Source organism: Mobula birostris, chromosome 21, assembly GCF_030028105.1.
Source record: "Mobula birostris isolate sMobBir1 chromosome 21, sMobBir1.hap1, whole genome shotgun sequence".
NCBI classification, from domain to species: domain Eukaryota; kingdom Metazoa; phylum Chordata; class Chondrichthyes; order Myliobatiformes; family Myliobatidae; genus Mobula; species Mobula birostris.
The window spans coordinates 20,820,610-20,964,788 of record NC_092390.1 but is presented as its reverse complement, the minus strand read 5'-3'; the positions used below and the strand labels follow the sequence as shown (position 1 = coordinate 20,964,788).

The 144,179-nt window shown below is 42.6% G+C and overlaps 2 protein-coding genes across 3 annotated transcripts; both read left to right on the top strand.

The window, feature by feature from the left end:
* Nucleotides 1–56,646: 56,646 nt before the first annotated feature.
* On the top strand, nt 56,647–64,648 carry abt1 (activator of basal transcription 1). The gene is made up of 3 exons (XM_072239706.1): nt 56,647–56,876; nt 60,522–60,697; nt 63,897–64,648. The coding sequence occupies exons 1-3, from the start codon at nt 56,681–56,683 to the stop codon at nt 64,272–64,274; spliced, it is 750 nt and encodes a 249-aa protein (XP_072095807.1). The 5' UTR covers nt 56,647–56,680; the 3' UTR covers nt 64,275–64,648.
* Nucleotides 64,649–75,635: 10,987 nt separating this feature from the next.
* Nucleotides 75,636–138,247, top strand: vps26a (VPS26, retromer complex component A). Of its 2 annotated transcripts, none has more exons than XM_072239137.1 (9): nt 75,636–75,738; nt 87,056–87,205; nt 94,904–94,979; nt 104,521–104,677; nt 108,308–108,472; nt 111,149–111,255; nt 111,369–111,437; nt 120,308–120,450; nt 137,383–138,247. In XM_072239137.1, exons 1-9 carry the CDS (start codon nt 75,736–75,738, stop codon nt 137,491–137,493), a joined length of 981 nt encoding a protein of 326 aa, XP_072095238.1. In that variant the 5' UTR covers nt 75,636–75,735; the 3' UTR covers nt 137,494–138,247. The 2 variants fall into 2 exon arrangements, with proteins under 2 accessions (XP_072095238.1, XP_072095237.1); XM_072239136.1 differs by having other exon boundaries at nt 75,715–75,756.
* Nucleotides 138,248–144,179: the final 5,932 nt, after the last annotated feature.

Here is a 144,179-nt window from a genome sequence, read left to right as displayed (position 1 = left end):
AAAGGGAAAAACTAAGTAGACAAGTATCCTGGCTCCTGTGTTTTTCTTTATGTTAATTTCTTGAGTTACAAAAAGTAACAGTGGTGACAAGAAAGTTTTAAAATGAATCCCAGTTGGCTACCTATCTTTTGAAGCGCAGCACATTTTATTTCAGAAGGGGAAAGAGATGTTTGAGTTAAAAAAAATACAGAAAGCAAACGAAATTAACAAGAAATGAATATGGCCACGGGTTCATAAACAGTGAGTACCAGGTGATAATAATCATAAACAAATGAACAGAAATAGCTGGTTACACTGGAAAGAATGATGTGTTTGATTGCACAACAGGTAACTGCATGATGTATACTGAATGAATTGAGCAGTATTTTGAAGCAAATGAAACAGCCAATAAAAAAAACATGTGGCAGTGTTGCTGAGTGAAATGGGAGGAAAAGCATATAGTTTGCTTAGAAGTTTAACTACCCCAACCAAAGCAGCTGAAATGAGCTTTGCTGATATCATGAACATAATGTGGGAACATTTAGAACTGAAACCATTGTTGATTGCAAAATGTTTCAGGTTACGTAAATGGAATCTAAAGGAAGGGGAGTCCGTTTCAACTTATATGGCTGAATTGAAGAAATTGTCTGAGCTTTGTGAGTTCAGTGATGGGCTTAATGATGAACTGAGAGGTCATTTAGTTTGTGGAATCTTATAAAAAAAGTATTCAAAATACCTCCTAATTGAAGCACAACTCACAATTTAGAGAACAGTTGAAATCGTTGTATCAATGGAAACAGCAGCCAGAGACACAATTGAGGTGCAGTCAGCAATGAAAGTGAGCGTGAACAAAATAGCAACATTTGAACATAAATCTGCCTGGCTGAACAAACTGTGTTACTGTTGTGTCAAGACCTCACATACACCAGACCAATGCAGGTTCAAAGGTGAAACTTGCAGAAAATGCAACAAAATAGGACACATACAAAGAGTGTGTCAGGCAGAAAAAAACAAATGGACTGTACAAGGAAGAGAAAAAGTTAGAAGTCAAGTTGCAGTTTCAAATAGATCACTAATCTGCATTCTGTTGAATAAAAATCTGATAATGATCAGAATGACACAAGACTGGGTAGCCTTGGCATTTGAAATGTGAAAACTAACAAGAGACAAGCAATATGGCTTACACCAGAAGTGAATGGCAAATTAACGAAAATGGAATTGAACACTGGCTTAATGTTCCAGTCATTCCACAAAATGAGTTTGAAAGGCAATTCAAAGATAACGAACTGAATTCTGCAGATATCCAACTAGGAAATTGTATTGGAGAAACAATAACTCCCATGGAGTTAAATTGTTAAATTGAAATACAACACCAATAAGCCATAGTGGGCTTGTATGTGGTAAAAACGAGATAGTCAGTATCGTGGGGCCATGACTGACTGAGGCAGCCATAACTTGCTTGGAGATCCATCCACCACTAGCATGCCACATCCCCTGCAACAGAGACCACTGAAACCAAATTAAGAAAGGCACTGGATGTTGGCCCAGTAGTATTCAAGGATGGCATTGGGAAACTGAAGCAAATCAAGGGTAAAATAATGTTGAATAAAAATGCCGCACCAAAGTTTTACAGAGCCTATCAGGTTTCTTATACCATCCATGATAAAGTAGCCAGCGGGCATGGCGGCTGAAAGAATTCTTTCCAAGGTTGAATGGAGCCCATGAACAACACCAGTGGTCCCAGTACCAAGAAGGATGTGTCTGTCAGGATCTGTGGTGACCATTACCCCAGCACTAATTGTAGATCAATACCTTCTGCCCAGGATAGAGACATAACCTATCACACACAAAGCAACATTGACGATCCCTAATCATCCCTGTCTAAACAAACACATATATCTGAACCCATAGAATATCTTTAAATAATATCCACTGCTGATGTTGGGCTCACTAACCTATAATTTCCTGGGTTACTCTTTAAAGCCTTTCTTAAACAATAGGACAACATCAGTTATTCTCCAATCCTCTGACACATTCCTGGGATGGCGGGACTGTCATATGTTGAAAGATTGGAGCGGCTGGGGTTGTATGCACTGGAATTTAGAAGGATAAGAGGGAATCTGATTGAAACATATAAGATTATTAAGTGATTGGACACGCTAGAGGCAGGAAACATGTTCCCGATGTTGGGGGAGTCCAGAACCAGAGGCCACAGTTTAAGAATAAGGGGTAGACCATTTAGGATGGAGTTGAGGAAAAACTTTTTCACACAGAGGGTTGTTGTTCTGTGGAATGCTGTGCCTCAGAAGGCAGTGGAGGCTAGTTCTCTGGATTCTTCCAAGAAAGAGTTAGATAGAGCTCTTAAAGATAGCGGAGTGAAGGGATATGGGGAGAAGGCAGGAAAAAGGGTACTGATTGTGGATGATCAGCCATGATCACAGTGAATGGCAGTGCTGGCTCAAAGGGCTGAATGGCCTGCTCCTGCACCTATTGTCTATTCTCTAGGGCAAAAGACATTTTAAATATCCCTGCTAAGATTCCTGCAATTTTTGCACAAGCCTCCCACACCGTCTGAGGGAGCACCTTGTTAGGTTTAGTTTGATGCCTTCCTTTATTTCCTTAGTTCTCCAAGGATGGCTCTCTCCACCTTTACTGTCTTTGCCTTTAACTAGAATATGCTTTTTGCTGAGCTCCATGAAAAATCTCTTTGAAAGTCTTACACTGTTCTTCAACTGTCTCACCATATAGTTTGTCTTCTCAGTCTACACTAGTCAATTCCTCCCTCATCCCTTGTTTAGATTGTGCTATTGCATTCTCCTATTTGTGAGGAATTCACTCTCTCCAAGAGGATTCTTGACTCTAAGATTGTTAATTTTACCTTTCTCATTGCACAGCACCAGACCTAAGATAGCATGTTCCCTTGAAGGTGTTCAAGAAAGCTATCATGGGTTATTTTGTGAAGTCCTCCTCAAAACTGCCTCCATGTATGGCTCACTGGCCTGTAGTTGCTTGGTGATACAGCCAGAGTCAGGAAGAAAGTACCAAGGAGGAAAACAAAAAGGAGATTTTTATGGGAGAGTTGCAGAAAGGGAGAGAACGCGAAAGAGAGGGAAATCCAAGAAAATACTGGCAGGAACTGATACAGAGCGAAACTGAGTAAGTAGATGAAGGAATGGTAAATAGAATTTAATTCAGATACAGTAAGTGAGAGTTGTTGCATTTTGTAAAGTCAATTCCAGGTAGGACTTTCACAGTGTATTCCAGGCCCCGAGGGAGTGTTGTAAAACTGAGGAACCGGATACAAGTACGTGGTTCCTTGAAAATGGAGTCCCAGGTACTGTAGACAGGGTTGTGAGCAAGGCCTTTAGCACGCTGGCCACCATCAGTCTGGGCATTGGCTATGGAAGTTGGTATCTATGTGGAACAAACTGCCAGAGGAAGTGATTGAAACAGGTACATAAATACCTTTGAAAGACTGGTGGACAGGTACATGGATTGGAAAAGTTTAGAAGGTTATGGGCCAAATGGGATTAGCTTGGATGGGAATCTTGGTCAGCATGGACCAGTGCGACCAAAGGGCCTGTTTTCATGTTGCATCACTCTTGGGGAGGCGGGGGGAAGGTATAGTGAGGGAGAAGGGGGAAGGGGAGAGAATGATAGGTATTTGGGACCATGAGGGAGGAGGACAGTGGGACTGGTCTACCTGCAGGATGCTACTTGGGCTAATGTCGAACAGGTGGAACAGACTGTGTCAGAAGTGGTTGGCAATCACCTTTGTTAGAAGTACACAAGTACAGAAACTGTTGGAGATAAGCGAGTTAACCATGGCTTGTACTTTGAAAAGAATGCACAGATGTATCCGAGGCTGTGGATTTGAAACTACATCTGAAGGTAGACTGAATGTATTTATCAAGCTCACACAATACCCACTTTGCAGCCAATGATATAATAACGTGATGAAAAGTCATCCAATTGAAAGGTCAGCTCTGTTTCTGTTTCCATGGACGCTGCCTGACCTGCTCAGTATTTTTTGGTTCTATTCTAGTTTGCTTCTGCGGTCGTTTGCTTTTGCCTTACAGCCTTAGTTTATGTTCTAATCTGATCATTTAGTATAACATAGAGAATGAAATTAACTAAATTTACTTCAATCAACGAACAACTGATATGAGTATTAATTGCTGCAATTTTTACATTCTTTAAGTGAATTCATTACAGTGTCTATAAAGATAGATAGATAATTTATTGATCCCAAAGGAGATTACTGTGTCACAATAACATTACAAGTACAGTATACAGATATACAAATATTAGAAGAGAAGTAAGAAAGAATAAAAAATAAGTTATTTCAAACATTTTAACATGAGGGGGGTCATCATTTCCCTGGCTATAGTTTGCCTCATTACAGAGCCTAATGGCCGAGGGTAAGAATAACCTCATTTGGAGCTCTTGGAGCAGTGCAGTTGTCTTATCTATTATAAAAAATGTCCCTCTGTTCAGCCAAGGAGGCATGCAGAGGGTTTTTTTAGCATGTCGCACCAGGCAGTCGGCCATTCTTGTCTGGTGCATAGTGTCAGGATTGGTCTCCTTTCGGATTAACCAGGTCACGATATGAACGTTCCTGACTCGACCCTTTTTTTTTACGAGGCCAAGTGGCTAGCTCGACGGTCAACCCGGCACGGATGGAAAGCATGCTCGGTGGTGGGGGGGGGGGCGGTCCGACTTGGATTTGAACTCGGGAGCCTTCGATCCGGAGTCTGGCATTGATGCCATTGGGCCACTAGCCGGTCCCATGTAGAGGGTGAGAAGCATTGTCCAGGATTGCTAGGATTTTTCTTTGTTCTACCACAGCCCCCAGTGTGTCCAGTTTGACTCCTATACCAGAGCCAGCCTTTCTAATCGGTTTATTGAGCCTGTTGGCATCACCCGTGTCGATGCCATTGCCCCAGCACTCCACTGCGTAGAAGACTGTGCTGGCAACATCAGACTGGTAAAACATGTGAAGGAGAGGCCTGCATATTCCAAAGGACCTCAGTCTCCTCAGGAAGAAGGGGAAACTCTAGCCCTTCTTGTACACAGCCTCTGTGTTGGTGCTCCACTCAAGTCTGTCATCCACGTACTTGGAGGTCCTTACCACATCCATGTCCTCACCCTCAACAGTACAGGGAGTAGTGCAGGCTTAGTCTTTGTAAAGTCCATCACCATCTCCTTTGTCTTACTGATGTTGAGCTGCAGGTGATTCAGCTTGCAACGTTTGACAAAATCCTCCACCAAAACCCTGTATTCATCCTCCATCCTCCCTTTATACATCCAACTATTGCTGAGTCATGAGAGAATTTCTGCAGATGACATGACTCAGTGTTGAATCTAAAGCCTGAAGTACACAGGGTAAACAGGAAGGGAGGCACTACAGTCCCCTGTGGAGCCCCAGTGCTGCTTATAGCCATGTCTGACACACAGCTCTGAAGCTGCACAGACTATGGTCTGCCAGTCAGGTAGTCCGTTATCCAGGATACAATGGAAGTGCCAATCTACATTCAAGGGAGCTTTTCCCCCAGCAATGAGGGCTGTACGTTTTTGAAGGCACTTGAGAAATCAAAAAACATGATCGTCACAGTGCTGCCCTGCTTATCCAAATGGGGGTCAGCTTTGTTCAGCAGGCCAATGACAGCATCGTCAACTCCAGTGTGCTCCTGGTAAGCAAAACTACAGGGGGGTCACGGGCTGATCTGACCAGGGGTCAGAGGTGAGTCAGAACCAGCCTCTCCAGGGTCTTCATGACGTGTGAGGTCAGGGCCACTGGACAGTAGTCATTCAAGACTTTCGGTCAGCCCTTCTTGGGGTACTGGGATCACACATGATGCTTTCCACACAGTCAGGACCCTTTCCAGCTGTGACTCAGATTGAAAATGCGCTGGAGAACTCCACACAGCTACTCAGCACACTCCTTCAGGACCCTGGGGCTCACACCATCCGGTCCCAGTGCTTTGCAACATATTGATCCCTCGAAGTATGCTTTAGAAGAGCAAGAATTTATTTCTGTTTAGGTGAAATCACCCACACAGGAATACAGCCCTGAAAAAAAAAACACAGGAAGTGTTTAAAAGCATACAGGAAATGTTTATCAATGCCCAGCCAGGGCCTGGAAAGCGTGTTTGAAACAGATAATCCTTTCCCAGGCTCGACAGCACTCTGCAAATGTGTTGTTGCTTAACCCAGCCAAGTAAGCAATCACAAGGCCTAAAATTCCATGGAATCACAATCCCAAATTCCTGAAAGCATTCTGTGGTCAGCTGCTGAATTACACTTCTGATTGTCAGGCCATTCCTTCTGATCGAACAGTTAGTGAGCGTGGCGCAGTGAGAATAAGCAGCAGGGAGACGCTGAGGGAGACATCCCTGCTCTCAGTTCCAGTCAGCCAGCTTCAAAACCCACCTCCGGTGCTGTTGCCATGGAACTTGTGATTTCCCTGTGTCACTGTGAGATCCACCCTGGATTCCTGGTGGCAGGTTAATAGGTTATTTCAAATGATTCCAAGCGTATCGAGAGAATGGAGAATCAACAGGAAGCTGACAGGCATGTGAGAGAATGGGATAGAGATCAGGTACAGTATCCCTATATTTATTCAATATTGACACAAGAGGGGTGGGCAAGGAGATAAGGTGAGAGAGGGAAAGGGGGATGGGGAATGGTGAAGGGGGGGGCCTTACCAGAAGTTCAACAAATCGACGTTCGTGCTGCCAGGTCGGAGGCTACCCATACGGAACATAGGAATATTTGGTGAGACCCCACATAGATCGGGAGACCGCTTTGCTGTGCACCTACACGCCGTCTGCCAAAAGAAGCAGGATCTCCGGGTGGCCACCGATTTAATCCTATTTCCTAGGCCCATTCTGACATGTCAGTACAAGGCCTCCTCTGCTGTTGCGATGAGGCCACACTCAGGTTGGAGGAACGACACCTTATATTCCGTCTGGGTAACCTTCAACCTGATGGCATGAACGTGAACATCGATTTCTTGAACTTCCAGTGATGCTATTATTTCTGCTTTGCACTACTTTTAATTTAACTATTTAATATACATAGATACTTACTGTAATTGATTTATTTATTTACTTTCTCTATATTATCATGTATTCCATTGTACTGCTGCTGTTAAGTTAACAAATTTCACGACACATGTCAATGATAATAAACCTGATTCTGATTCCCATCAACCTGCACCCGGACCATAACCTTCCATACTCCTCCGGTCTATGAACCTGTCCAAACTTACCTTAAGTGTTGAAATCGGACCCGCACCCACCACTTGTGCTGCAGCTGATTCCACATTCTCAGCACCCTCATGTTCCCCTTAGACATTTCACCTTTCACTCTTAAACCATGACCTTTAGTTGTGGTCTCACCCAACCTCAGTGGAGAAACCTAGCTTGCATTTACCCTATCTATACCCCTCATAATTTTATACACAGTACCACCACCAAATCTCCCCTCAATCCTCTACATTCCAGGGAATATAGTCCTAACCTATTAAACTTTCCCTAGAAGTCCCGGTAATATCCTTGTAAATTTTTTCTGCACTCCTTCAATCTTATTTACATCTTTCCTACAGATAGGAAACCAAAACTGAACACAATACTCCAAATTAGGCCTTGTCGTCATTTTAAACAATTTGAACACAACATCCCAACTCCTGTACTTGGTACAATGATTTATTAGACCATAAGATATAGAAGCAGAATTAAGCTATCAGGTGCATCGAATCTGCTCTGTCATTTCATCATAGTTGCCCCAATCTCCTGCCTTCTCCTCATATCTCTTCATGTCCTGACTAATCAAGAAACTATCAAACTCTGCCTCAAATATACCCATTGACTTGGCTTCCACAGCTGCCTGCTGCAACAAATTCCATGGATTCACTAGGAAGAGGTACAGTCGACGTTTCAGGCCAAGACCCTTCGTCAGGACTAACTGAAGGAATCTCTTACTCACCCTTCCTTCAGTTAGTCCTGACGAAGGGTCTCGGCCTGAAACGTCGACTGTACCTCTTCCTAGAGATGCTGCCTGGCCAGCTGCGTTCACCAGCAACTTTGATGTGTGTTGCTTGAATTTCCAGCATCTGCAGAATTCCTTGTGTCCACGGATTCACCACTCTTTGCTAAAGAAATTCTTCCTCGTCTTTGTTCTAAAAGGGCAACCCTCTATTCTGAGGCTGTTACCTCTGGTCTTGGACTCCCCCACCATTGGAAACGTTCGCTCTGTATCCACTCTATCTAGGCCGTTCAACATTCAATAGGTTTCAATTATGTCACCCCTTATTCTGCTGAGTACAGGCCTAGAGCCATCAAACATTCTTCATATGACAAGCCTTTCAATCCTGGAATCATTTTCATGAACCTACCCTGAACCCTCCCCAATGTCAGCACATCCTTTCTCAGATAAGCGGCCCTAAACTGCTCACAGTACTCCAAGTGAGGCCTCACCAGTGATTTATAAAGCTCAATATTACAACTTTGCTTTTATATTCTAGTCCTCTTGAAATGAATGCTAATATTACATTTGCTTTCTTCAACACTGACTCAATCTGTAAATTAATCTTTAGGGAATTCCGCACAAGGACAAGCAAGTCCTTTTGCACCTCAGCTTTTTGAATTTCCTCTCCATTTAGAAAATAGTCAACCCTGGGCCGGCTGGTGAGGCAATGACATCAGTGCCGGATCCTGGAATGGAGGTTCTCGGGCTCGAACCCAGCCGGGTCCGTTTCCGAGTACGCTTTCCATCCGTGCTGGGTTGAATGTCGAGATCGCAACTTGACCTCGTAAAATAAAAGGGAAAAATACTGCAAAATGTTCTGTGTGAGGAGTGGTACGCCACACAGTCTCTCTCTCGCTCCGCGCCTTGTAAAGGCATGAAAAAGACATCGCACACGCATGGATGCACGCACGCACTGACGCACACACGCAGACGCACACGCACGCATGCACATGCCAAAAAAAAAGAAAATAGTCAACCCTTTTATTTCTGCTACCAAAATGCATGACCATGCACTTCCCAACACTGTGTTCCATCTGAAACTTATTTGCCCATTCTCAAATCTGTCTAAGTCCCTCTGTTACCTCTCTACTTCCTCAAAGCTACACACCCCTCCATCTATCTTAATATTGTCCGCAAACTTTGCCACAAAGCCATCAATTCCATCAACCAACTCACTGACGTATATGTGGCGGGATCCTGAATTATCCCTTATGGACTGTGCCTTTAAAAGGAGAGAGAGAGAGCGTGCAGCTATACCGCACAAACAGCGTGTTACAGAGAGAGAGGGGGGGCGAAGACTGTTCACAGCTTGTTTGGGATTTCTGCAAGGACACTGCCAGTTTCTGAGTTCCTACAGAGAGAGAGAGGAGGAGCTGCTTGTTGGTAGACTACCTCTTGAAGACGGTGCTCTTAAGTTGGTCAAGTTTGGCTAACTTGGAAGTTTCGGAGGACAACGGGAAGAATCGACAGCATCGGCTTACTCAGACAACCACAACATCTCTCTCTCTCCATCACTACTCAACTCAATATCACGAACTGCACTGATTTCATTTAACCATCATCGTAAGACTGTACTCATTTACCTCCTAAGCTTGGCTTTTATATATCTCCACATTTATATATGTATATATAATCATTGCTAACCTGGTTGATCTATCTGATTTTATATTACTGTATTGCGTAGTTACTAATAAACAAACTTTAGTAAATAGCAATACCAGACTCCAGGTGTTTTTCCATTTCTGCTGGTTTTTAACCCGTTACGGTGTATGTAACTAAATTGGGGCCTGCGTCCGGGATTTGAACAAATTGGTTGGGGGCCTATTCGAATTGATTGTGGAAAATCCCTTTTGATTTGTTGGTGTGCAAAAACAGCAGAAATGGATGCTAAGGATTTTCTGACAGGGCCAGACCCTGTCGTTTTGAAGAAAGCTAGAAAGGATGAGTTGCGGGAAATTATTGCAGAATTGAAACTTGAGGTCAAGAAAGGCATGACTAAGGTAGAAATTCAAAGGAAAATAGTTGAATATTATATTTCCACGAAGCAATTTAATGAGGATGTGTTGAAAATGTTCGTGGAAGGTAAACCTAGTGAGACTGAGCTTTGGCTTCAGTTGGCAAAATTAAAGATGGAGCATGAATTGTAATTAAAACGGCTCAAGGCTAGGGAGGCTTCGAAACAGAGGGAGTTCGAGAGGGACATGTGGCAGCTGGGAGGTCCAGTGTTGGATCCTGCTGATTTTTACAGCTTGAAAGAGCTGGTGTTGATTGAAGAATTTAAGAAGTGTGTTCCATTGACAGAAAGGGCTAGAGAAATCTCAATGTTTGTAACACCATTTGGACTATATAAATATAATGTCTTACCATTTGGAATGAAAAATGCTCCAGGGACATGCCAAAGGATGATCAATTCTGTGATTCGAGGTTTAGAAAATATAGGGGCTTATATTGATGATTTGGTTGTATGGAATGACACATGGGAAGAGCATATTGCGGCTGTAGAAAAGCTATTTGACCGGCTTTCTAAGGCCAGTCTTACAGTTAACCTTGCTAAAAGTGAGATTGGTCATGCTACTGTTACTTATCTTGGCTACGTAGTAGGCCATGGTCAAATGGCTCCTGTGCAGGCCAATGTTTAAGTTATTGCTGAGGTTCCCGTTCCGACAGGCAAGAAACCTTTAAGAAGGTTTTTGGAAATGGTTGGATATGACTGTAAGTTTTGTAAAAACCTCGCGGATATCGCTCTTCCCCTAACAAAACTATTAGGGAAGAGTGAAAGATTTGTATGGAGTGAGCTTTGCCAGGAAGCCTTTGAACAACTAAAAGCTATTTTGTGTTACCAACCTGTGCTCAAAGCACCTGATTTTTCAAAACCATTCTCTATAGCGACAGATGCTAGTGATGAAGCTGCCGGAGCAGTATTGTTACGGAAGGGTGAGGATGACATTTCTCAAAGAAATTTAATGTGCACCAGAAAAGTTATTCCACTGTTGAAAAGGAGTTGCTATCACTTATTCTAGCTTTACAACATTTTGAAGTCTATGTTTGTCCTGCCCAGAAACCACTGGTGATGTACACGGATCACAATCCGTTAGTGTTTCTAACTAAGATGAAGGATAAGAGTAGAAAGTTGTTAAACTGGAGTCTGATCTTGCAAGAATATGATCTGAAAATAAAACATGTAAAAGGTACTGACAATATTATAGCTGATTGTTTATCCAGATGATAAGTTAGAAGTTGTACACATTTTGCTCTGTTGTCTGATAATTATACATGTATTGTTTCAAGTTTTGTAATCTACAATGAGACAAAAATTTTGCGCGTTGATCAAAATTTTTCCAAAAAGGTAGGAGGTGTGATGGGATCCTGAATTATCCCTTATGGACTGTGCCTTTAAAAAGAGAGAGAGAGCGTGCAGCTGTACAGCACAAACAGCGTGTTACAGAGAGAGAGAGAGGGGTGAAGACTGCTCAGTTTGTTTGGGATTTCTGCAAGGACACTGCCTGGTTTTGAGTTCCTACAGAGAGAGAGAAGGGAGGAGCTACTTGATGGACAGCTGGCGTTCAGCACAACAGTATTTAAACCAGCGTAATTGCTTGTTTCACAGGACACGCAGACGCTCTAAGGTGTGGTGAAGTTACTACTATCCTTCTCAGGTGCCCACGAGTGTGCGACTGAGGATCGATTGAGAGGAATCGATCTGTGATTATTGGTGCATGACCCTGTGGAGTGTGTCAGTGTGTCTAACCTTTGACTGGGTTGGTAGACTATCTCTTGAAGACAGTGCTCTTAATTTGGTCAAGTTTGGCTAACTTGGAAGTTTCGGAGGACAACTGGAAGAATCGACGGCATCGGCTTACTCGGACAACCACAACATCACTCTCTCTCTCTCCATCACTACTCAACTCAATATCACGAACTGAACTGATTTCATACACCCATCATCTTAAGACTATATTCATTTACCTCCTAAGCTTGAAGAAACTTGGCTTTTATATATTTCCACACTTATATATATATAATCATTGCTAACCTGGTTGATCTATCTGATTTTATATTACTGTATTGCGTAGTTACTAATAAACAAACTTTAGTAAATAGCAATACCAGACCCCAAGTGTTTTTCCATTTCTGCTGGTTCTTTAACCCGTTACGGTGTATGTAACTAAATTGGGGCCTGCGTCCGGGATTTGAACAAATTGGTTGGGGGTTTATTTGAATTGATTGTGGAAAATCCCTTTTGATTTGTTGGTGTGCAAAAACAGCAGAAATGGATGCTAAGGATTTTCTGACAGGGCCAGACCCTGTCGTTTTGAAGAAAGCTAGAAAGGATGATTTTTGGGAAATTGTTGCGGAATTGAAACTTAAGGAGGTCAAGAAAGATATGACTAAGGTAGAAATTCAAAGAAAAATAGTTGAATATTATATTTCCACAAAGCAATTTAATGAGAATGTGTTGAAAATGTTCATGGAAGGTAAACCTACTGAGGCTGAGCTACGGGGTATGGGGTACGTAACATATAACGTAAATAGAAGCAGTCCCAACACAGCTCGCTGTGGACTACTAGTCACCAGCAGCCAACTCTTTGCCTTCAGCCAATCTGTCACTGATTTATCCATGTATCTTACCTGTAACTTATTAAGCAGCCTCATGCGTCGCACTTTGTCAAAGGCCTTCTGAAATTCCAGGTACACAACATCAACTGATTCTCCTTTGTCTATCCTGCTTGTTAGTTCTTCAAAAAATTCCAACAGTTTTGTCAGGCAAGATTTTCCCTTGAGGAAAATATGCTGACTACTGCCTATTTTAACCTGTGCCTCCAAGAACCTCAAAATCCCATCCTTAACAATTGAGTCCAACATTTTCCTAACCACTGAGGTCAGACTAACTGGCCTAAAATTTCCTTCCTTCTGCCTCTCTCCCTTCTTGAAGAATGGAGTGACATTTGCAATTTTCCATTCCTCTGGAACCATTACAGAATCTAATGATTATTAACAGATCATTACCAGTGCTCCATAATTTCTTCAGCCGCCACTTTAAGAATCCTAAGATGTAGACCATCTGGTCCAGGTGACTTATCAACCTTTGGACCTTTCAGTTTCCAAGAACCTTCCCCTAGTAATGGCAACTACACTCACTTCTGCCCCAACACTCTCAAATTTCTGGCATGCTGCTTGTGTCTTTCACAGTGACGACTGATGCAAAATACTTATTCAGTTCATCCACCATTTCCTTGTCCCCATTACTACCTCTCCAGCATCATTTTCCAGTGGTCCGATATCTACTCTCACCTCTATTTTACACTTTATACATAAGAAGAAACTTTTGGTATCTTCTTTAATATTATTGGCTAGCTTACTTTTGTATTCCATCTTTCCTTCTTAATGACTTTTATAGTTGCCTTCTTTTGGTTTTTAGAAGTGTTCCAATCTTCTAACTTCCCACTACTTTTTGTTCTATTATGTGCCCTCTCTTTGACTTCTATGTTGACTTTGATTTCTCTTGTTAGCTATGTTGTATCATCTTGCCTTTGGAATATTTTTTCCTCTTTGGTTTGTATATATTCTGCACCTTCTGAATTGCTTCCAGAAATTCCAGCCTTTGCTGCTCTGTTGTCCACCCTGCCAGTGTTCTTTTCCAATCAATTTTGGCCAGCTTTTCTCTCTTGCATTTGTGCTGAAAGCTTTCTTTACAACCCTACCTACCTGTGGCACCATTTTCAAGAACTGTGGATCTGTATTCCTAAATCCCTCTGTCTACGATACTCCTCAGGGTCCTACTGCTCACCCTGTAAGACCTAACCTGGTTGGTCCTCCCAAGGTGCAACACCTCATATTTCTCTGCTTTAAATTCCTTCTGAAATTTTTCAGCCTATTTTTCCAGCTGGTTCAGATCCCACTGCAAGCTTGGATAGTTTTCCTACTGTCCACTACACTCCTAATCTTGGTGTCATCTGCAAACTTGCTGATACAGTTTACCACATTATCATCCAGGTCATTGATACAGATGACAAACAACAACAGACCCAGCACCAATCCCTGTGGCATGCCATGGGTCACAGGCCTCCAGTTAGAGAGGCAATCATCTACTACCACTCTCTGGCTTCTTCCACGAAGTTGATGTCCAATCCAATTTACTACCTCATCTTGAATGCCGAGCAATTGAACCTTCTTGACCAACTTCCCATGTGGGATCTTGTCGAAGGCCTTGCTAAAATCCTTGTAGATAACATCTACTGCCTTGCCTTCATCAACTTTCCTTGTAATTTCCTCAAAAACCTCTGTAAGATTGGTTAAACATGACTTAACACGCACAAAGCCATGTTGACTAACCCTAATCAGTCCCTGTCTATCCAAATATTCATATATCTGGTCTCTTAGCATACTTTCCAGTAACTTTCCCCTTACTGATGTCAGGCTCACAGGCCTACAACTTCCCAGCTTATTCTTAGAGCTTTTCTTAAACAATGGAACAACATTAACTACCCTCCAATCCTCCGGCTCCTCATCCATGGCTAGGGACATTTCAGGGTACTGCAATTTCTGCACTTGCCTCCCACAGGGTCTGAGTGAACACCTTGTCAGGCCCTAGGGACTTATCCACCCTAATTTGTCTCAAGACAGCAACACCTCCTCCTCTGTAATCTGTATAGGGTCAATGACCTCTCTGCTGCTTTGCCTCAGTTCTATAGACTTTATGTCCATCTCCTGAGTAAATACAGATGCAGAAAATCCCTTTAAGATCTCCATCTCCTGCATCTCTTTTGGCTCCATGCGTAGATTAGCAGAGGATCAATTTTGCTCTATATATATATGTGTAGAGGGTTCTGGGATTCCCCTTCAGTTGTCTGCGAGAGCAACCTCATGTTTTCTTTCAGCCCTCCTGATTTCTTTCTTAAGTGTTCTCTTGCATTTCTTATACACCTCAACCACTTCATTTGTTCCTGTCTGCCTCTACCTGCAATGCACCTCCTTCTTTTTCTTAACCATGGCCTCAATATCTCTCAAAATCCAAGGTTCCCTCAACCGGTTGTCCTTGCCTTTTACTCTAACAGGAACATAAAAACTCTCAAAATTTCACTTTTGAAGGGTTCCAACTTATCAAGCACCCCTTTGCCAGATAAAAACAAAACCTGACCCAATCCATACTCTCCAGACCCTTTGCATCAAAATTGGCCTTTCTCCAATGTAGAATCTCAACGTGAGGACCAGAGTGATTCTTCTCCATAATTACCTGGGAACTAATGGCACTATAGTCACAATATGTAAGGTGAGCATGGTGGGAATAATACATACACTTCTGTCATCTGCTCCATCTTGTTCCCTAATGGGAGATCCAGTATCGCACTCACTCTAGTTGGGACATCTCTTCACTTGTTAAGGAAATGTTTCTGAACACATTTGACAAACTCTTTCCCATGCAGCCCTTTTACAGTATGGAAGTCCCAGTCAATACTGTATGTGGAAAGTTGCAATCACCTACTATCACAACCTTATGTTTCTTGAAACCGTCTGTGATCTCTTTACAAATTTGCTCCTCTAAATACTGTGGACTGTTGGGTGGTCTATAATATAATCCCATTAATGTAGTCATATTTTTCTTATTCCTCAATTCTACCCGTAAAGCCTTGCTAGATGAGCTCTCCAGTCTGTCCTGACTGAGCACTGCCAAGTAATGCTACCCCTCCCACTCTATCATGTCTAAACCAATGGAACCCTGGAACACTGAGCTGCCAGTCCTGTCCCTCCTGCAGCTAAGTCTCTCTAATGGCTACACCATGACTCCAGGTGCTGACCTCTGTCCTAAGCTCATTCACCTTTCCTACAATACCTTTTGCATTATAATATATGCAGCTCACACAAGGCTCGACCTTTTGATTCCTGATTTTGTATGTAGGCTTAACGACATCTTTCTCCACAACGACTCCACTACTTGTTCTGGTGTTCTGGTTTCCATCCCCCTGCAACTCTACTTTAAACCACCCCCCCACCTTGTGCCGCACTGGCAAACCTTCCCACTATGATATTAGTCTCCCTCCAGTTCAGGGGTAAACTGTCCCTTCTATACAGGTCCCAACTTTCCTGGGAGAGAGCCCAATGGTCCAAAAATCTGGAGCCCTCCCTCCCTCCTCACCGCCTCTTTAGCCATGTGTTAAGCTGTATGATCTTCCTATTTCTGGCCTCACTAGCACATGGCACGGATAGCAATCCTGAGATCACAACCCTGGAGGTCCTGTTCTTTAACTTAGCACAAACTCTCTGAACTCACTTTGCAGGGCCTTATCACCCCTCCTTTCCACGTCATTGGTAGTGATGTAGACCGCGACCTCTGGCCGCTCACCCTCTTGTTAAGAATGCTGTGGACTTAATCCGAGATGTCCCTGACCTTGGTGCCCATAAGGCAACACACCATCTTGGAATCTTGTTCTTGTCCACAGAACCTCCTTTCTGTTTCCCTAACCAACGAATCCCCTTTATTACAACTTACCTCTACTCCCCCACCCTTCCCTTCTGAGCCACAGAGCAGGACTCAGTGCCAGAGACCTGCCTGCTGTGACTTTCCTCTGCTAGGTCATCCCCCAAAAGTATCCAAATTATACCAGCTGTTGTGGGGAATGGTCACAGGGGTACTCTGCACTGGCTGCCTATCTTCTTTCCTCCCGCTGACTGTCACCCAGTTACCTGTATCCTGCATCTTGGCTGTTACTACCTCCCCGTATTTCCTGTGCATCAGCCTGTCAGGCTTCTGAATGATCCAGAGTTCATGCAGTTCCGGCTCCAGCTCCTTAACACGGTCTGTTAGAAGTTGCAGCTGGATGTACTTCTTATCGATGTAGTCATCAGGGACACTGGAGGCCTCCCTGCCTGCCCACATATCACAAGAGCATTCCACTATCCTACTAGGCATCCCCACTGCTCTAAATGTGCAATAAGAAATAAAGAAAGAATAAATACGGAAAAAAAATCTACACCTACGCACCTCCTCACCGAAGCCTCGTAGAACTAAAGCCTCAACTTCCCACTCTAACACTGGCCCTCTCCCACAATGGCTGCTTCACAAACCTAACATATTTTTATTGGACCTTCCATTGTCTCCTTGGGAACTGTAGCATGAAAGATGTGTCAATTGTCCTGACTTACTTTTTGTGAAAATGTCTGCAAATCTCTGCATCAAATTGATTCAATCTTTCCTCTGCCACAGTTCCCTAGAGCAGAGAATTCCAAAATACCTTAACTCATTCGGGGAAGAAATTCATTCTTATCTACCCTGGGGAAACATGAAACCTTAAAAATTCCAGAGCTAAAGGATAGTGCAGTATTACGCACAATTCCTTCCAGATCTTGCAGTGGCTTTGCAGCATTGCATCACTTGTTGAAGAAGACATGATATTGAGGAAACAGTAACAAAATGCACATGGGATGAATGCAGGAAGAAGCTTCCCGTGTTCCTTAAGATGTTTAGTACAAGTTGATGTTGTGCTCCAATCAGATGTGAAGAAGGAACATGCTGGATCATGGGCTAAAGAAACCCAACGTCTTTGCTTGCCACACATCAAAGAGCCAGCTCAAATATCTACAATGAGACATAAGCCCCAGAATACTTTCTGGAAACAGGAGTTGTCATTACATTTTTGAAATATTACAGTAGAGATCCTTTATTCCAGGATGTTCAGGACTCAAATCTTTACCCATTTTTAGGGTACAGGTATCAGAGATAAGTGGGCTTAGTTTTAAGGGGATATGAAGGAGTTTTAAAGGGAGTCCAAGTTCATTGCGGAGAGAGTGGTTGGTATCCAGAACATGCTGACAGATGAGGTAGTGGAGATACTTGAAAGGACACTTGAATGGACAAGGTCTAGAAGATACAGTCTTAATCTCGGCAATCAAATGGGCAAAAGGTCAGCGTGGACAAGGTGGGCTGAAGGGCCTGTTACTGTAATGTACAACTCTATGACTCTGTGGTCTTGGTGGTGCTGAACCAGTAGATTTTCCAAACCTTAGACATTAGTCCTCTAGCAATCCAACACACTTTCTATTTACTTTTGTCTTTGATGTTGCACAACAGAATGATATACTTCCATGTAAGCCAGTATGAGTTAAGCAAGCATGGGAACTAGGGCCACAGTGAGTACAAAGGCAGGGAAGGGTCCGAGACCTTAGGGGGAGCAGGAACCTGGGTCCTGCTGCTCCTTTGAGATAATGGGTTACCAAGTTTTACTGTACCCTTTGTCATTACCAGTGCCTAAGAAGAATGATGTGGGCTGCCTTAATGACTATCACCCATTAGCACTCACATTGACAGTGATGAAATGCTTTGAGAGGTTGGTCATGACTAGACTGAACTCCTGCCTCAGCAAGGACCTGGACCCATTGCAATTTACCCTTCGCCACAATAGGTCAATGGCAGATGCAATCTCAATGGCTTTTCACACGGCTTTAGACCACCTGGACAATACAAACACCTATATCAGGATGCTGTTCATCGACTATAGCTGAGCATTTAACACCATCATTCCCACAATCCTGATTGAGAAGTTACAGAACCTGGGCCTCTGTACCTCCCTCTGCAATTGGATTATCGGCTTCCTAACTGGAAGAGCACAATCTGTGCGGATTGGTGATAACATCTCCTCCTCGCTGACGATCAACACTGGTACACCTCAGGGGTGTGTGCTTAGCCCACTGCTCTACTCTCTCTATATCCATGACTGTGTGACTAGGCACAGCTCAAGTACCATCTATAAATTTTCTAATGATACAACCATTGTTGGTAGAATCTCAAATGGAGACAAAAGGGTGTACAGCAGTGAGATATGCCAACTAGTGGAGTGGTGCCACAGCAACAACCTGGCACTCAATGTCAGTAAGATGAAAGAGATGATTGTGGACTTCAGGAAGGGTAAGACAAAGGAACACATACCAATCCTCATAGAGGGATCAGAAGTGGAGGGAGTGAGCAGTTTCAAGTTCCTGGGTGTCAAGATCTCTGAGGATCTAACCTGGTCCCAACATATCGATGCAGGTATAAAGAAGGCAACACAGCGACTATACTTCATTTGGAGTTTGAAGAGATTTGATATGTCAACAAAAACACTCAAAAACTTCTACAGCTGTACCGTGGAGAGCATTCTGACAGGCAGCATCACTGTCTGGTATGGAGGATGAGGGCTACTGCACAGGACCAAGAGAAGCTGTAGAGGGTTGTAAAATTAGTCGGCTCCATCTTGGGCACTAGCCTACAATGTACCCAGGACATCTTCAAGGAGCGGTGTCTCAGAAAGGCAGCGTCCATTCTTAAGGATCCCCAGTACCCAGGGCATGCCCTTTTCTCACTGTTATCATCAGGTAGGAGGTACAGAAGCCTAAAGGCACACACTCAGCAATTCAGGAACAGCTTCTTCCCCTCCGCCATCTGATTCCTAAATGGATATTGAACCCATGAACATTACTTCACTTTTTTAATATGTATTATTCCTGTTTTTGCAGTTTTTAATCTATTTATTATACGTATACTGTAAATGAATTACTATTCATTTTATTTTCTTCTTCTTCTATATTATGTACTGCATTGAACTACTGCTGCTAAGTTACCAAATTTTGTGATACATGCCGGTGATAATAAACCTGATTCTGATTTTAATTCTAGATCATAAGCCATGATTTGTGATCTAGGTCTAAATCAGCCATATCTGTTTTCAGTGACCTGGGGTGAGCAGTCATGCTGTCTCAAAGTGACCATACCTTTGAGCACAGGCATTTGACGCAGAGCCCACTGTGGATTCTCTGCTGTCGCTACTGAATAAAAGCTCTGATAATAGAAGCAATAGTGTGATTGCACACTGCTTGTGGTCAGTGAGAAATTTCCTGTGACTGCATGTGAAGCCACAAGCAAGAACCAGAGAGACCTAGAGCTGAACAAAATGCTGAAACGTTGGACACAGTTTGATCAGTGAAGAGATGAGGAGTTGGGATCATTTCACAATCATCTCAATGCATGGGATGACCGAGTGAGATCACAGTGATATGGAAATTTGGGAAACCCCCAGAAGACAAAATGTGAGGGAAGTACTCCAGGTGCAGCTTCTGAAAGACCGGGTAAAGAAACAAACTGGGCTTGGATATACTGAGTCGTCCATGAGTCAGAGGATGCTATAGAGTCATAGACTCATAGAGCACTACAGCACAGAAACAGGCCATTAGGCCCAACTAGTCTGAGCTGAGCTGTTATTCTGCTTAGCCCCATTGACCTGCACCTGGACCAGAGCCTTCCATATCCCTCCCATCTACGTACTTATCCAAATCTCTCTTAAATTTTGAAATCAAAGCCACATCCACCACCTCCATTGGCAGCTCATTCCACACTCTCACTATCCTCCGAGTGAAGAAGTTCCATGTCATGTACCCCTTAAATATTTCACCTTCCACCCTTAGCCCATGACCCATGAGTCTGGGTTCTAGTCTCACCCAACCTCAGTGGAAAAAGCCTGCTTGCATTACCTATCTATATCCCTCATAATTTTGAATACCTTTATCAAATCTCCCCTCATTCTCCTGTGTTCTAGGGAATGAAGTCTTAACCCGTTCAATCTTTCCCTATAACTCACCTCCTCAAGTCCCAGCAACATCCTTGTAAATTTTCTCTGTAGTCTTTCAACCTTATTGATATTTTTTCTGTAGGTAGGTAACTGCACACAATACTCCATATTAGATCTCATCAATGTCTTACGCAACTTCAACATAACATCTCTTCTCCTGTTCTCAATACTTTTGATTTATGAAGGCAAATGTACTAGATGCTCTCTTTATGACTCAGTCTACCTATCATGCCAAGTTTCAAGAAATATAGATCTGTATTCCAAGATCACTCTGTTCTACCTCACTCCTCAGTACCCTACCATTCACCGTGTAATTCTTACTCTGGTTTGTCCTCCCAAAGTGCAACACCGTGCACTCACCTTCATTAAATTCTATCTGCCATTTTTCAGCCCATTGTTCCAGCTGATCCAGATCCCGCTGCAAGCTTTGATAGCCTTCCTCGTTGTCCACTATGCCCTCAAACTTTGTATTGTCCACAGATTTGCTGATCCAGTTAACCACATGATCATCCAGATTGTCAATATAGGTGACAAACAGCAATGGACCCAGCACCTGTCCCTGCAGCACACCACTAGTCGCAAGTCTCCTGTCAGAGAGGCAACCATCTACTACCAGTCTCCTGTAAGCCTAATGTTGAATCCAGTTCATTATCTCACCCAGAATGCCGAGCGACTGAACCTTCTTGATCAGCCTCCCATGTGGTACCTTGTCAAAGTCTATGTAGGCAACAACCACTGTCTTTCCTACATCAATGTTCCTGGTAACCTCCTCAAAAAACTCTATAAAATTGATTAGACAGGAGCTACCCCACACAAAGCCATGCTGACTAACCCTAATCGGTCCTTGTCTATCCAAGTACAGTGGATTCTGGTTAATAGGCACACATCGGAATCAGCACATTTTAGTCCAATTAAGTGGCTGCCTCAATTAGCCACTTAAGAATGTATAAATAATTGTAGTTTTATACATATAAAAAAAATGGAAAAGGTTATATGTGTGAAAAAAGTACATGATATTTGTGAATTCCTTATCCAAATAAAAATAAAATTAAAAAAAAAGAAATAGTTAGGAAGGTATATAAAAGACAAACTACCATTTAACTAAGTAACAAATCATGCATTTAAATGAAATACACAATAAGTAAGAAGAAGATGTACAAGGATGTTGCCTGGATTGGGGAGCATGCCTTATGAGAATAGATTGAGTGAACTTGGACTTTTCTCCTTGGAGCGACGGAGGATGAGGGGTGATTTGATAGAGCTGTATAGGGTGATGAGAGGCATTGATCGTGTGGATAGTCAGAGGCTTTTTCCCAGGGCTGAAATGGTTGCCACAAGAGGACACAGGTTTAAGGTGCTGGGGAGTAGGTACAGAGGAGATGTCAGGGGCACGTTTTTTACTCAGAGAGTGGTGAGTGCATGGAATGGGCTGCCGGCAACGGTGGTTCAGGCGGATATGATAGGGTCCTTTAAGAGACTTTTGGATAGGTACATGGAGCTTAGAAAAATAGAGGGCTATAGGTAAGCCTAGTAATTTCTAAGGTAGGGACATGTTCGGCACAATTTTGCGGGCCGAAGGGCCTGTATTGTGCTGTAGGTTTTCTATGTTTCTATGTTTCTACTACCAATACTACTACAATAATATAAAACTGTGTATTATTTCCTGATTGTTATTGACAGAGGAACTCACCCAGTGTACGCTGCCATGTTCTTTTGGTTGACTGTAACTGAACAAATTCAGCACAGACACCTTGTGCAGATACCTTAATACAATACTTTTGATGATTGCATTCTCCAAACTTTCATTTTCATTGTAGCATTCAAGGAGGAAGAGCTGTGTCTTCTGAAAAGCATTAAGGTGGGTAAGTCCCATAGTCTGATGGCATCTACCCACAGTTCAATACGTGGCTAAGGAGCTGGTGCAGGAGGGAGGGCTTCAGGTTTGTGGATTATTGCGCATGCTTCCAGGACAACTGGACTTGTACAAACAAGAGGGTTTGCTTCTGGAAGGGAACCAATATCCTCACCGGGAGGTTTTCTACTGGTTCACAGGAGGGCTTAAACTAGAGTGGAGATGGTGGGGGAGGGGTGGGAACTACAGAAGCAGGGGAACAGGTGATAGGGTTGAGGCCAAGAAAGATGATGGGACAAGTAAGACCGAAAGGAAGGGTCGCAAGGGGCAGGGTAATAACCAAGGTGAAACTGATGGGTTTATTTCAGTACTGGGAGTATTTATGGTTAGGGAGGATAAACTTGGGGCCTGGATCAGTACACGGAATTACAATGTTGTTCCGCAGGAGAACATTTAGTATAAATTGGTATCAAGATCAGCACAACACTGTGGGCCGAATGGCCTGTCCCGTGCTGTATTGCTCCATGTTCTAATTTTCCATAACTACAAATCATGCAGTTTACCAATGCGTGGTAAAGAGAGTCATGAGGCAATAATCTTTTCACAAACACTCTGCCTTCATGTGTAAGCTACTCTTATTTTAAGATAGCCTTATTTTTATTCTTTTCATTGTTATAAAACTTGATTGGATTTCCTTGATTTTACTTGCGAACGTTTTTGCATGTCTCCTCATTGTTTTCTTAATGCCCATCTTCATTTCACTTCTGCATTTTTCCTACGTATCCAGCCTTCCTGGAGTTCTAAACTCCAATGTTTGTCTTTGTTGCTTCAATCAACTGACTGTTTATTTTGCCATTCCCAAATCTCCAAATTTGGCAGCCCAGTTGTTTTTCATGTTTACCATGAAGTCCTTGTATCTTAATAAAGTGTGATTCATCTATTTCCAGTCCAAACACATCTATAATAACCACAGTTTACTACTTTTAGTCCGGTTTGTTATTTTCTAGTAACTAGAGGCATTGGCATAGGAAGACCAAATATCGGGAGCTGGTAGAGCAATGCCAGAGACAGGGGTGGAGAGCACGTTGTGAGCCCGTAGAGCTGGGCTGTAGAGGTTTTGCTGGCTGCTCACTCTGCAGAACCTATCTATCCTTGCCATAACAGGGCTGCAAAAAGCAATTAGGACCATCACAGAGGCTGTGGACCCATGGACGGATGGTGATGGGACGCCAGCCTGGGCCTGATCAGACCCTGGCTGTGTCGCCTGGGTGAGGGTGTCTGATGTTGAAAGACCATAAATACCTGCTGACGCCCCCCCTCTCAGGTTACATCGCCAATGATGTGTCCCAGCACGTCCTAGGATGTACCTCACCACCCGATCAGCACATAAATGCTCCCCACTGGTACTGCTTCCACCTTCTTTACAGAAATAAATACAGATAAAAATGAAATGAAAAATTAAATATCTTTATTGTCATTGCATAGTACAATTTGTCATGCACCAATACAGGGAAAATGAGTTTGCAACGCTCATACTCAATGCTATAAAACAACAAGTAAAATAAATAAACAATAAATAAAATCAAGTAACCAGATATGACAGGCAGCTCTATCCTTATCTGTGTTCACTTCCTACATATCAGCAAGTTTAGGACAGATTAAATCTCCTACACTACCTTACTTGATTACTTTTCTCATATTGCCATTCCTTCAGAGCTGTGACACTTCTTAAACCAACATTGTCACTCCCTGCTCCTTTTTTATAACCACAACCCCTCATCCCATCTGAAAGCCATGACACAGGAATGTTAAAAAACCAGCCCTGAACTTCCCTCAACTCATCAGCTTTTCCCCATGCTCCTTGCAGTGAAGTATCCATCCTGTCAACCTTTTCCATTCATTTACCATCTGAGGTGCATGTGGTATTGGCAGGGTAGAAATTGGACCATTTGTACGTAGAGTGTGTTCCCACAAAGGCCCTTCCTGCTGCATCTGGTGAACTAGGTTTGCCATGAGGGATGCTGCAATTGATGACCTGTGCTGTAATGCAGCGAGGTTTATTGTGTAGTCAGAGCTGGGCCAGGCCCAGGAATACTGGAGACCAGACTGTGTGCCTGCTCCATTTTGACAAGCTGAACCTTCCAATTTCAAACAGCAAACACCTTCATGAACATCACATTGCAGCCTCAGTAGGATCCGTTTTGTTTTCAGTTATTGGTGGGGAGTCAACATCCCTATCCCACACAAATAATGAGCACTTGATTGAAGAAAGCCAGATCCTTTTTTTGTTTTGGTCCATTTGTTTTATTTGCTTTTTGAAGTCTCTTATTAACTTAGAAACATAGAAAACCAAAGGCACAATACAGGCCCTTCAGCCCACAAAGCCACGCCAAACACGTCCTTACCTTAGAACTACCGAGGCTTACCCATAGCCCTCCATTTTTCTAAGCTCCATGTATCCATTCAGGAGTCTCTTAAAAGATCCTATCGTTTCCGCCTCCACCACCGCCGCCGGCAGCCCATTCCATGCACTCACCGCTCTCTGCGTAAAAAACTTACTCCTGACATCTCCTCTGTACCTACTTCCAAGCACCTTAAAACAATGCCCTCTTGTGCTAGCCATTTCAGCCCTGGGAAGAAGCCTCTGACTATCCATACGATCAATGCCTCTCATTATCTTATACACCTCTGTCAGGTCACCTCTCATCCTCCGTCGCTCCAAGGAGAAAAGGCCGAGTTTACTCGACCTATTCTCATAAGGCATGCTCCCCAATTCAGGCAACATCCTTGTAAATTTCCTCTGTACTCTTTCTATGGTTTCCATGTCCTTCCTGTAGTGAGGCAACCAGAATCGAGCACAGTACTCCAAGTGGGGTCTGACCAGGGTCCTATATAACTGCAACATTACCTCTCAACTCTTAAACTCAATCCTACAGTTGATGAAGGCTAATGCACCATATGCCTTCTTAACCACAGAGTCAACCTGCGTAGCAGCTTTGAGTGTCCTATGGGCACGGACGCCAAGACCCCTCTGATCCTCCACACTGCCATGAGTCTTACCATTAGTACTATACTCTGCCATCACATTTGACCTACCAAAGTGAGCCACCTCACACTTATCTGGGTTGAACTCCATCTGCCACTTCTCAGCCCAGTTTTGCATCCTATCAATGTCCCGCTGTAACCTCTGACAGCCCTCCACATTATCCATAACACCTCCAACCTTTGTGTCATCAGAAATTTACTAACCCATCCCTTCAATTCCTCATCCAGGTCATTTATAAAAATCACGGAGTAGGGGTCCCAGAACAGATCCCTGAGGTACACCACCGGTGACCGATCTCCATGCAGAATATGACCCATCTACAACCACTCTTTGCCTTCTGTAGGCAAGCCAGTTCTGGATCCACAAAGCAATATCTCCTTGGATCCCATGCCTCCTTACTTTCTCAATAAGCCTTGCATGGGGTACCTTATCAAATGCCTTACTGAAATCCATATACACTACATCTACTGCTCTTCCTTCATCAATGTGTTTAGTCACATCCTCAAGAAATTCAATCAGGCTCGTAATGCACGACCTGCCTTTGACAAAGCCATGCTGACTATTCCTAATCCTATTATGCCTTTCCAAATGTTCATAAATCCTGTCTCTCGGGATCTTCTCCATCAACTTACCAACCACTGAAGTAAGACTCACTGGTCTATAATTTCCTGGGCTATCTGTACTCCCTTTCTTGAATGAGGGGACAACATCCAAAACCCTCTAATCCTCCGGAACTTCTCCTGTCCTCATTGATGATGCAAAGATCATCGCCAGAGGCTCAGCAATCTCCTCCCTCGCTTCCCACAGTAGCCTGGGGTACATGCCATCCGGTCCTGGTGACTTATCCAACTTGATGCTTTCCAAAGGCTCCAGCACATTCTCTTCCTTAATATCTACATGCTCAAGCTTTTCAGTACGCTGAAAGTCATCCCTACAATCGCCAAGATCCTTTTCCGAAGTGAAAACTGAAGCAAAGTATTCATTAAGTACCTCTGCTATCTCCTCCGGTTCCATACACACTTTTTCCACTGTCACACTGATTGGTCCTATTCTCTCAAGTTTTATCCTCTTGCTCTTTACATACTTGTAGAATCCCTTGGGGTTTTCCTGAATGCTCTCCGCCAAAGCCTTCTCATGGCCCCTCCTGGCTCTCCTAATTTCACTCTTAAGCTCCTTTCTGCTAGCCTTATAATCTTCTAGATCTCCATCCCTACCTAGTTTTTTGAACCTTTCGTAAGCTCTTCTTTTCTTCTTGACTAGATTTACAACAACCTTTGTACACCACAGTTCCTGTACCCTACCATCCTTTCCCTGTCTCATTGGAACATACCTACGCAGAACCCCGTGCAAATATCCCCTGAACATTTGCCACATTTCTTCCGTATGTTTCCCTGAGAACGGCTGTTTCCAATTGATGCTTCCAAGTTCCTGCCTAATAGCCTCATATTTCCCCTTACTCCAATTAAATGTTTCCCTAACTTGTCTGTTCCTATCCCTCTCCAATGCTATGGTAAAGGAGATAGAATTGTAATCACTATCTTCAAAATGCTCTCCTACTGAGAGACCTGACACCTGATCAGGTTCATTTCCCAATACCAGATCAAGCACAGCCTCTCCTCTTGTAGGCTTGGCTACATATTGTGTCAAGAAACCTTCCTGAATACACCTAACAAACTCCACCCCATCTAGACCCCTCACTCTATGAAGATGCCAATCAATATTCAGGAAATTAAAATCTCCCACCACAACAACCCTGTTATTATTACCCTTTTGCAGAATCTGTCTCCCTATCTGCTCCTCAATGTCCCTGTTACTATTGGGTGGTCTATAAAAAAAACACCCAGGAGAGTTATTGACCCCTTCCTATTCCTAACTTCCACCACAGAGACTCGTAGACAACCCCTCCATGACTTCCTCCTTTTCTGCAGCCGTGACACTATCTCTGATCAACAGTGCCACACCCCCACCTCTTTTGCCTCCCTCCCTGTCCCTTCTGAAACATCTGAAGCCTGGCACTTGAAGTAGCCATTCCTGCCCCTGAGCCATCCAAGTCTCTGTAATGGCCACAACATCATAGCTCCAAGTGCTGATCCACGCTCTAAGCTCATCCGCTTTGTTCATAATACTCCTTGCATTAAAACAGACACACCTCAAACCATCAGTCTGAGCGCATCCCTTCTCTATGACCTGCCTATCCTCCCTTTCGCACTGTCTCCAAACTTTCTCTATTTGTGAGCCAACCTCCCTTTCCTCCGTCACTTCAGTTCGGTTCCCACCTCCCAGCAATTCTAGTTTAAACTCTCCCCGGTAGCCTTAGCAAGCCTCCCTGCCAGGATATTGGCCCCCCTGGGATTCAAGTGCAACCCGTCCTTTTTGTACAGGTCCCACCTGCCCCAGAAGAGGTCCCAGTGATTCAGAAATCTGAATCCCTGCCCCTGCTCCAATTCCTCAGCCACGCAGTTATCCTCCACCTCATTCTATTCCTGTACTCACTGTCATGTGGCACAGGCAGTAATCCCGAGATTACTACCTTTGAGGTCCTGCTTCTCAACTTCCTTCCTAACTCCCTATAGTCTGTTTTCAGGACCTCCTCCCTTTTCCTACCTATGTCGTTGGTACCAATATGTACCACGACCTCTGGCTGTTCTCCTTCCCACTTCAGGATATCATGGACATAGTCAGAAACATCCCAGACCCTGGCATCTGGGAGGCAAACTACCATCCGTGTTTCTTTCCTGCGTCCACAGAATCGCCCCTTAACTATAGAGTCCCCTATCACTGCTGCCATCCTCTTGCTTTCCCTACCCTTCTGAGCCACAGGGCCAGGCTCTGTGCCAGAAGCGTGACCATTGTTACTTCCCCCAGGTTTTGTCCCCTATTTCCATTCTGACTTTTCATTCAGATTTGTTGCCCTTTTCCCATCCCTTTGTTGTCAGTTCAAACTCTCCTCAACATCACCAACATAAGGATTCAAGTACTAGTCTGGTTGGGACACAACCCATCCAGCTTATTCGGGACCCATGCGGACTAACCCAAATTACCCCACCCACTTTACTCTCACAGACCTTCTCCTCTCCATTTCTCTGGATCTTAATAACTGTGCTTTTGTAATTCATCTTAGTTCTGATCGAATGTGATTGATTGGTTTTCTGTCATATCCAACAATGACAGTGAGCCTGTGTGAATGAGGTTTTAAGGCGGAGAAGTCTTTGCACTGGGGTAGTTCCACTTCTCAATGTCGGAAGTCCATGTAGTTGTCACATACAGTGCCCAAGAATAGAAAGGCTTACAAAAGGTAGTGAATACAGCCTAGTCCATTACAGGAGAATGAACTGATTCCCTGACCTATAACTCACTTTCAAAGACTCTACATCTCATGTGCTCAGTCTAATTTATGTATGTATGTATGTATGTATGTATGTATGTATTATTACTACTTTTATCGTTACAGCTTGAGTACCTCTTATCCAAAATTCCAAAATTTGAAAACCCCTGAAATCCAAACTTTTTTGAGCACTGAGATGACATCACAAAAGAAAAATCCCTCAAGGCGCCGGGTCTCTAGCATCACAGACAGTGCTGAGAAGTGACCTCACATAAGTAATGAACAAAAGTTAATGAGAAATAGAAAAACAATGCACAAAACAAAAAATGAAGGTCTCGACCATGCATTGAAAGAGTGGATTCATCAGCGTCTGAATGAACATAAGAACATGAGAACTGGGAGCCAGACTCGGCCGTCTGGCTCGTCAAGCCTGCTCTGCCATTCGATAAGTTCATAGCTGATATGGCCATGGACTCACCTCCAACTACCTGCCTTTTCCCCATAAAACTTATTCCCCCACTATGCAAAAATCTATCCAGCCTTGTCTTAAATATATTTACTGAGGTAGCCTCCACTGCTTCATTGGGCAGAGAATTCCACAGATTCACCACTCTCTACAAAAAGCTATTCCTCCTCATCTCCACCCTAAATCTACTCCCCCGGTTCAAAGGTCAAATTTAATGTCAGAGAAATGTATACAATACAGTATACATCCTGAAATGCTTTTTCTTCACAGAGGAGTGCCCCTAAGAATGAACGACAGTTAAAGGTGAGAACCCGAAAGTCCCCCCAGCTCCCCAGCTCCCCCCTCCCTCCCGCGCGTAAGCAGCAGCGAGCAACGCTCCCCTCCCCCAACCAGCAAAAAAAAGCGCATCAGTGCTGTCACCCAGCGCAAGCGTGTGCTAAGCAATAGCAAAGACACAGACCAAAGTTGCCCCAAAGGCATCGCATTTCATCTGACAATCGACAAACCAAAGGTTCTCTCCTTCCCTGATAAGGGAGTGGGAAGTGTCTCCCATTTTCACAGCGAGTGGGAGACATAGCAACAACCTGCTGGCTTATGAAGTTAAAAGTCCGTTTCATCGCCTTTTTCGAGCTCCGTGTCCGAAGATCACAAAGACCTCGGGTCTTTGGGCCCACAGCGAAAGATTTTCCGGCCTCCCCGAGCCACACGAGTCTCCTGCCGTGACACCGACCCCCGATCCGCACGTCTCCAGAGCCCCGAGATCTTAGGCTTCCAAACACAATCGAGATTCTCAGGCCAAACCCTTGGCATGTCGAATAACGGCCAGTTGTGGAACCCAGAGAACGGGTCCCACTCCCGCAAAGAACCGAAGCCTGCGTGTAACTCCAGGTCAGGGTCTTCAAAAGATCCCCGAAAGGGAAAAATAAAGATATAAATAGAGCTGTTTCCAAAGGGACAAGCAAAGGAGTCGCCGGCGTCCCTCCTAAGCTCCACTTTGAGGCTATCTCCCCTAGTTCTAGTCTCACCTATCAGTGGAAACAATTTTCCTGCCTCTATCTTATCTACCCCTTTCATAATTTTATGTGTTTCTATAAGATCTCCTCTCACTCTTCTGAATTCCAGAGAGTACAGTCCCAGGTGACTCAATCTTTCCTCATAGTCTAACCCTCTCATCTCTGGAATCAACCTGGTGAACCTCTTCTGCACCGCCTCCAAAGCCAGTATATCCTTCCTCAAGTAAGGAGACCAGAACTGCACACAGTACTCCAGGTGCGGCCTCACCAGTACCCTGTATAGTTGCAGCATGACCTCCCTGCTCTTAAATTCAATCCCTCTAGCAATGAAGGCCAACATTGCATTTGCCTGCTTGATAGCCTGCTGCACCTGTAAACCAACCTTTTGAACTTCATGCACAAGCACTCCCAGGTCCCTCTGCACAGCAGCATGCTGTAATTTTTTACCATTTAAATAATAAGTTGTCCTTCCAAAGCCGATGACCTTGTATTTACCAACAATATATTTCATCTGCCAGACTCTTGCCCACTCATTTAACCAATCTATATCTCTCCACAGACTCTGTGTACGTTCTTCTCGATTTGCATTTCTCTTCAATTTAGTATCATCAGCAAACTTAGATACACTACACTCGGTCCCCTCTTCCAGATCGTTAATGTACATTGTGAACAGTTGTGGCCCCAGCACTGACCCCTGCAGCACACCACTCACCACTGATTGCCAACCAAAGTAACACCCATGTATCCCAACTCTCTGCTTTCTATTAGTTAACCAATTCTCCATTCATGCTAATACATCACTTCCCAACTCAATGCATCCTTATCTTATGGGTAAGTCTTTTATGCGGCACCTTATCCAACGCCTTCTGGAAATCCAGGTAAGTAACATTTATCTGTTCCCCTCTAACTACTGTGCTTGTTACATCCTCAAAGAACTCCAGTAAGTTTATCAAACAGGACTTGCCTTTGCTGAATCCATGCCGCGTCTGCCTGATGGATCCATTTCTTTCCAGGTGCCTCGCTATTTCTTCTTTAATGATAGCTTCAAGCATTTTCCCAACTACAGACGTTAAACTAACTGGCTTACAGTTACTGTACCTGCCTTTTGCCTACATCCTTTTTTGAACAGGGGCACGACATTCGCCTTCTTCCAATCCACCGGGACCTGCCCAGAGTCCAGAGAATTTTGGTAAATTATCACCAAAGCCTCAACTATAACTTCTGCTATTTCTTTCAGTACCCTGGGATTCATTCCATCAGGACCAGGGGACGTATCTATCTTCAGGCCCACAAGTTTGCTCAGCTCTACCTCTTTAGTGATAGCTATTGTACCGAGGTCCTCATCTCCCATTGCATCCATAACATCTCTCTTTGGCTTGTTAGACGTGTTCTCCACCGTGAAAACCGACACAAAATAGTCATCCAAAACCTCTGCATTTTCCTCATTACCCAATATCAATTCCCCCCTCTCGTCCTCCAAGGGACCCATGCTCACTTCAGCCGCCCTTTTCCGATTTATATAATTATAAAAACTTTTACTATCAGTTTTTGTATTTTGCGCTAGTTTGTTTTCATAATCTACCTTCCCTTTGTTTATTGTTCGCTTTGTGGTTCTTTGTTGCTTTTTGAAGTCTTCCCAATCTCCCAGTTTCCCACTACTCGGCGACTTTGTACGCATGAACATATGCGGATGCTGATCAAGAAACAAGCGAAGATGTATAACTGAAAATTGAAGGTGATTGTGAATATTCAGCAGGCTGCTTGCAGAAGTTTAAGAAAATATACGGCATTATGTTTTTAAGGATAAAGCGTCTGTTGATCACGAAGCAGCAGGGAAATTCGTTGATAAGTGTGCGAAGAATCTAACACCAGAACAAATGTGAAATGCTGATTGTTTTTATACAAAAGTAAAATACAAATTCTGTGCAATTTAATCAAAGCATGGCATGGTAGTTAGAGATTGAAAGCCTACCGTTGTTTGTTGCACAAACTCGAGAAAAGCTGCAGATGCTGGAAATCCAGAGCAACACGCACAAAATGCTGGAGGAACTCAGCAGGCCAGGCGGCATCTGCGGAAAAGAGTACAGTCGAGACCCTTCAGCGGGTCTGGAAAGGAAGGGGAGAAGCTGCTGTTTGTTGTTCAACAGCTGATTCAGGTGGTTTCCCGATGTTGCCGTGCTGCTTTTGTTACCCTGCATGCATTATAATGTCATTATGTTAATGATATGTAATAATTTTTACTGTTAAGTACATATGTGCGACGTGCAAGTTGTAAAACAAAGACTGCTTGCCGCTTAAGTTCAGAGTCGGAAATAATGGCGATCCGCGAGCTATGTATCTTATTACAGTACCGTGCAAAAGTCCTGTGCACATGTAAAAATCTGTATAACGAAGGTGCTTTCAAAAATAATGAAATGAAAAGTTTCTAAATATCAAATAATATTATAAAAATCAGTAAACAGTAAAAAAAAATCACTATTTGGCATGACCCTGTTCCTTTGTCTTTAAGGCTGCATCAATTCTCTGAGGTACACTGTCGTGCATTTCTATAAGAAAATCGGCTGGTAGGTTGTTCCAAGCATCTTGGAGAACTTGCCACAGTTCTTCTGCAGACTTTGACTGTCTCGCTTGCTTCTAGCTCTCCAGGTAATCCCAAACCGCCTCAATGATGTTGAGATCAGGGCTCTGTAGAGGCCATACCATCTGAAACCAGATTAAAAAAAACTAGGGTGCCGAAAATTTTTGCACAGTACTGTATATATTCCAAAATCTGAAATAAAAACCCGAAATCCGAAACACTTCAGACCCCAAGCATAATTATTATTTGTTTTTTTAAAAATATTTGCTCAGTTTGTCTTCTCTTGCATATTGGTTGCTTGGCTTGTGTGTGGGTTTTCATTTATTCTGTTGTATTTCTTTGTTCTACTGTGAATGCCAGCAAGAAAACGAATCACAGTATGTGGTGAACTTCAAAACGTTGAACATCCCTCGGATTAAATATAATTGGCCGGAGATATAAAGGGTTTCTCGCGCCATATAACTGTTTCTTCCCCGTGGCTTGGTCTAAATCCAGGAACATTTTACTCGCCAGACTGTGGGAGTACGGCCACCAGAAGGGTATAAACAGGTGACCCACCACCACCATCTCGAGGGCGAGTAGGGCTGCGGATTCCTGACGAAGGGTCCCGGCCCGAAACGTCGACTGTCCTAGATGCTGCCTGGCCTGCTGCGTTCCACCAGCATTTTGTGTGTGTGTTGCTGCGGAATAAGTGGCGGCCTTTTTTTTTGACGCACACATATTAAACATGGCCTCTGAGTTGGTTAGTGAGCTTATTAAGGATGGACGAGTGTTCTATACGGTAATCCTGTGTAGTTGCTAGGCCTGACAACCTTGCCCTCCTGATCTGAGTTTAACTTCGTTTGTTGGCGCTGCATTACTGCAAGCCACAGAAGCAACCTTCCTGTTAAGTACGGGAACTCGCCCAATGTTGCCCTGCTTTCCGTTCAATTAGCGTTAAGGGAGGAACATGTTTCTAAATTTGCTCTGTTTTTGTACCCGAGGGGGGGTGGTTTCGATATAATTATTTTAATGATTCAAAGTGACAGCGTCGAGGGTAATTTGGTTGGAATACTTAGGAATATATGTTGAGTTATAAACTTGACGTCCCATTTCCATTGCGTGTTGTTATTCTCACCCCCGGTTCTGACGCAAGAGGGGGGTGGGTTTGATTCAGTTTATACGACTTGAATTGGAGAAGTGATCTTCATATTTTTGGACGCTTATAGAGGAGGATACATCTAACCGGGGTCAGTGCTACAAACGGACAGCATCGCTATGAGTCTCACGTTGACCTGTAGAAGCAGAGGGATTCTGTCTCTGTGTTTGATTCTGTCGATGGCCCTTGCTCTACAAGGTAAGAAGTTTCTCTTGCGTGAACCTTGAGATTTGAGTTTTTTTTAATCGGTGGCACTGTAATGGCTTTATCAATTCAACTTCAATTGGATTGCCGCCAAGTGTATTTTATTTTAGGAATTCACCTTTCAGTTGTCAGGTTGTTCTGGCTCTGGGCAGATTTGGGATTTGTGCAGTCGGGTTTCCCGGCGCTGTGAATGGAACCTGAACTTGCCGTCAACTCTATTGTGAAAGACACTTGGCGAAGGAAACTGTACCACCGCCAAGCGGGGTTGAGCGCGGGTTTTCCGGGAAGAGGGCCGGCGGCAGGGGAAATCACACAGTGCGAACCCAGCTCGGCTGTAAAAACAGGGGATGCTGGAACTTCACCCGATGTTTCAGGTTGAAGACCTTCGGTAGAACTGGGAAAACGAGAAAACAAGTTAGCTTTAAATTGGGGTATTGATGATGAAGGCCTTCGACCTGAATCGTTTCTTATCTACTCAGCGGATGCTGCCTGATCGGCTGAGTGTTCAGTTTTAGATTTCCACTACCTGCCACATCCCCCGTCCTCCACTTTCTCCCCCTCCTCCATTTGATGTAGAGTACTCCGACAATTGTCTTCAATTGAGCTCCTCGGCCGAGAGAAGGTTCTGAACCGAACCGGTAGCTCGAGTGGGGTTTGAGTATTTTTTTTGTCGGAGAAGTGTGGGGGGGTGGGGAGAAGTTTAACTCATTGGTTTGAGTGGAGTAGGCGGTTCTGTACATCCAATTTAACAAACTAATTGTAGAGAGATGGTCGTATTCCGGGCCGTTTATTTCTCACCCCGGTTGGTTAATGGCGATTGACTGTGTGATTCGATTCATAAATACTTCTGCAAAGTGGTTCTTGAAACTTGAGGCTTGCAGAGCCGGCAGCTGGCGAGTCGCTGTGTGTGCTTCCCAGCTTCCGCTCGTGTTCTGGTGTTCTGAAGTGCGTGTCTTGTCCTTTATAGGTGCCCCAGCGTCGAGGAGTCCAAACCTTCAGAGATCAGAGTGGAATTCAGACCCGATCCGGTAAGTGGTTGATACTAGCGCCGAGTTGCGTCGGGTTGGGTTTCGGATTGGGGTGGTCTGGCGAGTGAAAGTGCACGGCTGGGCAGTTCTGAGCAGCGGGATGAATTGGCTTGGTCTTGTTTAATAGACAGCTCTGCGTGTGGGGAAACACTTGCTGGTTAATGTAGATGTTTATCCACTTGCTGAGCCCGTTAGAAGCGCCGGAGAGAATTGTGCAATCATACATTTAATCCTCAAACTAAAATACGCAAGATTTGCGAAGGGTCCCGGCCCGAAACGTTGCTTGCTTTATTCCTTTATCGATTTGCTGAATTCCTCCAGCATTTTGTGTGTTGCTCAGATTAAATCGGGTGCTCGTGAGTTTGACGGCATAGCATTAACAGTGGCAGTGGCGTCACAAACCAGAAATTAAAACATTGTTTTGCAACCCAATATCCAAAAATCCTTACCAAAGATCAGGATTTTCGCCTCGGAGAGGAGGGCAAGGGCAAAGGAGGTTAGAGACGGATGATCCCAGAGCGTCGGATTAGGACAGATCAATAAACAGGGAACCTCTTATGTTCGGGGATCCTTGCATCCCTTTCATGGTAGCTTCGCACAGCTGGGCCACTGGAGGGTGGGACATTTGTGCGAAGTACGCTGAAAGGGGATGCAATATCACGAAAAGAACCAAAAACGGCAGTGAGGACTTCTTGTTCGAGCGATTTAACTGGAATTTGGCATGTGTGGGCGAACTCAGGGCTGAGTGGGTCGCGACGCTGAATGCTTAATTCTACTCCTTTACAACCATTGCAAAACCCACCGCTAGGGGGGGGCAATGTGGCTTTGAGTAGTTGGGGAGAGGTGGCAAAACAGCCGGTCATTTTGTTCCCTTATCTTTCAGCCCGAAGTCGTCAGGAAAGGAAGGGATCCCTATCTTGCCTCCCGACGAGTACATGGATACAATGAAGCCGGAAAGTGAAAAGCTGCAAGATATTATATCTGGAGATGGCCATGTTTCTGGATTCGAACTCGAAGAAATATCGGGAGACAATCGGGTCGATTATTCTGATTATCTCATCCCCGATCCCGTCGAGAAATCGACTGTATTCGGAGATCCCAAGCCAGGAAATAAAGAGTGAAATCTCCCCAAGCAGTGACGAAGAGGCAGGAAATCCTGCCTCATAGCTTCACCTTCCACCATGGAATAAAGGATTTATTCAGACACTTTAAAATGAAGCAAAATAAACATGATGCATTTCACTGGGAAAATTGCCAAATATCATTCTTGCCATTGATTGTGTAGGAAAACAAAATTATGCAAATATTCTGTTGAAGAATCTTCAGTCTGACGCCTTAAGTTTCTCTCTCTCGCTGTCTTTCTCTTTCCCTCCCTCTCTCCAGATCTTGCCTGTGTTTCCTGTACTTCCTGATTTTCCTTTTAGAGTTTCTTCGTAACTCAGAAACTCTAAATGTACATTCCCATCCTTCGGTATAAACTATGTCAAACTTCACGAGGCTTTCAGAATGTTATCGGATGAAAACTTGGGCGTAGACATAGTCATGGAGTCGAAACAAGGCTTTTAACCCATCTAGTCCATGGTGAACTGTTATTCTGTCCAATCCCGTCAACCAGAACCTGGATTATAGTTATCCATACCCCTCCCAACCATGTACATGTTCAAATTTCTCTTAAATGTTGAAATTGAACCCACATCCCCCACTTCCGCTGACAGCTCTCACCACCCTCTGAGTGAAGAGGTTCCCCCCATGTTCCCCTTAAACATTTCACCTTTCACCCTTAACCTACAGTTCAAGTCTCACCCAACCTTAGTGGAAAAAGCTGGCTTGCACTTACCCTATCTATATGGTCATAATTGTGTATCCCTCTATCAAATCTCCCCCCATTCTCCTGTACTCCAGGCAATAAAGTCCTAACCTGTTTGACCTTTCCCCATAACTCAAGTCCCAGCAAAATCCTTGTAGATTTTCTCTGTGCTCTTTCAATCTTACTGATATCTTTCCCGTAGTGAGGTGACCAGATCTGGACATATTACTCTAAATTTGGCCTCACCAACACCTTATACACAAGGTCTGACTTGCTGAGTATTTTGAAAGTTTTCCGTTTTTGTTTTAGATTTCCAGCGTTTGTAGTTTGTTCTATTTTCCAAACCTGGGTTTTGTTGGAATTTTCTCTTATGATGACTCTGTAGCAGCTTTGCAGTTTTGAAACTCATTTCACATTATTCACTTTCTTAATTTTAATGGAGTTTGTATATTGTGATACTGAGACCAATGAAAAACTCAAATCATGGTAAGGATGTCAGCATTTTATTTCGACGACAGTATTTCCATACCTGACCCAGAAATACCAAAGACTGTCAATCTCACATTCTGTGCTGTTAGTCCAGAACTTCATAAACACATGCTGGGAAATCAATTATCTGTTTAAATTTATGATTGATGCCACAACCTTCTGGTGCAAATACTGACAAGATTTTTTTTTAAATATACTTCCAATCACTAGTGAACCTTGTTATTTGTCAGTAACCTCTTTAATAAAATTTTAATAAGGCCGTGGGTCGGACTCATCCTAGACTGCGTTAGGTTTACTAGGCTCATTGGGCTGTGGGAACTTTGATACGTGAGATTCTAATAGTTGCACAGGATTAAGAACTAAAGTGCGAGTTGAGGGGCGATTACCCTGGGGAGCAAGAAGGAAAGAAAGATTAGCTTTATTTGTTGCATTACAATGAAATACCAAAACATTCAGCGACAAGTCGTGTGTGTCAACAACCAATATAGTCGGAGGATGTGCTAGGGGCAGCCGGCAAGTGTTGCCACGCTTCAGTGCCTGAATGTACAGTCGTGTCACTAGACTGACTGAGGACACTGAGAGTTCAGACTGTATTTTCACAGGACTTTGGGATTCCGGCTTTGTTGGGCTGTGATGTTGGTTACAGCATATTTTACAGAGATTGCTCCCACTGGGCCTGTCGCAGATGGGTCGCAAAGTACCTGTCCAACTTGGGTTTGGACTGGGTGTGTGGGATTTCCACGTGGAGCGGTTGCCAAGTTCTGGGCCACATATAGTTCATGCAAAGGCTCAGGTTCTATTTACTGAACTGCTTGTTTGATACACTGGGGCCAGATTCCACAAACTGAAATTGCACTTAATTTAAAAAGGTTCTTTATTTATACCACCAGAGCTTGTAATACAGAGCCATGTGTTTGGTTAATAATGGTAATGGTTTCAATCCTAGTCCATGTGTTTTCAGGATGGGGACTAGTGCTCAGAAACAACAAACAGAAGTAGATCGCAGCCCCCCCCACTTAATGTTAATAGCCTGAAGATCACTTCCCCACTCTCTCCATACCTCCTAATGCCCTTGTTCCTTCTCCGATGAGAATACATTCTTATGCACGTTTTCAACGAGTGTCACTATCCGCCTCGACAGCCGAAAACGCACCTGAAGCTACAACGTCCATTACGGATGGAAGATCAGTCTTTGGCAGAAGGCATCCAGCCCAGATCGTGTCCCTGGCCATGTCCTTAGACCTTGTGCAGATCAGCTAGCTGGGGGCACTTGTAGACATTTTAAACTCTCCCTGATTCAGTCCAAGGTACCAGCATGGTTTAGGAAGACCTCTATCATCCTGGTACCTCAGAAAAACAAGGCAACATGCCATAATGATTACCACCAGTGGCTCTGACATTACCACCATGGAATGCTTTGAGAGGCTGGTCATGGCACAAATTAACTCCAGCATTCCAAACACCCTGGACCCACTGCTGTTCGTCTGCTACTATAACAGGTCTATGTGGATGACACCTCCCTATCTCTACACTCATCTCTGGAGCATCTGGACAGTAAAAGACACCTACATTACTGCATGTTGACTGCAGCTTTACCTTCTGTGACTCCAAGATCTGGATGCATTATGGCTTGGTATGGCGACTGCTCTGCCTGCGAACGCAAGAAATTGCAGGGAGTTGTGTAGGCTGCTCGGCACATCACAGAAACCAGCCTCCCCCGTATGGAGGCTGTCTATACTTCTCTCTGCCTCAATGACGCAGCCAGCGTAACAAAAGACCCCACCCACCCCGAACATTCTCTCCCCTCTCTCATTGGGCATAAGATACAAAAGCCTGAAAGAGCATCCCACCAGGCTCAAGGACAGCTTCTACTGAAGTGCAAGAAGACTATTGTATGTTTTCCTAGTATGATAGCTGGTCTCTTGACCTTACAATATACATGGTTATGATCTTGCACCTTCTTGTTTTCCTGCACTGCACTTTTTCTGTAGCGGCACCATAGAACATTACAGCACACTACAGGCCCTTCAGGACACAATGCTGTGCTGACCTCTTAATCTACTCTAAGATCAATCTTACCCTTCCCTCCTACATAGCCCCCCCATTTTCCCTAAATGCCCTTAATGTATTTGCCTCTACCACCACCCTGGCAGGGCATGCCATGCACCCACCCACCATTCTTTTGTAAAGAACTTGTATCGCCCCCTTATACTTTTCCCCAATCACCTTAAAATTATACCTCCTTGTGTCAGCCATTTCTGCCCTCGGAAAAGTCTCTGGCTACTCTGTTTATGCCTCTTCATCATCTTGTACATCTCGATCAGCTTGCCTCTCATTCTCCATTTCTTCAAAGAGAATAGTCCTAGCTCGCTCAACATATTTTCATAAGTCATGCCCTCGAGCCCAGTCCAGGCTGCTGCACTTCACTCTGCTTCAATGCACTGTGTAATGATCTGTTCTATATGGACAGTATGCAAGACAGCTTTTCACTGTATCCTGGTACATGTGACTACAATAAACCAATTCCAATTCTACTCTTCCTTGAAGGTCATCAATGACTCTGCCTCCATTCTCTGGAATAAAGAATTCCATGTAATCAGAACCAATGAAGAAATTGCTCCTCTTGTTTGAAAGGGATAACTGATAACTCTATTCTGAAACTATTTTGCCTAGATTAGAGTGCCCCTACTGGGTAAAATGGGTTTCAATAAGATCACCTCTTGTTTTCTTCATTCTACTGAGTGTAAGCCTCACCTTATTTCATACATCAACCTTTCTTTCCAGAAATCAATCTAGTAAATGGTTTCTGTCTCCAATCAATGTACGTTTTTCAGATTTGGAGACAAACATACACAACCCTCCAGATGTGACCTCACCACTTGCCCTTAAGGCTGCATCAAAGCCTTGCTACTTTTAAGGTCAATACCCCATGAATCAAATGTCATCATTTCACCAGACTTCCTAATTATCTGTGTGGCATTCTGTTGTTCTGTTGGCACTCCCAGATCCCTTAGTTCTGGAGAAGAGCTAAACTGGTTTATTATTGTCACATATACTGAGGTAGAGTGAAAAGCTTGTCTTGCATACTGTTCATACTGATCAAGCTATCACAAAGAGCATTAAGGTAGTACAAGTTAAAGCAAAAATAGAAAGCAGAATAAAGTGCATCAACACCAGAGAAAGTGTAGTGCAGGCTGACAGTAAGGTGCAAGGTCATAACAAGGTAGATTGTGAGGTCAAGGGACCGTCTTATTGTACTAAGAGAACATTTCCCTGGTCCTCAGCTTTCACAATATCAGCCTCTGCATCCAGAGCTTTAACTTCCATCATTTCTGCTATCTGAATGCAATCGCACCTCAAGCAACATCCTCCACCCCCACAGCTTTCTACCTTCTGCTGGGAGCCCTCCGACTGTCTTCCCCTAGTCTGGTCATTCCACCCTGTTCTCCTTCCACGAACCCCTGCTGCTCACCACTATAATCACAGCAGGTTTAAGCCCTGTCCTTTTACCTTCACCCGGGGGCCTGAGCAACTCTTCCAGCTGAGCCAGAGGTTTACGTTTACCTGCTCCAACCTCGCCTGCCAGATTTGTGCAAACGATGTAGCCTCCTCCACACTGGCAGGACCAAGTGCAGACGGATGGTTTTCAGACCCTGCTCTTGGTCCACAATGGCCAACCTGATCTCCCTTTGGCCTTTCCCATCCCCATACTGACGTGCTCATCATAACCCTTCTCCACTGTCTGAGAGAGAGCCTACACAGACTAGACAGAATACCTCGTAGTCGGTCCAGTAATGGATTTTATACTTTCCAGTTGCTGGTAATCCTTACCTCCTGTGTTCACCTCTATCTCTCTCTCCCTCCGGTATTCCGATACACCCATTCCAGGTCCCCTACCTATTTTTGTCCCCCTTCCTGTCTATGTTCCACGCACCCATACACATCACTCATATATCTCCCCCTACCCCCATCTGGTCTTGTTGGCTGTTCATTTCTCCTTTAATGGTTTCCATGATCACCTTCCTTACCTATCAGATTCCAGAATTTGTGGCTTTTGCATTTATCACTCCCTGCCCCACCTCCCCAGCAACACAAACAATATGCCGGAGGAGACAGCATCTGTAGAGGAGAATAAACAGTTGATGCGGGCTGATACCTTTCATCAGGACTCTCCCAACTACTGACACCTTCGTCCTCCCCCTTCCCCATGTGGCTCCTTCTCCCTGCCCGGTCCAACTATCACCCCCCAGCCACTGTCTCGCCCTTCCCCTCTCCTCTCTAACTCTGTTATCTTACCTCCCCATTCTCAGTCCCATATAGGGCCTTGCTCTGAAACATCGACAGGTTCTGCGGCACCCTCCCTCTACAGATGCTGTTTGACCCACTTAGTTTCTCCATCTGTTGGTGTCTTACTCCAGTCTCCAGCGTCTACAACCTCCTCTGTCTCCGGAATGACCTCACAGTTCATTTATCAGTCAATTTCTTGTCTCCTCACTGGACCTCTCTGTATTATTTATCATAACTTCCTAATCTATGCATCTTATCAAGATTAAATTCCATTTGCAATCTGTCAACTGATCAATATCTTCCCTTAACTTACAACTAATCTCCTCACTAACAACAACCAACTTTTCTTGTCATCTGCAAACTTTTAAATTATTTCATATCCAAGTTATTTTTGAACGTTATAAACAGTAAGGTTACTGTCACTGATTCCTGGCATACACACGTCACAGGCTTCCAATCACAGAGTGCACCATTTCTGCTTCCTATCACCAAGCCAAGTTTGGATCTAGTTTGACAACTTCCCTTAGATCCCTAGGGCTCTAACTTTTGGGTTAATCTCTTTGTCAAAAACATTATAGAAGTCCATGCCAGAAAGGATCTGACAGGTATATGGAGGAATTTAAGGTCAGGAGTTATATGGGAGGCAGAGTTTAAGGGTCGGCACAACATTGTGGGCTGAAGGGCCTGTACTGTGGTGTACTATTCTATGTTCTATGTTCTATGATCTCCCTGTAACAAACCAATGCCTCCCATCTTTGTTTCATCACTGCTTTACCAAATGTGGATTAATCCTGATCAGCTGGATTTTTTTCCAAAAATTTCCCTGCTGTTAACAACAAACTCACAGATCAGTAATTGCAGGATTTATCCCTGTTGTCATTCTTAAATGAAGGTACCACATTTACTGTCCACCAGTTACTTGGCATCTCATTTATGGACAATGAAAGATCAGTCCCCTGTAGAAGCCTGTGCATATCTCATCAGACCCTGAGTACTTAACCATCTTGAAGCCCACTAATACGCCCTCAGTTTTAATGTTGTCATTTTCTAGAATCTCATAGTCTCCCCCGTCTCTTAGTTTTCCAATTACAATATCCATCTCCTTAGTGAATTCAGGTAAATATTCATTAATCTCTCACCTAAATCTGATTTCTGATGAAGGGTCTTGGCCTGAAACGTCGACTGTACCTCTTCCTAGAGATGCTGCCTGGCCTGCTGCGTTCACCAGCAACTTTGATGTGTGTTGCTTGAATTTCCAGCATCTGCAGAATTCCGCATCCATGCACAGATTGCTCTTCTGTACCTTTGTGGAGTCCACTCTTTCTTTGGAAGCCTTCTTACCCTTAATATAATTTGCCCTTATTCATGTCTCTTGTTTGCCCTCCTCATCTCTTTTCTGAGTATCTCCCTAGATGTTCCACACTCATGTATGTACTCTCCTGCTTTGCTGTTTTTTTAATCCATGACATCCAGAGTCCTCTGGGTTCAATCATCTTCCAGAATTAGATTGGTCCTACCTATTTATGGAAGTTTACCATTTAAATTGGTTACTGATTCATTTATATACTTAGGGATAACAATTACGAAAAAGTATAAAGATTTATTTAAAGCTAATTTTTTACCTTTAATTGATCAGATTAAACTTTTGTTTACTAAATGGTCACCAATCTCTTTGCCTTTGATTGGTCGGATTAATGCTATTAAGATGATCATTTTGCCCAAATTTTTATATGTATTTCAATCAGTTCCAATTTTTATCCCAAAATCTTTTCTCGATAACGTAGACTCAAAAATTTCCTCATATATATGGCAGAACAAAAATCCTAGCTTAGGTAAAAGGTATTTACAGAAACCTAAAACGGAGGGGGTGCTTGCCCTCCCGAATCTCAGATTCTATTATTGGGCAATTAATATTCGATATTTAAAATTTTGGTTATGAGATTTGGATGTATCTTTAAATCCACATTGGGTAAATCTTGAATGTAATTCATTACAAGGGTTTTCCTTGGGTTCGGTTTTAGGAACTTCGCTTCCTTTTACTTCTTCCAAATTGTATAAGCAAATGAATAATCCAATAGTTAAGCATACTTTACGTATATGGTTTCAATTTCAAAGATTTTTTGGGTTCAATCAATCTATTTTAGCAAGTCCTATTATAACTAATTTCCTTTTTCAACCTTCCACTATGGATCAAGCTTACTTTGATTGGAAAACTAAAGGTATAATATGTTTTTGTGATTTATTTCTGGATAACTGTTTCATGTCTTTTGATCAACTTTCTAATAAATATAACTTACCCAGATCTCACTTTTTTAGATATCTACAGATTAGAAACTTTTTAAATTACTGCTTCTCCTAATTTTCCACACCCATATCCAATGGACACTTTGGAAAAAATTTTAGATTTAAATCTCTCTCAGAAAAGTGTTGTAGCAATTATATATAATACAATTATGAATTTATGTCCTGATGTTTCCAATAAAATTAAAGCTGACTGGGAAAGAGAACTTAAGATTATTATACCGATTGAAAAATGGGAAAAAATTCTTCAATTGGTTAACTTATCCTCTATATGTGCTAAACATGTGTTGATACAGTTTAAAGTAGTGCACAGGGTTCATATGTCCAAAGATAAACTATCTCGTTATTATTCTTATATTAATCCAATATGTGATAGATGTCATTGCGAGATAGCTTCTTTAACTCACATGTTTTGGTCATGTCCTTTGTTGGAAAAATATTGGAAAGACATTTTGACATTATTTCAACGGTTTTGAATATAGATTTACAACCTCATCCAATTACTGCTATCTTTGGATTACCAATGATAAATTCAAATTATTTAACCTCTTCAGCACGTAGGATGATTGCATTTCTTACTCTAATGGCTAGAAGATCCATTTTGCTGAATTGGAAAGAGATTAACCCTCCTACGGTATTTCATTGGTTTTCACAAACTATGGTATGTTTGAATTTGGAAAAAATTAGAAGTGCGGTTTATGATCCTTCCATTAGATTTGAAAAAACTTGGAGGCCATTCATTCAGCATTTTCATTTGATGTAATTTGACCATTTCCAAACTTGTTTTATTTCTCTGTACTGTTGGTTGAGAGGAATGAAGTCCTCGACACTAAGGTTTTCTTCTTTCCCATTTTCAAGTTGTTAGTATTGCCCAAGTCTTTTAGTTTAGTTGACTAATTCTGTTTAGTTTAGTTTTTTTTGGGATCGGGTTTGTTTTTTTTCTATTTTTTTTCTTTTTCATGATTTTTTTCCAGTTTTTTTTGCTTTGTGTTATTCATTGTTATTCTACACGATTAGGAGCTTCGTCAATTTATACTATTTGGTTTTACAATTACTCATTTTAAGTGTAACAATGTATCTCCTACTACTTGTATTTTTGCTTTGTTATGTTTTCATTCTATGAAATTAATAAAAAGATTGAAAAAGAAAGATTGGCCCTGAATCAATTGTCCCAGATGACAGTGGGGAAGTTGAAATCCCCTACTACTAAAACCTATTACTCATAGAGACTTACATCACAGAAGTAGCCCTCTGAGTCCATGCCAACCGTGAACCATCCATTTACACTAATCCCACATTAAACCTATGTTTTAATTCTCCCCACCACCTCCCCAAGTTTCTAACACTCACACTACATGCTTGGCACAATTTACAGTGACCTATTAGCCAACCAGCCTGCACGTTGTTGCGAAGTGGAGGAAGCCCACGTGGTCGCGTAAATTCCATGCGGGCAGTCCAGGACTGAACTCAGGTCTCTGGTGTTGTGGGGCATCTCTGCCGGCAGTGTCAATGTGCTGCCCTTGCACCTCTCCATCAGTTATCTACATACCCGTACCCTCATCTCTTATTGACTACTATACTCCCAACAAAGTAATCACCCCTCTTCTGTTCCCAAACTTTTCCTGAAAAGCCTAATTTAAAGAGCCTTATGGAACATTCTTCCTCATTATTGCAATAATGGACTCCTTAATCCTGTCCTGCAATGTCTTCTCTTTTGCACTCCACAGCTCCATAGCACCTGGACATTCTAAATCTGGCAATGCCAGTCTGATCCTTCCTTCAGCATGCCTATATAATGATGATAACAATGTCAATATGCAACATTCTAATTTCATCCACTAATTTCATTCTAATTAGCCTTGCATTCCTACCTTTTATGTTTTATACCCATGTTTCCTTTGCCTATTGAACCGATTTAGTTTCCCTTTTGAGTATAAGGCCATAAGATATAGGAGCAGAATTAGGCCATTTGGCCCATCGAGTCTGCTCCATCATTCCATCATGTCTGATCCATTTCTCTCTCAGCTCCACATATTCCTTCGTGCATTGACTAATCAAGAATCTATCACCCTCTGCCTTAAAAATACTCAATGACTCGGCCCTCCACAATCACCTATGGCAAACAATTCCACAGTTTCATCACTCTCTGGCTATAGAAATACCTCCTCATCTCTGTTCTAAATGGATGTCCCTCTATTCTGAGGCTGTGTCCTCTGGTCTTAGACTCTCCCACCATAGGAAATATCCTCTCCACATACACCCTATTGAGGACTTTCAACATTCGATAGGTTTCAATGAGATTGCCCCTCATTCTTCTGAATTCTAGCGAGGACAAGCCCAGAGCCATCAAGCACTCCTCATACGATAAGCCTTTCAAACTTGGAATCATTTTCGTGAACCTTCTCTGATATCAGCACATCCTTTCTTAGATAAGGAGCCCAAAACTGCTCACAGTACTCCAGGTGGGGCCTCACCAGTGCTTTATAAAGCCACAACATTACATCTTTGCTTTTATATTCGAGTCCTCTCTAAATGAATAATAACATTGCATTTGCCTTCCTCACCACCGACGCAGCCTGCAAGTTAGCCTTTAGGGAATCCTGCATGACAACTCTCAAGTCCCTTTGCTCCTCAGAATTTTGAATTTTCTCTCCATTTAGAAAATAGTCCACACTTTTATTTCTTCTACCGAAGTGCATGACCATACACTTCCCAACACAGTATTCCATTTGCCACTCCTTTGCCCATTTTTCTAATCTAAGTCCTTCTGTAGCCTCTCTTCTTCCTCAAAACTACCTGTACCCCCACCACCTATCTTCATATCGTCTGCAAACTTTGCCACAAAGCTGACAATTCTGTAATCCAAATCATTGACATGTACTGTACAAAGAAGCGGTCCCAACACAGACACCTGCGGAACACCACTAGTCACTGGCAGCTGGAGAGGGGCAATTTCCGCCATCTCCAAAGGGATCCTACCTCTAAACATATCTTTACTTCCTCCCCTCTGCTTTCTGCAGGGATCGCTCCCTTCACAATTCCCTTGTCCATTCGTCCCTCCCCACTGATCTTCCTCCTGGCACTTGTCCCTGCCAGTGGCCCAAGTGCCACGCTTGCCCATTCTCCTCCATTCAGGGCTCCAAACAGTCCTTCCAGGTGAGGCAACACTTCACCTGTGAATCTGTGGGGGTCATCTGTTGTGGCTGGTGCTCCCGATTTCCACCCACCTGGCTTCACCTGTCACCTCCCAGATAGCCTCCTTCCCCTCCCTCCACTTTTTTATTCCGCCATCTTCCCCCTTCCTTCTCAGTCTTGAAAAAGGGTCTTGGCCAAAAACATTGACTATCTTTTCATTTCCAAAGATGCTGCCTGACCTGCTGAGTTCATCCAATATTTTGTGTGTGATCCACTTTAATATGATTGGCAAGCTTACCTTCATATTCCATCTTTTCCTTATTTATAACTTTTAAGTTAAGTTGTCTTATGTTGGTTTGTAAAAGCTTCCCAATTCACTAACCTCCCACTAATTTTTGCTCTATTATATGCATATTAATATATATCCCTAAAAAGCCTATTATATATGCTCTATTATTGTCTTTTATGTCTGCTTTGTCTTCCCTTGTTAGCCACGGTTGTGTCATCCTGCCTTCAAAATACTTCTTTGGGATGTATCTATCCTCCTCCTTCTAAGTTTCTCTCAGAAACTCTAGCCATTGCTGCACTGTCGCCTTCCTTCCCTTCCAATCAATTTTGTCCAATTCTTCTCTCAGTAATTCCTTTAACTCCACTGTAATACTGATACATCAGACTTTAGCTCCTCTGTCTCAAATTTAATATTCTATCATATTATTATCACTGGCCCCCTAAGGGTTCCTTTACCTTCTCTCTAATCAATTCCAGTTCATTACACAATACCCAATCCAGAGTAGCTAATCTCCTAGTGGGCTCAACCACGAGCTGCTCTCAAAAGCCATCTCATAGGCATTCTACAAATTCCTCCTATTGGGATCCAGCACCAACCTGATTTTCCCAATCTACCTGCGTGTTGAAGCTCCCCATGACTATTGTAACATTGCCTTTTTAGCCTGCATTTTCCATCTCCCATTGTACAAACATTTGTAGTATGTAGACCACATCTTTACTAATGCTTGGGGGCCTGTATACAACTCCCATCAGTGTCTTTTTATCCTTGCAGTTCCTCAGCTCTACCCACGACAATTCTACACCTTCCAAATCTATGTCACTTCTTTCTAATGATTTGATTTCAGTTTTTTACCAACAGAGCCACTCCACACCCTCTGCCTACCTGCTTGTCCTTTCGATACAATATGTATCCTTGGACATTCAGCTCCAAGCTGTCATCTTCTTTCAGCAATGATTCAGTGATGTGCACAAGGTCATACATACCAATCTGTAACTTTGCTACAAGTTCATCTACCTTATTCCGTGTACTGCGTGCATTTGAATATAACACCCTCAGTCCTGTATTCATCACCCTTTTTGACTTTGTCCCCCTTTTACACTGCAACTCATCCTGTTAACTGCAACTTTGTGTCATCACCAGCCTCTCCCTGCTAGCAGTCTCACTGCCTCTGTTTGTAAACCAACTACCCCATCCTCAACCCTACCACTTCGGTTCCCATCTCCCTGCCAAATTCAATTAAACCTTCCCGAACAGCTCTAGTAAACCTGCCTGCAAAGATATTGGTTCCTCTCAAGTTCAGGTGTAACCCATTCCTTTTGTACTGGTCATACCTTCCCCAGGAGGGATCCCAACGATCCAGAAATCTGAACCTCTGACCCCTGCACCAGTTCCTCAGCTACGCATTCATCTGCCAAAGCACCCTATTCTTACCCTGTTACGTACTTCATGGATATCTTGTGATAGTCTTATGAGGATGATGTAATGGTCTTGTGGAGGTCACATGATGTAATTTTCCTGCCGATGTGAGGTCACGTGATGACCTGTTCTCGCCAGGTATATAAGTGTAGACCCCTGGTGACGCAGTTAGTATTCAGTTAGATCGTTAGTCAGATACTCTGCTATGCTACTTATTAATCTCATGACGCAGTATAGCTTTAAAACGGAGTTTTACTTTCTATTGTAAGGTACAGAAGTGTTGGGCTGGCAGTTTTACCAATAGCTGCCGGATTTGTTGATGTACCTTTTTAGTAATATTGGAGAGTGAAGACAATAACCTGAAAGAGTCGTTCGATGGTTTTGGAGAGAATAGACCATTATTGAATTTGTTCAAGTAAGAGTGATCTGCATGAGATAGCCTCTGCTAAAAGCAGCAGAAAAGGCTGTGCAGTATCTAGTATCCAGAGGGAAAGGTCAGTGCCTTTAAACCATTTTATTTCCGTCCTTGTGAATCCTGCGGACAAGGCAGGTTCCAACTGGGATCGGCCATGATGTCGTGTCTTCGAGGAATTCTTTATTTCAGGAAAGTCTCTCCTAATTGACTGTATAAATCTCTTGGACTTTTGAATTTACCATTCTAAGAACTGTGTTTGAATTTACCACTTTAAGAACTGTTTTTCGCATTTATCGCTTTAAGAACTAGTACTGAGTGGTGGTTTGTTAAATGGCCGCATAGCAGTTTACTTCCGGTTAAGATTTTGGTTTGTTTTTTTTAATATTTAATAATGTTTGATTGTTTTTATAAAACCTGACTCAATTCTATATTCATTGTTGCCGGTCACGTGACATAATTTGGGGGCACGTCGGGATCTGTTCTGATTTTTGAACCTATTTGCTAGTTTACGTATCAACCTGATTTGGAAAAGGGAAATACTCAATTCTTTTGTTTGATTGGTGTGTGGGTGGTATTCGGCAGCAATGACTATTGACAACTTTATGGAATCACCAAACCCAGAGTTTTTAGCGAAGGCGAATAAGGGTGATGTATTCGAAATTGCTAGAAGGTTGGACTTTAAAGGAATTACGAAGGTTACAACAAAGCCATAATTCAGAGAAAAATCGCGGAACATTATATACATTTGGGTGTTTTTGATGAAGCGGAGTTAGATAGGTTCCCTGTAAGTAAAGCAGTGATCCAGTTACACCTGGAACAGGTAGTGTTAGAAAAGCTTAGAGTAGAAGCTGATTTAAAACAGAAACAATTAGAAGCTGACTTGGAACGATGTCGGTTAGAAGCTGCAAATAAACAGAGGGAAATTGAAGAAAGAGAAGCAGATAAAAGGAGGGAGGTTGAGCTACAGATGGAGAAATTAAAATCCAAGAATCAGGCTTCTGGTTCTAAGAGACAGTTTATTGCTAGTCGTGAGGTTATTTTGGCTCCTCCATTTAGTGAAGCAGAAGTGGACAAATATTTCCAACATTTCAAAATTGTTGCTCTGAGTTTAGAGTGGCCAAAAGAGCGATGGCTAGTGAAGTTACAAAGTGTAATTAAAGGCAAGGCACAACAAGTTTATACAGCTTTAAATGCTGAGCAAGCACTGGATTATGATATTGTGAAACAGCATATATTGAAGGCGTATGACCTGGTTCCGGAAGCGTATAGAGAAAGATTCAGAAATTTGAAGAAATCTGTGGAAAAAACTTACGTAGAATTTACCTATGAGAAACCTGTGCGTTTTGGGAGATGGGTTTCCTCTAAAAATGTGAATGGGGAGTATAATAAATTAAAAGAGTTGATTTTATTGGAGGAATTTAAAAGGAGCATTCCTGTTGAAGTGAGGACATACTTAAATGAAAGGGGCACTGCTACATTGCAGGAGTCTGCTAAATTAGCTGATGAGTATGCTTTAATTAATAAGAATAAATTTTCTCCAGGTAGAACTTTTAAAAGGAAAAATAGCACAGAGAGTCAAGGTAAACCAGAATTTAAATTTGAAGTTAGTGAGAAAGGTAAGGATGAAGAGAGACATGTGAAGGAAAGACAGGAAAGGAATGGAGGGTTATGGGCTGAGTGCAGGTTGGTGGGACTAGGTGAGAGTAAGAGTTCGGCACGGACTAGAAGGGCCGAGATGGCCTGTTTCCGTGCTGTAATTGTTATATGGTTACTGTATATGGTTATATTGGGACAGAGTTGGGCTGGGAAGTGGCAGATGGTGTTCAATCCGGAAAAGTGTGAAGTCATTCACTTTGGAAGGTTGAATTTGAAGACCAGGTTAATGGCAGAATTCTTAGCAGTGTGGAGGAACAGAGGAATGTTAGGGTCTACAGTATGTCTTTAGCTCCCTCAGTGTCGCAGCACATTGATAGGGTGGCTAAGAAGGTGTATGCTGTGTTGGCCTTCATTAGTTGGATGATTGAGTTCAAGAGCCGCGAAGCAATGTTGCAGCTCTATGAAAGCCTGGCTGGACCACAGTTGGAATATTCTATTCATTTCTGGTTGCTTCATTACAGGAAGGATGTGGAAGCTTTAGGGATGGTGCAAAGGAGATTTAACAGCATGCTGCCTGGATTGGCGAGCATGTCTTTTGACAGTAGGTTGGGCAAGATTGTGCTTTTCTCTTTGGAGCAAAGGAGGAGGAGAGGTGTACATGATGATAAGAGGCATGGACCGAATGAATAGCCAGAGGCATTTTCCCCGGGAGGAAACGGCGGCTGATACAAAGGGGCATAATTTTAAGGTGTCTGGGGAAAAATAAAAGGAGGATGTCAGAGGTGAGTTCTTTAAACAGAATGGTGAGTGCATGGAACACCCTTCCAGGGGTGGTGATAATGGCAGGTGCCTTAGGGGCATTAAGAGTTTCTTCACTGGGCACATGGATAATAGAATGACAGAGAAATGCAGGAGGGAAGGGTTAGATTGATCTTAGGTCAGCAAAATATCATGGGCCAAAGGTCTGAGTCATCCCTGACTTTGGATGGCACGGGGGTCCCCCTCATTTGCAGCCATGGGAATTGCATCTTGTTTCCCTTACAAGTGTATCCATTCCCTCCTTCCTGTGAGACACAGACGCCTCTGATGTCACAGACCTTGCTCTTGAAGCTTTGCACTAGCGGATCCACCCAGATCGCCTCATTTTCACTCAGACCTCTCGTCCGTATACACTTCCATCCCCCTTCAGCAGCGCCTTACAACTCTCCACTTCCTTCTGGACAACAGACCTAACCAGTTCCCTTCCATCACCATCCTCCTCCATCTGGCCGAACTGGTCCTTGCCTTCATCAATTTTGCTTTTGGCTTCTCCCACTTCCTCCAGAACCAAGGGGTAGCCAGGGGCACCAGCATGGGCCCAGCTCTGCCTGCCTTTTTGTTGACTACGTGGAACAGTCCATGTTCCAAGCCCACACAGGTAACACTCCCCAACTCTTTCTGCACTACAATGATGAGTGCATCAGTGCTGCTTCCTGCACCCATGCTGAGCTTGAAAACTTCATCAACTTTGCCTCCATCTTCCACCCTTCCCTCCATCTTCCACCCTTCCCTCAAGTTTACCTGGTCCATCTCTGACACCTCTCTGCCCTTTCTCAATCTCTCTGTCTCCATCTAGCTATACACTGACATAATTTACAAACCTACTGACTCTCACAGCAAACTTGACTATACTTGTCCAACAGTGTCATTTGTAAAATTACTATCCCCTCCTCTCAGTTGCCCCGTCTCCACCACATCTGTTCTCAGGATGTGGCTTTCCATTCTAGAATATCTGCAATATATTGACAGATAGTTGACAGGCCGACTCGGGGGAATGCCATACTAGATCTAGTATTAGGTAACGAACCCGGTCAGGTCACAGATCTCTCAGTGGGTGAGCATCTGGGGGACAGTGACCACCGCTCCCTGGCCTTTAGCATTATCATGGAAAAGGACAGAATCAGAGAGGACAGGAAAATTTTTAATTAGGGAAGAGCAAATTATGAGGCTATAAGGCTAGAACTTGTGGGTGTGAATTGGGATGATGTTTTTTGCAGGGAAATGTACTATGGACATGTTGTTAATGTTTAGAGATCTCTTGCAGGATGTTAGGGATAAACTTGTCCCAGTGAGAAAGATAAAGAATGGTAGGGTGAAGGAACCATGGGTGACAAGTGAGGTGGAAAATCTAGTCAGGTGGAAGAAGGCAGCATACATGAGGTTTAGGAAGCAAGGATCAGATGGGTCTATTGAGGAATATAGGGAAGCAAGAAAGGAGCTTAAGAAGGGGCTGAGAAGAGCAAGAAGGGGGGCATGAGAAGGCCTTGGTGAGTAGGGTAAAGGAAAACCCCAAGGCATTCTTCAATTATGTGAAGAAAAAAAGGATGACAGGAGTGAAGGTAGGACGGATTAGAGATAAAGGTGGGAAGATGTGCCTGAAGGCTGTGGAAGTGAGCGAGGTCCTCAATGAATACTTCTCTTCGGTATTCACCAATGAGAGGGAACTTGCTGACGGTGAGGACAATACGAGTGAGGTTGATGTTCTGGAGCACGTTGATATTAAGGGAGAGGAGGTGTTGGAGTTGTTAAAATACATTAGGACAGATAAGTCCCCGGGGCCTGATGGAATATTCCCCAGGCTGCTCCACGAGGCGAGGGAAGAGATTGCTGAGTCTCTGGCTAGGATCTTTATGTCCTCGTTGTCTATGGGAATGGTACCGGAGGATTGGAGGGAGGCGAACGTTGTCCCCTTGATCAAAAAAGGTAGTAGGGATAGTCCGGGTAATTATAGACCAGTGAGCCTTACGTCTGTGGTGGGAAAGCTGTTAGAAAAGATTCTTAGAGATAGGATCTATGGGCATTTAGAGAATCATGTTCTGATCAGGGACAGTCAGCATGGCTTTGTGAAAGGCAGATCGTGTCTAACAAGTCTGATAGAGTTGTTTGAGGAGGTGACCAGGCATATAGATGAGGGTAGTGCAGTGGATGTGATCTATATGAGTTTTAGTAAGGCATTTGACAAAGTCTCACATGGTAGGCTTATTCATAAAGTTAGAAGGAATGGGATCCAGGGAAGTTTGGCCAGATGGATTCAGAATTGGCTTGCCTGCAGAAGGCAGAGGGTCGTAGTGGAGGGAGTACATTCAGATTAGAGAATTGTGACTAGTGGTATCCCACAAGGATCTGTTCTGGGACCTCTACTTTTCGTGATTTTTATTAACGACCTGGATGTGGGGGTAGAAGGGTGGGTTGGCAAGTTCGTAGATGACACAAAGGTTGGTGGTGGTGTAGATAGTGTAGAGGATTGTCGAAGATTGCAGAGAGACATTGATAGGATGCAGAAGTGGGCTGAGAAGTGGCAGATGAAGTTCAACCCGGAGAAGTGTGAGGTGGTACACTTTGGAAGGACAAACTCCAAGGCACAGTACAAAGTAAATGGCAGGATACTTGGTAGTGTGGAGGAGCAGAGGGATCTGGGGGTATATGTCCACAGATCCCTGATCGTTGCCTCACAGGTAGATAGGATAGTTAAGAAAGCTTATGGGGTGTTAGCTTTCATAAGTCGAGGGATAGAGTTTAAGAGTCGCGAGGTAATGATGCAGCTCTATAAAACTCTGGTTAGGCCACACTTGAGTACTGTGTCCAGTTCTGATCACCTCACTACAGGAAGGATGTGGAAGCATTGGAAAGGGTACAGAGGAGATTTACCAGGATGCTGCCTGGTTTAGAGAGTACGGATTATGATCAGAGATTAAGGGAGCTAGGGCTTTACTCTTTGGAGAGAAGGAGGATGAGAGGAGACGTGATAGAGGTATACAAGATATTAAGAGGAATAGATGGAGTGTATAGCCAGCGCCTCTTCCCCAGGGCACCACTGCTCAATACAAGAGGACATGGCTTTAAGGTAAGGGGTGGGAAGTTCGGGGGGATAATAGAGGAAGGTTTTTTTACTCAGAGTGGTTGGTGCGTGGAATACACTGCCTGAGTCAGTGGCGGAGGCAGATACACTAGTGAAATTTAAGAGACTACTAGACAGGTATATGGAGGAATTTACGGTGGGGGGTTATATAGAAAGCAGGGTTTGAAGGTCAGAACAACAACATGGGCTGAAGGGCCTGTAATGTGCTGTACTATTCTATGTTCCACTTTTTTCAAAGAACAGTGTATCTCTTTCACCTTCACTGATGCTGCCCTCACCTGCATCTCTTCCATTTCCTACACATCCTATCCTCCTGCTGCCACAATAGTGATGGGGTTCCCCTTGTTCTGACCTACCAGCCCTCAAGCCTCCATATTCAGCACATCATTTGCTGTAATATCTGCCAACTACATGCAATCCTACCACAAGATCCCATGCATCTTTGCCTACTATCCCTCTGCTTTCTGTAGACATTGCTCTCTACGTGTCTTTCGTTTGCTCATCCCTCTCGCACTTAACCCTGCAAGCAGGACAAGGCCCATCCCCACCCCTACATCTCCTCCCCCACCACCACTCAGGGCCCCAAACAGTCCTGCCAGGTGAGGCGACACTTCGCCTACGAGTCTGTTGGGGTCATCTATTGAGGGTGCCCCCAATTCATCCTCCTCTACATCAGTGAGACCCAATGCAGATATGGGGACTGCTTTGTCAATCACCTTTGCTCAGTCTACTGCAGGAGGCAGGATCTCCTGGTGGCTACCCATTTCATTTTGATTTCCCATTCTCATTCTGACATATCTGTCCATGGCCTTCTCTACTTGCGTGATGAGACCGCACGCAGGTTGGAGTAGCAACATCACAAGTTCCATCTGGGCAGCCTCCAACAATGGCATGAACATGGATTTCTCTATCTTCCAGTAATTTCTCCCTCCTTACGCCTTCACCTCCTCCACCTTCTTATTCTGGCTTCTGCTCCCTAACTTTCCGGTCCCGATGAAGGATCCTGGCCCAAAACATCAACTGTTTTTTCTGCTGCATAGATGCTGCCTGATCTGCTGAGCTTATCCATCATGAATTTGCGTGTGTTACTCTAGATTTGGGTGGTGGGTTGGAGGAGAAGTCCCTACCAAAGGAGGTGTACGGTGCCCCTTTCCTTCGCAAGCCACAGGTTGCCCTTGGGCAAGGTGCAACACCTGCTTAGCCCCTCCAATCGGGATCACATGAAGCCATGGGAACGGGTGGTGGATGGTCGATTGAGCAGCTGGTGCATATCACAAATCCTGGTTATGCAAACACAACACCCAGCAGATTTCCAGCATCTGCAGAATCCATACAGGGTCCAGGGTCTCACATCCTCAGTTGTATTTCAATATACGGGTGCCAGAGTTCCACATTGTCTGTCGCATTTCAAAAAACAGAGGCCAGGGTTCGACTTTCTCCCGTGCTTCTTCGATATGCAGGGGCCGGGGAACCACAACCTCGGATTGTGTTCGATATGCAGGGGCCGTGGCTCCACAACCTCGGGTCGTGTTCGATATGCAGGGGCCGGGGCTCCACAACCTCGGATTGTGTTCAATATACAGAAGCTGCGGCTCCACAGCCTGTGGCATATTCAATATACAGAGGCCAGGGTTCCGCATCCTCTAGCGCTTCTTCGATGTACGGGGGCCGGGACTCAACATCCCCGGAGCGTGTTCGATATACAGGGGCCGGGGCTCTACATCCGCCCGCGCTTCTTCGATATTCAGAGGCCGGGCGGTTGCGCTTGCGCCGTTGAATGGAGTGGCAATTATGGCGGCGGACCTGGAGAAGCGTGAGGAGAATTTGGTCGAGGAGTCGGATGCGGCCGCTGAGGCAGTTGTGCAGCGGAAGCCGGTACCTGGGGTGATCTATCTGGGGTACATCCCGCCGGGTATGGAGCTGGGTCTGCTACGGAAAATGATGTCCGCCTTCGGGGAGGTGGGCAGAATCTTCCTGCAGCCGGCAGGTGAGAGGGGAGCGGCGAGGCCCAAATTAGAGGGAGGCTGGGTTAATGCGGTGAGAACTGAGATGGCTACAAGGGGGTGAGGGGTATAAAGTGTGGTGTTTATTCAAATTGCTTGGTGACTATTGTCAGGGAGCAATGGCTCATATTTAAGTAGCTGTTTTATTTAGAGATACAGCGCGGAGTAGGCCCTTCAGTCCCTAACGAACCCCGACAAACCCGATTAACCCTAACCTAATCACGGGACAAATTACAATGACCAATTAGCCTACCCTCCAGGTCTTTGGACTGCGAGAGGAAAGCGGAGCACCCGAGGGAAACCACGGGAGTACATGACATACAGACTCGCCGGAATTGAACTGCCGAACTCCGGAATGCCCGGAGCTGTAACAACGTCGCTGCTGTGGCGTGGTTTGATTTATAATATTCACCTGAAGTTTATCGCAATCAGAAAGGACTGAATGACTATGATGAACCAATCGTGTTTACCGAAGAGAAGCTAGAGCATACAAGGTGCCAAAAGCTAACGTTAGACTAGAAGACAGGGAATTTTTCAGGAAGATGTTAATGCCAGTAAGTGGTGTGAAAGCTAAGTCTGAGACAGGGACATCATAACACATATACAGGAGCTTCTAAGGATATCCTTAGATATTTTCTGCAAGGAAATCTCAGTGTAGTATATGGTGACATATACAGTGGATTCCGGTAATCGGGACCAGTACATTTTGGCCCAGTTAAGCGGTTGCCTCAATTCGCCGAAGTTTCCTGAAAATAGTTAAAAAGGTATTTAAAAAAAGACAATACAGTGCTATTTCACTGAGTAACTAATTATGTATTTAAATGAAATACAGAACAAATTAGAACACTATCAATACTTCTACAGTACTGTAAAACTGTATTAGTTCCTAATACTTGTCAATGGAGGAGTTCATCCAGTTTACAATGGTGTGCTCTTTTGGTTAACAGTAAACGAACAGAATCAGCACAGACACTTAATGCAAATAATAGCCTGCCTTCATACAGTGCTTTTGACGATTGCATCCTCCAAATCTTCAGTTTCATTTACCATAGAACATAGAAAATCTACAACACATTACAGTCCCTTCGGCCCACAATGTTGTGCTAACCATGTAACCTGCTCTAGAAACTGTCTAGATACCTCCACCACCATTCCACGCACCCATCACTCCGTGGTTGAAAAACTTGCCCCTGACATCCCCTCTGTACCCACTTCCAAGCATCTTAAAACTATGTCCCCTCATGTTGGCCACTTCAGCCCTGGGGAAAAAAGCCTCTGGCTATCCACACGATCAATGCCTCTTGTCATCGTACAGACCTCTATCAGGTCACCTCTTGTCCTCCGTCACTCCAAAGAGAAAACATTCAAAATAATTGTTGATACCTTTAAATTCTTTATCATTCCTAACTTGAAGTAGTGTAGTCATTTCATTTTCAGTCCTGGCTGTTTATGGCATCTCCTAGCCTGAAACCGCAGTGAGCAAGACAGTTACGAATTGCCTTGTTGCTTGTTTCTCACCAACTATTAGTGACAAAAATCACTGCTTTTTGAATACAAGCACATGCAACTAGCATTATTTAAAAATTGTTCGCTCTAAGTATGATGTAGTGACCAATGGCCACACAAGTGCATACGTCGGATGCTAATTAGAAACTGTTTGACAGCATTATCCTGTCCCAATTAAGCAGCATTGTGTCCTAAAATCAATGGGCTATTTAATTTATTTTTATTTTCTTGATTAGACTTCCTTCTTTAAGAGTTGTCCCAAGTAAGTGGCTGTTCCAATTAACCAGAATCCACTCTATGTACTTTGATACTAAATCTACTCTGAACTTTGAAAAGGTAGAGGGTAAGTGAGGATGAGACTTGGAAGACCAAAGCTGATAATGTGATAATGATAAAGCTGTAAACCGGTGCTTTGAATTGGTCTTCACGTGGAACACATTGCAAATATGAAGGATGGCTGATGGAATGTGGGTAGACTAGAACTAGAAGTCATAGGTTAAGGTGCAATATTTAAGGGGAACCAGAGGGTGAATTACTTCTCTCAGAGGGTGGTGAAAGTGTGGAACAAACTGCCAACAGAAGTGATGGATGTGGGTTTAATTTTAGTGTTTAAGAGAAATTTGGATAGGTACATGGATGGGAGGGATATGGGGTGCTATGATCCAGGAGTGGGTTGTTGGGGCTAAGCAGATTAGTAGCCCTGATTCTGGTCTCTGTGACTTGTTTCAAGTAGGAGATGGTCTTGCTCCTACGTGAAAAGACCAAGTGTTGGAAAACCTAATGGGATTAAACACTGGCAGGTTGCTGTTATTGATACTCTGTCCAGGGATTTTAAAGGAAGTGCATGTAGAGATGGTAGATCAATTGAGTGAAGTTTTACAAAGCTCAGCTCTGGGTGGGTGACTGTGGATTGGGCAGCCAAGAATATAGGTTCTTCCTTCTCTCTTCAACATAAACAAAATATGGTAATCTGTAGGTCAGCCAGTTTAACATGTTGTTGAGAAGATGTGGAATCTATAATTGAGGCTGAACTAACTACTCATTTGGAGAAGCTTTTATAGTAAAACTAGGTCACTGTTGCTTTAGGAAAGGAAAATGTGTTTTTGATATTTTTGTAGGATATGGCAGATGGTGTCCCAATTTCAATGTTCAAAGTAAACTATCAAAATACATATGCCGGCATATACAACCCTGAGATTCATTTTCTTGCGGGCATATTCTATAAATTCATAATTGAATAATAATCATAATGGAATCAATGAAAAATCACACCTGCTTGTGTTTTCAACCAGTGTATAAAAAACAACAAACTGTGCAATATTATGGATTTTGAAAGACTGTCGGGAGTGTTGAGAAACAGAAGTACTATAGTGGATGTCCGTACATCCGTTATGTGGTGACACAGATAGGAAAGGGAGTGAAGAAGGTATACTGGATGCTGGCCTTCATTAGCCATGTATTGGGATACAGTGGAAAACCTGTCTTGTGTACTGTTCATTCGATCAAATCATTACGTGCATTAAGGTAGAACACAGTGAAATGTGAGAGCATGGGAGGACCTGATAGAGGCATGTAAAACTAGGGGACTGAGATGGGGTAGATTGTGAGAAATTTTATCCAGAACAGACGTACCTAAAACCAGAGGCGTGGGTTTAGGGGGAGTAGGAAGAGGTTGATGGAAACGGAGGAAAGTTGTTTTCACACGGAGGGTACTTAAACCATGGAATGAGCTGCCTGAGAGGGTGGTGAAGGTAGGCACTGTCTGGATATTTTGGTGTCTAGAATGGTACAAATTAATATAGATGGGTTCTCAATAGTAGACGTTGCTGTGGTGGGCTGAAGCATTAGTGCCGTATGACTCTGTACAGCGGGGGTTTCCAACGTGGTGACTGTGGACCCTTCGGTTCATGGTAGGGGTCCATGGCATTAAAAAATGGTCAGAAACCCCTTCTATAGAGGATAAAATTAAAGTAATTTCTCAATCAGGAAAATGAAAATAATAGTATGCCCAAAGGGTAGTTAAGATGAGGTGGGGGCAGTGAGCATTTAAAACGGTGAATAGAAATGGATGGAGACAGTGCTCCCACCTCAGCATGGTGTAAAGCTTTTTTTTCTTGTTTCAGATGAAAAGAAACCCCGGAGGAAGAAAAAGATTGGCAGTCTTGGGAAAGACTTCACTGAAGGATGGGTAGAATTTCAGAACAAGGCAGTGGCTAAAAGAGTAGCCAGAAGTCTCCACAACACACCGATTGGAACTAAGAAACGCAGCCGCTTCCATGATGACTTGTGGAACATGAAGGTGAGCTTTAGGGGTATGTAGGCAGGGGGTGGTGGTGGAATCTGAAGGAATGCAAGCTGTCTAGCTAAGGTGAAATATCAAGGAAACTATCTGGGGTAACTGTATACTGGGTAGCAGAGTTTGCAGCGCCTGACGTGTTTGTTGAATTTTCACTAAAGGAACAGTTGAAAATGTCCCAGATACTTGTCTCCCTCAGTGTATTTTCTGTCTCAGGCGGGCAGGCATTTACCTTTGTGCTGTCTCCTATGTGGTACTGAACATGTTAAACTTATGTAACCATGCATAGGTTTCTCCAATAGTCGTTTGTACTGGAATAACGTGAGACCATCAAATTTTGTCTTTCAGTTATTTCTTTATTCCAGTACTCTTTGTCTATCTACTCACCATTCACTCTCAGTAAACTTAATTTTCAGAGCCTTGTTGCTAACTCCATGTGTGTTCACTGTATACCTTTTCTCACAGTTAATAAATGCCCAGATTTTAAAGTTGGTCAGATCCTGGGATTTATCGTGTGCTGGGGCAGCAGGCTGAGGGTAGCAGACACCAACAGAATCAACAAACTCATTCGTAAGGCCAGTGATGTTGTGGGGATGGAACTGGACTCTCTGACGGTGGTGTCTGAAAAGAGGATGCTGTCTAAGTTGCATGCCACCTTGGTCAATGTCTCCCATCCACTACATAATGTACTGGGTGGGCACAGGAGTACATTCAGCCAGAGACTCACTCCACCGAGATGCAACACAGAGCATCATAGGAAGTCATTCCTGCCTGTGGCCATCAAACTTTACAACTCCTCCCTTGGAGGGTCAGACACCCTGAGCCAATAGGCTGGGCCTGGACTTATTTTATAATTTACTGGCATAATTTACATATTACTATTTAACTATTTATGGTTCTATTACTATGTATTATTTATGGTGCATCTGTAACGAAAACCAATTTCCCCTGGGATCAATAAAGTATGATTATGACTATGACTAATGTGCTTAAGGAAGCTAGTACCACCTCAGTATTTCATTTGCTGTCCAACCTGTTTGCCTTAATTCCCTTGCACCCATAATATTGACAATAAAAACTGATGTGGAATACCTGTTAAAAATCTTGCCCCTGTCCAGTGGGTCCACATTCAGATGGCCATGCTGATCTTTAAGGGGACCTAGTCTTTCCCTAGCCACCATTTCACTCTTAATAGAAAATCTTGACATTTTCCTTAACAGATTCATCTCATGCCCTCTTCTTGCCCTTGTGATTTCCCTCTTTAGGGTATTCTATACTTGTACCTACTGAAGGATTTGCTTGGTCCAGGTTTTCTAAACCTGATGTATGCCTCCTGTTTCCTGACCAGAGCCTCAATAGCTCTTGTCAAGCTAGGTTCCCTAAACTTGCCAGCTTTGCCCTTCACCCTAACAGGAACCTGCTATTCCTGAATTCTTGATATCACGTTTAAAAGCCACCCACTTGCCTCTCATCTCTTCACCAGCAAACAATCTCACCCAGTTGCTGTCTGTGAGATCCTGTTTAATGCCTCCAAAACTGGCAATGCCCCAGTTTAGGGCCTTAACTTGTAAACCAGTCATGTCTTCCCTCATAATTTATTTTGAAATTATGGTTACTGGTTGCAAGGTGCTCCCCGACTGACTCTTAATCAAGTACCCTACCTTGTTCTTTAAAAGGATGTCCAGTGTTGTGCTCCCTTAAGATCCCTCTGTGTACTTGTTTTGGATTAGTAAACACCACTTTGTCAAAGCCCTTTGCACTACAGGTTAAAATCTCCTACCAATACTAGCTTATTATTGTTCCAACTACTCTATCCTCACAAATCTCCTCTAATTCCCACTGACTCTTGAGGGGAGGGGTCTATAAATACAGACCTATCAGAGGGATAGTCCCTTTGTTGTACCTATATAATTTTACAAGACAATATTCCGATCAATTTCCCCCCCCAACCCCTAAAGATCCTTTTTAGGCACTTGTTATGTCTTCTGTCCTGAAAAAGGCAACCTCCTTTCCTCTCCTACGTGGACCTCAGTCATGCCTGAAGCATTGAGCTTTCAGCCTTGCCTTTCTCTTAGCCATGTTTCTTTTATCATTGTAATGTTCCATTCCGTAGAGCTGTTCCATGTCCTAAATTTGTCTACACTGCCTGTTAAGCCTTAGCATTGAAATAAATGCAGTGTAAATTAGTCTTTCCTCTTGTTGCTGATGTCCTGGTTGTCACGTCTATGAAGTTTGCTCCTGTTGACTGTCCCACATGTTTTCATCTGCCTCCATACACATTGCCCCCCCTCCTTCTCAGGATATTAATTTCCTTACAATAATGTTGGCCAGAAACATATTGCCTTTCAAGTCACCTTGACTTTAAATCTTATTTCTCTCATCTGGGGGTTCAAGGCTGTGACCATCCACCTTAATCTATGCCTACCTTCATTTTATAAACCTCAGTCTCCTTCACTGTAGTGAAAAGAGTAGCATCTCATCCAGCCACGCATTATAGCATAGTGTCTAGCATAACACTACAGCACCAGTGATTGGAATTGAACTCAATTTCCACAGCTGTCTGTGAGGAGTTTGTACATTTTCCCTGTGATTGTGTCTTCTCTCCGGGTGCTCTGTTTCCTCCCACATTACAAAGACATGCAGGTTAGTAAGTATGGGCAGCCTATGTTGGTGCCGGAAGCTTGGTGACACTTGTGGGCTGTCCCCAGCACATCCTCGGACTGTGTTGGTGACTAACACAAGTCATAACTAATAGGAGCAGAGTTAGCCATTCGGCCCATCGAGAAGGCTCTTCCATTCCATCATGGCTGATTTATTATCCCCCTGAACCCCATTCTTCTGCCTCTCTTCATAACTTACACATCAAGAACCTATCACTCTGCTTTAAAAATGATGAATTACCCTGTATGTTTCATTGTACATGTGACAATTACAGCTACTCTTTAACATCCTTTTCTATACCCACTTTAGCTTTATCATGTCCTTTCTGTAGTACACTGACCAAAACAATCTTCCAGATGTCCTCTCACCAATGCCTTCCTGATGTGCATTACTTGCCCTCCAATTTCAAACTTCCATGACATGGGATTGAAGGTGGCAGGGAAGGGGAATAAGATGCCCAGCAAATACAGTTGAGTTTCTGAAGTGAGTGGTTGATAAAGTGGCTCTGTTCATTCTGAAGTTTCTCTCTTTTTCTTGGCAGTACTTGCATCGCTTTAAATGGATCCATCTGAGTGAGCGCCTGGCCTACGAGAAGCTGGTGAAGCGACAAAGACTACGGGTGGAAGTATCCCAGGCCAAGCGCGAGACAAACTTTTTCCTCCAGAATGTGGAGAAGAGCAGGAACCTGGAGAAGTTGCAGGAACTGAAGCGGAAGAAGGGGGAGGAGTGGCAGGAGAAGAATTGGCATTTCCATCAGCGGGCCACTGAGACGGAGATCCAAGCCAGGAAGGCTACTGCTCATGTGCCCACTGCCAACAAGGCCAAGGAGCTCAAGAGGGTGGCTGAGTTCCACAGGAAATCCCAGACTAACACATCACTCTTGGCCAAGATCTTTAACCGTCCTATGGAACAGGAGTAGGCCATTACAGGCTCAAGGACTGAACTTCAATACAGAGTAACCTCCTCCATTGGAACAGAGGGAAAGAGACCTTGTTGGTTCTGATTGCAAGTGATTAAATGCAAAAGATTGATTCCAGGAGGACAGGGGTCTTGCGGATTCATTCATTTCAGTTCGAAATGCCTATATTGCAAATGCAAATGTTTGTTGCAGCCCTGGAGTATGCAACATTACCAGAGATTTTTTTGCTGAGGGAGGAGCAATATGTAACCAGGACACACATGTGCAGAGGGGAGGAAGAATATTTTCCAGATAGGGGTTATTTAAATGACTAATTAGCAGATGCTGTATTTTGCATCATTTTAATTTGTTCAACAATAAACTTGATGTTCGAATGTTGCTGTCTTCATCAGCTACATTTAATTTACTGGGTAATCTTCCAAACTGTCACCTTTCCCCTGGTCACTGCATTCACTATATACAACTATAGTATGCTACTTCACAATGCTGAATCATTGCTAATTGGTTGTCCTTATTACTTGTAGCACAGTATTGTTCCCAATTTACTATCACTCCATATCTTTCTTTACTTGCCCCTCTAACCTCAAACGAATTCCACAGCTTTATTTTATCCAAAATCTTTGAACAATTCCTGACAGCATTTGGGAAGATGATATTCCCTTCAAGAGGGAAGACAAGGGACCTCTTAAGGATTTAACATAATTAATGTATTTCCTGGATTAAGCTCCTGAGGTTGGTGTCCTATTATCAGTGTGTTTTCTGGAATTTAAAAGAATGTGATTTGACGTTGTGAATTTAGAGGAAATATGCACACAGGATAGTGGCAAATGGCAGTTGAAAGCAGGGGTAGTTGATAGTTCTAAAAAAGCCAATGTGTGGATTTGGGTTGTAAATCGAGGAAAAGACAGAATGGGACTGATAGGCTATTTGATCTTAAATTGCTGTTTCGGGTCAGTTTAATCACAAGCTATGAGAAAACGAGGATGTGAAGGGGAATGGTGGGTATTGATGGTGCTGCCCGGCTGATTGGAGTCATACACATTGCAAATGGATCTTTGTGACACTGAACACGCCAAGACACAGAACAGTCACAATGCAGGTTTGTAAATGGTTCAAGGACAATATGACAACAAGACCCCCAGATGTGACATTTTGTGTTGTAGTGCGCTGACTCTACAACTCTAACAAAAGAATCCAAAGCTGCTGGTGGCAGTATAATACATCATTCTCAGAAGGCAGCTTTTACATATTAGTTTTAAGTGTGGCTTTAGTTATAACGCTAAGTTTTGAGAAATACTGTTTGGATTGCTTCAGGACAAAGTCAATATATTTAAAAGTCCATGAAATATTGGATGCATTGGTTGTCATCTTTCAGAATTCTACTGATCATAGAACAATTCCATTCAGATTGGAAGCTAGAAAATGGAACACCTACTATTTAAAGAATGAGGAAATGAAAATGTGAAAGGAAAATGGAAATAAGAAAGGTTGAATAGGTTAGGACTTTATTCCCTGGAGCGTAGAAGAATGAGAGGAGATTTGATAGAGGTATATAAAATTATGATGGGTATAGATAGAGTGAATGCAAGCAGGCTTTTTCCACTGAGGCAAGGGGAGAAAAAAACCAGAGGACATGGGTTAAGGGTGAGGGGGGAAAAGTTTAAAGGGAACATTAGGGGGGGCTTCTTCACAGAGAGAGTGGTGGGAGTATGGAATGAGCTGCCAGACGAGGTGGTAAATGCGGGTTCTTTTGTAACATTTAAGAATAAATTGGACAGATACATGGATGGGAGGTGTATGGAGGGATATGGTCTGTGTGCAGGTCAGTGGACTAGGCAGAAAATGGTTCGGCACAGCCAAGAAGGGCCAAAAGGACTTTCTGTGCTGTAGTTTCTATGGTTCTATGTGGAACTACAGACTGGCTCATTTGACATCATTTGTAAAAGTGTGATCATGTTTGACAAACCTATGGGTAACTATTGAGGATGTAACTGGTAGAACAGATAGGGATGTGATGTATTTGAATTTTCAGAAGATCTTTGATTAAAAACCCACATAATCTACCAAATCAAAGCACGTAGGTGTGGGAGTAATTTGTTGCCATTGACTGAAAATGAGTTCACTGACAGGAAACAAGTGTATGATGTAATTGGATTTTCTCACGTTGGCAGTTGGTGATTTGTGACGAACCTCTAAGAGCCTTTGCTCAATAGAGGAAGAATGTATCTGACATTGAGATCGAAGATGAGTTGTGCAGATTGACTAGGCAGCAAAGATCCCTGACTTCCTACACAACTGCAACATGGACTACCTAAGCAGAACTCAAGGCCGTTCACCATCACAGCTGTTTGTGCAAAATCCTCCAAATTCTGTTCAAAGAAGAGCAAACTAATATCAGCATCTTCTTCCCTAGTCAAGAGCTCCAGCATTAAGCCCCTTGTTTTATTCTGTCAACTGTGTTGGGTTGGCTATATAATTGTCACAGACGCGTGAAACTGGCACTTCATTCAGATGACCCTAATATTAGGGAGATGAAAAGATTTAAGATGCAGGGTTGATTTCAATATTTTATTTCATTTATTTACTGAGATGCAGTGTGGAACTGGCCCTTTGAACCATGCCACCTAGCAACCCACCAATTTAATTCAAGCCTAATCACAGGACAACTTACAATGACCAATTAACCCACCAACTGGTACGTCTTTGGACTGTGGGAGGAAACCCATATAGTCACGGGGAGAACATACAAACTCCTTACACGCAGTGGTGGGAATTGAACCCTTGTTGCCTGTACTGCAAAGCATTGTGCTAGCCACTGTGCTACTGTATTAAGAAGTTTGGATAAGTACACGAATGGGAGGGATATGGAGGGCAATGGTGTAAATGTGGGTTGAGGGGACTAGGCAGAATAACAGTTTGGCACAGACTAGATGGACTGAAAGGCCTGTTTTTGTGATGTAGTGCTCTATCTCTATTCTGTGGAACAAATGCAATAGCCCCATTGACTCTGGGTCCCTTGGAATCTTGGATGTGTGACTGCTGAAAGTAGAGAAAAAACATTTGGGATGGCATTAACCTAAAGCTTAGGTATACACAGAAGAGTTGCATAAGTGGAGGAAAGAGAGCACCACCTCACCAAACACCTGCTTCCTCTATTCTCATCTATACTCTCCACCCTTTCTCACCCCTTCTCCAGAGGAGCAAGAACAAAGTTGTGGTGACACGAGACTACAGATATTGAAGTTGCTCCGGTAGTTTGTTGTTTGCCCTAGAATTCTCCTGTACTCATTTTCCACCTCACTTTTTTCCAAGCTTACACATTCAATGGATCATCCTTTGCAAGTTCAGCAAGCTCCAGGGAGATTCCACCACCAGAAACACGTTCACCTCCTGTCCCCTCTAACATTTCTAACGGATGACTCTGAGCCTTTCCTCCGTCTCTGTCTGCTCTCCTCCCTCAGATGGCACTTGACCATGCAATTATAGAGAGGAAGTACCTGTCTTTTTCCCTTTTTCCCCTTTCCACCATCCGGTGGCACAAAATAATCTCTACACGTGAGGCAGTAATTCACTTGCCTCAGCAAGCTGTGTTATACAATGTTACCCAGACCTCATAACATTTGCAGTACATACACAGGGCAAGCTACATTATTTATTTAGGTAGAGCACAGAACAGACCCATCTGGTCCAATGAACCTTCTACTGCCCAGCAGCTCACCTATTTAACCCTGGCCTAATCACAGGACAATTTACAACAACAGATTAACCTACTACTCTGTACGTCCTTGGAATGTAGGAAGAAACTGGAGCACGTGAAGGAAACCCATGGGCTCATGGGAAGACCATTCAAACTTTTTTTTTAACAGAGGATGCTAGAACTGAAGTCTGACGCTCCGAGCTGTAATCCTGTCACGCTAGCCGTGACACTGCCAAAACACCCCATTTTACCCTGGCACAGTCACTCCCATTCTTCCATCCATTGCCCTCCTCCGCCTTCTCTGTTATGTAGACTAACTTGTTCATGGAGGTATGTAGCACGAATACAAGCCATTCAGCTCACTAACAACACACCGTTCCATGGTTACCAATCTGTATTCATTCCATCTTGCCCATTAGTCTTGTTTAGGTGATTCAAGCGCATATCTCGATACTTCAATGCTGTCAGTGACTCTCCTTCCACCTCTCTGAGGCAGTGTATTCAATTATTTACCACTCTGGCTAAAAGAGGACCCCTCAGATACCCCCTAAATTTCTCACCCCTTATGCTAAATTGATGTCTGATAGTTCTATATACCTCTGATATAGTGATACAACACCAAAACAGGTTCATCAGCCCAACTTATCCTACTGATCACTTTGTCCAATCATGGCAATCCATTTCCCTGCATTATACTCCTACCCCTCTACTCCTTCCTATCCATGTATCTGTTCAAACCTCTTTAAACATTGTAATTGTATCTGCCTCTACCATCTCCTCTGGCAGCGTGTTCCATATACCAACCACTCTCTGTGTGAAAACCCTTCCCCTCAGACCTACTTTAAGTCTCTCTCACTCTTACCTTAAAACTATGTTCTCTAGTTCTGGACTCTCCTGCCCTAGAAAATAGACTCTGCCTATCTGCCTTATCTAAGCCTCTCAAAGTCTTATAAACCTCCATAACTTCATCCTGTAGTCACTTTAGCATCAGTGAGAACAAACGCAGCCTATCCAACATGCTGGCAAATGACTTCTGTATTATTTGTAATGCTATCATATCTTTTCTGTTCTGTGGCAAATAGAACACTAGAGGTGTGGCCCAAACATATGTTTGGTGTAGTTGCAATGTATCATCCCTACTCCTGTACTCAATGTCTTCGCCTGTGAAAGCAAAGATACCAGTTTCCTCCTTCAGTGCAATATCCATCTGTCACCATAAACATGCACCCCAAGGTACCTCTGTACATCAATGCTCCTTGAGTCCCTGATATTTATTGCACATATCCTGCTAGTATTTGCAGTCCCAAAACATTAACACACACTTAATTAGATTAAGTTCAATTTGGCGTGGTTCTGTCCAACTTTGCGGTTAGTAGGTGAGAATTCACCTGGTGTCATCTATAAGCCGCCAGCTTCTCCTTCCTCTACCATTCCCATCCCCCCACCTTATTCTGGATTCCGCTTCCCTAACTTTCCAGTTCCGATGAAGGGTTTCAGCCTAAAATATCGACTGTTTACTCCTGACCTGCTGAGTTCCTCGAGCATTTTGTGTGTCTTGCTCAAGATTTCCAGCATCTGCAGAATCGCCTGAGTTCCAGTTGATCTATGTCCCTCTGTGCCTTTAGACAATCTTCTTCATTATGTAAGACTCCACCAGTCATTTATTTATGACAAACAGCAAAAGTCCCAACAACGGTTCCCCGCCGTTCATCACTTGTTGCAGAGTTCCAGTAAGAAAAACAACCCTCCACCTGTACTCTTGCCTCCTACTACAAGTTAAGTTTTGGTCTTGTTTGCCAACACATTTCGGATCCCATATACTTCAACTATCTGAGCCAGCAGAATGAACAGGAGCCTTGTTAAAGTCTGTGGACATCATGTTCACTGCCCTGTCTTCATTAGTTTTCTTTATTGCTTCTCAAAAAAACCCCCTCAGATTTGATAGACAGGATTTCCCCTGCATAAAACCATGCTGAGTCACCCTAATCAATCCATACCTTTCCAAATGAATACAAATCCTGTTCCTCAGAATGTTTTGACAATAATATCCCTATTACTGATATAAGGTTTACCAGCCTGTAGTATCCTCATGCTATCTACATATGCCACCACCTTGAAGGATCTAAACCAAGGTCACTGTATTTCTCAGCATTGCCTTGGCCATAGGATATCCAGCATTTTGTGCGTGTTAGGACTGCATAAAAGGACTGATGGCTAGGACTGCATTAAAGCCAAGGAAAGGGCATATAAGGAAACGGGAAGTTAGGTGATTGGGAAGCTTCTAAAATCCAACAAAAGGCAACTAAAAAAGCTATAAGAAGTGAAAAGTGGGTTACATCCCAGAGTCCTGACAGAGTTAATGGATCACTTGATTCTGGCATGATCCTGGAGGACTGAAAGATTGTTAATGCTATTTAAAACCTCACTATCCAAGAATGGAGGAAGGCAAAAGGAAGGAAATTATAGGCCAGTTAGTCTAACCTCAGTGGTTGGGAAAGCGTGGAATCTACAATTAAGGATGAGGTTTTGGGGTACTTGAAGACCAATGATAAAATAAATCAAAGTCAACATGGTTTCTGTAAAGGGAAATCTTGCCTGACAAATCTGTTAGTGTTCTTTGAGGGAGTAACAAGCAGAGCGGGCAAAGGAGAGGTAGTGGATGTCATTTACTTGGATTTTCAGAAGGCATTTGATAAGATGCCACACATGAGGTTGCTAAAGGTAAAATCCTATGGGTTTACAGGAAATATACTTAGATGGATAGAGGAATATCTGACAGGCAGGAGGCAGTGAATGGGAATAAAAGGGGCTTTTTCTGGTTGGTCGTCAGTGACTAGTGGTGTTCCCCAGGTTCCGCTACTTTTCACATTGTTTGCAACTGATTTGTAAATCTCCTTGCTTTTATATTTTATTCCCCTTGAAATAAATGCTAACATTGAATTTGCCTTATTTATCGCAGACTCAACCTGTAAATTAACCTTCTGGGAGTCTTGCATGAGGACTCCTAAGTCATTCTGCACCTCTGATGTTTGAACCTTCTCCCCATTTAGATAACAGTCCGCACTTTTGTTCCTTTTACGAAAATGCATTATCGTACATTTCCCAACACTGTATTTCATCTGCCACTTTTTGTCCATTCTTCTAATTTGCCTAGGTCCAGCTGCAATCACATTGCTTCCTCAGCACTACCTACCCCTCCGTCTATCTTCATATCATCTGCAAACTTTGTCACAAAGCCATCAATTCCATTATCTAAATCATTGACAAACAATGTAAAAAGCAGTGGTCCCAACACTGACCCCTGAGGAACACTACTAGTCACTGGAAGCTCATGTGGAGACAGGTAGGATGCAGAAGGACTCAGACAGATTAGGAGAATGGACAAGAAAGTGGTAAATGAAATACAATGTTGGAAAATGCCTGGCCATGCACATTGGTAGTAAAAATGAATGTGTGGACTATTTTCTAAATGGGGAGAAAAACCAAAAATCTGTGATGCAAAGGGACTTGGGAGTCCTTGTGCAGAACACCTTAAAGGTTAACTTGCAGGTTGAGTCAGTGGTGAGGACAAATGCCATGTTAACATCCACTTCAAGAGGTCTAGAATACAAGAGTAAGGATGTGATGCTGAGGCTTTATAAGGCACTGGTGAGGCCTCACCTTGAGTACTGTGAACAGTTTTGGGCCCCTCATCTAAGAATAGGTGTGCTGGCATTGGAGAGGGTCCAGGAGAGGTTCACAAGGATGATTCCTGGAATGAAAGGGATATCATATGAGGAACATTTGATGGCTCTGGGTCTGTACTCTCTGAAATTCAGAAGGATGCGGGGAGATCTCATTGAAACCTTTCAAATGTTGAAAGGCCTAGACAGAGTAGATTTGGAAAGGATGTTTCCCATGGTGGGAGAGTCTAGGACAAGAGGGCACAGCCTCAGAATAGAAGGGTACCCTTTCAAAACAGAGATGTGGAGAAATTTCTTTAGCCAAAGTGTGGTGAATTTGTTACCATGTGCAGCTGTGGAGGTCAGGTCGTTGGGTGTATTTAAGGCAGAGATTGATAGGTTCTTGATTGGATGTGGCATCAAAGGTTATGGGGAGAAGGTCAGGGATCAGCTGTGATTGAATGGCGGAGCAGACTCGATAGGCCAAATGGCCTAATTCTGCTCCTATGTCTTATGGTCTTATCAAATGCCTTCTGAAAATCCAAGTATCCAACATCCACTGTCTCTCCTTTGTCCACCCCGTTTGTTACTTCCTTGAAAAAGTCTAATAGATTTGTCAGGCAAGATTTCCCTTCACAGAAACCATGCTGACTTGAATTGAATTGAAATGACCTTATTACCTATGTCCTTCAAATATTTGAGTAAAAATCTTTATGTTATATCTCCGTTCAAATGTGCAATGTGCAATTATAGTAATTTATTATAAATATTATGTACAACAGGAAAGTCGATATAAGATAGAAATACAGTTGCGTCAGCATGAATTAGGCAGTCTGATGACATTTTCTCATTAGTCTCCAAGTACCTCGAAATCTTGTACTTAATACTAGACTCCGACACTTTCCCAACCATTGAGGTTAGGCTAACTTTCCATAATTTCCTTTCTTTTGCCTTCCTCCCTTCTTAAAGAGTGAAGTGACATTTGTAACCTTCCAGTCTTCCAGGACCAAAATCAAGTGATTCTTGAAAGATCATGACCAATGCATCCGTTATCTCTTCAGCAACCTCTCTCAGGACTCTGGGATGTAGTCCACCTGGCCCAGGGGACTTATCCACCTTAAGACCTTTGAGATCACCCAGCACTTTTTCCTTTGTAATAGCAATGGCACTCACTCCTGCTCCCTGACACTTATAGAAGACAGATGCAAAGTACCCTTTAAGTTCATCTCCCATTTCTTTGTCCCTAATTACTACCTCACCAGCATCATTTTCCAGTGGTCCAATATCAATTCTCGCCCTCTTTTACTCTTTATATAACTGAAAAAAAACTTTTGGTATCCTGCTTTATATTATTGGCTAGTTTACCCTCACATTTCATCTTTTCCCTTCTCTTATAGCTTTTTAGTTGCCTTTTGTTGGATTTTTAAAACTTCCCAATTATCCAACTTCCCACTCACTTCTGCTACCTTATATGCCCTTTCCTTGGCTTTTATGCAGTCCTGATTTCCTTTCTCAGCCATGGTTGCCTACCCATGCTATTTGAGAACTTCTTCCTCTGTGGGACATATCTATCCTGTGCCCTGTGAACTATTCCCAGAAATTTCTGCCATCTCTGCTCTGCTGTCAGTATCCTCCAATCTACCTAGCCAAGCTCCTCCCTCATGCCTCTGTAATTCCATTTATTCCATTGTGATACTGATACATGTGACTCCACTTCTCCCTCTCAAATTGCAGTATGAATTCAATCATATTATGATCACTACCTACTAAGGATTCCTTTACATTAAGATCCCTAATAAGATCTGGGTTATTACACAACACCCAGTCTAAGATAGCCTTTCCCTGAGTAGGCTTAAGCACAAGCTACTCTAGAAAGCCATCTTGTAGGCAATCAACAAATTCCCTGTCATGCACTCTGACACCAACCTGATTTTCCCAATCTCCTTACATATTGAAGTACCCCGTTACAATTGTGTCATTACCCTTATTACAGGCCTTTGCAATCTCAACCCTACATCCCACATGAATATTCTAAAGGATATTCAATGACTTGGAAGTGTTCCTGTATCCATCTCCTGACTTGTGCTTTTCAATAACATTTCACAGAGTTGCTTGGAGTGCTCTTTTGTCTTCATGGTGTAGTTTTTGGCAGTCTACTGGCTTACCAGCAGTTGGACCTTCCAGATACAGGTGTATTTTTACTACATTCAGTTGAAACACCGTGACTGCACACAGGTCTCCAAAAACATATCTCCATTTAACGAATTATGTGACTTCTAAATCCAATTGGCTGCACCAGTGATGATTTGGTGTGTCAGATTAAAGGGGGTGAATACTTATGCAATCAATTATTTTGCGTTACATATTTGTAATTAATTTGGATCACTTTGTAGTGATCTATTTTCACATTGACACAATAAGAGACTTTTTCTGTTGACCAGTGTCCAAAATCCACTGTGATTCAATGTTGTAAAGCAATAAAACATGAAAACATAATAAAGTTAAACTACAAGAAATATAAGAATTCTACAGCCCAAATCAATGCTCCTTATTTTAAAAAGGGTGCGGGGGAGTGAAGGTTGAAGATGCAGTAAAGGTTCAGCTGGGCAACTACTGAAATGGCAGCACTGCTGTAACAGGAGATACTGGTCGACTTGGCCCATACCTTTAAGAATTTAGAAGGATCATATTTTAGAAGCATACAAAATTGTCAGAGGCTATATGAGAGAAATGCTATTGGAAGCATTTAATAGGTAGTGGGAGTTTATACCCACTACTTCCCCTCCCCAACTGGCTATGGCAACCTTAAGAAACCATGTTATGGTATCTAATGGAAGAAAACCAAGTCTGGCCTTTCAGATAATTTCTGCCCTGTTCTATCTTAATAGGGTTATATTTATCCAGCATCCTGCGACACAGCCCTTGGCACCTTTTTCTAGTAATTGATTTCAAAATCTGTCAGTTGTAACCTTAAATAAATTGAGAAATATATGTGTTATGCGCAGCTACCTCACATTTACCTTTCCAAATGAACACAAATCTTGTCCCTCAGAAATGTTTACAATAATATTCCTATTACTGATGCAGCCCAAGTTAACCAGATTTAGCATGTTTCTGGTGCCTCACTGTATGATATAGAGTGTCCTCAATGTGAAGGGAGGACTTTGTCTGCTTAAGGACTTTGCATTGGTCATGTTTAACAATGCAGTCATGGACATATGCATCTGCAAAAGATCGATTGGTAAGAGCGAGGTTGAGCAGATTAATTTCAATATTTTCTGCAGACACAAAAATGGCAGCCATGTCCTTCAGGACTGTATGAGCATGGCCTGTGGTGGAACATTGAAGCCTCCACTCAGAGTGGCCTTTCAGTTCTTCAGTTCACCGTAGAGCACTGATTAAGGTGGTAGGTGGTACTCACAGGATTTTTTTTTTTGTTTGCCTGTGTTTGCCTGTGTTTAACCTGATGCTATGAGACTTTGAGTTTGCAATTGATGTTGGACACTTGATGGGGTACTGCCATATGCTTTTTAAGTACAGTGGGTCTGTCCTGCCAGTCCAACAAGATTGTGATGGAATAGTGATTGTACATGGACTACAAAGTTATTCTGTTAGTATAACCATGTCAGGCTCTGGCTGCTTGCTCTGAAAGCAGTTATCCTGTTTTGGAAAAAGTCACAAGTTCTTTATTCTCACGGGCTTAAATCCTGGAATTTCCTTTATCCAGGGGCACCTTGGGTCATCACTTGCTGGGCAGCTCGGGATGGAAACAAATGCTAAATTCGCTGGCAACTGGAGCGTTGATTTTGGCATTACAGCAGTAGCTCGGGTTGGCCTGTGCGCTCACAAAGACGAGAAACCCCGCAGATGCTGGAAATCCAAAGCAACACGCAGTGCTGGAGGAACTCAGCAGGCCAGACAGCATTTATGGAGCAGGGTTTCGGGCGGAGACCCTGAGTTTGATCCTCCAGCATCGTGCGCGAGCCGCCCGGGCCAGTGCGCGCTGCGGCTTTAAGAGCGGTCGGCAGGAGCGGTCCCTGTCCCTTTAAGTGAGTCACGTGAATGCGGGTCGGCTCGGCTCGACGTGAGAGGACGGTCGGAGATGGTGAGCGGGGCTGGCCGGGTGAGCGGTGGGGAGGGAGGTGAGTTTGGCTGACCTACTGGTCGGCGGGAGCAGGCCTACAGTCACCTGGAGGCATCGGCGGCCGGACTGAGCCCGTCGCTGGTCCGCGGCCGCCCATCCAGGCGGGAGCAGGGCTTGGCTCGGAGAGCGGCCGACGGCCGGGCTGTGATTCATGCGTCGCGTTCGGCCCAACACACTAAAATCACTCGGCCCGGTTGCGGTCCCGGGTTAATTCCACGATCTAGGGCTCCGCCCTGGTTCCGGGCTAATCCCACATGGGAGACACTTGGTTGTGTAAGTAAAACAGTCGCTGCTGTAAAGCAAAGTGCATTGGTAGATAGATTTTGAAGTAGCATGACAGTCCCTGTACCAAACAGAGATGGGTTTTCAAGTAGTATGGCAGTCCCTGTACCAACAATAAGCTTCATCCCAGTAATTATTTTGGGAAGTCACAGATGTTGAGCAAAACTTGTTTGAAGTCGACACTTTTATCAGATTGTGAATGCAAGGGTTTTATATGAAAAGGTTTATATGAAGGAGGAAGTGAAGTCAGTTTGGTTGTTGAGCAAGGCCTTTTTCAGCCAGAGTTTAGAACAATGCTGGATTAATTTTTAAATGTTTTGCTTAAGGTGATAGAACAGGTGATCGGTCTTGTAACAGGATTAATTTTGCAGCATCACATGAAAACAGATTTATATATGTTTGGATTATTTCAGCCAATCTTGCTACATTTGTTTGCTTGCTATGAAATAAAGCATCTTCACAATTAATATCTGGTCTCATCTTCAGAAAGATTGCTGATGCATAAAATATCATTGTAGGGTAGTAGCTCCTTGCAAACTATTTTGGGGTTATGTTATTGATGAAGCAAAAATTAGACACTACCAAATTCAAAGACAGCAGAGTCTTCTGCTCCTGGGACCTAGAGCGAAATGACAGGACCTTGCAGTGGTTACTTTTAGAATGGACAAATGCATCCGCACGGTGTAGATTGCTGAGAATGTGGTTGAACAAATTTATGGAGCAGACAAAAACAGGTTGCTGGAGGAAACTACCTGGTCAGAAAGCATCTGTAGCGAGAAATAGAGAATCATTGTTTTGGATTGAGACCCTTTGGTCTGTACTAGTTTGTTCATTCACTTGTTTTGTACAGACCCAAACTGGCAGACGATTCCATCAAGGCTCGGTGTGCTCAGCCTGCGGTGATGTTACTCGGACACTGAAGCCTCCGCACAGACTATGTTTAGTGTCTTTGCTACTTTCTGTGCTTCCAAGTGCAGCTCAACATGAGGAGCACAGATGAGGCAGGTGGTAATCAGGAAGTTTTTATTGCCTGTGTTTCGCCTGATGTCCTGAGACTAATATGGTTTGGAATCAATGTTGAGTACTCAATGGGCTACTCCCATATGCCTTTGTTCCACTGCTTCTCCATGAGTGATGGGTTATTTTATAACCATATCTCATATGTAGGACGGGATCAGGAAAACGTTTACAAGGATATTGGTCACTGATGTGTTGCTTGCAACACACTTGCTGTGTTCCTTTCTCTCTTCTGATTCTCAAGTTCTTTTGACACCCTTCTTTTCAAACCCAGCCTCTTATTACCCAGGTTCATTCCCCTCCCTCTTCTGAATCTGACTGAGCAGCACGCACGCACTCCCCCCTCCATCCGCCCATCATCCTTCCCTGCTTTGCTTCCCCATTGCTTATCATTAGCTTCCAGAATCTGAAGCTGTTTGTTTGTCTCGACTTTTAACTCTTTCTCCCCCTCCCCCCAACTCGACCTCCATCCTTGCCTTCATGGGCTCATTCTGCCCTTTAACTGGTATTCTGTACTGGATTCAGACAGAATCTTGCACTGGGGCATGCAGCCAAGAAAGGTCAAGAGAGCATTAGTTATAGGGGTTATATATTTGGGAAAGCAGATGAGAGTTTCTGTAACAGCATATGTGACTTTAGGATGAAATGTTCTGATGAAAGGTCTGGCCTGAAACATCGACTTGTTCATTTCTGTCCAGAGATGCTGCCTGTCAGTTCCCCCAGCATTTTGTGTGTGTTGCTCAAGGGTGGAATGTTGCGGGAAAAAAAATGAGCATATTCAGAAGCTGCAGGATGTTCTGGAGAAGGGATAGAGGTTATGTAGGTACCATACCAATAATATGGGTATAGAAAGGAATGCAGGCAGATTAAGGAATTGGGGGAAGAGATTAAGAAGCAGGACCTCAAAGATGGTGATCTCTGAACTGCTGCCTGTGCTTCCTGTGTGGAAATGGGAGAATAATATAGATGAAGGCATGGATGGAGAGACAGTCTAGAAGGGAAGGCAGTGAGTTTGGTTCTGGTGGGGGAGTTGAGACCTGTACAACCAGGTGGGTTGCAACCAACAGATCGCGACCAATATCCTTGTAAATGTTTTCTTGGTCCTGCTCTATATACATTATATGGTTATATACATGTACTGTATGTAGTTAAATGACAGTAAACTCAACTTGTTGGATGAAGTTTAAATGAGATTGGCTTTGGATGGAAGCTGAATAAATTTTCTCTTAATTCCCCTAGAACTGGAATGCTGGAGAGAGCAGTCTCAGTGGGCTCAAGTGAGAGAATAGGTTAACGGGAATAGATGGGGGGAATGGGACTGCTCAGAGTTGATGGGCTGAATTGGCTCCATTGTCATAAGAAAACATGATATGGGAATAAAGAGGAGGACTGGATGACAATAGTAGAAAAGTGGTGACAGCTATGAGAATGGGTCATTTGTTTTAAGAATCGTCAAATGTAGGGTCTTTGCAGTGTTAGGAATTTACTAAGGCCTTCGTACAGTCCAGTCAAGAGCAGATTTTTGGCAAAGTGATACTTGAGGACAGTGAAACAGGGGGACTTAAATTACCAACATTACTGCAGTCTGCAAGAAGTACAGGATACCACAAGTGCGTTCAGAAGAGCCACTTTAGCCATGAACAGAGGGTAGGGGGTATTTCTAGATTTAGCTTCATGGAATTTAGATGGGAGGGTTTTCAGTTGGAGAGCAATTTTGTGGTAGTTATAATTCTGTTAGATTTATGGCAAATGAGAATATTAAAATAGGAATAAAAGTTTTAGATTGCACTAAGGCCACTTTCACTACACTGAGAAATGACTTAGCAAAGTGGACTGGGAAAAGGATATATCAGTCTTTGAGTGAAGGGAAGTATTGCAGAAGGAGATGCAAGGGATGTGACTTGCCACCTTTGCTGAAAGCAAGGCCAACATGAAAAGTTGCTGACTGCAGCTAAAGCCTGGAAGAATTTGAAAATGAAGCTGGAAAATTAGAAAAATGGCATGGAAAAGTAATCTTATATGTTTCAATCAGATCCCCTCTCATCCTTCTAAATTCCAGTGTATACAAGCCCAGTTGCTCCAATCTTTCAACATATGACAGTCCTGCCATCCCGGGAATTAACCTTGTGAACCTCCGCTGCACTCCCTCAATAACAAGAATGTCCTTCCTCAAATTTGGAGACCAAAATTGTACACAATACTCCAGGTGTGGTCTCACCAGGGCCCTGTACAGCTGCAGAAGGACCTCTTTGCTCCTATACTCAATTCCTCTTGTTATGAAGGCCAACATGCCATTAACTTTCTTTACTGCATGCTTACTTTCAGTGACTGATGAACAAGGACATCAAGATCTCGCTGTACTTCCCCTTTTCCTAACTTGACACCATTCAAATAGTAATCTGCCTTCCTGTTCTTGCCACCAAAGTGGATAACCTCACATTTATCCACATTAACATGCATCTCCCCACTCCCCCAACCTGTCCAAGTCATCCTGCATTATCTCAACATCCTCTGTACATTTCACACTGCCATCCAGCTTTGTGTCATCTGCAAATTTGCTAAGGTTACTTTAATCCCTTCATCTAAATCATTAATGTATGTTGTAAATAGCTGCGGTCCCAGCAGCGAGCCTTGCGGTACCCCACTAGTCACCTCCTGCCATTCTGAATCCCTAATCCCTACTCTTTGTTTCCTGTCTGCCAACCAATTTTCTATCCATGTTAGTACCCTACCCCCGATACCATGTGCTCTAATTTTGCCCACTAATCTCCTGTGTGGGACCTTATCAAAGGCTTTCTGAAAGTCCAGGTACGCTACATCCACTGGCTGTCCCTTGTCCATTTTCATAGTTACATCCTCAAAAAAAATTCCAGAAGATTAGTCAATCATGATTTCCCCTTCGTAAATCCATGCTGACTCTGACTGATCCTGTTACTGCTATCCAAATGTGCCGCTATTTCATCCTTTATAATTGACTCCAGCATCTTCCCCACCACTGATGTCAGGCTAACTGGTCTATAATTCCCTGTTTTCTCTCTCCCTCCTTTCTTAAAAAGTGGGATAACATTAGCTACCCTCCAGTCCTCAGGAACTGATCCTGAATCTATAGAACATTGGAAAATAATTACCAATGCGTCCACGATTTCTAGAGCCATCTCCTTAAGTACCCTGGGGTGCAGACCATCAGGCCCTGGGGATTTATCAGCCTTCAGTTCCATCAGTCTGTCCAACACCATTTTCTGTCTAATGTGAATCTCCTTCAGTTCCTCCTTTACCCTAGGTCCTCTGGCCACTATTACATCTGGGAGATTGTTGGTGTCTTCCCTGCGAAGACAGATCCAAAGTACCTGTTTAACTCGTCTGCCATTTCCTTGTTCCCCATAATAAATTCACCCATTTCTGTCTTCAAGGGCCCAACTTTGGTCTTAACTTTTTTCCTCTTCACATACTTAAAGAAGTTTTCACTATCCTCCTTTATATTCTTGGCTAGCTTACCTTCGTATCTCATCTTTTCATCCCATATTTCTTTTTTAGTTATCCTCTGTTGCTCTTTAAAAGTTTCCCAATCCTCTGGCTTCCTGCTCATCATTGCTATGTTATACTTCTCTTTTATTTTTATACTGTCTTTGATTTCCCTTGTCATCCACGGTCGCCCCTTACTCCCCTTAGAATCTTTCTTCCTCTTTGGAATGAACTGATCCTGCACTTTCTGTATTATTCCCAGAAATACCTGCCATTGATGTTCCACTGTCATCCCTGCTAGGGTATCTTTCCAGTCAACTTTGGCCAGTTCCTCCCTCATGGCTCCATAGTCCCCTTTGTTCAACTGCAATACTGACACTTCCGATTTTCCCTTCTCTGTCTCAAATTGTAGATTAAAACTGATCATATTATGGTCCACTACCTCCTAATGGCTCCTTTACCTCGAGTTCCCTTATCAAATCCGGTTCATTACACAACACTAAATCCAGAATTACCTTCTCCCTGGTAGGTTCCAGTACAAGCTGCTCTAAGAATCCATCTCGGAGGCACTCCACAAACCCTCTTTCTTGGAGTCTAGTACCAACCTGATTTTCTCAGTCTACCTGCATGTTGAAATCCCCCATAACAACTGTAGCATTACCCTTGTGACATGACAATTTTAACTCTTGATTCAACTTGCACCCTATATCCAGGCTACTGTTTGGGAGCCTGTAGATAACTCCCATTAGGGTCTTTTTGCCCTTACAATTTCTCAGTTCTATCCATACTGACTCTACATCTCCTGATTCTATGTCCCCCCTCGCAAGGGACTGAATTTCATTCCTCACCAACAGAGCCACCCCACCCCTTCTGCCCATCAGTCTGTCCTTTCGATAGGAGATATACCCTTGAATATTCATTGTCCAACCCTGGTCCTCTTGCAGCCATGTCTCTGTTATTCCTACATTATACTTGCCAATTTCCAACTGAGCCTCAAGCTCATCCACTTTATTTCTTATACTTCGTGCATTCATGTATAATACTTTTAATCCATTACTCCCCCCACCTTACACATCGATTCCTATTGCACTTTGCCATACTCTCCATCCCTTCCTGAGCTTTCTGCCCCGTTAATTCAGTTGTCTTTCTTAACTTTCCTTATTCTCTCTTTCCCTTTAACTCCATCCGTATATTTCCTTTCCTCCCCCCCACCACTACTAAGTTTAAACACACCCGTGTAGCGGTGGCAAACCTGCCTGCCAGAACGCTGGTCCCCGGTCTGTTAAGGTGCAACCCGGCCCTTTTGTACAATTCATCCTTACCCCAAAACAGATCCCATTGGTCTAAGAATCTAAATCCCTGCTTCCCACACCAGCTCCTCAGCCACACATTCAGATCCCCTATCTCCCTGTTCCTGCCCTCACCAGCACGAGGAACTGGAAGCAAACCGGAGATAACCACCCTGGAGGTCCTGCTCTTCAGCCTTCTTCCGAGTTCTCTGAAGTCACGCTGCAGAATTTCTTTCCTCCTCTTCCCGACGTCATTTGTGCCGACATGCACTACCACTTCTGGCTGTTCAGCTTCACCCTTGAGGATGCCCTGCAATCGATCCGTGACATCCTTGATCCTGGCACCAGAGAGGCAGCACACCATCCTTACATCCGGCCTTTGCCACAGAAACCCCTTTCTGTACCTCTCACTATGGAGTCCCCTACTACCACGGCTGTGCCTGATGTCTGTCGCCTTGGCTTTGCTTCAGTGCCAATTTTTGACTCGCAGACCTGTCTGCCTCTCAGACTGGCAATGTCTTCAGTCCCGACAGCTTCCAAGAGGGTGAACCTGTTTTCAAGAGGTACATCCCCTGGGGTCTTCCGTACTCCCAATTCTCTGTCCCTTCCTCATCGTCGCCCCCCTTCTCTCTTCTGGTGTCTTCAGTGTAACGATCTCGCTGTAGGTCCTGTCCAGAAAACTCTCGTTTTCCCAGATGAGCCTGAGGATCCAGTTGCTTCTCCAGTGCCTGAACACGGTCCTTCAGGAGCTGAACCTGGGCACACTTTTCACAGTTGTAGCAGCCAGAGGCACCATCAGTGTCCCTGACCTCCCACATCATGCAAGCAGCACACTGAATCAGTTGACCTGTCATTTCTTCACCACTTCTCACCCTCTCCAACTGTAAGGAGAAGGGTCTATTATAATGTACGTACATGCAGAGGATGTGGGTTACATACTTCCACCATCAAAGCAGCTTTGGTCATGTGACCATGCTGCCACCCCACGCTTCCTCTCAATTAACTGATTCAGCTGATGCTAAAGATTCAATATACTGTAGTTTCCCAGCAGCACAACTAGGATGCCTGACTAGCTGTGGTCCAGATGATGCAAGAAAAAGTAAATACTGGCAGCTCGCCTGTGGCTAAAGAAGGTCCAAGGATCTCTGGTCTTTGTTAAGGCTGCAATAATTTCCCCCTTTCCTTCCCTCAGTATCCTAGGATAGATCCAAATGGACCCTGAGGACTTGCCCACTTTAATGCCTTTTGTAAATATCAACACCACCTCCTTTATATCAATATGTCCAAGAATCTACAAACCCCATTTCCAGAAAAGTTGGGATATTTTCCAAAATGCAATAAAAACAAAAATCTGTGATATGTTAATTCACGTGAACCTTTATTTAACTGACAAAAGTACAAAGAAAAAATTTTCTATAGTTTTACTGACCAACTTACTTGTATTTTGTAAACATACACAAATTTAGAATTTGATGGCTGCAACACACGTTTACCATTGTGTTACATCACCTTTCCTTTGAATAACAGTTTTTAATCGTTTTGGAACTGAAGATACTAATTGTAGTAGATTTGCAATTGGAAATTTTGTCCATTCTTGCTTGATATAAGACTTCAGCTGCTCAACAGTCCGTGGTCTCCGTTTTCTGATTCTCCCCTTCAGGATGCGCCATACATTTTCAATAGGAGATAGATCTGGACTGGCAACAGGCCAGTCAAGCACACGCACTCTGTGTCTACAAAGCCACGCTGTTGTAGCCCGTGCAGAATGTGGTCTGGCAGTGCCCTGCTGAAATAAGCATGGACGTCCCGGGAAGAGAAGTCGCCTTGATGGCAACATATGTCTCTCTAAGATCCTAATATATGCCTCAGAGTCAATGGTACCTTCACATACATGCAACGCACCCATGCCGTGGGCACTGATGCACCCCCATACCATCACAGATGCTGGCTTTTGCACCTTTCGCTGATAACAATCTGGATGGTCATTTTCATCTTTGGCACGGAGAACTCGACGCCTGTTTTTTCCGAAAACTAGCTGAAATGTGGACTCATCTGACCACAGCACACGGTTCCACAGTCTTTCAGTCCATCTGAGATGAGCTCGGGCCCAGAGAACTCGCCGGCGTTTCTGCATAGAGTTGATGTATGGCTTCCTCCTTGCGTAATACAGTTTCAAGTTGCATTTCTGGATGCAGCGACGGACTGTGTTGAGTGACAATGGTTTTCCGAAGTACTCCCGAGCCCAGGTGGCTATAATTGTCACAATAGCGTGACTTTTCTGTGCACTTTTCAATCTTATTTTAACTCTGTCCCAACCTTTGTTGAGTGTGTTGCAGCCATCAAATTCTAAATTTGTGCATATTTACAAAATATAATTAAATTGGTCAGTAAAACTATTGAAAATCTTTTCTTTGTACTTTTGTCAGTTAAATAAAGGTTCACGTGAATTAACATATCACAGATTTTTGTTTTTATTGTATTTTGGAAAATATCCCAACTTTTCTGGAAATGGGGTTTCTATGTTCTTGGTGAATGCTGATGTGTGGTATTCTTTAAGGATCTCATTCACTTCTTTTGCTCCATGTACAGTGCCTATAAAAAGTATTCAGCGCCACCTGCCCCCCGGAAGTGTCTATATTTTATTATTTTACAACATTGAATTACAATGGATTTAATTTGGCTTTTTTGACACTGATCAACAGAAAAAAAGACTCTTGTGTCAAAGTGAAAATAGATCTCTACAAAGTGATCTAAGTTAATTACAAATATAAAACACAAAATAATTGATTGCATAAGTATTCACCCCCCCCCTTTTAATATTCCACACCAAATCATCACTGGTGCAGCAAATTAGTTTTAGAAGTCACATAATTAGTTAAATGGAGGTCTGTTTTTGGAGACCTGTGTGCAGTCAAGGTGTTTCAATTGATTGGAGTAAAAACAGACCTGTATCAGTAAAGTCCAACTGCTGGTGATTTAGTATCTTGGCAAAAACTACACCATGAAGACAAAAGAACACTCCAAGCAACTCCACGAAAAGGTTATTGAAAAGCACAAGGCATGAGATGAATACAAGAAAATTTCCAGGTCGGTGACTACCCGTTGGAGTACAGTTAAGTCAATCATCAGGAAATGGCAAGAATCTGGCACAGCTGTAAATCTGCCTAGAGCAGACTGTCCTCAAAAACAGAGTGACAGTACAAGAAGGGGACTAGTGAGGGAAGCCACCAAGAGACAGGCCTAGGACAACTCAGGAGGAGTTACAAGCTTCAGTGGCTGAGTTGGGAGAAACAGTGAATACAGCAAGTGTTGCCTGGGTGCTTCACTAGTCACAACATTACGAGAGAGTGGCAAAGAGCAAGCCACTGTAACAAGCTCGCATGGCTGGAGTTTGCCAGAAGGCATCTGAGAGACTCTGGTCAGCTAGAAAAAGCTTCAATGGTCTGATGAAACCAAAATTGAACTTTTTGGCCATCAGACTAAATGCTGTGTAAGCCAAACAGCACACATTATCAAAAACACATGATCCCTACCATGATGCTTGTGCTGTGGGGATGCTTCACTGCAGCAGGCCCTGGAAGGCTGGTGGAGAGTAAAATGAATGCAACAAAATACAGAGGAATCCTGGAGGAAAACCTGTTGCAGTCTGCAAGAGAATGGTGACTTCTGAGATTTGTTTTCCAGCAAGGCAATGAACCCAAGGCTACAGCCAAAGTTACACAGGAATGGCTTAAAATCAACAAAGTTAATGTCCTGGGGTGGCCAAGTCAGCATCCAGACCTCGATCCAATTGAGAGTTTGTAGCTAGACTTGAAAGGAGCCGTTCACTCACGATCTTTGTGCAGTCTGACAGAGCTCGAACTGTTTTGTGAGGAAGAATGGGGGAAAAATTGCAGTCTCCAGCTGTGTGAAGCTGATAGATCTATCCACACAATCTCAAGGCTGTAATTGTGCCAAAGGTACCTCTACTAAAAACTGACTTGAAGAGGGTGGGTAATGATGCTATCAATTATTTTGTGTTTAATAATTGTAATTAATTTAGATCACTTTATAGAGATCTGTTTTCACTTTGACCATAAAGTCTTTTTCTTTTGATCAGTGTCAAAAAAAAGCCAAATTAAATCCACTGTGATTCAATGTTGCAAGACAATGAAACATGAAAACTTCCGAGGGGGTTGAATGCTTTTTATAGGCACTGTATAAATTTGTTTGTTTGTCCTTGGATAGATCTCTATTTCCTCTAGCTAGCACTTGTTCTTAATATATGTATAAAATGTTTTGGTATTCTCCATAATTATATCTGGTAAGGATATTTGCTATATCCCTAAAATGACTTCCTAAATTCTTGTTAACATTCTTTCCTGCTTTATCTTCCTTGAGCTTTTTACGCCTGCCTTGCATGTACTTTCTCTTTTGGACTAAACTAGTAGCATCTCTTGCATCCATGTTTACTGAACTTTGCCATTCTTCCATCCTTACAAGAACATTTCAGTACAGAACTCAACCAACTTGCCTAGGGTCTTGCTCAAGCAGCCACCTCTAGTCTACTTTCTCTAGTTCCTGCATGATTGTACAGTAATTGGCCCTACCACAGTTTAGCATTTTTATCTGAGGATCAGTCTTCTTATCCAGAGCTATTTAAAACTTGCTGTTTAAAAACGATTATTGTTCTCCAAATGCTTCCCAAGCTGAAACATGGATCATCTGGACAGACTAATTTCCCAGTATTAACGTCTAGTATAGCCTCTTCCCTAGTTAGACTCTATGTATTATTTCAAGAACCCTCCTAGATGCACCTAAACATTCTATTCCCCTAAGCAAAAGCACTAAGGGAGTCCTGGTCAATATTGGAGAAGTTAAAAATCAACCTCTACAATAATCCAGTTGTTCTTGCATCTTTCCATGATTATCTTGCATATCTGTTCTTCTGGGGCCTGGTGGCTATCGGGAGGACTTTTATTATTATGTTTTTTATTGTCTTTTACTGTATTATAACTTTATCTTAGTCATTGCATCTTTCTTATTCCTACCCATGTGGACTTGCTGGATGAACCCTCCAAGATGTCCCCTTTTACTACAGTTGTGATGTTCTCCCTAATTAGTATTGCAACTCCCCACCAACTGGAGGAGCTAAAGAAGTAGTTCCCTGCTGGCCACAGGTTAAATTTGATTCCATTGTTGATACTTTAGGAGATGGTATTCATGGTTTTGTCTCTTTCATCCTCTAGAGTTTCCTGGGAGGTTTGTTTACTCCGGTGTGTGACATTGATATCGTTCTCAATGATGCTGACACAAGAAAAACCGCAGAGATCAAAAGTGAAGATGGCAAAGTAGAGAAACATTATCTTTTTTATGATGGAGAATCTGTTGCAGGGAAGGTATGAATTAGTAATCAATCTCCTTCCTCCCCAGTTACTACATCCACTTACTCTTTTCTCTTGGAAACTTAAGACAAATGATTTGAACACAAGCTTTTCAAGTGGACGTTAATAGATGCAAATCATATGAAGGTCGGGTTTTGCTATTGGAAAGTAATGGAGGAACCTCCTTGTGCTTTGGTATATGGCTGATACTGTATGTGATGTCCATGTCTTAACATAATAATCTGTTAGTGGGCTTTCTCCTGAAGTGTGACAATACTCCTGAGTGGTTCAAAGATAAAGTTGAAGTGTGGTGGGGGAACGGGGCTGCATGGAAATTGATTCTTTGGAGACAGGAAGATGACATCCATTTCTGCATGGACATACGTTGGGAACAGTGGAGATAACTAGTTAATATTAGTCTTGAAAGAGCTGACTGCACTGAATTGGGTTTTAAAAATGAGTTTATCAGCAAGTATGCACAGGGACCTAATCGGATTTGAATTGTATAATTTGCTTCCTTCCTATAGTGAAGAAGAAATAAACCATGACATCGGAGCTATTATTGAAGATCAGAGAGTAGCATTGTAGAACTTGCAGATATTTACATAAATGTAGGATAGTGATATGAGATTTGTAGGAGCAAACAAAAGCCACATGAATTGGTGTTCAAAATAACAGTCTGTTTATTAAAAACTGGTCCGTACCAGGAGGCCAGTCAAAGTTGATCTACCTGAGTGTGAATTTAGTACGGGTTTTACATTGTCAGTTGACAAGATTACCAGTAAAACTGCATTTTGACAACAGTATGGTGCTATAGGAAGACTTAAGTAACAAACTAGGCCCTGATTACAGAATAAAATGATTATCTACAGGTAATCATTGGCCTTTGGATTAGAACAGCCAATAGAACCTAAAAATTAAATCCCTAACCGTACCCTTGTTTGGCCAACTAAATATCCATTCTTCTCCCTAACACCAGCAGTTTACACACTAAAATAATAATGGTCATTCAAACAATCAGCTGTACAACAGTGATAACAAAAGAGCTAAGCCAAATTCTCAGATGGATTTGTACGTTCAGACACCAATTCCAAATAGTGTCCTAAGAGGAGGGTTTCTCTAGAGCCACTTTGGCTGTATTTTCATGATCCTTTTCAATGGTGCATTTTACTTCTTAATGACTTTTATCCTCCTGGAAGATTGCTGCCCAATCAGCAGTAAAATGAGGAATGGCTGGTATTTTTGTGGTTACGTATATGTGCAATCCTTAAGTCACTGCTATAAATAATAAGCTCAGCTCTAGTGTTCCTTCTGCTCTGCAGTCATTAATTCAGTTGCCAAGTCACATTAGAGCCATTCTCTTGATGTTTTGACTTAGTAGATGTTCACCTAATTATCATTCAGGAAGGTTCATTATTAACAGGCAGTATGGGCAAGGAACAGTTATCGTACGTAGCAAAACCACCCTCAGTCAGGATTCTGCAACACTTCCCCTGGGCTTGTGTAATTAAACTACATAGGCTGGCAGGTTGTTTAGAGATATCCATGTTCCCTCATTATTTTCAATGTCATTTTCCAGCTCTCATAAGAGGGTATGGCTGATAGTCACCATGTCAGGCAACATGGAGGACTGGTGCAACATACAGTTGATCCCTCTCGTTCCTGCAGTCTTCTAGGACATGATTCACTGGAGTGCAATCTCAAACTTTGGCACACACAGGCACCTTCATCCACTCACTCTTTCAGCTGGCTGCCTGGGACTCTGTGGCCTTCTAATTGTAGAATGTTTGTCCCAAATACAGGCAAGATCCAGGCAGCATATGCTGTACACATTGCATTTTAAAAATGCTGTCAGATGTCATTGTTCATTCTATCAGTAACCTTGTTAGTTATATTTTGTAACGGCTACAGAACAGGGTAGTTTCCGACTCCACTTCTGCCCCCTTGCTTCTCTATTACACTAGCTTGTTCTAGGTGACCAGAATTTTGTTTTGTGATCCCTATCAATTTCTGCCAAAGGAAACTGATTTGTGTATCCATGTCCGCTTTAGATATAGCAGTCATAAATAAAATATTGACTGCAGACACACCTGCTGAATATTGTGCTCCTAACAACTCTATCAAGCCCTTTTTCCTTCTCTGCCTTTCTGTCCTAAACTCACTATGAGTAAAGTCTATAGAGTAAATGTTGGAAAAGGCCATTTGTACTGTCCCCACAAAAACTAGGGAGTCATTAAGAAGACAGATTTAAAAACACAGCTGCGTGTGTCTGTAACATGGTGCTAGAGTAGAACTTTTGCCAGTGTCTTCCAAGGCTAAACCCTATTCTTCCCCCATTCCCCCCCCACCCATATCCCTCTGGTCCCCACTACACTGTCGTACTCTTGTAACAGGACATCCTGCCATGATCAATTCCCAAATGGAGCAGCCTCATCATGTTACTGTGCAAGTTTCATTACTGCATTTAAGTGTGAATGGTTCATTAGTCTCATGTCTCAGCATGACAGATCTTAACATGGGATCCCCCTCTTGCACACACTCACTGTCCACAGGATGCCCCCTGAGTGCCATGCGAATATCCATCTCGCAGCACTGCACGCTATCACATTCCCCATGTAAAACCACGTACAATTAGTACACCCCACTGCTGGTTTTGTCTATTTTTCTCTTGATTTTAAATTCTGCATTTTGCTTGCTGTCAGAGAGAGAGCTCAAAAGGTTGACATATCCAGTGATCCAAATTCTTCTGGGAACAGTTTGCTGCATTCCATGTTTACTGTTCCTGTCGAAATATGTTTGCATGGTTAATTCTGCCCAAGGTATATTTTCAGGTGGGACTAGTGTTTCCTATTCAGGCCTCCTTTAGTCTCCACCTTAGTCTGCAGTCTAGATTACCATAAATGATCCTGTCCATCTGGTTGTACTCCTGATTTTGCTAATGCATTCTCAACCATTACCTTACCTGCTGTTTCTGATAGGTTCATTTAGATATTTTTGTGCTCCCAGTCCCCCACTCTCAGGGGTGTCTACCATTCTGTGCACCTTAGTCTTTATGACTGCCGTTTCCAGGGCAGTTTATCTGCTCCCACTTTTCGTATGCCCACCTGACAAGTTCACATACCCTCTTCTCGCCAGAGCTACTACTACTCCAATTTGTCTGTGAAAATGTTCACCCTCTGTTTCTTATTTGAATTAAGTAGTACTCATGTCCTCAGTCTGTATCGGGATGGGTTGACTTAAGTGAGCAAGCTTGGATCCTCCCTCCGCCCCCACAAATGTTGTGGTTTTACTTGTAATGAGTAAATCAGGATTTGTTGTTGATTTTGAGGCCCTAGTGTCTACCTCTGTTGTGCACTGCTGGCCCTTACAGCTCATTGACAATCATTCTGGGGTGCCACCCTTCCTACCAAGGGCTGATACTAGTCATGAGTCATTTTAGTTCCTCTGAAAGTCAGGTCCCAATATACTAATGCTCGAAGTAGAGTTGTGATCCTCCACTTGCTTGGTCCACAATAATTGTTCTATTTCCTCTTCTGCCCTGTAATCAACGGTTCTCTTGATCATGCTCTATCTCCCCACAATTACCACACTTAACTTGACCTTTTCCCTTGTTCTTACAATACAGCGCCATATGCCCCCTCCTACCACATCAACAGGTCTGTCATGCCTAACATCTGCCACTGGTCGGCAACGTGGACCAGACCTGCCCGGGTACTTTACCCTTTAAAATGATGTGTATATCAAGAGTCAGACCGTGAGCCCTCCTTAATTCCTTAACCTTCTGCCAGAAAAAGGTATTGTTATCATTCCCTATGATCTTTCTGATGACCAGGTAAGGTGCTGGTTCTGAGGCACCCGTCACCAACTCGTTATAGGATGTAGTTCGTGAATCTTTATTTCAAGTCCCATAGTCATCAGCTGAATCGTCCCAATTCTACATCATGGCCAGGGGGTGCTTGGGCTTGCCTTACTTACCACTTGCCCCAAAATCGGGGGGTTCCAGTTGTTTGGAGATTACTACTCTGTGGGGATTGTGCAATAACATTGTTACTATTACTGTAGTTTTTTCATATTTGCTCTTGTCCCTTTCACTAAGCAATTTGCTCAGGGATGGTTTCATTTGGCAAGTAACCCTTTTTTTTTTTTACAATTTTTGCATTAACTTGCGGTTACGGTGTGCTACCATCTGTGTGAGAGATCCTTCCAATCCCACACTACCTCAGTTTCCTTTGGCTTCCTTTTCTCCACCATGACCATACCTTACAGTGTCTACAAATCCAGCTCCCTGAGCCTATGTCTCAAAAGAAGTTGGTTAGTCAATCGATTTCTCAGATCAGTTGCAATCCCTAACCACTTGGACCTCATTTGCCAATTACACAGACAATCCAATACCCCCCATTCTGACACCAAACTCCTCACGCTCCGAGGTTTCTTTTTACCACAACATACGGTCGCATTTGACAATGTCCAGTGGGTTATCCTGCTGAGGCCAATTGTTGGGGCAAACTGAAAGGCCACACGAAATATTGTTCGAAATATTGGGTGATTTATTAAAAACTAGTGTACAGCAGGAGACCAGAGTTGATCAACCTGAGTTTGGTACAACTTCTGTGCTTTTGTACAACTTTCGTCCTGTTGTGCTTTAAGTACCTCTAAATGCTGCTTAAACTTGGCACCTGCATCTGATTCCACTGCCACATCTGACAGAGACAAGAAGATCTGCAGATGCTGGAAATCCAAGCAACGCACCCACAGTACTGGAGGAACTCAGCAGACCAGGCAGCATTTATGGAAAAGAGTAAACAGTCGATGTTTCGAGCCAAGACCCTTCATCGGGACTGGAAAACAAAGTAAGAAAGTGGGGAGAGGGGAGGGGGAGGGAAGGAAGAGGTACAAGGTGGTAGGTGATGGGTGAAACTGGGAGATGGGGAAGGGTGAAATAAAGAGCTGGGAAGTTGATTAGTGAAAGATATAAAGGACTGGAGAAGGGGGAATCTGATAGGAGAGTGTAGAAGACCATGGAAGAAAGAAAAGGAGAAGGAGCACCCGAGGGAGGTGATGGGCAAGTAAGGAGATAAGTGAAAGAGGGAAACAGGAATGGTGGAGGGTGGGCAGTTACTGGAAGTTTGAGAAGTCGATGTTCATGCCATCAGGTTGGAGGCTACCCAGACGTAATATAAGGTGTTACTCCTCCATCTTGAGTGTGGCTCCATCATGACAATAGAGATACCATACTTGGGTTGGCGGAGCAACACCTTATATCCCATCTGGGTAGCCTTCAATGGCATGGACATTGCTTTCTCGAACTTCTGGTAATTCCCATTTTCATTTTCCCCTGTCACCTCTCCTTATTTGCCCATCTCCTCCCTCTGGTGCTCCTCCCCTTCCCTTTCTTCCATGGTTTTCCACCCTCTGCTATCAGATTCTCCCTTCTCCAGCCCTTTATCTCTTTCACCTGTCAGCTTCCCAGCTCTTTACTTCACCTCTCCTCCTCTCCCAGTTTCCCCGATCAGCTACTACCTTGTACTACTTCCTCCTCCCCCCTCCCCTTTTGATCTGACCTCATTTTTTTTCCAATTTTGATGAAGGATCTTGGCTCGAAATGTCAACTGTTTACTCTTTTCCTTAGATACTGCCTGGCTTGCTGAGTTCCTCCAGCATTTTGTGTGTGTTACCACCTCTAACATCCCGTTTCATCTATCAATCCAGATACCTTGTATTCTGCCTTGGTAGTCTCAAGCCTGACAGCCTGAACATCAGGAATTTCTCTAACTTCCAGTAACCGCTCCCCCTCTTCCTCATCCTATTGACTCCCATCATAAAATCTCTCTCCTTTGCCCCAACATCTGCCCATCACCCACATGTTCCTTTTGATTCCCTTGCTCACCTCTTTCCCTTTATTGCATGGTCCATTATCTATCAGATTCATTCTTCTTCAGCCCTCCCACCTATCACCTCATGGCTTCTCATCATTCCCACCATCCTTTCCTTTCTTTTTCACCTGGATCCACCTATTTCTCACCAATTCTTGCTCCACCCCTTCCCTCCTCCTTTCTATACTGGCTATCTCCCCCCTTTCTTTTCATCCCTGACAAAGGGTCTCGACCGGAAATGTTTTCTTCATCCCCTCTATAGATGCTGTTTGACCCTTTGAGTTCCTCCAGCTCCTTATGCTGCTCCTGATATCAATCTGCCTGAAGTAGTCACTCCTCCCTTCAAATCTCCTTTAAATCACCTTCTTCCTTGTGCTCGCCTGTGTTTGATACTGCTGCCATTGGAAATATATTCTATCTAGCCTATCTACTACTCATAATCTTGTGCACCTCTATCAGATCACTGCTTAATCTCTTCCATAGATGTTGCCTGGCCTGCTGAGTTCCTCCAGCATTTTGTATGTATTGCTTATCTATCTATCTAAATGTGATTGGCATTCCTGTTTTACAGAGAAAAGCCTGCAAGTGTGATGCTCATCTTAATGACCTCAACAAGGCATACAGTTGCAGTTCTTAAAATGAGGAACTTGTAGTTATGTAGAACTTTCACAATCTGGGACATCCTTTGCTGCTTCACAGCTCCTGAAGTACTTTTGAAGGTGGCTGCTGTCATAATGAAGGAAACAACCATTCTACAGTCAGTGAACTCTCAAATAGTGTGTTGGTTGACAGATAAACATTGAGGCACTGGATAAATAATGTGGCAGGATCTTTTGCATCACCTGAGAGATTACAATGCTTTAGTAATGCCTGAAAGATCTCTCTCTCCTGCAGAGGAAGAGCTGGCATGAATTTTTGTGTTTGTGTTTGAAACTCTGGACTGATTTGAATCCTGTCTGCTGATCAGGTGCATCCATTTACCTCACTCGTGTTTTGTCCTTGCAGACTAGGAATTAAATAAATACAGGTAACCTGGTAAATAATGGTTTTTTTCAGCAGTTGCAATTATTTTTCACACAGCAATGAGCCAAACAGTAACGTATATTTTTCAAGCAAATACTTTTTCACTGTAACACACAAAATGCTGGAGGAACTCAGCAGACCAGGTAGCATCTATGGAAAGAGTAAACATTTAAAGTTTTGGGCCGAGACCCTTCATCACAACAGTATACCTTTTCACTGTGCTTTCTATTCTCTCCACCCTCCTCTTGCAACTGTGCCTTTTGTCATTGCAGTCAGATTCATCCTGAAGGAAGGCAATTAAAGTAAATTATTAAAGCATTTTGGCTTATTGCAACTTTTTGGATTCAAACCCTGTCATGGAAATGGTGTTCTCCAAAACCAATGGAATACTTTAATTCCAGGTTGTTTGGGAACAGAACTAAGCATGTCTCTGAAATGGAATAAACCAGTGGCTCGATCAATATCATACTACTGAACTGTCAAATGACAAAATAGGAGTATACCTGACTGTGATTTTAAAAAAAAGCACCAGGTTTTGTGTTGCCTAACTTCCTGCCTTACAACAATGACAGTATCACAAGGATAAATCATTGGCTGCAGAGTTCTTATGTTTTCACTTAACTGGCCGCAGGGCTGGTGGTTAAATATGTGCTCAGGGTTGCATGAAATGTAATACTGCCAAATTTTTCAGAGGGCAGAAGGGAAAGCCTGAAAGCATGGTAAAATGATTAAAGGAGTGAAGGGACTTGGTGACAAACAAATTGAGATTTGTCCTGATGACAAATTGAGAATGATAATGAACAATTCCTTTTGGCAGGTAAACCTTACCTTTAAGCAGCCGGGAAAACGTTTGGAGCACAAAGGAATTCGGATTGAATTTGTTGGACAGATTGGTAAGCTACCGACCTTTCCCTGTGCTCATTATGGTCTGAGGCAATATGGGGCTCCTGGTACCTGAAATGCAACTGGCTGATGTGCAGTACAGCAAGTAATTGGGAAGGCTAATGGAAGGGAGGTCTTTATTAAAAGGACATGGGGTATAAAAATGGAAGCTTTTTTTAACTGCAGTCACAAAGTACTGTTTGAGCATAGCTGTACTTGCATTAGGGGCTGCACAAAGAAGATTCACTAGTTTGATTCTTTGGTTGAAGTGTGAAGAGAAGTTTGGTCCACATTTATGAAAGCATAGAAGAATGAGTGATCATTTCATTGAAGCTTGTAAGGGTGCTTGGGAAGATGTTTCCTTTGGTAGGGGTATCTGCATAGACCGTACAGTTTCAGATTAAGAGGCTCTCCCTTTAAGGTAGATCATTAAAAGTTAAACCTTTGAAAGATTTAAAGGAATAGAGGACTATGGAGGTCTGGCACAGAGGGGGAATTGAGACCTGGAGTAGATCAGCCATAATTGTATTTAATGGTGTGGCAGGTCTCCTCTTTTGTCATATACTGTGGGTAGTGATTCTTTGGAGTTCTTGACCCCAGAAATCTGTATGAGTGGAGTCATTGAGTATATTCAACGCATATTAGAGGGATGGGGAAGTGGTGTTGAAGTGAAGATTGGGCCTACTGTGATGTTCAGATCTTGTCTGTTGCAAAGGGCTGATTGGCCTACTCCTTTTCTTGTGTTTGTTCTCATTCCAAGTTAATTTTTCCTGTAGTTAATAGCTCTGGTGATTGCCTCTGCTATCAAAGAATGTTGCCCCTAAAGATCTCGTGCTCTCGGTTTAGTAGATTTTCCCTTTCCACAGATTGTTTATGATCAGGAATCTGTCACGTACACCGTGACAGGGGTTAAGAAACCAGCAGAGATGGAAAACACTTTGGAGTCTCGTATTGCTAACAACTAATAATATTTATTAGTAACTAAGCAATACAGTAATATAAATGTAGATAAATGACACAGGTTAGCAATGATTATATATAAAAGTAAGTGTGGAATATATATGTACGAAAACCAAGCTTCTTTAAGTCTAGGGGTAAAAAGGTACAGTCTTACGATGTTGAGTAAAGTTCAGTTCAGTTAGTGGTATTTAGTTGAGTAGTGATTGTGAGAGAGAGAGAGAGAGAGAGAGAGAGTGAGTTGAGTCTTCAGGTGAGCTGATGCCGTCGATCTTCTCGTCGTCCTCCGAAATCCTTTACAAGTCACCGACTGTGACTTTAACCAGGGGGACCGGTCTTCTGTGGTGGAGCTATCACCCAGGCGAGGGTGGACACATAGACAACTCCCCACCAGTTCCTTCTTCACTGATGGAATAGCAATTTGGGTCGATCCACCTGAACAATCCTCCAAAACCCACTTTCTCTGCGGGCACAACAATGCTCATTCAGTGTCCAGATCATGTGTCCTAGGTCTGTATCATCTGACCTCCCATTTATTTCACCTGTCATTCAAAGAGTCCGTCCCTCCTTTGTCTGTAAAGGAGTGCAAGCAGGCAGCAAGTCCTTGAAAGTAACATCAACAATCTGCCTTTGGTCACCATAGCAACCTTCGAGCTGCTCGGTGCTGTCTCCAACTCCAAACTCAGTAAAAATCCAAAGTTACTTCCAGTGCCTTAAAGTGACAGTCCAACTGTCAATCTTCATCCGTGTGTGTGTGTCTCCCTCCCTCTCCCTCCCCCTCCCTCCCCCTCCCTCCCCCTCCCTCCCCCTCCCTCCCCCTCCCTCCCCCTCCCTCCCCCTCCCTCCCCCTCCCTCCCCCTCCCTCCCCCTCCCCCCCCCCCAAGCAACACATCGGTGGTAAATAACTCTGTCTCTCTCTCCTTTCCAAACAAACCATCAATGATAAGTGTCTCTCTCCAAACAGTTAATAGGGGCACTCCTGGATCCCCTCACAAATCAAGTTGTATGATTTCATGGCATTCTGCAGCAGTGATATCATTTTTCAGGCTTAGCAGCTTGTGAATTGAATCTTACAAAGTGCAAACTGGGAAGTATGAAGCAAAATTTTAAAATTTCCCCTTATTTTACTCTGCAAAATGTAGATTGGAGCATGTGTTTGGGACAAAGGAGCCAGCTGAAATGTCAGTGAATTAAAAAAAAAATTAAAAAGCGTGGATATTTGAAATCTGGTAACATTGCTATTCATGGAAAAATAGATTTTGAGTGAAGATCTAAGTGAGCAATAATTAAGGTCAAGAACACTATCTTAAAAATTTGGTTTTAAAACATTTATGAGAGTGATGTCAGGAATGAAATGGTTAACGTATGAGGAGTATTGGATGTTCTAGGCTTGTACTCACTGAAGTTTAGAAGAATGGGGGCAGAGGGGATGATCTCAATGAAACCTATCTAATGTTGAAAGGATAGATTGAGTGGACATGAAAAGGATGTTTTCAATAGTCTAGAACCTGAGCGCACAGCCTCAGAATAGAAAGACACTGCTTTAGAGCAGAGTTGAGGAGGAATTTATTTAGCCGCCAAAAGGTGAATCTGTGGAATTCATTGCCACAGATGGCTGTGGAGGCCAAGTCATTGGGTATATTCAAAGCAGAGGTTGATTTGTTCTTGATTAGTAAGTGTCTAAGCTTCGGGGAGAAGGCAGAAGAATAAGGTTGAAAGGGAGGATAAATGGGCAATGATTGAATGGGCTTGATGGCTTAATTCTGCATTCTGCTCCAGTGTCTTATGGTCAAAGCCAATTTAATAAATATAATTTTTTTAAAATGGAAATCAGCAGACTTTTTATGAACTAGTTTACAGAGTTTTATACCAAAGTAATTGCTGTATTTCACGTGGTGTATAAGCAGGGAGTCAAACTTCTGGATTTATCGGCTGAAATGTTTCTGCTTACTCTAGAAGTTAGTTTCACTGTTATGGCATTGATATAATGACTGTTTTGCATTATGACAACTGCAAAACCTGAACCGTCATCTGCTCCAACTGGGGAATAAATAGGAATTCAGCAGGATTATGGTGTTTATAGGTGCCTCATTATGAGGGATAATGTCCCAGATTGCATACCTGTGTTTTTGTGTCGGAAGGTTTTATCCAGAGTGAAGCAAGAGAGGGATCTCAACCGCTCTCTATATAGTATAGACTTGTGAATTAAGTATCTCAGTGCACCCTCTTAACCAGCGTAGATCTGTGAGAAATGTATCAGTGCTTTTCCTAAACCAAAACACATAGTACCAGCGACCCGGGTTCATTTCCCGCTGCTGCCTGTAAGGAGTTTGTATGTTCTCCCTGTGACCCATTGGTTTTCTCCAGGTTCTCCGGTTTCCTCCAACAGTCCACAGACCTACCGGTTGGTTGGTAGGTTAATTGGGCATTATAAATTGTCCCTTGATTAGACTAGGGCTAGATTGGGAGGATTGCTTGTGGCTCGACTTGAAGGGCCTATTCTGCGCTGTAGATTAATAAATAAATAAGAGATGTATTTCCTGAATGATCAAAGTTGTGATCAATGTGATCTTTCCTCCTGGAGGAAAAATTGATCTGAATATGTTTAGTAGAGGATGAACTCTGTGTCCTGGGTAACCGTGGAAACTAAGTTACATTCATTCACTAGAGATTGGTAGGTTTCTGGGAATTGAGTGAGATGAGAATGGTGGTATGATGTGGAAGAACAGACATAATATTAGTGAATGGTGGAGAAGGCTTGAAAGATAATGTGGTGTATTCCTGTTTAAATATATATTAAGCTGAAGATCTCTACTTCAGAATTTTCTGTTCATTTTAGATTGTACAGTGGAAATTTTTTGAAGCAATATTTGAATATTAATGACATCCAGACAACCATGTAAGTGTACTTCTACAGTTAAGGGTTTGATTCCCTTTATACAGGTGACTTGGATTCTGATCCTACCACTGAACATTGTTTAAAAAGGGTTCTAAGAGTAAACCTAACAATTATCGGCCTGTGAGTTTGACGTCAGTGGTGGGTAAATTGATGGAAAGTATTCTTAGAGATGGTATATATAATTATCTGGATAGACAGGGTCTGATACGGAACAGTCAACATGGATTTGTATATGGAAGGTCATGTTTGACAAACCTTATTGAATTTTTTGAGGTTACTAGGAAGGTTGACGAGGGTAAAGTGGTGGATGTTGTCTATATGGACTTCAGTAAGGCCTTTGAAAAGGTCCCACACGGAAGGTTGGTTAGGAAGGTTCAATTGTTAGGTATTAATATTGAAGTAGTAAAATGGATTCAGCAGTGGCTGGATGGGAGACGCCAGAGCGTGGTGGTGGATAACTGTTTGTCAGGTTGGAGGCCGGTGACTAGTGGTGTGCCTCAGGGATCTGTACTAGGTCGAATGTTATTTGTCATATATATTAATGATCTGGATGAAGGGGTGGTAAATTGGATGAGTAAGTATGCAGATGATACTAAGGTAGGTGGAGTTGTGGATAATGAAGTAGGTTTTCAAAGCTTGCAGAGAGATTTAGGCCAGTTAGAAGAGTGGGCTGAAAGATGGCAGATGCAGTTTAATGCTGATAAATCTGAGATGCTACATTTTGGTAGGACTAATCAAAGTAGGACATACATGGTAAATGGTAGGGTATTGAAGAATGCAATAGAACAGAGGGATCTAGGAATAATGGTGCATAGTTCTCTGAAGGTGGAATCTCATGTGGATAGGGTGGTGAAGAAAGCTTTTGGTATGCTGGCCTTTATAAATCAGAGCATTGAGTATAGGAGTTGGGATGTAATGTTAAAATTGTACAAGGCATTGGTGTGGCCAAATTTGGAGTATTGTGCATAGTTTTGGTCACTGAATTATAGGAAAGATGTCAACAAAATAGAGAGAGTACAGAGAAGATTTACTAGAATGTTACCTGGGTTTCATCACCTAAGTCACAGAGAAAGGTTGAACAAGTTGGGTCTTTATTCTTTGGAACGTAGAAGGTTGAGGGGGGACTTGATAGAGGTATTTAAAATTATGAGGGGGATTGATAGAGTTGACGTGGATAGGCTTTTTCCATTGAGAGTGGGAGAGATTCAAACAAGAGGACATGAATTGAGAGTTAAAGGGCAAAAGTTTAGGGGTAACATGAGGGGGAACTTCTTTACTCAGGGAGTGGTAGCTGGGTAGAACGAGCTTGCAGCAGAAGTGGTTGAGGCAGGTTCAATGTTGTCATTTAAAGTTAAATTGGATAAATATATGGACAGGAAAAAAATGGAGGGTTATGGGCTGAGTGCAGGTCGGTGGGACTAGGTGAGAGTAAGAGTTCGGTACGGACTAGAAGGGCCGAGGTGGCCTGTTTCCGTGCTGTGATTGTTATATGGTTATATCTTAACCCCCCCCTCCCCCTGCTTTCCGCAGGGTTCGTTTCTTCCACAATTCCCTTGTCCATTCATCCTTCTCCACTAATTTTCCCCCTGGCACCTGTCCCTGCAAGCGGCCTAAGTGCTACACCTGGTCATTCACCATCTCGTCTATTGTATGCAGTGCTCCTGATGCAGCCTCCTCAACGTTGGTGAGACCTGTAGTAAATTGGAGGTCCGCTTTGCGGAGCACCTTTGCTCCATCTACCAAAAGCAGAACTTCCTGGTTGCCAAATGTTTTAATTCTGAATCCCATTCCGACATGTCGATCCACGGCCTCCTCTTGTGCCAAGATGAGGCCACCCTCAGGATGGCAGAGCAACACCTTGAATTCCATCTGTGTAGGCTACAACCTGATGGCATTGGTACTGATTTCTCCTCAGGTTTTAAAAAAAAATCACTCCTCTTTTACTCCCCAATCTGGCCCTTTACCTCTTCTAACTTGCATATCACTTTCCCCTGGGTCCCCTCCTCCTTACCTTTTTCCTGTGGTTCAGTCCTCTCCGATCAGATGCCTTCTCTTCCAGCCTTTTACCTTTTCTATCATCTATTACCTTTTCATTATCCATTTTCCCCTCCTCCATCTTTTTATTCTGGCATCTTTCCCTTTCCTTTTTCATCCTAAAGGAGGGCCTTGACTGGAAACATCGACTGTTTATTCATTTCCATAGATGCAGGCTGACCTGAGTTCCTCCAGCGTTTTGTGTCTGTTGCTCTGGATTCTGCTTTGTACTTTACTTTTGTGGTTGATTTTACAGGAGGAAGAAGAGAGCATAATCCTTAATATTTACAAACTTCACTGTTTCAGTTGTAATAAGTAGTTTCTGTTTTGTTCTGTTTGGGCATTTGTATGCTAGTCATTGAGCTGGATACCTCCCTCAACTCACACTCAGTTGTAAATAGGCAGAAAGCAGGATTTTTCTTAACCCAGGAATCCTATCCGGTCTTGTTTAGGTATTGATCTAGTTTCTGACTGAAGTTAGTTAAATGAAAAATCGAGGTGGTGCCATCCCTGAAAGTAGTTTACATTTTCTGGCTTGTGCCTCTGCTTCACAAATAATTTCTGTAGAGAATTTCGAAACATAATAGTATAACTAAAATATCTGATCAGCATAATTATGTATATGGAAGTCTTACTTTGTAAAAAAAAGTCTTCTTGCAAACCATGGATTCCCAAGGCTGTAATGTCTTGGAAGTTTTATCAGCTATAAATCTATTTAATTATGTTTGGCATAATACTTTTAAAGAGTTATAATGAGAGTTACTATTTCTACTCCCTCAAAGCTGATTTATCTTTTATAAGCCAGTACTCAACTTTTTGTGACTATTGTGGTTCATCATTTTGAACTTCCCCTTTAGGAAATTCTGAAACTTTCCTGTAACTGGATGAATGGAATTAAACCAGCCGAGGTTTCACAAACACTCAGGCTTGGATATGTTAAATTATCTCTATGATCCTGTTCAAGGATTGTTTATTTATTTGTGATACAGTTGCAGCAGGCCCTTCCAGCCCTATGAACCACACCACCCAATCACAGGGTGATTTACAATGATTTACCGCTATGCCTTTGGACTGTGGGAGGAAACTGGAGGTTTAGTGAAAGAAAAAGGATACATATGTAAGGTTTAGGAAGCTAAAATCAAACAGGATTTTGTGGATTATCAAGATAAAAAGAAAGTACTCAAGCAGGTGGTTACCTGGGACCACTAAATGTTCTTGATGAACAGTGTCAAGGAGAATTCCAAGACATTTTATTCTTTATATCAAAAAAAAGTGGATAAATTGAGAAGAAAGTAAGTCTATCAAGAACAACAGAGGGAAATAGTGCTGCAGTCAGAGCAATTGTCTGAGGTACTAAAAGAGCACTTTGTGTTGGTATTTACTGAGGAGAAGAAATTGGAGGATAATGAAAACAGAACGGGGCATGCTAATGAGCTGGAACACTTTGAAATTGAGGAGGTGGTGCTGGGTCTTCTGAAAAGCATTGAGGTGGATAAATCCCCAGGGCCTGATGGCATATATCTCAGAATATTGAAGGAAGTGAGACGATTGTTGGAGCTTTGACAACAAGCTTTGTGTCCTCATCAGCAACAGGTGAGGTCCCAGAGGACTGGAGTATAGCCATGTAATGCCTTCATTCAGGAAGGGGAAAAGGGATAATCCAGGTAACTATAGGTGACTAGTAAGGCTCGTATCAGTTGTAGGAAAATTATTGGAAAGGATACAGAGGGGAAAGATTTGTGTACATTTGGAAAGGAATGGCCTGCTTTGGGATAGTCAGCATTCCCTTGTGCCGGGCAGGCCATATCTTACAAACTTGAGTAAGACAGCGACATTATTTAATATTTAGAGATACTGTGCAGAAAAGGCCCTTACGGCTCTTTGAACTGCGCTGCTCAGCAGCCCTCTGATTAACCCTTGCCCGATCTCAGCATATCTTGCAATGATCCAGTTAACCTACTAACTGGCACTAACTGGGGAAGGATGGGGGGGGGGGGAACGAATGGATCCCACCACTAAGCACATCTTTCCCTCCCCCCTGCTTTCTGCAGGGATCACTCCCTATGCGACTCCCTTGTCCATTCGTCCTCCCCACTGATCTCCCTCCTGGCACTTATCCTTGTAAGCGGAACAAGTGCTACACATGCCCTTACACTTCCTCCCTCACTACCATTCAGGGCCCCAACTGTCCTTCCAGGTGAGGCAACACTTCACCTGTGAGTCAGCTGGGGTGATATACTGCGTCCGGTGCTCCTGATGCGGCCTTCTATATATTGGCGAGACACGACGCAGACTGGGAGATCGTTTCACTGAGCACCTATGCTCTGTCTGCCAGAGAAAGCAGGATCTCCCAGTGGCCACACATTTTAATTCCACGTCCCATTCCCATTCTGATATGTCTATCCACGGCCTCCTCTACTGTAAAGATGAAGCTACACTCAGGTTGGAGGAACAACACCTTATATTCCGTCTGGGTAGCCTCCAACCTGATAGCATGAACATTGACTTCTCAAACTTCCGCTAATGCCCCACATCCCCCATCCGTTATTTATTTATTTATATACACACATTCTTTTTCTCCCTCTGCCCCTCTCACTATACCCCTTGCCCATCCTCTGGGTCCCCCCCCTTTTCCTTTCTCCCTAGGCCTCCTGTCCCATGATCCTCTCATATCCCTTTTGCCAATCAACTGTCCATTCTTGGCTCCATCCCTTCCCCCTCCTTTCTTCTATCATTTCGGATCTCCCCTTCCCCCTCCCACTTTCAAATCTTTTACAAGCTCTTCTTTCAGTTAGTCCTGATGAAGGGTCTTGGCCGGAAACGTCGACTATACCTCTTCCTAGAGATGCTGCCTGACCTGCTGTGTTCACCAGCAACTTTGTGTGTTGCTTGAAACTCCAGCATCTGCAGATTTCCTCATGTTTAGTTGCCATCTGTTGGTTTTTATAAACTTCCCAATCCTCTAGCTTTGCACTAATTTTTGCTGTATTATATGCCCCCTCTTTTGCTACCTTTGACTTGCCAGCCATGGTTGCCTCATCTTCCCTTTAGAATACTGTATCTTTGGGATGAATCTATCCTGTGCCTTCCAAATTGCTCTCAGAAAGTCCATTCATTGCTGTTCTGCCATCATCTCTGTTAGTGTACCCTTCCAGTCAACTTTGGTCAGTACCTCTCTCATGCCACTGTAGTTCCCTGTACTTCACTGTAGTACAGATACATCGGACTTGAGCTTCTGCCTGTTAAACGGTAGGGTGAATTTTATCATATTATGGTCATGGTATTTAAGTTGAGGGCTATGGAGTCATACAGTATGGAAATTGATCCTTTGAGCTCTGGCTTGATGCAATCTGTCAAGTATCCATCCAGACTAAACCCATTTTCTAACACTTGGCCCATAGCCTTCTGTGCCATGGTTTTTCAAGTGTTCATCTAAATACTGCAGTAAAACAATGATAATCCATTCTTTGACAAATTTGGAAATCATGTTGTTTTGGCATCTGATACACTAGAGCTCTGGAATATTACAGCACTTTTTTAATTCACTTTTTTAAAAAAGTTTGTTTTGTCTGAAATATGTGGAAGTAGCAGTTTTGGAAAGAAAGATTTGGCTTGAAATTATAAAGAATGTTCTTCACAACCCTCTTCTTTCTACATTGCAGAGCTATTTAGTGATAAGAGTAACACGCATGAGTTTGTGAATCTGGTGAAGGAGCTGGCCTTACCTGGAGAGCTGACACAGAGCAGGACTTATGACTTTGAATTCATGCAAGTGGAAAAGCCTTATGAGTCATATATTGGGGCCAATGTCAGACTAAGGTAACAACTTTCAGTACAGTATAACCATGTTTAATAAGTGCACATTCTGTTTCTCTCAGCTCCTCAAATTGTATATCCTTCAGCTGTCTGTCAAGAAAGTGACCCGTTAAGTGTGGTAGGATGTAGCTAAATTTTTTTCTGAGATGCTGGGGCTGATACCTATTCTCTTGGTCACTCCCAGCTGCAATGACTGGATGGTGATCAGTAGCAGCATTGTTTTTTAATTTCCTCTCCTTTCCCACCAGCACCAACTTGTCCACCCATTGATTGTCATTGTGCAAGGACTGTACCAATCAACATCAGATAAACAATTGATCCAGACCTAGACAAGAACTGCAGATACTGGAAATCAGAACTGATGGAAGGTCATTCATCTGAGGTGTTAATGGTTTCTCTCTCCATGGATCCCACCTTCCCTCCAGTGATCTGCAGTATTCTCTGATATTTATTTCAGATTTCCAGCACACACTGTTTCTTATTGTAGAAAATGGCACCCATGTCGCACTGGCCATGTTTTACTGTTCATGACGTGGTGTGAACCGGAGCTGGTGAATGCTGTATGAGATTGTCTAAGCCACCGGATGGAGTGAAATTGATATGTCTTTTGTCCCTTTCAGTAAACTCACTTATTGTAGTATCAGCAATCCATTCCTGTTGCTGAAAAGTGTAGATTACAATGTAGCTATGTTCATTGGAATACATTTTCAATTATTGCATCTATACCATGCAACCTAATTTTAATTATCTGTTTCCTGAAAATGCAGTTATTCATTCTTTTGTGAATGAGAGCATTCTGCATTTAATGCCAAGTATAATTTTTTGCTATGGCCAGTGAATCAGGTCTGATTGTTACACAAGTATCTTTCACACAGAGCTCACTAACATTTCTTAGGCTTGGCTTGTAATTCAATCTTGCCAATAGCCCAAGGGTAGTGGTGGATAATCGTATTTTTTCTTTTGTGATATGGAAGAAAGCCATTCAGGACATCAAGCCTACACCAGCTCTCAGAGCGTCCCTATTAGTCCCACTTCCCCACTTAGTTCCCTGTGACGTATTCTGCCTTGCGTACTTATCAACTGCCCTGATTCACTTGCTGCCAAGGGAAATTGAGTAGATAACCTAGCAGTGATTTCTTGGCCTTCAGTGGGAAACCAGCCACCCCAGGAAACACACAAGATTGCAGGGAGATTATGCAAATACAACACCAATCACACCAGAAGTTAGGATCCAGCCTGAGTCCTTGCAGTAAAAGCATGAACTGGTTTGCTACCATGTCACCCACTACTGACATTAGACTCACTGGCCTATAATTTTAAGGCTCATTTCTGAGAGACTTTCTTGAGCAGCAGAGTAACATAAGGTATCCTCCAATCCTCCTGCACCTCACCTGTGGTTAAGGACATTTTAAATATCTCTGCTGGGACACTTGCTATCCTTTTGCTCTTAATATATCTGGAGAAGCCTTTGGGATTCTCCTTCACCTTGTCTGCTAGAGCAACTATACGCTCTTCTGGTTTCCCTCTTAAGTGTTCTTGTGCGCATCAAGCACCTCATGAATGATGTTCAGACTGTTTTCAGCACGAAATAGCAGTCCGTTGGTGTTCATCTTAATAATGCCATGATGTCCCAGTGTCCCATTCCAATCTCTGGAGTAGTTTCTGACTCTGGCATTAAGTCACCCATCAGGAGTTTGTCACCGGGTGGTATTGCTTTCATGATGTGGTCAAGTTCGCTGTAGAAGATTTCTTTGGCTTAGTCACTGCAGGTCATAGTAGGTAGTTACTGAGGCATCTTGCTGTCGTCCATTGGTTCTGACCCGTATAATTCTCAACCACGTAATCACCAGCATAGCAGAAGAACAGCTTCCTGAGACAAAGTATGGTTTTCACTTGGGTTGCAGCACTGGCAACATGGTTATTTTTTGTCAGGTTCAGGAAAAGTGCATACAACAAAATTTGAACTTGATTGCTGTTTTTATAGAGCAAAGTGTTCAACACCATCAACAGAGTAGCACTGTGGACGGTATTGTCAAAGCTGAGATGCTCTTGCAGATGTGTCAACCTTATTCACCTCTTTCATTAATAATGAGTGGTCTCATCCTATCAGATGAGAAGTTTCAATCCATTCAACATTTCAAATGGTGTGAAACAAGGGTTTGTGTTGGCCCCTGTGTTTTTTAACCTATACTTTGCATGTTTGCTGAACCATGCCATCAGAGACCTTGAACACGGAGTGTACCTGAAGTACAGGCTTGATGGATCACTCTTTGGCCTGCATTGTCTGAATAACAAGTTGAAGACAATTGAGAAGTTCATCTTTGAAATGCTCTGACTGTGTCCTGATGGCCCACACAGAATCTGATCTCCAACTTATTGTCAACAGCTTTGCAGAAGCCTCTCGCCTCTTTGTCCTCGCCATCAGCCTGATAAAGATGGAGGTCCTATTTCACTCTGCTCCTGGAGCTATTGCCTCTCCTCCTATCACCTTTGAGGGAATAAAATTGAATACAGTAGATGAGTTCAGGTACCTCAGTAGCATCATCTCTAGTGATGGCTCCCTGGATAAGGAATCAATGCCAAGATTTGCAAAGCCAGCCAGAACCTTGGCCACCTGTGTTCACGCATATTGAATCAGCACAACATTCGACTATCTACATAGCTCAAGGTTTACAGTGCTATCGTCGTTAGCAGTCTCCTTTATGGCTTTGAAATATGGATTGTGTGCAGAAGACATCTCAGACAGTGAGAGTGCTTCCACATTCATAGCCTGAGGTTGATCCTAGGCATCCACTGGCTGGACCAAGTCACAAACCTGGAAGTCTTCAACAGAGAGAAAACGTGAGCATTGAGACCGCAATCCTGAAAGCCCAGCTTTGATGGACAGGACATGTCATATGCATGGAGAGCTCCAAAATTCACAAACAAGCTGCTGTATGGCATGCTATCTCTGGGCAAGAGGTTCAAAGATTGGAAGCTGACATCGCATATGCTGGACTTACTCCAAAGCAGCTGGAACAGTGTGCACAAGACTGGACTGAATGGTTTGCATTGGTAGGACTTGCCCATGATAACTTTGAGGAGAGGCATTGTACAGATGGAAAGCTGCAGCAGCAATTCCTCCATTTGACTCAAAACAATTCCCCTGCCCTCATTGCGAACGAGTTTGCTGCTCAAGACTTGGACTCCACAGCCACCTTCGGGTCTATAACAGATGAACTGTACAAGAACGACTGTTATCGTCAGACATGACAGATGACTATCACTGAAAGCAAGCAAACAGCAGAGATCAAAGCTTGGCAACTTTCTGATCCTATGATGAGCCTTTATTCTGGAGAACTGGAGATATCTTTCAGTGTTTAAAACTACCAAATGTCTATAATTGGTGCACATTTGACAAAGGTACTTGTCCCAGATTCAATTAATAAAGTGCAATTTACTTGAGTAAGATTCCAAGTTTGTTTCTAATTGTATTGGTATGATTTTCTTGTTTGTGATTAGGAGTACTGATCTATGGTGTCTAAGAAGTTCCAACCTATTTGTTAAGATTCTATAACTTTATTTTAAGCAACATTTCTAGCACTTCACTTTCCAATGAAACCTTAAAAGTAATTTTAGCAAATTTTTCTTCAGATATTTCTTGAAAGTGACAATAGTCCGAAGTTTGAGTGACCTGGTAAAGGAATCTGACCTGATTGTGCACCAGCTTGCTACCTACCCAGATGTCAATAACTCCATCAAAATGGAAGTGGGCATTGAAGATTGCTTGCACATCGAGTTTGAATACAACAAATCAAAGTGAGTTATTTCCACTTTTCTTTACAGCAGTTTGATTTTGTTTAAACTTCCTGCTCTCAGTAGCATGATTGGTGTCGCTTTCTGTAGTGATCCTTGCGAGGCAAGTGGGAAATGTGCAGGCTGCCACTTTTCCTGTTCCTAATTTGTGAATTAACATTGTGGTATGCCTGGAGAAGGGGAAACTTTGTCATCTATTGCCTAATTGAACAATGTTCAACCTTAGATTTGGAAGCAGAAAATTTGTTTTTGGAAGAAATGTGTGAACTGGAAATTATTCAGCTGATCGAGCTTTCCATAGATTATGTTCTATAATATACAGGCTTCATATATTGCTGATAGACAAGAACTTCATCCTATTAAGAGTAACTAAAGTAATTCAATCCATATTCTTTGACATGTTGAAGAATTAATGTGATTTTGGTGGAGCAATGTAAGTTTTTATGGAGTATTCCGTAGTCTGGCAGTGGAAAAATCAAAAGACAGGATTAAAAACTGTCAGGCTAAAATTGAGAGCAATGTTAAACGCACTTAATGTCATCTCAGAAATAAAGTACAGCAGGTTGGTAGATGAAGTATAGCCAGCAGCTATATTTCATGAGATGTTTGAGAAGATTTGGTACGTCACCAAAGACTCTTATAAAATTTCTAAAGAAGTAGAATTGAGAACATTCTGACTGTTTGCATCACTGCCTGGTGCGGAGGCTCCGATGCGTGGGATTGGATAGAGTGGCTGCAAAGGGTTGTGGACTCGGCCAGCTCTATCCTCAACAACCTTACCACCCAGGATATGCCCTCTTCTCATTACTACCAACAGGACGGAGGTACAGGAGCCTTGGATACACACTCAAAATTTAGGAACAGGTTTCTCCCCCTGCCTTCTGAACGGTCCATGGAATCTCTCTCTCTATTCCTCTTTTGCACTATTTACTTAATTTTTTATTGTAACGTAGTGAGTTTTACAGTGCCTATGAAAAGTATTCACCTCCCTTGGAAGACTTGTGTGTTATTGTTTTACAACATTGAATCACAGTGAATTTAATTTGGCTTTTTTTGGACATTGATCAACAGAAAAACACTCTTCTGTGTCGAAGTGAACACTGATCTCTACAAAGTGATCTAAATTAATTACAAATATAGAACCCAAAAGAATTGGTTGCATAAGTATTCACCCGCTTTAATCTGGCACACCGAATCATCACTGGTGCAGTGAGTTGGTTTTGGAAGTCATGTAATTAGTTAAATGGAGATCACCTGTGTACAGTCGAGGTGTTTCAATTGATTGTAGTAAAATACACCTGTATTTGGAAGGTTTAACTGCGGGTGAGTCAGTATCCTGTCAAAAACTACACCATGAAGACAAAAGAACACTCCAAACAACTCCGCACATAGGTTGTTGAAAAGAACGAGTGAGGAGATGGATACAAGAACATTTCCAAGTCTCTAAACATCCTTTGGAGTACAGTTAAGTCAATCATCAAGAAATGGAAAGAATATGGCACAGCTGTAAATCTGCCTCGAGCAGGCCATCCTCAAAAAACTGAGTGACCATGCAAGAAGAGACCAGTGAGAGAGACCATGAAGCCAACTCTGGTGGAGTTACAAGCTTCATTGGCTGAGATGGGAGAAACTGCACACGCAACAATTGTTGCCCGGATGCTTCACCAGTTGCGGCTTTATGGGAGAGTGGCGAAGAGAAAGCCACTGTTGGAAAAAAAATCACATGAAATCTCAGCTAGAGTTTGCCAGAAGGCATGTAGGAGACTCTGAAGTCAGCTGGAAGAAGGTTCTATGGTCTGTTGAAACCAAAATTGAGCTTTTTAACTCTGCACATCATCAAAAACACACCATCCCTACCATGAAGCATGGAGGTGGCTGCATCATGCTGTGGGGATGCTTCACTGCAGCAGGCCCTGGAAGGCTTGTGAAGGTAGAGGATAAAATGAATGTCCCAAAATACAGAGAAATCCTGGAGGAAAACCTGATGTGGTCTGTAAAAGAACTGCAACTTGGGAAAAGATTTGTTTTCCACCAAGGCAATGACCCCAAGCACAAAACCAAACCTGCACAGGAATGGCTTAAAAACAACAAAGTTAATGTCCCGAAGTGGCCAAGTCAGAGCCCAGACCTGAATCCAATTGAGAATTTGTAGCTGGACTTGAAAAGGGCTGTTCACTGAAGATCCCCATGCAATCTGACAGAGCTTGAGCAGTTTTGTAAAGAAGAATGGGGACAAATTGCAGTGTTCAGTTATGCAAAGCCAATAAGAGACCTATCCACATGGATTCAAAGCTGTAATTGCTGCCAAAGGTGCATCTACCTAATACTGCAATCAATTATTTTGAGTTTAGTAATTCTAATAAACTTAGACCAATTTGTAGGAATTTGTTTTCACTTTGACATGAAGGAGTTTTTTGTTGATCATTGTCAAAAAAGCCAAATTGAATCTACTGTGATTCAATATTGTAAAACAACAAAACATGAAGATTTCCAAGGGAGGAGAATACTTTTTATAGGCAGTGTCTTATACTTAACTGCTACCACAAAAATAAACCTGATTCTGATGTTGGTACTTCAGAAACTAAAGTCTCAATGGCAATAATGCTGAAGTGTTAGTGTGATGTACATTGTCCATCTCACCTTTAAGACATGGATCCTATTCTGCTTTGATTTCTTTAGATACCACTTGAAGGATGTGATAGTTGGTAAGATCTACTTCTTGTTGGTGAGAATCAAAATCCAGCACATGGAGCTTCAGATGATCAAAAAAGAGATAACTGGTATTGGTAAGGTTGGCAGTGGGAATCTGGGAGATTGTTGATGAACCCCATGTGTCTTTTCTCGCTCATTGAGATCGCGATACATCACTTACCTGATTTTTTTTTTGTTGTTTGGAAAGGGCCCAGTACAACCACTGAGACGGAAACAATTGCCAAGTATGAAATAATGGATGGAGCTCCTGTTAAAGGTGAGATATATAATTATGTAGCTTTTTTGTATCTCAGCAACTGAAAATAATTACCAAGTGGCTGCATAATGTGGGCTGTTTATTACTACTGGAAGTAGGTTTAAAGGGCAGTTCTCTTCTTAGAGATCAGTGAAGCATGTAAAGCTAAACTCGTTAAACTTGCCTGTCCTAAGTTACACAATTATGGTGCTCTTTCCTGTTTTTGTAATGCCTGAAGATGGTGCTTTGTTAAATTTTGTATAAATAGATTTGAGACAAATAGAATAATTTGCATTAACAACTTTCATGAAACAGTTGGCATTCTAGAGTGTTGAATGGTGGATGTGTTAGAGAACTGATCTTTTTCCAAGGGAGTATTGAGTTGTGATGTGTTGCCACTGGTGCTATAGAGATTCCTGATCGCATTGCTATCCTGTAAACCTGCTATTTATACTGTCTCCCCGCCCCCCCCCCCCAGTGAAATCTGGTGATGGCTGAGGAATTTTGTGAAATGTGGAGTGTTTGTTGACCATTCTTGTCTGAAGAAATAATTGAGCTGTACACCAGCAAGTGAAATAAGTGTCAACTGGTGTAAAGATATGGGTTGTTACTGAGATAATGACCAAGTGTGCTGAGTGTAATTGTTTTGTTTATCAGTGATGAAATAAACTAAAGCACATGACATGGCAGTATCAGCCTGAACTGCACCTGACACTAAGGCAACAATGAGAATGAATTGCTCAATGTCATGTCATGATTATTACCTTTTATTCAGTTGAATGCCACATTAGAATCAGTTCTCATTGGTGATAGGAGGCAGACGATAGTGGTGCATGGTGGTTTTCTGACGAAATCTGTAACAAATCGTGTACTGCTGAGGCCAGTGCTGGGACCTTTCACTGATTTGGATGAGAAAGTAGGTGGTCTTATTGCTGATGACACACAAATTGGAGAAATCATAGATTGTGAAGAAGGTTGTTCAAGAACACAGAGGGACATGGATGGGGTGAACAGTTTGGTGTGGTGGCAGGTGGAACTTAATTCAAAAATGTGTGAGGCAAAGGTTATGCATTTTGGGAATTCAAATTCACATTTGTACGAGAGCAGTTCATGAGTAGTAATGAAAAGCAAAGAACTGCTACAGGAGTTCCGCCAGTCAGGCAGCATCTGTAGAGGCCAATGGAAGGTTCACATTTTAGGTGTCGACCTTTCTTGATGCAGAATCTCAACTGAAATGTTGACCACATGTTTTCCCTCCTCGGATGCTGCCTGACTTTAGTTCAGGCAGATTGTTTTCTGCTCCAGATTACAGCACCTGCAGTTACTTGTGCCTGTATTAATGAAAAGATTTGCAAATGTTTAGAGCCTTTGATCATTCCAGGAGGGTTGTGACTTCTAAGAAAAGGCAGGCTTATTTCTCATGTTGAAGAATTACTGAGACGTTTGAGTTCATTAATTTGATCTCAAGAAAGTTAAGAATGCTGATGATACTTCAGTCAGGCTTTCTTCCAATTATTCATAAACATGGTTGAGTTGGAGAAGTAGAGAGCAGAAATTGAGACTTCCAAATACCTTTAATAATGTATCGACTGCAGTACTGCTTTAGTATCATCACAGCCTACTGCTTCCATGCCAGTTCTCTCCATTGAGGGAGAAGGATTCAGATGTTAATAGTTGGCTTATTGGAAGCAATAGTAATGGTTCATAAAGAGGAACGAGATAGAACAAGCAACATTACAGCACAGTACAGGCTGTCGGCCCACAATGTTGTGCCAACCCTTTAACCTACTCCAAGGTCAATCTAGCACTTCCCTCCCACATAACACTCCATTTTGTCTTTCATCCACATGTCTATTTAAGAGTCTCTTAAGTGCCCCTCATGTCCCTCGACCATCACCCTCTTCAGCACATTCTACACATCCACCACTGTGTTTAAAAAAAAAAATAAACCTGCCTCTACCATCCCCTCAACTCACATCAAAGTTGCTGGTGAATGCAGCAGGCCAGGCAGCATCTCTAGGAAGAGGTACAGTCGACGTATCAGGCCGAGACCCTTCGACATCCCCTCTGTACTTTAAGATTATGCTCCCTTGCATTATCCATTTACGCCCTAGGAAAAAGTCCACTCTATCTATATGCCTCTTAACATCTAGTACACCTCTATCAAGTCACCTCTCATCCTCCTTTGCACCAAAGAGAAAAGTACTAGCTCACTCCACCTGTCGTCATAAGACATGCTGTCTAATCCAGGTATCATCATGATAATTCTCCTCCGCACTCTGTCTAAAACTTCCACATCTTTCCCATGATCATCGCTAACAGTTGTTTGCTTCGGTGAGACAGTACGAGATTTAGAAAAAGCATGGGCCTTTTGGAACTTTTCGGAGTGCTTCAATTATCACCATTTACTAGACACTTGGCAAAGACCAATAAAAAGAAGTTACATGTAGGTGGTGCGGCCACTGTGTTGGACAAATAGTTCAGTTTATTAGAGAATGTGTACAGTATACGACCCAAAATACTTAGTTTTGATAGACATCCACGAAAAACAGAAGAACCCTAAAAGAACGAACAACAAAAAAAGTTCAAAGCTCAAAGCCCCCCCTTCCCTCACTCTCCCCCATGTAAGTAACAGCAAAGCATCAGTCTCCTTCCTCCCACCTCACCCATATTAGCAAAAAGCCTCTACCCACCAAGCAGTACGAAAACACCCAAAGAGAGACCATGATCTGCAGTTAACAAAAACTATTTTGACATGCCACAGGCTTTCGCTGTCGCTCACTAACAAGGGACAGAGAGATGTCACCCATTTCACAGCAAACGGAGAGACTAACAATTGCCGTTAGTGTGTTAGTCATAGTCATACTTTATTGATCCCGGGGGAAATTGGTTGCAGTGTGCCTTATCACTTTAATCCGAGATTCTCCAACTCGAGAATTGGCAGCAAGCTCCCTACCGTAGAGAGAAAGAGAGAGCGGCCACTCAATTACAGAGAGGTCTGTCCGCTCATTCGCTGCAGCAAAATCCTGATGTTCCTTCTCCCACAACGCTTCAGTTGGCAACACCGGCCTGGAATTGGTTGTCCACAGGGCTTCACACTGGCGTCTTCCGTAGCACGCCTGGAAAGTGTCAGAAAACAGCTGGTCAGTGAGCTCCAAGAGCAGGAATTCATCCGCTGTGAAAAACTGCTGTTTTGAGTGATGTTGCAGATCAGGGACCTCGATAGAACCCCAGACACTTTGAAAAGGGAAAAAAAAGAGACCTTAAAGAGAGGAATTTAAGCTGTTTCTGCAGATGAGCTCAAAGGGGCAGCCTTGGTGCCAACTTAATTCCACCCTTGTGTTAAAGAAAGGTTAGTTTCAGACTTTGGCTCAAGATGCTGAGATGAAAAGAGGTGAAGGCTTTAGGTAAGTTTCTGGTAAGTTTCTCTGTTGGTCCACAGCTAGCGTAGGGAGAATGGGTCCCGGGTCAGTGGGGTGTTCTTCATGTAAGACGTGGAATCGTGGGCGGCATGGTAGTGTAGTGGTTAGCACAACACTTTACAGTACCAGTAACCTGGGTTCAATTCTCGCCACTGCCTTTAAGGAGTTTGTATGTTCTCTCTGTGACTGCATGAGTTTCCCCTGAGTGCTTCAGTTTCGTCCCACAGTCCAAAGACCTACCAGTTGGTAGATTAATTGATTATTGTAAATTATCCTGTGATTAAGGTAGGATTAAATTGGGGGACTGCTGGCCAGTGTGGCAAGGTCCTATTCCACTTTGTATCTCAATAAACAAACTCCGGGAGCGTGTTTATCATCTGCACAATGTGCATCCAGCTACAGCTCCTTACAGACCATTTTAGGGAACTGGAGCTGCAGCTAGGTGATCTTCGGCTCACACGGGAGAGCGAGGACGTCATAGATAATACCTACAGGTGACTGTCAGGAGAGGGAAAGGGAATAGGCAGACAGTACAGAGCATCCCTGTGAGTGTTCCCCTCAATGACACGTATACCGCTTTGGATACTGTTTGGGGAATGATGTACTGTACTGCGGGAAAGCCGCAGCATTGAGGTCTCTGGCACTGAGTCTGAATCAGAAGGGAAGGGGGGAGAAGATGAAAGCAATGCTGATAGGAAATACAATAGTTAGAGGAGCAGACAGGAGATTCTGTGGATGTAGCCTCCCAGGTGCCAGGGATGTCTCAGATTAGGATCTTCAGCATTCTAAAGGGGGAAGGGTGAGCAGCCAGATGTTGTGGTACATATTGATACCTAAAACATTAGTAGGAAAAGGGTTGAGGTCCTGAAGAGAGTATAGTGAGCTAGGTAGAAAGCTGAATATCAGGATCTCGGGTGTAGTAATCTCTGGATTGCTGCCTGTGCTAAGTGCAAGTAAGGGTAAGAATAGGGTGATTTGACAGATGAACGCATGACTGAGGAATTGGTGCAGGGAGCAGGGTTTCTGGATTATTGATATGATCCAATGATCCAGAAATCCAAAATTCACTTGCTCTTATGAAGGTATGATCTGTACAAAAAGGATGGGTTACACCTGAACTTAAGAGGAACCAATATCGTTGTGAGCAAGTTTGCTAAAGCTGTTAAGGAGGGTTTAAAGTACTTTTGCAGGGAGATGGGAACCAGAGTGATGGATCAGAGGATGGGGCAATTGGTATACAAGTAGATGTGGTGTGTGTGAGACTGTGGGAAAGGATAGGCAGATGATAGGGCAAAATTGCAGTCAGTGGGATGGGTTGAAGTGTGTGTTTAAACTAAATACTAGGTTCAACAATTGAACAGTTTGGAAAAATGAGGATAAAGTAAAAATAAAGGAGAGTGCAGGAGAGATTACAAAAGTCTTCAGAATAAAGGAAAAGATAAAGTTTAGAAAGGGAGAAGAATTTAATTTCCAGTAAACTGGCAAAATTAAAAAGGGTGATGAATACAGAGCCGAAGGTGTTATATTTAAATGCACGGAGTACATGGAATAAGGTGCTGTTAGGAATTGGCAGTTATGTTGTTGTGGGTATCACAGAGATGTGGCAACATAACATCCAAGGGTGCACATTATATTGAAAGGGCAAGCAGAGGGATTGGGGTGATTCTAACGGGAAAAATTGAAATCAAATACTTAGGCGTGACATAGGATCAGAAGATGTAGAATGCTTGTTGGTGGAGTTAAGAAACTGGAAGGGTAAAAAAAAACAATTGGAGTTATATACAGGCCTCCAAACAATAGTCAGGATGTGGGGTATAAATTATAATGGGAGATTGAAAAGGCATGTGAAAAGGGCAATGTTACAATAGTCATGGGGGATTTCAGTACGTAAATTGGAGAAATCAGGTTGGTGCTGGATCCTAAAAGAAGGTATTAATAGAGTGCCTATGAGGTGACTCTTTTAGAGCAGCTTGTGGTTGAGCTCAATAGGGAAAAGACAATTCTGAGTTTGGTGTAGTGTAATTAATCAGATTTGATTAGGGAGCTCAAGATAAAGGACCCTTTAGTAGGCAGTGATCATAATATGTTAGAATTTACTCTGCAGTTTGAGGAGGAGAAACTGAAATCAGATGTATCAGTGGAGTAAAGAGAATTACAGAGGCATGAGCGAGGAGCAAGCCAACGTTGATTGCAAGGGGCACTAGCAGGGATGAGGAAAAACAGCAATGGATGGAGTCTCTGGCAGCAATTTGAAAGATGCAGGATGGATACATCCCAAAGAAAAGTATTCTAAAGAGAGGATGAGGCAATCATGGCTGACAGCGTAAAAGTGAAAGAAAGATCATATAAAAAATAGTGGGAGGCTTTTAAAAGTCGACAGAAGAAACCCAAAAAAGCAATGAGAGGGAAAAAATGAAATCTTAAGGCAAGCAAGCCAGTAATATAAAATAGGATACAAAAAGTTTTCTCAGCTGTATAATGAGTAAAAGAGGTGAGAGGATATCAGATCGTTGGAAAATGACACTAAAGTGGTAGTAATGGCGGGTGAACTCTTAAGTATTTTGTACCAGTCTTCATTGTGGAAGAAGCTAGCACTATGCCAGAAATTCCAGAATGTCAGTGGGCAGGATTGAATGTGATTGCCGTTACTAAGGAGAAGGTACTTCAGAAGTTAATAATCTAAAGGCAGATAGTCACCTGGACCAGATGAACTACACTGCAGGGTTCCAAAATGAGTAGCTGAAGAAGTTGTAGAGGCATTAGTAATGATTCACTAGTCAAGAATCACTAGTTTCTGGAATGGCTCTGGTGGACTGGAAAATTGCAAATCTCACTCAAATGTCGGTTTAAGAAGGGAAGGAGACAAAAGATAGAATATTATAAGCCAGTTAGCCTGACTGCAAAGGTCAGGAAGATGTTTGAGTTCGTTACTAAGGATGAGGTTTCAGGATGCTGGGAGTTGCATGATGAAGTAGACCAAAGTCAGCATGTTTCCTTAAGGGGAAATCTTGTCTGATAAATCTGTTTTAACTCTTTAAGGAAATTACAGGTAGAATTGACAAATGTGAGTTGTTTACTTGGATTTTCAGAAGGCCTTTAACAAGGTGCCACACATAAGTCTGCCGATGGTTTTACAGGAGAGATACTAGCATAGATAGAAGATTGGCTGACATGCAGGAGGCAAGGTGTGGGAATGAGGGGGACCTTCTCTGGTTGGCTGCCTGGTGACTGATAGCGTTCCACAGGGATCACAGTTGGGATTGCTTCTTATTATATGTCAGTGATCTAAGTGATGGAATTGATGGCTTTATGGCCAAGTTTGTGAATGGTACAAGATAAGTGGAAGGACAGATAGTGCTGAGCAAGTGTGGAGTCTGCAGAAGGACCTGGGAAGGTTTAGAGAATGGGCAAAGAAGTGGCAGATGCAGTATAGTGTTGGGAAGAGTATGGTCATGCACTTTGGTAGAAGGAATAAAGGCATGGACTATTTTCTACATGAGGAGCAAATTCAGAAACAGGTGCAAAGACACTTTGGAGTCCTCGTGCAGAATTTCTTAAAGGTTAACTTGCAGGTTAAGTTGCTGGTGAAGGCAAAGGCAACATTAGCATTTATTTCAAGAGGACTAGAATATAAAAGCAATGATGTTTTCCTGAGGCTTTATAAGGCATTGGTCAGACCACACTTGGAATATTGTGAGCAGTTTTTGGCCCCTTATCTAAGAAAGAATGTGCTGGCATCAGAGAGGATCCAGAGAAGATTCACGAGAATGATTCTAGGGATGAAAGGGTTAATTTAGAAGGATGGTTTAGGACCTGTACTCGCTGGAAGTTAGAAGAATGGCGGGGGGGGGGGGAATCTCATTGAAACCTATCAAATCTTGAAAGGCATAGAGTGGACGTAGAGAGGATGTTTTTTAGAGTGGAGGAGTGTAGGATGGAAGATGTTGCTAACAAATACAGGTATGTCCCTTTAGAACAGAAATGAGGAATTTCTTTAGCCAGAAGGTGGTGAATCTGAGGAATTCATTGCCACAGATGACTGTGAAGGCTTAGTCTTTGAGTATATTTAAAGTGGGCATTGATAGGTTCTTGAGTGGTGGGGGGTGGGTGGAATCAAAAGTTATAGGAAGAAGGCAGGAGAATAGTGTTGAGAGAGATTTTTAAAAAAATCTGATTTAATGGTGGAGCAGTCATGATGGGCTAAATGACCTAATTACAGAGTCATAGAAAAGTACAACAGAAACCGGCCCTTCGGCCCATCTTGTCCATGCTGATCCATTTAAACTGCCTGCTCCCATTGACCTGCACCAGGACCAAAGCCCTCTATACCTCTATCATCTATGTACCTATCCAAACTTCTTTTAAATGCTGAAGTTGAGCTCATGTGCACCAGTTGTGCTGGCAGCTTGCTCCACACTCTTATGACTGTGGAGTGAACTTTTCCCTTAAACTTTTCACCTTTCATGCGTAACCTATTACCTCTGGTTGTAATCCCACCCACCCTCAGTGGTAAAAGCCTGCATGCATTGATCCTGTCTATATCCCCCCATAATTGTGTATACTGCTATCAGATCTTCTCTTACCACCACCATGTGTTAGGGTGAGGTAATCAGAAGTGAACACAATACTCAAGTGTGGTCTGAAGGTATTAACTGATGCATTGCTCTCAATAATCAAACTGAGAGGCAGAATAAGTTCTGACTAGGATGCTGGGTTGTAATCCAAGTGACAGGAGCCATAGGGAATCTGTGTTCTAGATGTGATTTTGATTTCTGATTAATCTTGGATCATGATTTTATTTACTTAGAGATACAGGTCAGAATAGGCCCAACCTGCCCTTAGAGATGCGCTGCCCAAATTAACACTAACCTAATTGTGGGAGAATTCACAATGACCAATTAATCTATTAACTGGTACGTGTTTTGACTGTTGGAGGAAACCAGAGCACCTGGAGAAAACCCACGCATGCCACAGGGAGGGTGTACAGACTCCTTACAAAGGGCATCAGAATTGCATTCTGCACTCTGACGGCTCGAGCATTGTGCTAATCGCTAGGCTACCATGGCACATACACGATGCTGGTTTAATAAATCTTCATTGTGATCCTCAAACACGCTAGGTCTTTGTTTTGTTGCACTCTATGAACTATTCACAAGTGGAAACAATAGAATTTATTAACTGCATTTTAGAATGATTTAAAACATTTTGTCAATCAACAGCTAGTGAACCTGTTAATGTCTTGGCAATGTCTTCCAATCATAATCATTGGAATTATCTATGGAGCAGAAAATATCTATTAGCCATTCCTGTCAAGGCTTGTTAAAGGATTGTTTATTTGAGAGTTTGCATAATATTGTTAAAATTAGAATTGTTACCCAAGAAGCATTCCTTTGAGTATATCATAAGAATATAATGGGTAGACCACAGGTATTGCTTGGAGCTATCATGCCATACTTTTTGCTTATGAAGGTGAATCCATTCCAATCAGACTCTTCTTGGCTGGATACGATCTTACGCCGACAATGAGGGATGTCAACAAGAAGTTCTCTGTACGCTACTTCTTAAATTTAGTCCTGGTTGATGAAGAAGACAGGCGGTACTTCAAACAGCAGGTAGGTCATGGGGTACAGAAATCAGATTGTGTGCGGGGTAGGTGACAGAGGAAAGAGAGTGTGAAGATAGGGCAAAGGGCATGAGCTGTCCACAAAGTGTCTCTGTATATTGCCAGCACCATCTTTACCAAACCTTGACAGACGGAACTAGTTGCATCACAGCCTGGAAAGGAAATACAATACCCAAGAAAAGAAAGTGATGAATACTGCTCAGTCCATCACAGGCCCAGTATTGAGCACATGCACAAGGAGTGCTGTCACAGGAAAGCTGCATCCATCATCAAGGACCCCAATCATCCAGGCCTTGCTCTCTTCTTGCCATCAGGAAGGAGGTACAAGAACCTTACGTCCCATACCATCAGGTTCAGGAACAGTTATTACCTTTCAATCATCAGGCTGCTGAACCAATGTGGATAATTTCACTCACCTCAACACTGAACTGATTCCATAACTCATGAATTCACTTTTAAGGCTCTATAACTCATGTCCTGAAAATTATTTATTTTTTATGCACAGTTTGTCTTTTGCACATTGGTTGTTTGTCAGTCACTGTGTCTAGTTCTTCATTTATTCTATTATTACTTTGTTCTATTGTGAATGTGGTCAGGAAAATGAATCTCAAGGTAATATGTAATGATATATATGTACTTTGATAATTTACTTTTCTTTCTACATTTAATCACATCTCCAATTCTACACTTATTATTTTGTATTTTACAGTTTGTCTTTTGCATATTTTCAGTGTTGAATTCTGATGTTTTCAATCCAAGTATTTTCAGAAGTCTGGAAGCTTGTTTCTTCATGATCATTTTATTAAGCATTAATAGAACAAAGGAAAGTTGTACTGACAGTGATAGAGGTCTACTAAGTGAAGGGTAAACTAAGATTAAGATGGCGCTGGTTTGTGTTTAGCTATTTTATATCCATAGAGATGAGGAAAATTCTATTCAAAGTTGTAAATAAGAGTCAAGCAATGAGAAAGCGCTTATTCAATACTGTAGTACCAAGTTAACCAATGAGAAAGCACATATTCAAATAATGTAGAACAATGAAGCTGAACGAAGAACCTTCCAGAGCTTTCCAGGATGATACTTTGGATAGCCACTAGAGTAATATTAAACTCTTATATGCATATAAGAACTGCTTAAAATACGAGCAGATAATTCATTGTTAAACTGCAAAGAAAATGACAAACAGTCTGATCCAACAGTCCCCTTGATTCTAAATGTATGATTTAGAATCATTACGTCTGGAAACTCAGAGGCAGAAAAACTTGTATCTATGTTAATTATAAAATAATCAAAACATTAAAGTTATGAAACATCAAAGGGTATACATTCTTCAAAGTATTCATAAGATTGTCATTGTTAGGCTGGTTAGTAGACATGCTATCATGAGTTTGAGCTATTCTGTTAATTATCACCTTTAAACAAGTAAAAAAGATGTAAATTATGGTAAGGCATATTAGTCTTTGTGAATATGATCAACCAAATTAGTTATGTTTTCATTCTTGTCAGGAGTACAAGTACAACACTCGGTGCTTGTTCTGCACTTGTAATGTTTATATTTTTAATCTCTCTCATACTCCTTACAACATCATAAAATGGGAATAAAATTGTTGCAAAATGATCTTGTGTCTCATTTATTTTTAGACTCGGGAGATGAAGGTAAGGCGTGTGTCTGTCTCATGACAGGAAAAACTTTCCCTGAGTACAAGATCCTAACCTGTTAGGTGGAAGAGAGTTGTAGGCCTCATTTCCACGTATTAAGGGCGTATTGCTTCTGACAAGATGGCACCGGAGAACCATGGCGAAGTTCTGCAGGCTACATAAAACAACTTATAAATATACCTTTGCATTACTCACATTGCAATCTGTTGCAGTGATTTCCTTTGAGCAAAGTACTTTTAAACCAATTTAATGACATACAGATTTCATGATCGGCATGAAAACACTTTGACAAACTTCTAAGCAGTGGAGAGTATATTGATTGGCTGCAATACAGCCTGGTATGGAAGCACAAATGCCCTTGAATGGAAAATTCCTCAAAAAGTAATGGACATGGCCCAGTTCCTCATGGATAAAACCCTCCCCACCATTGAGCACATCTACATGGAGAATTGTTGCAGGAAATTAGCATCTATTGTCAGGGACCCCCACCACCCAGGATGTGCTCTTTTCTCACTGTTGCCAATATGAAGAAGGTACAGGAGCCTCCAGACTCATACCAACACCAGGTTCAGGAACAATTACTATCCCTCAATCATCAGACCTGTTAACAAAAGGAAGAACTTCAGTTGTACTATCATTGAAATGTTCCCTTAATCTATGGACTCTTCATCTCATGCTCTTGATATTTATTGCATATTTATTTATTATTATTATTATTATTTCTTTTTATATTTGCAGTTTGTTGCCTTCTGCACTCTGGTTGAATGCCCAAGTTGGGCTGTCTTTCATTAATTCTGTTATGCTCACAAGAAAATTAATCTGAGCTATATATTGTGACATATATGTACTTTGATAATAAGTTTACTTTGGACTTTTGAATCTTTTGAAGGACTTGCCGGCTTAACTCTAAAGCATGCAGTTATAGCACCTTTAAGCGATAATGCCCTAAGAAAAAGGATACTGTATTGTAGGGAAATGAGGAATTGTTGTGTTGTGAGTTTTACCGAGATGTGGCTTACTCAGAGTATGTCATATACAGCGACTAGATGCGAAGGGCACAATACACAGGATAGACCAAACTGCTGATTCATAAAAGATAAATAGTGAGGATGTGTGCTTCATGATAAACCCTCTGTGGTGCTCCAATGTGTTGGTTTTGTCATACTCGTATTCCCCCGCAAACCTTGAACACCTAACAAAAAAATGCCAACAACTCTACCAAAAGTGTTTTCCTCCCTGATCTTGATGGCAGTTTACATACCATCAGCACCCGATTATAATTAAGCCCTTGGGATACTGCATGATGCTATTACCAGACACAAAATGATCCACACCAGTGCATTTCGTATCATAGTTAAGGATTTTGATCAGGCTTGTTTAATTAATTCCCTGCCCGATTACCATCCTATATAACCTGTTGCACTAGAGACCCCAATGCACTTAACCAATAAGATAAGGAGTGCCTACCGTTCCATGCCCAGATAGCATCTCAGGAAATCTGATCACTTGGCTGTCTTTCTCCTACCTATGTAAAGGCAGAGGCTAAAGAGCAAGTCTCCAGAAATAAAGACGACAAAAGGTGGTCTTGGGAGGTAGAGGAGCAGCTCGGTGGGCTGGGCTGTGTTTAAGGACTCATCTGTGGATCTGAATGAATACACCACTATGAAGTCCGTGACAACAAAGACAGTTGTAGATGTGTACATCCCCACAAAGTCATTCAATGTCTTCCCCAACCAGTAGCCCTGGATGAACCACAAGATCCACAATCTGCTGAAGGCCAGATCAAAGGCATTTAAGTCTGGCGTCCAAGGAAATTGCAAGGATTTCAGGTACAATCTCTGGAAAGTCATCTTACGGGGGAGTAGCAATTCTGAACTAAATTTGAATCAATGAAGGATGCTTGACAGCTGTTGCAGGGCTTGAACGTTATCCCCTCTTACAAAGTGAAATCAAGTGACATAGGTGACAACAGGGCTGGGCTTCACTTCCAGATGATGTCAGTGCCTTCTATGCTTGTTTTGACTGTCAAAACACGGAGGAACCATCGCGAACTCCCACAGCCCGTGATAACCCTGTGATTTCAGTCTCTGAGGCCGACACGAGAGCATTCTTCTGGAGGGTGAACTGATGGAAGCATCCAGCCCAGATGGGGTACCAGGCTGAGTACTGAAGACCTGTCCTGATCAACTGGCTGGGGTTTTCACTGAGATCTTTAAATTCTTGCTTGCTTCAAGCAGGCTTCAATTATACCAGTGCCTAAGAAGAATGTGGTAACCTGGCTCAGTGACTCGTCCAGTAGCACTTGCATCCACAGTGAAGTGTTTTGAGAGGTTGCTGATGGAATATGTCAGCTCCTGCCTGAGAAGCGACTTGGATCCACTCCAATTTGCCTACCGGCTCTTCACTCTAACTGGAACCTCTGGACAGTAAAATCCATACATCAGTATGCTCATTATTGACTGCAGCTCAGCATTCAATATTATCACCCCCTCAAAACTAATCAAAAAGCTTCAAGACCTTGGCCTCAATACCTCCTTGTGCAATTAGATCCTTAATTTCCTCACCTGCACCCCACTCATTTCAGATTGACAATGACACCTCTACAATCTCCATCAGCACAGCTGCACCACAAGGATGTGTGCTTAGCCCCTGCTCTACTCACTTTACACTTATGACTGAGTGGCTAAGCACAATTCCAATAACATATTTGTTGTAGATCGAATCAAAGGTGATGACAAATCAGCATATAGGAGGGAGATTGGTGCCACAACAGCAACCTCTTACTCAATGTCAGCAAAACAAAGGAGCTGATTATTTGCTTCGGGGGAGGGAACTGGAGGTCTGTGAGTCAGTCCTCATCAGAGTATCTGAGATGGAGAGGGTCAGCAACTTTAAATTCCTCGGTGTTATTTCAGAGGACCTGTCCAGCGTGTAAGTGCCGTTATGAAGAAAGCAGGGCAGCACCTCTACTTCCATAGGGGTTTGTGAAGATTCATCAAAACTTTGACAAACTTCTATAGATTTGTGGTGGAGAGTTTATTGACTGGCTGCGTCACGGCCTGGTATGGAGACACCAATGCCCTTGAACGGAAAATCCTACAAAAAGTAGTTAGTGGATATAGCATAGTCCATCATGGATAAAGTCCTCCCCACCATTGAGCACTTCTACATGGAGAATTGTCGCAGGAAAGAAGCATCCATTATCAGGGACCCCCACCACCCAGGTCATATTCTCTTCTCACTGCTGTCATCAGCTAAAAAGGTACAGGAGCCTCAGGACTCACACCAACATGTTCAGGAGCAGTTATTCAACTATCAGGCTCTTGAACCAGAGCGGATAACTTCGCTTAACTTCATTTGCTCCATCAGTGATCTGTTGCCACAACCTGCGGACTCACTTTCAAGAACTCTTAATCCCATGTTCTCTATTTATTGCTTATTTAATTATTATTATTTTTTATTCTTTTTGTATTGGTACTATTTGTGTTTGCACATGGATGTCCGCCCTTTTGGTGTGATGTTTCATTGTTTCTATTATGGTTAATTGAGTATGCCTGCAAGAAAGTGGATCTCAGGGTTGTATATGATGGTATATACAGTGGCATGCAAAAGTTTGGGCACCCCAGTCAAAATTTCTGTTACTGTGAACGGCTAAGCGAGAAAAGATGACCTGATTTCCAAAAGACATAAAATTAAAGATGACACATTTCTTTAATATTTTCAGCAAGATTACTTTTGTTTATTTCCACCTTTTACAGTTTCAAAATACCAAAAAAAAGAAAAAGGGCCCAAAGCAAAAGTTTGGGCACCCTGCATGGTCAGTATTTAGTAACACCCCCTTCGGCAAGTATCACAGCTTGTAAACGCTCTCTTTAGCCAGCTAAGATTCTTTCAGTTCTTGTTTGGGGGATTTCTGCACATTCTTCCTTGCAAAAGGCTTCTAGTTCTGTGAGATTCATGGGCCATCTTGTATGCATTGCTCTTTTGAGGTCTATCCACTGATTTTCGATGATGCTTAGGTCGGGGGACTGTGAGAGCCATGGCAAAACCTTCAGCTTGCGCCTCTTGAGGTAGTCCATTGTGGATTTCAAGGTCTGTTTAGGATCATGATTCTGTTGTAGAAGTCATCTTTTCATCTTCAGCTTTTTTTTTTAAAAGACTGTCTGTTGTTTGCTTCCAGAATTTGCTGGTATTTAATTGAATTCATTCTTCCCTCTACCAGTGAAATGTTCCCCATGCCACTGGCTGCAACAGAAGCCCATAGCATGATCGATCCACCCCTGTGCTTCACAGTTGGAGGGGTGTTCTTTTCATGAAATTCTGCACCCTTTTTTCTCCAAACATACCTTTGCTCATTGCAGCTGAACAGTTCTATTTTAACTTCATCAGTCCACAGGACTTGTTTTAAAATGCATCAGGCTTGTTTAGATGTTCCTTTGCAAACTTCTTACGCTGAATTTTGTGGTGAGGACGCAGGAAATGTTTTCTTCTGATGACTCTTCCATGAAGGTCATATTTGTGCAGGTGTTGCTGAGTAGAACAGTGCACCACCACTCCAGAGTCTGCTAAATGTTCCTGAAGGTCTTTTGCAGTCAAACGGGGGTTTTGGTTTGACTTTCTAGCAATCCTACGAGCAGTTCTCTCGGAAATTTTTCTTGGTCTTCCAGACCTCAACTTGACCTCCACCGTTCCTGTTAACTGCCATTTCTTAATTACATTACGAACTGAGGGAACGGCTACCTGAAAATGCTTTGCTATCTTCTTATGGCCTTCTCCTGCTTTGTGGGCATCACTTATTTTAATTTTCAAAGTGCTAGGCAGCTGCTTAGAGGAGCCCATGGCTGCTGATTGTTGGGACAAGCTTTGCGGAGTCAGGGTATTTATAAAGCTTTGAAATTTGCATCACTTGACCTTTCCTAACGATGACTGTGAACAAGCCATAGCCCTAACAAGCTAATTAAGGTCTGAGACCTTGGTAAAAGTTATCTGAGAGCTCAAACCTCTTGGGGTGCCCAAACTTTTGCATAGTTTTCCTTTCCATTTTTTCCACTCTAAAATTGTACAAAACAAAAATAAAACACTAATCTTGCTTAAAATATTAAAAAGTATATTTTATCTTTAACTATATGTCTTTTGGAGATTAGTTCATCTTCTACTCACTTCACTATTCACAGTAACAGAAATTTTGACCAGGAGTGCCCAAACTTTTGCATGCCACTGTATGTACTTGGAACATATTGTTCCATGAAATTAGAGCTTTCCTATTACTTATCTGGAGCTTTGTTGAATTGTAATATTTTTCTGATCATCAATGAAAATTCCACAGTCATTGCCCCATTTAGGACAATGTAGAGTGTAAATGCATGAAGTATTCACTACTGGATGGTATCTTCTCAACCCAAGCAAAGGGTAGCTTTTATAGTGAACACAGAAAAATATTTGTCATAAACATTAGATGTGGATATCCCAGGATGGTCAGATATGATATTCCCTTAATCGTGCTGATTCTATTTGCATAAATTACCCAGTATAAGACAGTATGTGGGGGAGCATGATCATTGTATATTGATGTCTACCCTGAGAATAGTGAATCATGAGTATGATGTCAACATCACCATTGCTGGAATGTTTGTTCTGGATCTGCCAGAATGCCTAGTATTGGTGAATATTTTGAAGTGTGTGGTATATCTTGATATGCCCAACAGCTAGAGTTAACAGCATCAGCAGATTCATGTGATACTCCCAAGTATACATTGAGTTCTCTCAACTGGTACATTGAGTAGGGAAACTTGGCAAAAATATAACAACAAATAATATTGGAATAAACTTCATAATGTTCAGTAGTTGTTGACTTGCTTAAGGTCTTCTGACTGGTTAGTGATTTCCTCACTGTCGCCCAGTAGTGTAGGCACTGGACCAAGAGATTACTAGCACAATAACCACAGCACTTGTCCTTGTCAGGTACCACTTAGCTTGTTTACAGTGGTTGGTGTGTATCCACTTTTACTGCCAAGTTGGTAATTAACATCACTTGATAGGGACCTTCCCATTGAGCTCCTAGTGTACCCTTTTGTGGTTTCTTAATCAGGACCCACTCACCAGGAATCATGGTATGTTGTCCTTCTGTTGGATTACTCCAAGTGGCAAAAACCTGCTGAGAAGCAGACTGGACAGCTTGAGTTAATTTCACACAATAGTTAACTAAACTGTCTGCCATAATGTGTAAATCAGCCCTTCTGAGATAGAGGGCTCCCTGCAGTTGATGGATGGATTGGTTGATGGATCCTCTCATTTATTCAACTTGTCCTGATGACTCCAGGTGACGTGGACAATGATCGACAGTCAACATAATTCCTGACAAACACTCCCAGTGAATTGGGTTCTTTGGTCAGAGTCAATGTGACACAGAAATCCCCATCTAGGAATATAATCCTGATCAGAGTTTTTGCTGTGAATGTAGCAGTGGCTTTCTTTGCTGGAGTACCCTCCACCCATCTTGTCCACTATTACTCGTACATTTGAGTATCCTTAATACTTTGGTAAAGAAATGTAGTCTACTTTTAAGTATAAAAATGGATCAGGTGGGTGAGGAGCACTTGTGGTAGCTTCTCCTCTGTTCCAGGATTCATTTTTTGACAAGTTATGCATCTTTCAAATGTTTGTCGAGCTTTTGCCCGAACTTTGGATTCCACCACCATTGGGAAAATGTCGATAAACTTTTGCACTCCAATGCATCTAAAGTATCTGCAGTGCCAGATAAGGAAGCAATGTAGTTGGAGCTATTAGTCTGCGACTATTGCCATATCTCCATACTCCATCACTGTTTAACCTTCCACCATTCTCCATCCAGAACCACTGTTCTTGGTTAGAACATTGAGCTTACAACTTTTGTATCTTGTATGTTCACCTGTGATAGAGTTCAACTTTGTTTCCACAATTCCAGTTGTTGGGTTCACTGCATATGTTATAGGTACTTTTATCTCTTTTACTTTTATTTCTTTCTGTACTGCCATTTTTGTAATTTCACCTGCATATGCATTTCCAGTGCCTTCCATTGTAGGTATTTTGGAGTGGCTTTTACATTTTAATAGCAACTTCTGACCGCAGTTGAATGACATCAATATGTTCTCATACCAGTTGGCCATTCTTGATTGGGATTCCTACAGCCATAAGTAATCCTCTTTGTCCCCATAAGTTTCCAAAATCATGAACAATTCCAAAAGGATATCAAGAATTAGTGTAGATATTAGCTGATCATCCCTTTGCCAACTTACAGGCTTTAGTCAGAGCTTTTAGTTCTGCCTGTTGCACAGATGTACCAGGAGCCATGCTTCCTGATGCCAGCATTTCAGTTTCAGAAACAACTGCCCATCCAGCCATTCAAATTCCTCTCTTAATCGTTGAGGAGCCATCAGTGTACAGATCTTTGGCAGGGTAACAACCAACTGGATGCTGTCAGTTTCCATGTTTTTGTGAGTTAAGGAAAGTTGAACAGACATTGATGGGTCTACCAGGTGAAGCAAAAGCTAAGATTAAGATGGTGCTGCTTTGTGGTTTGTTATTTTATACCTATAAAGATAAAGAAAATTCCATTCAGATAAGAGTCAGTCGATGAGAAACCACTCAATACAGTAGTACCAAGTTAACCAATGAGAAACACTCGTTCAACTATGCAGAACAAAAAGCTTCCAGAACCTTCTAGAATTATAGTAATTATTAGTATGGCCTCTGGAGACATAGTAAACTGTTTTGTACATGTAAGAACTACTTAAGATGCAAGCAGATAATTGTTAAACTGCAAAGAAAATAACAATAAAACAGTCATCTAACATCGGTCTTTGTGTATAGTTTTTCATTGCTTTTATTTATACTGTGAATGCCTGCAAGAAGATGAATCTCAGGGTTTATGGTGACATAAACATTGATAATTTACTTTGAAGGACGAGTCAGTTCTCTCATTTGAGTCTAATACTGTGCAGCTGCAGTGTGGATTCTGTTATTTGTGTGCATGATAAAAGTAATTCTGTCAAATATCTTATCAAGCAGTACTGCCAATGCCTCTACTTCCTCAGGAGACCAAAGAAATTCGGCACATTGATTTTGACCCTCACCAGTTTTCATCAAAGCTGTATAGAATGCATCCTATCTGGAAGCATCACAGCTTGGTTTGGCATCTGCTCTGCATATAACCGCAAGAAACTGCAGAGAGTTGTGGACACAGCTCAGCATATCGCAGACAGCAGCCTCCCCTCCATGGGCTCTGTCTACATTTCTTGCGACCTTCGTAAAGCATCCAGCATAATTAAATATCTCACCCATTGTAGACAATTCTCTCTTCTCTCCCGCCCTTTAGTCAGAAGATAGAAAACCCTGAAGGCATGCACTAGGCTCAAAGACAGCTTGTATCCCACTTTTATAAGACTATTGAACGTTTCCTCTAGTTCAATAAGATCTTGACCTCACAATCTACCTCAATGTGACTCTGCACTTTGTTTACCTATACTGCAGTTCCTCTGCACTGTAACACTTTATTTTGCACTCTTGTTGTTTTACCTTGTACTACCTCAATACACCATAGTTTTGCAAACTGTTGATACAGATCAATTCATTACAAGTTCTTCACTGTATGTCGGTACATATGACAATAATAAACCAATTTGTCTGTTCCTTGCAACTCCTCCTTGAATAAATTGTGTCACCAGTAAGTCACTTAATTTGACTTTACCCACACAGCAGTATGTAGAGTCAGACGGAAGCTCCCCATATCTGTGCTAACCTTTTTGCCTATCTACACGAATCATATTTGCCTTGCTTAGTCAAGTGCCTATCCAATACCTTTTAACTGTAGTGATTGTACTTGATTCCACCACCTGTGGCAATGCGTTCCAGACTTCAACCACTCTATGTATGCCTATTATAATTTTATATGAGGTCATTATTTGTCCTTCCTTCCTTCATTCAGGGAAAACCAGCCCAGCCTAACCAACCCCTCCCCGTATCTAAAGTCTTCCGTTCCAGGCAACACGGTGGTGAATCTCTTTGCACTCTCTCCAGAACATTCACATCATTCCATTTTGGGTTTTCCCTGGATCTATGGAATTTTAAGTGTTTTGGTTATGTTAATCTATAATATTTAAAATCCTTTTTTTATTCTCATTGTAAAATATTTTTATCAGCATTAAATAATCCATCTGACCAGTGTGCTGGTACCATTTATTCAATGCAAGTGTCTTCAACTTTTTGCGGTCCTTGCCACACTGTTAACAACAAGCTAATTGCTATACTCCGTTAACTGCTTAAATTCTGATTTATATGCAAATACTCCCCTGACTCACTACTGCCATACAGTCCCTCTTATTTTAAGAATCTTTCTCTGTCTATAAATATCCACATTCTTTCTTAACATCACTTGGGATGTGAGTCATTCCAAATCACTGGCTCAGTTTATCTTTCCATTGAACTTTGGGAATTATTCTTGGAGTTACTGCTTCTTTTCCAATATTCCTTGAGATTGTGAGATTATGTAAACAGCCTAACACTTGAGATTTGTCTTTGTGCCTTTTGTATGTGCATAGTGTCCTCCACTGGTCTTCAGGTTCTACTGTCACTGAGCGCTCCTGGAAATTGAGGCTGTAGATCTACATTGTGAGAGAAATGATGGTGGAGACACTGGAGAAAGGGCATTTCAGGTGAGGATTGGAAGCAGAAGTCCAAGTTTCTCAATGTGTACAAATCTTCAGAATGGATGGCCGAGTCCACAGAAAAAGTATATGCACATTGGCAAAAAACTTGGGTAGAGAATGGATTATGATGCAGGGCGGAGAAATGGGATCTTGTGCTGGGTAGAATGGTTGATGGAACAAAATAGTAAATGAAAGTCTGAGCAGTGTAATGATGTGACTTGGCTTTTCAACTATGAAGGAGACCACGGTAAAACGTGTTCCTTCCATTTATAGTCACTTGGTAGTCAGAAGTGGACAGTGAGAGAGTAAAAGTGAGTTGTCATAGCTTACTGCCGTCAGGATGACCTTGGAACAATTGTATTACAAAAATGAATAAAATATGCGAAGTTTGTGAAATTTATAAGCAGCGTGGGGCAGAGACCCCATGAGTTTAATGTTTAGCTTTCAACAGAATGCTGGGAAATGGAGGGGAAAAATCTGTTTGTACATCTGGTCAGTGGTTCAAGTGTGTTCAAAGTGAAGTAGTAAAGAATTGGAAAAAAGGCGGGAGGAGAGAGAGCAGTGCGCCGCGCGTGCGCAGCCATCCAGTGAAAAATGATATCGTATCCGTTAAATAGGGGCCATGGACAATTCTGATTTGATGGAGATGGACGTGAAAGTACAGAGGACCATCTGGAGAAATTTCTGAAACGCCAGTTCGCTGCTGTTGTTACTGCGCGGTCAGGAATCTTCCGGAGGGAAGGCCTCAAAATCCCTGGCTTTGCCTGCTGTTGGTGACCGAGATTGAGGTCGAATTGTTCGGACAGAGATAACGCTCTGTACTCGGTGTCGGAGACCTGAATCGGAGGCTCAAAGTTTTCGGATGACTCAGAGTCGGACTGAGGTCGGGCATGGCAGGGAGAGTTTTTCTTCCTTCTCCCGTCTGCGTGAGATGTGGGACATTTGAGAGACTTTGAACTTTTTACTGTGCTCATGGACTTCTTCATCAAGTTATGGTATTGTTGCACTGTTGTAACTATATGTTATAATTATGTGGTTTTGTTAGTTTTTTTTAGTCTTGGTTTGTCCTGTGTTTTTGTGATATCACACCGGAGGAAATATTATTACTAAATGACAATAAAAGAGGACTGTGTGTCTTCATAATCTAAAAGTGATTAAAATAGAGAGAAAAATAGAAAAAAGTCAGTTCAAAATAAATTTATTTTTCAAGGATGTGTATGTAACTATATACTACCATGAGATTAATGTTCTTGCAGACATTCACAGTAGATCAAAGAAATATATGAGAGAACAAATGAAAAATAACATACAATGACTAACAATGGATTCAATTATATTTATTATCATAGAAATTATACAGTCTTAAGATTTGTCTGCTTACAGGCAGCCACAAAGCAAGAAACTCAAAAGAACCCAATTAAAAGAAAAGACCAATACCTAATGCAGAAAGATAAGAGGAATAAAACACAAATTATGCAACAATAAAGCAAGCAACAACATTTTGAACCGAATTGAGTCCATAGTCCCAAATCCAGAGCAGCCAGATTGGGCCCATAGCCATGGTCTCCGTTCATCATATAGTTGGGCAAATTGCCATGGAGCTCGCAGACACACAGCATGTAGCAGCCAGAGCGTGCTGCAGGGAGAGGAGTGAACATTGCAGGAGAGGGAATGGCATCGACCTGACCCTCGTCCCTGGTCACGACATCCTGCTTTTCCAGTGTATCTGGGCAGGTATTTAAATCAACAAACCCCGGGTTTGGCCACGCTCTGGGACCCAGCCCTGCTGTAGTGAGACATTTTGGGCCTCGACCTCCGCTGCCCAGTCTGAAGCCGCTCTCAATCTCTCCAAACTGGCTCGGCGTTCAGGGTGATCCAGCTTTGCACTTGCTTTAGATGGACAGGCACTGAAACTCTTCTGCCTCGGCACCTCTCGTTTTCAAATGTTTTTATTGTAAAGCAACATCAGCTTAACCACAACCGACAATGTCCTAAAGTACACTTTCTTTTTTCTTTTCTTTCTTATAACAACATAATGAAAGTCAAATGAATGTATGTATAGTAAACAAGCAAAAAGCAAAGGAAACCCTACCACCCTGTCTCCTTTCCCCTTCCCAGCCCTCCCTTCACCCCTCCCGTGTGTGCTGTTTAGGTCCTACTGCCCCCCACACTTAGTTCAGCTGTTGGTCTCTTCTAAATACAACAGTAGTGGTTGCCAGATTTTTTCAAATTCCTTGAGTCTGTCCTTGATAATGTATCTTATCCTCTCTAGATGCAGAGTATCCATCACTGCAGCCAGCCATTGTCTGAGTGATGGAGTTTCCTCCTTTTTTCAGAACATCAGTATGAGTTTCTTTCCATTAAGTATGCCATAGGTCAGGAGTTGTTGCTGGGTAGCCTGGAATTTATTTGACCTCGCAGAAGCTCCAAAAATTATTAAAATGGGGTCTGGTGTTTATCTTTGATAGGACCTCAAATATTTGCTTCCAATACTCTTGTATCCTGGGACATAAAGCATAACTATGTAACAAACTTGCTTCTGAGGACTTGCATTTCTCACACATTGGGGACACCTCTGGGAATATTTTATGAATCCTTACTTTTGAGTAATGTAGTCTATGTAGGATTTTAAATTGTATTAAACAATGCCTGGCATTGATGGAACAGGAGTTAACATACCCCAAGCCTCATTCCATATAACGTCATCTATCACTGTACCCAACTCCTTTCCTCACTCATTTTTAATATTATCTATTGTTGTATGACACTTGTTTGAACGGCATCACCGCCTCGGCACCTCTCAAACCCTTGCCCAGCTCCATCTCTGACATCAGCACGACCTCCAGCAAAAGAAGACAATTTGCGCAAATATATAAAAGTAAATAAATAATACTGAGAACATAAGTCGTATAGTCCTTGAAAGTGAGTCCATAGGTTGTGGAATCAGTACAAAGTTGTGGTGAGTGAAATTATTCACTAGTTCAGGAGCCTGATGATTAAGGGGTAATAACTGTTCCTGATCCTGGTTAAGGCTCCTGTACCTTCTTCCTGATGGCAGTAGCAAGACGAGAGCATGGCCTGGATGGTGGGGGTCCTTGATGGTGGATGCTGCTTTCTTGTGGCAGCACTCCTTGTAGATGTGCTCAATGCTGGGGATAGCTTTGCCTCTGACTGACTGGGCTGTATCCACTTATTGTAGGCTTTTATGTTCTTGGGCATTGGTGGTTCCATACCAGCCCATGATGCAACCAGACAGGATACTATCCGCTGTGCAGACTTTTAAGAAAACAGAGTTGCTGTCATGCATTCTTTATGATGGAACTTATGTGCTGGTCCCTGGACAGATCCTCTGATAGCTCCAAGGAATTTAAAGTTACTGACCCTCTCCAGCTCCAGTCCTCTCATGAGGACTGGCTCATGGACACCTGGTTTCTTCATCCTCTGATCAGCTCTTTGGTTTTGCTGATAGTGACTGAGAGGTGATTGTTGTGGCACCATTCAACCAGATTTTCAATCCCCCTCCTATATGCTGATTCCTCACCACCTTTTGGACAACAACAGTGGTGTCATCAGCAAACTTAAATATGGCATTGGAGCTATGCTTAGCCTCATAAATCAAGTAAACCAAGGGACTAAACACACAGTCTTATAGTGTGTCTGTGCTAATGGCGATCGTGGAGATGTTGCCAATCTGTACTAACCAGGAAATACTAATTCAATAAAATAATTTGGTTATACATCCATATTAATAATTGTAGGACAGATAATGTGATGAGATTATACATTACAGAGCTCCTTGAGCCCACTCACCTCAAACCTGTGCCCTCTAGTTTACTACACTGTGAAAAAGACTCAGACAAGCCCCCTCCCCCGCATAATTCTGTAAGCTATAAGTTTACCCCTTAGTCTCCTGTGCTCCAGGGTAAACCATTCCAACACATCCAGTCACTTCAAACTCAAGCTGTCAAATCCTGGTAACATCACTGAATCTTCTCTGTATCCTCTCTGGCTTATTTATTTTATTCTATTTGGAGAAACAGCGTGGAGTAGGCCCTTCCAGCCCATTCAGCAACCCTCAATTTAACCCTAGCTTAATCATGGGAAGGTTTACAATGACCAAATAACCTTCTAACTGGAAAGTCTTTGGACTGTGTGAGGAAACCAGAAAACCCCTGCATTCCTTGGGGAGGACATACCAACTCCTTACAGAGGATGACCGGATTGAACTCCAAACTACAACACCCTGAGCTGTAATCGCTTCGCGCCTGCCACTACGCTAACATGGTGCCCTAGTGAGACCATAGGACATAAAAGCAGACTTAGGCCATTTGGCCCATTGAGTCTGCTCTGTTTCATCATTTCATTTCCCTCTCAACCCTATTCTCCTGACTTCCCCCTGTAACCTTTCATGCCCTAACTAATCAAGAACCTATCAACCCTGGCCTTAAATACATCCAATAACCTGGCCACCACAGTCACCCGTGGCAGCGAAATTCGTAGATTCACAACTCTCTGGCTAAAGAAATTCTGTTCTAAATGGATATTGTTCTACTCCGAGACTGTGCCCTCTGGTCTTAGACTCCCCTACAATAGGAAACACCTGTTCCATATCCACTCTATATAGGCCTTTCATCATTCAATAAGTTCCAATGAGATCGCCCTTCATTCTCCAAATTTCAGGGAGTAAAGGCCCAGAGCTGCCAATCGCTCCTCATACGATAAGCCTTTCATTTCTGGAATAATTCTTCCCAACCTCTTCTGAACCCTCTCCAATGCCTAGCACAGCCTTCTTAAATAAGGGGTCCAAAACTGTTAATAATCTATCACATCCACAGAATGTCATGTCTACTCCTCTAACTATGGAATCCTCTGTCACTACTGTAGTTCTTTTTGTCCCCCTTCCCTTCTGAGCCATGGTGACACTGTATCAAAGATTCAGTCGTTGTGGCTCCTCTGGTAGGTTTTCCTCCTCAACAGTGTCCAAAATGGTATACTTATTATTGAGGGGAATGGCCACAGGGGTACTCTGTACTGGCTACCCATTGCCCTTCCCTCTCCTCTCTCCCTTTATTTAAATCTCTTGCACCCCAACCTGCGTGAGGCCTCCGGCACTGATTCAAATCAACTGTGCTGCCGAGAAGAACTTGAATAGAAAGGGGATGATATGTTATTTGGGAAAGGTGGGGAAGTAGGATTGAGGTTAGGATCACACCAATGGTGAGCCTATTGAAGGCGGAGCAAGCTACTCAGCACCTTGCTCCTGGTCCTAACTGGTATTTTTAAATTTCTAACGTGCTTTGTTAACTGATGTCAGTTAACTGTGGTGCAGTTACAATTGCCAGTAATGTCTTGAGTCAGAAGGAAAGCGAAGTGTGTGTCCTCCAGAACTGTTTTTTGGAAGTGGACGTATGAAACCTTCTGAAGGAATAGCTCAATTGTGTCCTATGATCAAAATGAATAATAGCCTGCTAGCTTATGTGGGTTTGCATTAGATTATTGTATTAATCACCAGCTGGTTCTAATCCAGCAAGTGAAAATATAAAGCTGAGCCTATTAAACAAGAGTTTTTATTTTGACAGGAGATTGTTCTATGGAGGAAAGCTCCTGAGAAGTTACGGAAAAGAACCAATTTCCATCAACGTTTGGAATCTCCAGAGCCACAGGCTTCCGCTCAGCAGCCTGAAATATGAGTGATCAGGGCAACTATCTCTTTAAGATTTGCCAAAATCCACAGACATGGTCATTGTGTTCCAAGCTCAGTTTCTCCGTGACACTAAACTTCCAGAAAACTAATTGTTTTTCAAACACTGGAACATGTAAAGCTATCATTTTGTACCACATAATTACAATTAGTTTGAACGTGCACTAAAAATCTGTACAAAGCAGGATTTTTATTTGGTCCTGTATGGTTATCTAGTTAAGCTGCTTGGGCTTGAGATTTACTGTTCATGAAGTACAGATGCTTAAGTATGTCTAGGGCATTTAACAGTAACGATTTTAAGCACACAAGTTAGTGTGGGGAGAAATTTGAAGAGTTTTTGTATACTTCTAATTCTGCATTTGAAGTTCAGTGATTGGTCTTGCTTCTGTTAGTATTTTTGCATGTTGTAATCTTTGGCATATTCCACTTGTTTAGATAGCAGAGGTTCTACAGTCATTCTGTACTTCAGTCACAGGTCCTAGCAGATAAAGCACTGTCCAAGTCCTGACCTGTAACCTTGACTGATGTCATTGCAAGTAACTACGTAAAGTTTCCAATTTCCCATTGTTAATGTCAATTGCAACTTCAAAGCCATTTAATGCCAGATACTTTCCTGCATGTCCATGTCTGAAATCAGTAAATGGAAAATTGGAAATATTTTAATACTTCTGTAATACCTGTACTTGTATCAGCCTGGAAAAATGTATTCTTTCTATATTCAATAAAACTGCCAGTGTATCTTAGCTACTCTCATTCATTTCAGATGTTGTGTAAATCTGTGTAGAGGGGAAATCCAAGCCAGATTAAGCGTTAGAGTTGGCGGATAACAAATGAAATCAGTGCTGAAGACTGAAGATGATATAATGATTGATAATGACTGTTAATAGAATATTTGTCGTCATTGCCTAAACCTTCCAACATTCATGATTTCCAACAAGCATTATTGCGGAAGCTTAGGGGGGATGGAGAGAATTGTTTTTTTTTCTCCATGTATATTAAAAGATCTCTTTTACAGAGTGCTAAAACACTGCATTAGTTCCTAGTAACATTATTGTGTTAAGGTTATTAATAGGCTTGTTATCAAATAAAATTTGATTCTGGAGATAATGACTCTGGGGCCATATGGTGGCATAACACTAGCACTATGCCAGCGACCTGGTTTTAATTCCCACTGATGTTTGTAAGGAGTTTGTATGTTGTCCCTATGACCACATGGTTTCCTCTGGGTGTTCCAATTTCCTTTCACATTCCAAAGATGTATGAGTTAGTAGGTTAGCTGGTGTAATTGGCTGGTGTGGGCTCATTGTGCAGCAAGGGCCTGTTATTGTGCTATATTTCTAAATAAAATAAGTAACTAAATAGAACAGATGTTCCAAAGCTTGATTGACGGGATAGGCTTAATTGAGTATCCTAAGATGAGGAAAAATCTGACATCAGATCAGGTAGATGCCCTAGGGAACAGAAGTCAGAAGTAAGGACGGTTGTAGGATGCTACCCATGTGATTCCAGAATGGTTTTATTGAAGTCCAGCTGAAGAGATCTAGCTTAGAAATCGTGAAATTAACATGTTTCCTCAAAGTCATTTTGGGGAGTAACCCCACATGTCAAAGCCTTGGAGAGCAATCTGTTTAGCGAGCTAAAATTGGGAGATTGCCTAATGTCAAGTGTGTGCAGGAGCAGACTAATCCCTTACTATGGGTTAGGGTAGGACAGGATGGGTAGAGTGGATCGGTGGGGTTGCTGTGCTCTGCAAATCAGTTCTAGACATATTGCACTATAGAACAACTGAGGAGACAAACTGTCCTGTAGCCTTTGACACCCTTACTAATCAAGAACCTATGAACCTCCTCTTTAAGTATGTACGTGTAAATTTTATCTAGGCCTTTCAATATTCAGTAAGTTTCAATAATGACTTGGGGGATAGAAATGGAGCCAAGTGTTGACAATTTGATACTACAAGGCTATTGGAGTGTTGGAAGAGGATGGCAAATTCAGCCAGATGAAGGGTTACTGTGTCAGAGGCCATAGATAGGTTAAGAAGGAGGCTCAGTGACTGGCAGTAGCATACTGGCATTGTAGGAAAGCCGCTGCTCCACATTTCCAGAGGAAGGTTCGATCTTGACCTTCCATGCTCTGTGGAGTTTGCAGGTTCTCTCTGAATGGCCACCATCAAAGTTAGTTACTTGGCCTTTCCCTTTTTCCCTTTATATATAATGATACCTCATCAGCATTCACCAACAACGCCCCCCCCCCTTTCCCACTCCCATTTTCTGGGACTATACTCCGTTGCCAAAGTAGATTTGAGGTGTATAATCCAAGCCTGCCTTACCTTGCATTTTTGAGAACCTGTATTATCATAACTAAATCTGATTGTTTATCCATTGTCAAATAAGTTTTACTATATACAACACGAGAGTATAAGAGTTAGTTAGAAACTAATATGACCACTAAGGTCTGCATTGCAGCTCATTAAGATCTTGGCATTCTTAATTATTGACGTCCTGATGCTCTTCATTTCCAATACTTAACATTCTTTTTGTGCTTTCAGAATGTTGCACATTCCTTCATCCCCCAATGTACAGTTTTACAGGATGCAATCTACCCTTCCGTTGTTTATCGCCACTCCCTTCATATAATCACGGCCTTGGTTTTGCCTTGATGTTTATCTGTTGACATTTATGCACAATCCTTGCCTATCACATGTCCTCAATTTTAGATCTTCATCTTGTTAAAAAGCAAGCCATGAGAGGTAAGGACAATACAGAGGTGGCCAAGGGAGGCAGAGGAGCGGAAATAGGGCTGCTTCGAATTGGTGAACTGGGCCATGTCAAAGGATCTGCATGAATTACACCACAGCTGTCATGAGTGCACCCCACAGATCATTCAGAGTCTTTCCCAACCAGAAGCCCTGGGTGAACCAAGAGATTTGCAAACTGCTGATGGCCAAATTGGTGGTGTTCAGGACTGATAATCCAGGAAGCTTCAAGAGGTCAACCTAGGCACGACTTCCAGCAAGCCATCTCACATGCAAAGTGGCAATTGCAAACAAAACGTGAATCACAGAAGGATGCTCAACAGCGTGGCAGGGTTTGAATGCCATCACCTCCTACAAAGCAAAACCAAGTCACATAACGAGGTTTCGTGCCCAGTTGAGCTCAATGCCTTTTATGCACGCTTTGACTGGTAGAACACGGAGGCAACTTCACAAACCCGCAACAGCCCCTGACGATCTGTGATTTCAGTCTATGAGGCCAATGTGAGAATATCCTTCAGGAGAGTGAATTCACGGAAAGCATCTGGCCCAGGCGCCATATGAAGACGTATCAACTGGCTGGAGTATTTGCGAAAATCCTCAACTTCTCGCCTCGGCAGTCTGATATACCCACCTGCTTCTATCATAACTTAATAACCTGTCTAAATGATTATCGTCCAGTAGCACTCAAATCCACTGTGATGAAGTGTTTTGAGAGGGTGGTCAAGAAGCATATCAACTCCTGTCTGAGAAGTGACTTGGATCTGCTCAAATTTGCCTACCATCGCAACTGGTCAACAGCAAATGCCAGCAACACACACAAAATGCTGGAGGAACTTAGCAGGCCAGGCTGCATCTATCTGCACAACTGCACGTGTTAGGTCTCAATGTCAGATACATTCTTCCTCTATTGAGCAAAGGCTGTCGGAGGTTTGTCACAAATCACCACCTGCCAACGTGAGAAAATCCAATTACATCATACACTTGTTTCCTGTCAGTGAACTCATTTTCAATCAATGGCAACAAATTACTCCCACACCTACGTGCTTTGATTTGGTACACTATGTGGGTTTTTAATCAAAGATCTTCTGAAAATTCAAATACATCACATCCCTATCTGTTCTACCAGTTACACCCTCAATCGTTACCAATAGGTTTGTCGAACATGATCACACTTTCACAAATGTGTGGGCTTTGTCTGACCCCACTGATATTTTCTTAAGTGATCTGTAACTCATATCCTCAACATTCTTCCTTCCTGCCACTGATGTCAAGTGAGCCCGTCTGTAGTTCCAAGAAATTTTCATTTCCTCATCCTTTAGATAGTAGGTGTTCCATTTACTAGCTTCCAATTGGAATGGAATTGTTCGATAATCAGTAGAATTCTGAAAGATGGCAACCAATGCATCCAATATTTCATGGATTTTTAAATACATTGACTTTGTCATGAAGCAATCCTAACAGTATTTCTCAAAACTTAGCCAATATGTAAAAGCTGCCTTCTGACAATGATGTATTATACTGCCACCAGCAACTTTGTAGAGTCAGCACACTACAACACAAAATGTCACATCTGGGGGTCTTGTTGTCATATTGTCCTTGAACCATTTACAAACCTGCATTGTGACTGTTCTGTGTCTTGGCGTGTTCAGTGTCACAAAGGCCCATTTGCAATGTGTATGACTCCAATCAGCCGGGCAGCACCATCAATACCCACCATTCCCCTTCACATCCTCGTTTTCTCATAGCTTGTGATTAGACTGACCCGAAACAGCAATTTAAGATCAAATAGCCTGTCAGCCCATTATGCCGATAAGACTGTGGAATTAGTTTGAGGTTAGAGGGTCCAGGAAGGGAAAGATAGGGAGTAGTAGTAGATTGGGAACAATACTTGCTACAAGTAGCAAGGAGAACCAATTAGCACTGACCCAGCATTTTTATTTTTTGTTTTACTTAGTGATACACTGTGGAGTAGGCCCTTCTGGCCCTTCAATCCACACAACCCCTGACAACCCCGATTAATCTTAACCTAATCACAGGACAATTTACAATGACCAATTAACCTCCCCAGTGCAACACAAAGAAGCTGCTGGAGGAACTCAGCAGGTCAGGCAGCGTCTACGGAAAAGAGTAAGTGGTTGACGAGACCCTTCATCAGGACTGGAAAGGAAGAAGAGAAGTCAGAGTACGAAGGTGGGGAGGGAGGAAGAAGTACAAGATGATAGGTGACAGGTAAAACCGGGAGAGGGGTTTGAAGTAGCAAGCTAGAAAGTTGATTGGTGAAAGAGATAAAGGGCAGGAGAAGGGGGGCATCTGATAGGAGAGTATAGGAGACCATGGAAGAAGGAGAAGGAGGAGCCCTTTTGCAAACAGTCAGATCCTTCCTGTTATAAACCTATCTCACTAACTTCAGACATTTGTGCGATAATAATGGAAAGGATAGTTATAACAAAGCTTTCTTATTTTGTGGAAAGTAGTGGATAATTCACTGTGTATTAATCTGGATTTCAAACAGGGAGAATAACCGTAGACTTGGTGTTAAGTTTAGAATCTGATATTTGTAAAGCCCGTTGATAAAGAACCAGTGGTAGCAGTTTTCTTTGATGTAGAGAAAGCTTATGATATGTTATGGACGCAAGTGTTGCTGCTTAGACCTGAAAGGACGGAAATAGGTGGTAGAATATTCAACTGGATTCAAGATTTTTTATGTGACAGGAAGATACAAGTTAAGGTAGGAACAACATTTTCTAAAGAGTATGAGATAGAGAATGGGACTCCACTGGGGAGCATGTGTAGTCCACTTCTTTTTAATGTTAGGACTAGTGATATATTCTTAAACGTTGGCTCAGACATTTGCAAATTGTTATATGCTGATGGTGGTGTTGTGTGGAAGAGAGGGAAGATTATATCATTAGAAAAACGCAGGCAAGTATTAATGAAGTAGAGGAATGGGGACGTTGGTGCAGGTTTAAATTTTCTGCTTCGAAAACTCAAGTTATTTGTTTTCTAAAAGGGACATTACACTCACAGTTAATCTCAGGTTATACAGTGAATCTCAAAAACAAGAGTCAGTGGTAAAGTTTCTAGGTTTGCGGATGGACACAAGGCTGACATGGAAGGTGCATGTGAATAGAATTCTAGGGAAGTGTGTAAAAAAAACTCTTAATGTGCTCATGTGCTTAGTTGGGTGTGGTTAGGTTACAAGCAGGAAGTCACTAAAACAAAAACATATTGCTTTAAGAAGGTGGTGATGAATCAGCATATAGAGACTGAAAGTCTGGCTGAGTGGTGCCACAACAACAACCTCCCACTCAATGTCAGCAAGACCAAGGATTATTGACTTCAGCAGGAGGGAACCAGAGGTCCATCTACTGGTCCTTATCAGGAGATCAGCAGTGTAGTGGACCAGCAACTTTAAATTCATCAGTGTTATCATTTCAGAAGACCTGTGCTGGGCCCAGCTCTTAAGTGCAATTACAAGGAAAGCACGGCAGTTCCTCTACTTCCTTAGAAGTTTGTGAAGATTCGGCATGACATCTAAAACTTTGACAAACTTCTACAGATGTGTGGCGGAGAGTATATTAATTGGCTGCATCACAGCCTGGTAAGGAAACATCAATCCCTCGAATGGAAAGTCCTACGAAAAGTAGTGGATACGGCCCAGTTCATCACAGGTAAAACCCTCCCCACCACTGAGCATATCTATCTAGAGCGTCACCACAGGAAAGCAGCATCCAGCATCCGTCCCTCACCACCCAGGTCATGCTCTCTTCTCATTGCTGCCATCAAGAAGGTGATACAGGAGCCTCAGGACCCACACCACCAGGTTCAGGAACAGTTATTACTCCTCAACCATCTTTGGGTCTTGAACTTATTACTATTATTACTCCTTTTTGTATTTACAGAGTTTGTTGTCCTTTGCA

Excerpts from the sequence above, each read along its gene's own strand:
- vps26a (XM_072239136.1), top strand. The coding sequence starts at position 75,736 with ATGGTGAGCGGGGCTGGCCGG. Across the intron at positions 75,757-87,055 it reads TGGTGAGCGGGGCTGGCCGG|AGTTTCCTGGGAGGTTTGTT; the intron begins GTGAGCGGTGGG and ends TTCATCCTCTAG. Across the intron at positions 87,206-94,903 it reads GAGAATCTGTTGCAGGGAAG|GTAAACCTTACCTTTAAGCA; the intron begins GTATGAATTAGT and ends TCCTTTTGGCAG.
- abt1 (XM_072239706.1), top strand. The coding sequence starts at position 56,681 with ATGGCGGCGGACCTGGAGAAGCGTGAGGAGAATTTGGTCGAGGAGTCG. Across the intron at positions 56,877-60,521 it reads AATCTTCCTGCAGCCGGCAG|ATGAAAAGAAACCCCGGAGG; the intron begins GTGAGAGGGGAG and ends TTCTTGTTTCAG. Across the intron at positions 60,698-63,896 it reads ATGACTTGTGGAACATGAAG|TACTTGCATCGCTTTAAATG; the intron begins GTGAGCTTTAGG and ends TTTTCTTGGCAG.